Below are 144,179 nucleotides of genomic sequence, written 5' to 3' on the forward strand. Positions count from 1 at the left end.
ATCAAATAACCAACACATAAAACAAGAACATAATATATTGAATCAAGTGCAGTACAAAGAGTTTAGAGAACTGCCTTTGTGGCGCTTAACACCGTTTCTACCGCTCAGCCGCACCAACCACAATTTCCTTCATTTTACATGCAAAAACAACACAAACATATTAATTTCAACTTTTTATAACTTCTCTACTCCTCATTCAGTAATTAAAGGTAAACATGGTTGTTTTACTAAGATTTATATTAAAATCATGCATGATAAATGTCTAAACGATATGTAAATTACTAAAACTCGACACTTATCAAAGGTGCATTATGGTCGGTAGACTATAAGGAAGTATTTGCATATTAATATGCTCATGGAAGATGAGGAAATAATTGAGTTTCATTGCTCCTAATAAAGAGGTGTTACACCACGAATTATAAAAAAATATTAAAATTTCAAGAAATAGAAAAGACTTCAAATTTTAAAAATATCAACAACCATAAAATAGTTGTTTTTTAATAAAGAACTACACAACTCTTATTTTTTATTGTGAACAAGACTAAGTTGGAGCAAATTCAATCCTTGTCAAATCCACATAAATATTTTTTTAATAAAAAATATAAAATTGTTTGTTTGATTTTAGCAGAAAAAATATTTTAACAACTAAATTAATTTTGCAAGTTTAATTAAAAGGGACCATCTTAGAACAAACCTAAATCCATTGTCAGATACCACTTTTTATGTAGTTTTTTCGTAGTTTTTCTTGATAAATTATGGTGACAACTTCATTATTGTTTTCAAAAGATGTCTTTCTTAGTGTTTTGTCATGAACAAGATGACAACACATTAGAGTTATGTTTGACTAAACATAACTTCAATTTGAGGAGTCATAAGTCATGTCATGTAAGCAGGACTCAGTCATGTACATAATATTTTCAAAACTTGCCAATTTGGATAATATCACACTTAAATTGCACCATTGTGACAAACTTGTCCCATTTAATATCACGTGATCTAATTTATTCATAATCTATTCATTTTCTTCGTTAATAAAGTAAGTGCAAATTATTTTGTTATGTTTAAAAGTAAATAACATATAAACTTTACAAGCCCAATTGTTAATATCAGAGGACAGTTTGGCCGAGTGGTCTAAGGCATTATATACCTTCTTATTAATTAGTTTTTATACGTCACTGAAGTTCCATGAGTAGGAAACGATCTTCAAAACAATTCCATTTTTCTGACATGATTTTCAAAATGCGCAAAACTAACATCTGTCTAAAATAAATTGAGGTGAAATAAGTGCTTAGAAAAGAAAAAGAAAATGCATTTTTTCCTTTACCCTTGTTAAGAATATTTATCCTTGGTAGAGCTTTTCATGAATATGGATAATGCATGCATTTGACAAATCCAACAAAAATAATAATATATACAACACATTGGAGACAACCCACAGGACTAGCATGAGAATGCATTCCACTTATTACTACATTAGTTTCAGTGTTCAAAATATTTTACTAGGATCTAATTCATCTAAAGTGAGTAAAATGTATAAGCCATTTCAATCACTAATGAGAAATTTATGTATATGAATATGAATGCAGTATCAACTATTAACGTTATTGATTTTACTCTCTAAGTGGACTGGATAATTTTAGAGGATCTAGATCCCTTTTACTACAAGTAGAAAGCAAGTAAAATTTCTGAAGATACCACAATTCTTGTCACATAAACTTTACGTCTATTAAACTAGTCACTACTAGTACCTTGGTTTTAGCCTCTTAAAAACTTATAATTTTCAAAAATATGTGAAACCAAGCAAGCATCAAAATACCTTGTTTCCTCTAACATCTTATGAATAATGTAGTATTCACTTGTTATTTCTCACCAACTCATTCATTATTTTTTTTGGCAATAACAATTTCTTGATGTATTTTGGTTGTAATTCTAATTATTTATAAAAATCAAAGGAGCTTTGTACTCGTGCAAAGTAACATATGTATAAGAAAATGGTCAAGTTGGTGCAAGTGGAGAGTACAAGTGTGTAATTATATAACCTTGTTTCCTCCTACATCTTATGAATAATGTAGTATTCACTTGTTATTTCTCATTAACTCAACATTCATTATTTTTTTGGCAATAACAATTTCTTGATGTATTTTGGTTGTAATTGTAATTCTTTATAAAAATCAAAGGAGCTTTGTACTCGTGCAAAGTAACATATGTATAAGAAAATGGTTAAGTTGGTACAAGTGGAGAGTATACAAGTGTGTAAAGTCCCACATTGTTTAGGGTATATTAAGTAATGAAAATCAAGAGATATAGAAAAAAGAAATGTGTACGTAGGTCGAACATACTTACCTGGACTAAAGTAGTGACTTTCATTGCACTCTATGAACTTTAATTTACTAAGTGATTATCTTTTAATACATAGATTTTGATTCATTTATTACTGATTTTATATATAGATTTTTGTTGACCTCTCAGTTTCGAGTTTATTTTATGCAAGTAATCGATATAAACAACATCATTAAAATTTAGGTTCAGGTTGAATAAAGGTCCCCTTAAGTTTTAAGTTAGTTACTAAAATAGTCATGTGAATTTGTTTAAGCAAAAAGAATATATTTTTGGGATATATTCATTATTTTTAAATATCTAACTAATGATATCACTTTTTTTATCACATTATATTATCTACAATAGATATATTCTTCTTTTATTGTTTATTTATCTGTTTGCTCTTGTGTCTATATGTTATACTCGATACATGTTCTTTCTGATTTGATTGGTGGAGTACTAAACATTTTATATGGACATTTATAAGTTTTGCAACAAAATGTGAAATCATGAGTTGAAATCCACAAGTTATGAAGATTTAAAAGTTTTATATTTATGTGTTTTCATTTTTTAGCTTTTAGCTTTGAAATAGTTATGATTCTTCAAAATTACTCTAGTTTATACATAATGATTGCATTTAACGTGGAAAAGTGTTTTCTTTATCTCATGTAGCACATGGAATTTTTTTTTTTTAATCAAATCTGAAATAGTTATTCTGAATTTAATTAAAAAATTAACCTTCAAAAGTAGGAAAAAGAAGAAAGACATGCACTTTGTTTGTTGTCTATGTTGGTTTTAAGTTCTCATTTCATAGAGTGCCATGTTAAGTAATTAATTGTTTGACAACAAATTCAATCATTTCTATTTGAAATATTTAAGTTTGTAATCCCACGATAGGGTTGCACTTTGCAGTTGATGTATCCTAAATGAAGAATCATTTAATCATTCTATGGTACAAGTGCAAGGTCAATTTTATCTATATTTTGTTATATTTTGTTGTTACAAGTTGGTATTTTCAAATAGTTTATTATCCTAAGCAGGAAGCAAGGTATGTTAATGTATTTGGTGGCAGAGGTGATGAAGTTAATGAGAGGTTTGTTTTCAAAGATATTTGGAGTCCCACATCACTAAAAGAGTAGTGAGAAGTGTGGAGCTTGTGGTACAAAAGAAAAGTGTGGATGGTTATGCAACATACTTACCTGGATGGGATCAATGGGTGATCAAGAAGGCCCATGGTTTAGGACAGTGACTTCCATTGCACTTGGGAAGGGTGCTGCTTTAAGGTCTGCCCAAGTGGCAGAGCCTACGTCATAATTTGTGGTAGAGGGGGTTTGCGTTCGCGCGACTCCTACATTCTAGTCATAAGTTTTGTTTTTGAAATTTAGGTTTATTAAGATTTACCTATGATCCTAAGTGTTGTGTAGTTCACTATCTGCCTTCGCGCGACTCGTACATTCTAGTCATAAATTTTGTTTTTGAAATTTAGGTTTATTAAGATTTACCTATGATCCTAAGTGTTGTGTAGTTCACGTTTTCCCACAGTCTTTAAGTTCTTCTCTGTTTTAGCATAAATTTCTGTATGTGTTGGTTTAGTTTGTGTATATTGTTTTTGATTTCTTATATGTTCTAAGCGAGATTCTTATGTAATTATGTCATTTAATAGTACTATCCAATATAACTGTTTATATTAAAGGTTGAAGGTTAATTTATTGTAGTATTCACATTGAGTTATTATTTTTTATTTTTTTTGTAGTTTCTATATTTTATTAGGTAAATTTTGTTCAATTATTAAAATCCAAAAACATTAAACCTTGCAATCAGAATGGATGAGGAAGTGCAAAATCTTTCTACAACAAACTAGTTTATGTTTCGATTGCTAAACCGGTGAGGCCAATCTAGTTTATGTTTTTTTACGAAAGTACTCAAACTGATACTAGAAAAATGAAAATATATAAGATTACAAGTAATACACGTTAAAAGAACTAATGTTTTGCTTAATGGTTACTTTCTTATAACTGATTTACTTTTAATGCTCAAATACCGTATCAAAAACTCATTTTACTTTCGATTGCAAAAAATGAAAAAAAAAATTTACTTTTGAATTGATTTTGGAGTTTAATGCTCACCATAGTGTACAATTTCACAGGTATATGAATGTACCACAAGTAATATAATTTTCTTTCCACACTATTCTTCGACGTATGTATTGTTTCCTTTTGGTTACAAGTACGCAATGATTCTGTCTAATTCTGAGTTAAGAACCAGAATGTATGTATCCTTCTTTGGTTCAAGGAAAATATAATAGAATTTATGGTACATGCTCACAATGCCTCTGTTTCTTTTGGTACAATGACAACCAAGCGAATTGATGAATTAAATGCTACAACCCATCGAAACTCCTCATCCAAGTGGCATAACAGATGTCTTTGCCTCCATCAAAATTCCTCTTAATTTGAAGTTGAAAATGCATAGTAGAGAGAGGAGTGTGAGTATTCCTTAATCCTCAATGCATCACCTGTGAGGAGGAGCTCTATAAAAAGCTGCTATGGATGTGGGGAAAAACATTTGTCTTATTCCTTCAGCCTTGATGATTGGAAATATTATGCCAAACGCACACTGAAAGATATATCACTGTTAACATACAGTACTAAGATAATGATTATGGACACTACAGAAGAAACCCCCATTCTGTAAATATGGAATAAACTTTATCAATTCAGATAGGAAAGCATCCTGAAGCTCAGGTGGAATCTGTAAATTACACTAGATACAAAGAAGATAAAGTAGGAATAAACTTTTTTGCTTCTTTGAAACAAGTAAAATTGGCTACTTGTATACTACAAGTAATGATTGATAAATCACAGCTGGACTACACACATGCCAAGCACATGCAGGATCATAACAGATACCTGGGAAGCAACATATGATGCCCAAATACAGATACGGACACGACGCGGACACGGATACAGAGATACGGAAAAATTCAAAAAGTATAAGACACGGATACGACAATATAAATATTAAAATCTAATAATTATATTTCATCATAAAAAAAAGAAACATTTAAAATATCATAATGTTTGAGTCTTATATATGTTAATAGGCTAACAATATTAAGAATTCCATTATCATCCAATGAAAAATCATCTCCAGCAATATCCCACAGGCTAGTTTCCTTTTCCTTGTATTTTGAGGAGTTTATTGAAAGAAGACGAAGATTACTATGGACAAATACTAAATCTTCCGCCCTTTTAGGTATCATCTTATTTTTTTTTTAAAGAATGTATAAAAGAGTAGGTACTCCAATTTCTTTCATAGCAAGAAGAAGAACATGGTTGACCAAGTAGCTTAAGAGCTATATTTTGAAGTATTGGTGCATGAGATCCATGAATAATCCACCATGACTTTGCATCCATTTTGCCTCTATCCCTTAAAGAATCCTCATCTGCAAAATCTCCCAATTTACCTAAAAAGTTTGCGAACTCTAGATTCACTTCTCTCCTCACATCAGCGTCATCAAAGTACCTCTTAAAACAGTTTTTTTCCTTTCTTGAGTAAGTTCCAAATCTTTATGTGGGGCACGTCTTTGTGGTTCTTCACTTAATCATTCAGAACCTATGTTGCCCGGATACGGAAACAGGTACGGATATGACACAGATACGGACACGAAGATACAACTAAATTGGAAAAATATAAGACACGAGACACGACGTGTATATACATGTAAGTTTGAAACAATCAACTAACACATTGTCAATTAACACCAAAATGAATCTAATCTATCTATCTAATATCCAATATGAAAAAATAATGATAATATAAGATTTGTTCCTTATTTTAATTGTCAAAATCACATGAAAGATAAAAAAAATATCTTTCAAATTGGACATAGTGTATCCTACAAATATCATACGAGTGTTGGTGTCTGATACGTATCTACAATATTAAAAATACATAAAGATATATTAACATAATATTATAAATTTTAATAAAATATAGTCATAAAGTAATTTAACTACATAATTACCTTGGATTTAAAGAATGAGCAAGGCAATGAAGAGATGTGTTACTTTTAGTCCAACGATCAATCAATATTGAATTTACTACCTCAAAAAAGGATGATTGTTCAACTTTTGTCTTCCTTTCATGTTGGTATATGATCTTTCTAACATTTTCAATCATTGAGTCTCACATTTCATATACTAAGTGAAAAGTAACAATATTTGTATCTGTGTTTTTGAGAACATCATAAATAAGAGCAGTAAAAGCAAGTATGTAGTCAACCTTCATCCACCAATTATCATTCAATAAAGTTTCTTTCACAAATTGTGCACGGTTCACATTGTCCTCTTTATAAGAAGACCAATCATCACTAATAACCGTCTCTTGGAGTCTTTTCTTCAAACGTTGAGACCTTTTGAGCATGATAATGGTTGAAGCAACAAAAAACAACTTGAATGAGTTGAAGGTATTGAACATTGACAATCTCATAGAGTGCCCCACAATAAAGTGTTTTATAAATGTAGCATCATCAGCAATTTGTGTGATCCAAAAACACTCTTTATAAGTATCATTATTTCTTTCACATTTTTTTGCCGCACAAATATTTTTCAATGCAAGATTCAATGTATGCACTACACAAAGAGTCCAGTAGATCGAAGGAAATTTTGCTTCTATAAGCATACCTCCTGCCTTACATACAACTGCAATATCAGTTATAATTTGTACCACATTTTTTGGTCCAACCTCTATAATTACATCTCTCATGTGTTTAGCAATAAAATCTTTGTCCTTTATCTCACCAGATCCATCTATTGACCTCAAAAACATTAGACCACTCTCATTGACAACCATAAAATTTATAAGTGGTCTTCTTTGAGGATCAGTCCACCCATCAATAACAATTGTCACACCTTTATCATTCCATTAATCTCTTATGGGTTGCAAAAGATTTTCTACGTGACTTCTTTCTTTTGCAAGTAAAGGACCTCTCAATTTATTATATGTTGGTAGTACATATCCATTGAGATTAGAAGTATTGGCAGCATAAGAAAATGCACTCCTGTAGTGAGGATGTTTTGCTCGATGAAATGGTAGTCCTGAAGAATAAAACATCCTTGTAATTTCATAATCAAGAGTATCTCTGGCTTGGATATTGAAAGAAGCTTCTAAAGGACCTTTGTGTTTTGGATTAACACCACTATTCGTCTGCTTTTCTTCATTAGATAATACAGATGGTAGAGAGACCTTTTTCTTCTTTGAATTTTCTATTTTCAATGCTGCTTCATTGTCTAATCTTCTAAACTAAGTAAGTTTTGATGTAGTCAAGTTTGGACAAATTCTAACTCCTACTCCCATAATTTTTAGCAAATGAGATATTACTCAAGTGTAAGATCCATTGAATGATAAATCACACAAACTGCATTTAATCATATTATTTCCACCACCAGGAGTTTTTCTTAACTTTGTAACATATCTCCATAAAAGCTTTGTTTCATCTTCTTTTTCGATGGCGTGACTAGGTATACTCATCTTAATTTCCTATAATAAAATAAAATTTTCTACTAAATTAATTTTTTGGGGTATAAAAAATAATAAATTAAAAAGAAATTATATAATTCAAATGGGACAAATATTAATTATAACAATAAAAAACTAATATTTTAATTTAAATGGGACAAATATTAAAACAATAAAAAGATATAATTCAAATAAAAAATAAAAATTTAAATAAAAAAATATGTTTTTCTTAACATTATATAAAGGTGTTTTAAATAATAAAAATATAGCAATAAAAAACTTGAAAACATAAAAATGTTGTTTTCCTTCTAGTTAATTTGATTTGATAAAATTTCAATAATAGATATATTGTTCAATTTAAGGTGCAATTATACAATTAAATTACATAATTTTAAATTTAATATAATAAATAAATTATAAAATACAATAAAACATTATTTAATAAATACTAACAACGTTAAAAAAATTGTTCACAAATACAAATATACACTATATAAGAAAAACTACAATAAATTATTTTTACATAAAAAAAACTACGAAGGATATTTATTTAAATTATAAAAAGGAAAGTTTATAAAGTTACCCTTTCAGAATCTTTTCTAGACTTTCTTTCTCCTTCCCTTGGTTCTGCAACTGTAAAGCAACAACTTTCCTTCGTTCTACAACTGCAAAGCAACAACTTCCTTTTGTTCTGCAATTGCTAACAAGTTTCTCAATTGTATTTCCTCTCAACTCAAGAGCTCCCAATCTCGATTCTTTCTTCTGTTTTTGTTACTTGTCATTATAGCATCTCATATTACTCTAATTTATAGAATAATTTGTTCTTATTAATTTTATTTTTGGTCATCATCTTGATTTTATTTTATTTTAATAGAAGGTATGGAAGATTATTTTTTATCCTTTTATTTCATTTTTTATTTTAAATTGTTTGGGTTTATTTTGATACAATGTATGGAAGATTATTTTTTATCCTTTTATTTCCATTTTTATTTTAAATTTTTTGGGTTTATTTTAATAGGAGTATGAAAGATTATTTTTTATTATTTTTATTTCATTTTTTATTTTAAATTTTTTGGATTTATTTTAATAAAAAGTATGAAAGATTATATTTTATTCTTTTATTTTAAAATTTTTAGGTTTCCCTTCATTCTCTAAAAAATAGCAAGCAAAAATACCATGCCAATCAAATCCAATATCTAAGAACGAGATTAGCAAAACGTGAACAAACGCATCTTCATCGGATACGCGACAAATTCTCTCAATTTCGTTTTCGTATCAAAGTTGTGCATCCAAACAAACAAAGATGTCCTCCCGCACGTGTCATAGAGCCGGCCGCGTCTGATCCATGGAGAAGTTCCCAACACCGCGTCGTGCAGGTGTCTGTTGCGCATCTGCCTCCGTGTTCGCTTCGGGAGCAGGAAGCATCATCCAAGCACCGTGTCGGAGCATCACAAGTATTAATCACATTCAACCATGTTGTTGTAGCATAATATAGTGGAAACACACCCACACTTTTGTCATCCCTTCGGTGCCAAAATGCATTCATGTTCAAACACAAATGTTATGTCCCTAAGCAATTTAGGATCGGTCATACCATATTAAAAGGGAAACAAAGGAAGACAATGATTCTTTACTTCACCACAAAACAGAATAACTATACAATAATTGTAGTGTTCCTGTTTTTTGTCTTCAGAAATTCACACGTTTTCCTAGATAGTGTGATCCAACAGGTTTAATGTAACTATGCTCGTCGAACTTTTGACCATGTAAAAGGTTAAAGTATATTCTTTTTATTTTTATTCTGTTGTATATGGTTTTTTGTAAAAATCTTCTCTACAATATTTAATCTCAACAATTAAGGAATGAAGAGTTAAATTGGAAATTACTGTCATAATTGGCAACTACAAAAACATCCTTATTAGAAAAGTAAAATAACATAGCCAACCAGATAAACTAACATCACAAGACCTAAACAGAAACTTATGCTAAACCTAAATGACCTCAAATACATGGAGAAAACGCAGGGGCTACAAATAGATCCAAATGACAAAGACAAAAACAAAACCTAGGACTGAAATGTAGGGGTCGTGCCACTTGGATGGACCTTAGAACAGACCCTTCCCAAGTGGAATCAAAGTCATTGTATCTTCCCAAGTGTAATGAAAGTCATTGTCCTAGACCATGGCCTTCTTGATCACCCATTGACAACCACTACAAGAAATTAGCTTATTATCTACGCCAAATTTTCGAAGGTAATGTGCTTTTTTCGTAGGTAGTGTGTTGTTATCTACGAATTACCTACGAAGCAAATTTCGTAGGTATTGGACAATGTGGGGCTTATGTATCTTTGAAAACATGCCTATCTGATCACCCCTGTCACCAAATACATTAACATAAGTTGCTCAAAATAATAAATTATTTGAAAACAACAACTTGTAACAACAAAATATAGAGAAAATTAACCTTGCACTTGGTATCATAGAATGATTGTTCATTTAGGATACATCAGGTGAAAAGTGCAATCTTATCGTGGGATTACACACTTAAAAACTTCAATATTTAAAAGAGAAATGACCGACTTTGTAATTAATTAGTTAACATAACACTCTTTGTGAAATGTGAATATGAAACCAACATAGACAACAAACAAAGTGCATTATCTTTCTTCTTTTTCCTGCTTTTGAAGGTTAAATTTTTAATTAAATTCAGAATAACTAATTCAGATTTGGTTCAGAAAAAAAATAGATTTCCTTGTGCTACATGAGATAAAGAAAACATTTTTTCAACGTTAAACTAGACTTATTTTGAAGAATAAGAAATATTTCAAAGCTTACTAATTTTGAAGAATAAGAAATATTTCAAAGCTTAGAGCTAAATAATGAAAACACAATTATAATACTTTAACACCTTTATAACTTTTGGATTTGATATTTTATTTAAAACTCATGATCGACCAACGATGTTCGGCTAAAGTGATCAATTCAAGGATGTTCGGCCAGGGATGATCGACCCAAGGATGATCGACCCAAGGGTGATCGACCAGGGATGATCGACCCAAGGGTGTTAGACTAGGGTGATCAACCAGGGTATTTTGCGAGGGTGATGTCCTAAGTGTGTTCAGCTAGGGTGATTGGTTAGGATGATTGGCCCAAAGATGTTTGATTAGGGTGATCAGTTAATGTTATGCAAGCTGAGCTTCAACATGTTTGTAGGCTCAAAATCTCAATTTATCCTATACTTTTCACTACAGGCTTGCGGGCTACTCGCCTGGCCCATCCTGCTTTGTCACTCCTATGACAACGGGCACATGTTTACTAGTTAGACCATCGTAGTCTGTAGTGAGGATGTCATTAATTGGAATGTGTTTAAGGGAGGTGTTTAGTCTATGGTAAGCAAGAGTTGTGAAGAGTCTTTCTTTTACTTATGTTACTTGGTACAATTTATTTCTTGGTTGATTAGGTGGAGCACCAAAGACTTTATATAGGACACATATAAGTTTTAAACAAAATGTCAAGTCATGAGTTGAAATCCACAAGTTATGAAGATATTAAAGTGTTTTCATTCTTTTAGCTTTGAGCTTTGACACAATTCTTATTCTTCAAAATTGGTGAAGTTTTTACATAATGATTGCATTTAATGTGGAAAAATTGTTTTCTTTTTCTCGTGTAGCACATGGAAATCTAAGTTTCTTGAGTTTTGTTTTATCAGTGAAATGTGAAATTCTTATTTAGATGCAGTCCTTGTATTACAATCTTTTGAATTGATTTTATTTAAGAATTTAATGCCCACCATAATGTACAATTCCACAGGTATATGAATGTAAGACAAGTAATATAATTTTCTTTCCACACAATATTTTTTAACATATGGTATTGTTTCCTTTTGTTCTTACAAGTACGTAATGATGGTCCTATTTAATTCTTAGTTAAGAACCAAAATATATGTATCTAATTCTCCATATTTTCTACTTGTTAATGTGTGGTGAGAGTACTAGAAGATTCTTCCTTTATTTTTCCTTACTTCTTTTTGCTTTTGCCTTTGTTTCTTCTAGCTGTCTTTTCTATCTTTGGGTCAAATGCTAATTGATCTTTAGGAACCTGACCTCGTAAGAACATAAATCAAAATAGCTCAAGCAAGGATTAGTACAAAGGAGAAAATTGAATAACTATTTAATTAAGAAAAATATTCACAAAGCTCGATGAGATAACTAAAAATTTCAAAAGAACATCGTTCCCTGGCAACGGCGCCAAAAAATACTTGTTGATCTTTTGGCAAGCGTACCAAAAGTCAAATGTAGTATAATGATTTTTAAATAAGAGTGTCGAACCCACGAGGAATGGATTCAGTTGAAATAGATAATTATCTCCATCGACATATGTACAAAGATTTTAATTTGATACATCATTGCTTGTTAAATAACTTGGATAAAGTAATACAGTAAAAAAGGAAAATTTAGAAAAGTTCAGTAAAAGAAACTGGGATTGAATTTCATCTATCTCCCTTGTCTGTAATCTGGATGAATATAATACATAACATCTGAAAATACCAATATTGATACAACACCCAAAAATCATTTATATCGATTCCTCGCGTATAAAATTCATAAGATTAGTTCCCTGAGTATGGATTCCTCACATATTCATCAAGCTATCCAGCATTACGGTCGAGTGTTATAAGCAATTGATATATTGAGATCTATTCCTAGCATCAAAATATATCAAGTATCGTTGTTCAAATTAGATTTTCAGAAATACTTTCCAAATAGATCCAAAAATCAAAATCAGAATATATATTGATCAGATAGAATTAAGCATTAAGAACAGAACAATAATACCAATATTGAGTAGAAACAAAAATGTTATATATAAATATCACCATATTACATCCAAGTTCAAGTCGATTACATTCAATCCCAAGAAAGGAGATTAGCCACTCATGGTAGCCATCAAAATCCTAAGAAGTACAATAGAAGAAGAAGAAGGAAATGAGAGTTTTGTGCTCTGCCTCATGGTCACTAAGCTTATATATGTCTAACCCCATTTCCTTCTAAACTCCAGGAATATATACTGCACGAGGTCTCACTTAAGCTAGCTTAATCTCACTTGGGTGAGATAGAGTACTTCATGCTGAAGAAAGAGTCTCGCTTGGGCGACCATATTCTCGCTTGGGCGAGAATTGCAAAACTGCTTGAGCTTCTTCACGAACTCTTGCTTAGGCAAGATCAAGTTCACTTGAGCGAGAATGGTGGAAAAAGATGATCTCCTCTGCACGAACTCTCGCTTATGCGAGATCCTTCTTCGTTTAAGCGAGATGGCTGCCTAAGTTCTCGCTTGGGTGAGATTTTTTTTGTTTTGAGCGAGCTTAGACGTAAGCCTTCTCTATTTTCTCTGTTTCTTGATTTCTCCACTCTTCTTAAGTTCTTTCCTCCTATTATAATTTACCTGAAAAATATACAAAATAGGGATAAAATGATTTCCTATAGGTAGAAACTTGGAAGCATGTAATTGAAGCTCATTTTTCCTAGATTAAGGAAGATCAACATGATATAAACACAAATTACAAACAGAAGTGCCAACATTCCATATGAAAATGATTGATTTTTGGTACTTATCAAGTGATTGGCAAGGGTAGCATCTTGGATGGCCACTACATTTTTCAAAATACCTTCAATAAACTTTGTAACAATATTTTTCCTTCTTCTATTAATATTGTTGACAATATGAATACTCATATAAATACTCTTAAATGGCAATATAGATTAGGCCATTTATCCGATGAAATTCTTAGATTGATTCATGTTGATAACAATCTACATTTGCTTAGTAATTTCTCTTGTAAAACTTGTATTATATGTCCCTTAGCTAAGTAAAACTCCTTCCTTTTACATGTCATAATCACTTCTCTGATGCTTGGGGACCCTTTCATATTCCTACTTATGGCAACAATCATTTTTCTCTTTCAATAGTTGATTATCACATCCGATTCACTTGAATATTTTTATTGTAGTCTAAACAACAAGCCTCTATTTGTATTTTTCTTTTTCAAATTGTTAAAAATCAGCTTCACAAATCCTTCAAACGTAAGAAGTGATATTGGAAAGGAATTTTTCCTCACTAATTTTCTTGCTTTTGAAGGAACCTTGCATTAATTCTCATTACCTTGTACATCAAAATAAAATTTTGTTGTAGAAAGGAAACATCAACATTTCTTAAATGTGGCTAGATCCTTATTATTTCAATCTAATGTTACCATTGTTTTTTGGGGTGATTGTATTTTAACAGCTACATGTATCATACATAGGATACCATATCGTATTTTAAATAATTGCATTCCTTATCAAATTCTTTACAATATTGCTCTTGACTATTCCAACTTTAAGATATTTGGCTCTTTATGTTATGGTGTTACTCAAAAACATGACAAACACAAGTTTAATCCCAAGGCTGGACCCACTATTTTTATTGGTTATCCCACTGGGGTTAAGGGTTATATGTTGTATGGCCTTGAATCTGGAAAAACTATTATGTCCTTAAATGTAGTTTTTCATGAAATTATTATGCCTTTTACCATGCAGCATCATAACTCTACACCATAGTTAAATCAGATTGATGATCCATTTGTCCATATTGTTATCCATCGATCTGCTAATGATTTTTCCCCCACCACAAATATTTTTCAACCACCCATCACTGAAAAAAAATCCTCTTCCTCATAATGAACATAATCATAATGACTATAATGATTTGACTAATCAACCTACTATATCTCCTCCTAATATTCCTAGAAGATATTTTCGACACAATAATCATCCTCTTTATCCAAATGAATATGATGTTTTTATATGTCACTCACATTCATATGATAAGCTTTCTACTTCATACCTTAATTTTGTTATGCAAATCACTAACATTTATGAACCAACAAATTATCATCAAGTTGTTTGATTCCTTGAATAGTGGGTTGCTATGGACAAAGAGCTTGAAGCAATGGACACCAACCACCCATGGGATATTGTTTCTCTACCTAAAGAGAAGAAGGCCATCAATAGAAAGTGGATTTATAAGGTAAAATATAGTGTTAAGGGTACCTTATCAAAAAGAAAGTTGGACTTGTAGCACGTGGGTTTACAAAAGAGACGAGTATTGATTTCCTTGACACTTTCTCTTCTGTTGCTACTATTACCATTGTACGTGACCAATTTGGCTCTCATTAAAAAAAGATTTTTTTTTCCAGCTAGATGTACAAATTGCTTTTCTAAATGGCTATCTACATGAAGAGGTCTACATGAACTTACCAAAAGGTTGCAAGACCCAACAAAATGATAATAGTAATCTTGTTTGTCAGTTGACTAGATCTTTATATGGCTTAAAGCAAGCCTTCAGGCAGTGGTTTAAACATTTCTCTACATCATTAAAATCTCATGGTTTTCTAGACAACAGAATATCCACTACGATTTTTTGTATCTTCAAGGGTTATTCTCTCTTTACCTAGAAATTACAAAAAAGAACCAACCGTTTCCAGATCTTCAACAAAAGTGGAGTACAGGGCTATTGCATCTATAACTTCAAAGTTACTTTGGCTCAAACAACTCCTGTGGTTCTTCGACCACCAACTGTTAATGGTTCTTCTATTGTGTGATAACGTTTCTACTATCCATCTGTCTCTAATCATGTTTCAAATCAAAGGTCTAAAGTTCTTTTTGTTAGAGAACACCTTGAATTTGCTTTCTTAAGACTTATCCACGTTAAATCACATTAGCAAGTTGCAATTCTCTTCACTAAAGTCTCACCACATCAAAAGTTTGCAAAACTCAACAAGTTAGATCTCAAAACATTTTTGATCCAACTTGAGGAGGGCTTTTACCATTTATATCTATTTTGTTATTTAGTATTATTGAGTATTTAAACTAACCTTGTAACCTTGTAAAATACACTTTTGTTTCTTTATTTCTTTGTTTTAATAGTTGTTACAGGAATTATGGTATCTTCAAAAAAAATTTCTTACTTTCTAGTTAGAGTAAAATGGATCTAGATCTAAAAAATGAATCATTCAACTTAGAGAGTAAAATTAGTAAACTTAATAATTGACAGTGCATACATATACATACATTTCTCATCTGTGATTGAGATGATTTATTTTATTTTAATCATTGTAGATGAATCAAATTTTAGTAAAATATTTTGATACACTAAAATTGATGTAGTAATAAGTGGAATTGATTATCATACTATTAATATGAGTTGTCTCCAATATGTTGTATACATTATAACTTTTGTGAGATTTATGCAAAAATCCTTTTCATGTTATTGTTGATAGTTGACAAATGCATGAATTATCCTTGATTCACGGAAAACTTTGTCAAGGATAAATATTCTTTAACAAGGGTAAGTGAAAAAAATTGCATGCTCTTTTTCTTCTGAAAGATAAAACTATTGTAATATTGAAACAGTAATAAGATAACACATAGACCAAAAAAAAGTAAATAAATAATAGGAGAGGAATATATGCATTATAGATAATATAATGTGATAAAAATAAAATATAAAAAGTGATATTATTAGTTAAATATTTAAAAATAATAAGAGTATCTAAAAAATAAAAAATGTTCTTTTCTCTCTTGAGCAAATTTATTGATGTAGAAAATAGTTTAAGAGTAGAAATGATTTTGTAGATGAAACTTTTATTTTTGTAGTATTAAAAAGTTAAGCTATCAATATATTTTTCTCTTACTTGAGTTTTCTTATATAAAACCATCATTTGTCCAAAACATTTACTCTAAATCTTTCTTTGCAATCTTTGTAAAATTTCGACCTCATCTTTCATCCCTTTGAAGATTTGCACCCACCTATAGACTCCTAGTGTAGAGGGCAACACATTTGTCAATTCAAAAGTGTTATTATAGTCATTTTCTCCTCTTTTTCTTGAGTCAGTTATGTTCTATTTGCATGTGGCCTCTATAAGGTTTTCATGTGACCCCCAATACCCTAAACTAAATCTCTATTTTTTTATGGTCATAAGGGTATGTTCAGATCATTTATGTGTGTTTTCTTTGCATAGTTAAAGTTACTTGTGAGAGTTGTGTTATGTGGAGCATTAGTAGTGTTAGGAATTTACTAACAAGGTAATGAAAGCTAATATATTATAATAATACTTAAATTTTTAATTAAGGCATTGAGGCTGTAATTTGTTGTATTAAGTAAAATAGAGTAGCTTTGATAATTTAATTTGTATAATATGACTATTACAAATGTTGAAATTCATGTGAAGTTTTGGTTTATAATATGGTATTTGTGAGTTTGATATATCAATTAGATCAAGTGGTGTCATTTTAGGTGTTTTTGAACTAAAACGTAGGTATTTTAACATAAGGAATGGATAAAATTCTTGAATAGCCTCTTTGTGATCCAATATATGAGCTCTTCATCTACTGATTATGCAGACTCTCTCGGTGAGTGCTTTTGTCATTGGATAAAACTTGTTTTTTCAAAATATAAAGAGCAAGGGTGATCTTTGTTGGTGCAAGGTGGCTCTAGAAAGGGTGATGAATAGAGCATGTAAACATTTTACAATTATTTTGCGCAAACATAATATAGGTGAACCAAAATTTTAAGGCAAAGAAGAATGCACTTTAGGATTTATACTGGTTTACCTCGCACGTTGAGGCTACGTACAGTCTTTTAAGCAACTTGCTTAAGAAGTTCCACTAATCAAATCCCTTAACTTGCACGAGTATCAACCTCTTCAAATATTACTAGTATAAACCTCTCTAGGTTACAATAAGTTTAACCTCTCCAAGTATCTTTCTTAATCTCTCATTGAGATCAAGAACTTTCATTTACAATAAACAATAATGATATCTCATGCAGAAGAATACAATCACGCTTATAGGGTAACATTCAACCCAATATTACTCCACAAAATACAAAATGCTAATAGTAATCTTACTTTGATTTCTCTTGAATATTTAACAATTTTACTCGTTCTTTATTTCATAATTCTTTTAGTATATTTCTCGCTTTTTTTTTCTTCTTTATCTTGGTCTTAATATTTATAATTAGTGTCATTTGACCGTTGATGCATATTCAATTGAGTATATGCTTTGTGTGTCACTTGGTGATTTATTTAACTTTTCGCGCCATTTGATCATTTGAACTTGATTTGTCTAATAGTTATGATACTTGTTTAAGACATACGTTAAATTCACTCGTCTAGTTAATCTTCCATTTGAGTCATCTAATGGAAGTAATTGTGTTAAGTGTCATATTAGACAATTTTTTTTTTCTTTTAGAGCACTTTTTTTGGGAGTTTTGTCTTCTTTGTTTTCTGTTTTTAGGGTGTTTTAGTATTTTCTAGTTTTATAGTGTTTTATTGTCTTTTTAGTATTTATAATTAGTGTCATTTGACCGTTGATGCATATTCAATTGAGTATATGCTTTGTATCTTCAAATATTTTGCTCCATATGAAAGTTCTTGATATATCAATCAAAGTGTATTGCTACTTGTGAATTATCAAATCTTTCCTTTTCATCCATTCATCAACTTGAATTTTAAACTTCATACCGTTATGGCTTTAATTTTATTGATATTCTCTTGCATTCTTTGATCTATAGAGTATTTTATTTGCTCATGATTGCTTTTTAATCATATGATAGTATTCATAATATTCAATCAAAGAGGTTTTCCTTTATATTTATATTCAATCAAATACTCAATCACCTTGATATTCTTTAGATATATCTTCAATCATAATATATTGAATCAACATTGAGCCTTGAGTGCTTGCTTGACAATATTAATCAAATAATTTGATATTCTCTTAATTGACCCGTTATCAATTTCAACCTTTGACTTAATCTTTATGTCACTTAGTGATTTTTTTAACTTTTCGCGCCATTTGATCATCTGAACTTGATTTGTCTAATAGTTATGATACTTGTCTAAGACATACTTTGACGTCATTCGTCTAGTCATTTGAGTCATTTAATGGAAGTAATTGTGTTAAGTGTCATATTAGACACATTTTTTGTCTTTTAGAGCACTATTTTTGGGAGTTTTGTCTTCTTTATTTTCTATTTTTAGAGTGTTTTAGTATTTTCTGAAAGGGTTATAGGAGAAAGGGAAGAAGAGATGAAGCAAGGGTTAATGAGAGAAGAGAAAGAATATTATTGTATATTAGAAAACAAGAGTTACCGAGTTTATATAGGAATACATGCATAACAATCATGCATAACTATTTTTCACGTAATATTTTCTTCTAAAAATCTTAGTTTTAACAAAATGTAGTCAAAAGGCTGTTTTTAGAGTGATATTCTAGTTTAGTATGTTTTTGAGTTCCTAAGACTAGTCTAGCATATTGTTTCCTTAATTCTAACTTTGATTAAATTCTCTTAAACTTGAATAACATGAATTTTAATTATGTTTTCCAAAAGGCTTTAGATTTAAATTTGAAGATTTGATGAGATCTACAAGTTGGTTGAACCATAAAGAAAAGTTGTCAAAGAAATCTCTTGTGAAAAGTCAACATCACCCATCCTAGGTGGAAACTAACTTAGAGAAGCATCTAAACAGCTAGACAAATTCATTGGATGTGCAAAGGGAAGTTAGAGGAGTTAAGAAGATTGGTCAAAGAGGAGCTGTATAGTTATACAATGTACAATGTGACCATTTAATTCAATATTTCACATTGGAGATATTGAAACAAAGATTAAGATCTATTCACCCAACATTTTTGGGTTTAAACCCATTTTTTCAGAGAGAGATTGTAATATCCTGGCCAGATATTACTAATTTAAGTAAAATAGAAATAATAATAGTAATAATATCACATTGAATAAAAACTCTCCCAAAACGCGAGAAAATTTCAACTTTATTAAAACCGCTAAAATCCAAAATTTGTACTTTAACTCAAAGTTTACATATCCAAAAATTGGTTATAAATCATGTACAAAAAATAGTAGATATAATCAATAAAACAAAACTCCCATGTTGCCCCTCTCTGATGCTATACCTCACTAGTTCCACCTATAACATCATCTACTCCCATGTAACGAATTACACGATAATCGCCAAACACAAGCAGATAGGGTGAGCTAACAACATAAATACATACATAACCAAAATAAAGTGCACACACACACACTTGGCCGGGAATCCTCCATACCCCGATTCCATAAAACATGATCACTACCATGTTCATCCACGCTCTACATCCTCAGATGGTGACCTTAAGATAATCCTTGCTACCACAAGCCACAACTCGTGGTTCCACCTCTACAAGTCACAACTTGTAGATACATTACGGGACTATCCTGTTACGGACCACCATCCGTAACGCTAGGTTGAGTTCCCAATATGAACCACAATTTGTATTTTCAACACAAGATTTACAACCTCACTAGCCACAACCCATTATTTTCCTAATCAAGTGGAACCCATCCATATGAGCCACAACTCGCATACTCAAACTGGTTTTCCAATATCACTAGGACACAACTCATGATCACCACGTGTTTACCCTCCATTTTGAGCCATAACTCAAGGAATGCCTCAGTAAGCTTCATCCTTAAGGTGTCATGTAAAGCATTGTAGAACACGCACCAATCCATTGGAACAACCCGTTGTCCCCTGCCTAAGCGCCGCCAAGCGAAGTTTGGTTGCAGACCGCTTAGCATAAGGCTTTCGCCGCCAGGCGCCACACGCTCTAAAAATCTCTGGATTTCCAGGTATCGCCTGAAAATCCTACACTTTAACGTGATGCATATTGCTCTTATGCCTATACATTTATAATGCACGCATACCATTCCCATTTGAAACCATATCCACCTTCAAACCCAATCACAAGTTAAACCTAAATTTATGAACTCCAATTCTAGTAACCAATAATGCATATCTCAACCACAATCAAGTCTTACTCACTGAATAACTACAATCACCCTTCCAACAACCCTCTTACAATCCCATCATGAAACCTCAACACTTAGCCATGTAATTCCATCATACACAACACGTAGTGCCACTTTTCCCTGTGTTGGTGCTTGGCGGAAAGCCAGGTCCGCTAGGCGGTGCATACAATTCTAGGTAAAACCCAAAAATTTCTTTGCACCTATGACAACCCTCAATTCCCCATGTCTAGTTTCACAATCCAACAGCTAATCATGCCTACAATTGTACAAATACTCAACCTACATCATATCCACCAGCTTTTCAGTGCAATTCATACCGCAATTAATCGCCGAACATCAAAATCCCACTTTTCCCAAAATCCTAAAATGCACTTATGATCATACTCACAATGATTCAACCTATTCCTCGAACCACAACACAATTCAATAATTCTGGACAGTTCGCAATGTATCCAGTTGCTAAGAACCTTTTTCCCTCAATCTGAATAACCCAAAAACCACAAGACAATAAAAATGAGCCAATCTTGCTTGCTTCGCTTGGCGGGTATTCATCGTTGCCAAGCGCTTCATGTAAAAACCTAAAAAACTGGGTTACTCTAGTTGTGTCGCTTGGCGGCTAGTTCATGCCGCCAGGCAATTTCTGGCAGAAACCCAGAAACTAACAACAATACACATGGCTCGCCTGGCAGACCTTCAAGGCAGCAAAGTGGTTTTTGAAAATTTCTAGAAACACGAAAAGAATCCAAAAAATGGCAAGGACCAAAGATTCACATACAATACATACAACATCCAATCAATTAACAACAGATTAAGGCACAACAGATTAACGCCTAAAATTCCTTAGCCCATTTTTTCCTTAGCCCTTGTTTCCTTTCAAAAGTTGATTGCAACCCTCAATACTCTCTTTACTAGGTGCCCAAACTCTTTTTTCTCAATGCCAAATTCATTCCTCTAGTTAACTCTCTGAAGGCCTCTCCTTTCCTCCCATTTTCCACCCTAATTTAATTTAATTAATAATAAAAACAAAAATTATTATTATGAGGCGTTAATGGCAATGGCCATCAAATGCCATTAACAAGAGGTCCTCTTAGCCCTTCCATCCCTATGATGGCTAGGGTTTCTGAACATTTCCCTTCATGACCAAAAAGATTTTTCGCAAAAAGAAACCTATTTTTGCATAAGTTAAGGTTTGAACACACAATCACACACTTGCTAAGCGAATGCACAACCAACCAACCAATTCATGTTTCAAGATAATTCTTATACAACTAAGATTATATTATCATGCACCATGGTCAAGCCTATTTAAAACAATAAAACAATTAAATTAACACACAAATGACATCCACAAGACTCAAACCCAAGTCCTCTCTTAATAGCCAAGTACTCTCAACCACTTGAGCTAGTATTGTTCCCTATCACAACTCCCCACATTAAATTTCATAAAGATTCCATTATGGAAATTTATATTAAATAATTATTTATTTAATTATTTAATTTTCTCGGGTGTTACAAAGATGAGATCTTAATTCCTTAACCTTATATACTTCCTCAATTTGGCTAAGTACTTGTTTATTTGCAGTTGGAATGATGACTCTACTTCCTACTCCTAATAAATCATAATATTTTATCACTTTTTCTAGTTCTTCTGAGGTACCCGCATCATCCACCAAAACTTTCTTTTGCATTAAAGCTTTATAAAGATGGTTAGAGAAGTTCCTATGAGTGTCTATACCTCGAAATCTTAGAAAATGTCATATCTTTGTCTTTTAGACGAGTTAGAGGAATACACAACATCACTTATCATTTGTTGCTCAACCATTGTGCATTTCATGTGTTGAACCTACAAACTGCAATTATTATAATATAGAAAAGGTTTTATGTTTAATTTTTTCTTCATATTTGTCCTTAACATTACGATTTGGGTGTCTAGAATGAGATAGTCAAAACTAATATGATTAACGTGTTGTGATCTTAGGAAATTTTACCTTTGAAAAGTTGTTTGTGCATTTGAACACAAAATATAGATCAGTAAATGATTAGAAATAAAAAGTCTAATAAACTTTAGATTACACTATGGCAGTGTGAAAGCATCAAAGGTTTACCAAAAGGAAACATAAACTAGACTAGCTTCAACTTTTTTGTTCCAAGATTAAAGACATTTCTCTCTAAATACTTGTCTGGCATAGATTTTTTTCGTTGTAGAAAGATTTTGCACATCCTCATATCCAATATGATTGTAAGTTTTAATGTTTCTGGATTTTAATAAATGAACAAAATTTACCTAATAAAATATAGAAACTACAAAAAAAAGTAAAAAATAAAAACTCAATGTGAATACTATAATAAATTAACCTTCAACCTTAAATATGAACAGTTAAATTGGATATTACTACCAAATGACATAATTGGCAACTACAGAAACATAAGAATCCCAATTAGAAGAGCATATAACCAACCAAAAACAAAATAAAAACAATATACACAGACTGAACCAACACAAACAAAGATTTCTACTAAAACAAAGAAGAACTTAAAGACTGTGGGAAAACCTAAACTACATAAATAACACAACACTTAAGATCATAGATAAATATGAATAAACCTAAATTTCACAAACAAAACAAAACTTATGAATGGAATGTAGGGATCGCAAAAACTTAGGCCTCCTCTGCCACAAATTTTGACGTAGGCTCCACCACTTGGGCAGCCCTTTGAGCAGCACACTTCCTAAGTGCAATGGATGTCACTGTCCTAAACAATGGCCCTTCTTGATCACCTATTAATCTCGTCCAAGTAAGTATGTTCCATAACCATCCACACTTTTCTTTTGTACCACAACCTCCACACTTCTCACTACTTTTTCAGTGATGTACTGAGTAAAACATATAGACAAAAGAACAAAAGGCTAAATAAACAATAAGAGAAGAATATATTTATTGTAGATAATATAATGTTATAAAAAAAAAATTAAAAGTGATATCATTAGTTAAATATTTAAAAATAATGAATATATCCCAAAAATATATTAATGTTCTTTTTGCTCTTGTATATATCATTAAACAAATTCATATGACTATTTCAGTAACTAACTTAAAAGTTAAGTGTACATTTATTCAACCTGAACCTAAATTTTAATGTTGTTGTCTATATTGATTACTTACATACAATAAATTCAAAACTGAGACGTCAACATAAATCTATATATAAAATCAGTAATAAATGAATCAAATGTTATTAAAAGACAATGACTTAGTAGTAAATTAATAATACATTTATTCCAATGCATATTTTTATTTCACTCGAATAGATTAGAAGATAGGACATTTATTTGAAATTCACACACGATATTTTATTTTCTCTATACATTGTGGCCAAAGTTCTTTTGAAATAGATAATATATAATATCTAGACATTATAATGTAAATTAAAGTGCATAGTAATATCACTTGCTTTAGCTTCTGTAGAAAATGTTGAGCTACAATAAAGGAGTTGCGCAAACACAAACTCCATTACCACAAATTATGGTGTAGGCTCTACTATTTTGGCATACCTTAAGGTAGCATACCTCAAGAGTGCAATGAAAGTCACTACCTTAGGCCACGAGCCTTCATGATCAACCATAGACCCCATCTAGGTAAGTATGTTGGACCTACACACACTTCTTTTTTATATCTCTTGATTTTCATTAATTAATATACCCTAAACAATATGGGACTTTACACTCTTGTATACTCTCCACCTGTACCAACTTGACCATTTTCTTATACATATGCTACTTTGCACAAGTACAAAGCACCTTTGATTTTTATAAAGAATTACAATTACAACAAAAATACATCAAGAAATTGTTATGGCCAAACAAATAATGAATGTTAGGTTGGTGAGAAATAACAAGTGCATACTACGTTATTCATAAGATAGGACGAAACAAGGTTATATAGTTACACACTTGTATATTCTCCGCCTATACCAACTTGACCATTTTCTTATACATATGTTACTTTGCACGAGTACAAAGCTCCTTTGATTTTTATAAAGAATTACAATTACAACCAAAATACATGGAGAAATTTTTATTGCCAAAAAAATAATCAATGTTGAGTTGGTGAGAAATAATAAGTGAATACTACATTATTAATAAGATGTAGGAGGAAAAAAGGTTATATAATTTCAAAATTTTGATATTGTAAGCTATTAAAATTGTCTCGCAACCAGATGGTAATCGGGTAGTGCATGTGAAAATTGATGCTTGCATGGTTTCACATATTTTTGAAAATCATAAGATTTTGAGAGGCTAAAAGCAAGGTACTAGTAGTGACTAGTTTCATAGACGTAAAGTTCTTATGACAAGAATTGTGGTATCTTCATAAATTTTACTTGCTTTCTACCTGTAGTAAAATAGATCTAGATCCTCTAAAATGAGTCATTCAACATAGAGAGTAAAATCAATAATCTTAATAGTTGATATTGCATTCATATTCATATACATAAATTTTTCATTAGTGATTGAAATGGCTTATATCATTTTACTCACTCTAGATGAATCAAATCCTAGTAAAATAATTTGATACATTGAAACTAATGTATTAATAATTGGAATTCATTCTCATGCTAGTCCTATGGATTGTCTCCAATATGTTGTGTACATTATTATTTTTGTTGGATTTTTCAAATGCATGCATTATCCTTATTCATGAAAAACTTTGACATGGATTAATATTCTTTAACAAGGGTAAGGGAAAAAACCGCATTTTCTTTTTCTTTTCTAAGCACTTATTTCACATCAATTTATTTTGGTTCAATTACTCTTTCGGTCCTTCTATTTGTCAAGTAATGTTAGTTTGGTCGTCATTTTCTAAAAAAATGATTCAATTTAGTTATTACCGTTAGTTTGACTAGATGAAGTTAAAGTCAACATCAAGTGTCAATTTCTTGTTTTTTTGAATTTTTTTTTTATTTTTTACACATGTCACTTCACGGTTGTGCCACGTGTCAAAATGATTCAATCTAGTCCCTATATATGTTTTTAGTATCAATTTAGTCCCAATTTTTGTAAAAATGAAACAATATTGCCCCTCCTTAAATTGACACTAAATTTACTTTTTTATAAATGTTATGGTGATATTCCTAATAAAATTAACGTTTTTATTAAATCTTTCTAGAAATATTTTAAATTAACTTTAAATTCTATATAAATCATTAAATTTTAGTTTTGTTTTGAACTTGAAATTTAGTTCCTAAACTTATTATTTAATTTTTAATCTTCACTAAGTTTGTATAATATGATACTTTGATGATAAAATTGTTAATTGTTGAAATTAAGTTTGGGATTTAACTTTGTTTAATAATAAAACTAAAAAAAACTTGTTTAAAAATATTTCTACAAATATTTAATAAAAATGTAAATTTTAGTAAGAATATCATCATAAGATTTATACAAAAAGTAAAATGAGTTTCAATTTAAAGAGAGACAATATTGCTTCATTTTTAAAAAAATTGGGACTAAATTAAAGCTAAAAACAAATATAGGTACCAAATTGAATCATTTTGACATTGGCACAATTGTGAAGTGACACGTGTAAAAATAAAAAAAAATTCAAAAAATTCAAAAAATTCAAAAATTCAAAAAAACCAGAAATTGACATGTGGCGTTGACTTTAACACCGTTTGGTCAAAATTAACGGCAAGGACCAAATTGAATCATTTTTACAAAAACAAGGACCAAATTGAGACAATGAAAAGTTGGAGGACTAGTGTGACACTAGAGAAATACAAGGACTAAAAGAGTAATTTAACCATTTATTTTAGACAGATATTAGTTTTGCACATTTTGAAAATCATGTCAGAAAAAATGGAATTGTTTGGCAGATCGTTTCCTACTCATGGAACTTCAGTGAGGTGCACAAACTAATTCATAAGAAGGTATATAATAAAGGTGTTGTTTGTTGCCCCATAGAAGGCTAAAAAGATTATGGATTAAAGGATTTTTTTGTATTTATTGATGGTAAATTGCCACCATTGAATCTCAAATATAATTCCTAGTCCTTATGATAATCATACGTTACTTACCCTTTTATTTAGAAGTAATGCATCCATTAATAAAGCTATTAGCTTCTTTTTCCAATACAAAACTAAGAGACAAGATAAAATTAAGGTGATTTTTATTTTTTATTTACATTAAATATTTTTCTTTACATTTTGTATTATTGGTATATGTAAATCACAAGCATGGCTTTAGGTAAATTTTATATTTTATTTACTTTTAAACATAATAAAATAATTTGCACTTACTTTATTAAGGAAGAAAATGAAGAGATTATGAATAAATTAGATCATGTGATATTAAATGGAAATGTTTCTCACAATGGTGCAATTTAAATGAGATATTATCCAGATGGGCAAGTGTTGAAAAAATTATGTACATGACTAAGTCCTACTTGCATGGCAAACACATTGAGAAAGACATCTTTTGAAAAAATAATGGAGTTGTCACCATAATTTATCAAGAAAAACTACAAAAAAAAAACCTACATAGGAAGTGGTATGCGAAACTAGATTTAGGTTTGTTCTAAGATGGTTCCTTTTAATTAAACTTGCAAAATTAATTTAGTTGTTAAAATATATTTTTTTCTCCAAAAATCAACAAAATTTTTTTATATTTTTTCAAACAAATATTTATGTGGATCCGATAATGATTGACTTTGCTCCAACGTAATCTCATTACAATAAGAAATCAGGATTATGTAATTCTTTATTAAAAAAGTTATTTAATGGTTGTTGATATTTTTCAAATTTGAAGTCTTTTCTATTTTTTGATATTTCAATATCTTTTTTATAATTGACGCTATTTAGAGTATAATGTAGTGTGAGTGACTATGCTTGATACTTTTACGAAATGCACAATATGAGATGATAATGTAAACTATATATCAATACTAGTGCATTAATTTTATTTCAGAGTAAAAGACTTATTTTATAAAATTATAAATGTAATTCCAATTTTAATAGAATCATTGTACTATATTAATGTTTTTGAAATTTTATATATAAGCAAAACAACTACATAGTATATGAATTGTGTATTATCATACTCCTCACAAGTTACACAATAAAGTTTTACACACACTAACACAAAAAAGCCTTTTAACGTCCGACATTTTCGACCTTTGACGTCTGCCCAAACACCGACGTCGTATCGGGTGACGTCAAAATAACGTCGGCAAAATAGCAGACGTCACTTGACGTCGGTCCTTTTGGGAGTCCGACGTTATCCAACGTCGGGGCCAGTAATAGCAGACGTCAATTTTTGCACCAGAAAGAGGGAAAAAACTGAGCAATTTAACGTCTGTCAGAGACTGTCAGACGTTAAATAACGTCGGCCCTGCAACAGTCAGACGTTAAATTACGTCGGCCCTGGTACAGTCTGACGTTAAATTACGTCTGTCAGGGCACACTAGACGTCAAACTGCACCATTTTTTTTAAAAAATTTGACTGTTTTTACAATATCCACACACCTGAAAATCAGAAAATTCCCAGAACAATTTCATAAAACTTTCAGCACAATTTTAGAGTTACAGTTATATATAATAGAACTAAAGTTTCAACATATATTCTAAACTAATATAAATAACAACAAACTAAAAGTTTCAACATGAAATTCTTGTACAATAAAGTTTTTAAAACGAGTTCTAATTCATGTGGTATCAACTCCATCTCTCCAATAGATATGCTGCCCATTCTTGTCTTAGTGTGTGGATAATGTCATCTGGTAGAGGTGATGGATTCTTGAATCGCTGAAAAAGTAATACAATTTCATTATGTATGAATATCATTCTTTAAAGTTTGATATGATTTATAATATGTGAAAGATATATATAATTACCTCTATCCATTCATCTTTAACTGCAGCTCGAATGATTGTTCTTATCCAAGACATGACATAATATCCACATTCCCATGAATCTTCTTGCTTGTTACACTGAACATTACAAATAAAATAAACACATCAAAGTCATAAGTTGACATACAGAAATTAATAACTTTAAAATGAATGAGTTCTAACCTTTGGATATATGACTTTAAGTTGTTGGCCTCTAGGTTTACCCAAAATTCTAATGAAATTTTGGAAACATAAAACATATATAAGTTTTTATAACTAAGTAGATACATAGGTTAGGATTGAAAAAAAAAATAATACTTACTCTTGTAACATGTTTTTAAAAGCTGGTGGAATCTTCCTATGGCATGAACAAAACCATACAACTAGGCATTGTCTTGGAATGATGAGACAAAGTTGCCAATGATACCTACCATCAATCAAAAGTACTTAGCCAAAATAATTAATAATACTTCACAAAATATTATTAGCAAAAACACTTACGAATCAATGTATGGCGCAAAGTAGATCTCTCTATTTGACTCAACCATCCATGTTTGCAAATAAAGTTTGATTTGGTCAGGTGAGTTTCCCGAAGGTTGAATTGTTTGAGGTTCAATGAATCCATAGACGGAAGATCGACCTTGGTCCACAATGACTTTGTCCATGTACCTACAAGAAGACAGTTAGGTATAATATTAAAAGGTACCAATCTTAGCAGGTGGACCATCTTTGTCTTCATCGCCACAATTTCCATCAATTTTCTTTTTAAACCGCGATAAACCACATGTTGGACACGCCTTCAGTGAAGCAAACTCGTCTCTTTATAAAACATAATCATTTGGGCATGCATGTATCTTTTGATATTCCAAACCCATTGGACATAAAACTTTCTTCGCTTCGTAATTACGGATAGGTAACGTGTTATTTTCTAGAAGCATCTCCTTTAACAACTCCAACAATTCTGTGAAACTTGTATCCGTCCATCCATGCCTTGCTTTTAAACTGAATAATTTCAAAGTTGCTGACAGTCGCGTAAAGTTAGTGCATCCTGGGTACAATTGTTCCTCTGAATCGGACTTAAGAGAATCATATAAATGAACTTTTCCAAAATTCTCCTCCCCAACATCACGTACCATATCTTCTAAATGATCATTCATCCAGTCATCTACATAATCTGTTCCTCGTGACGTTGTAGGCTTGTCTAATACTTCTCCATGCCAAGTCTAAAGTGTATAACTTCTCATTATACCAAAGATGAATAGATGATCACGCATTGTTCCTAAGTCATGACGTATTTGATTAAGACAACGAACACAAGGACAAAAATATGTCCCGTTACTTGAGATTGCGTGTTCTTGAACATATTGCAAAAACTCAGAAACCCCCTTTTCATACTCTTCACTTATGCGACGCTCATTCATCCAGCTTCGATCCATACTATATGTTCGTAAAAAACTCAATCAATCTCAAACTTTTAACTCTCACAAGGTGAGGCCTTACCCATTCGAAAAAATTATTTTTCATAATTTGCTAACACATGTACAAATAAGTCAAACATCATAAATTTCACAAAATTTCGACAGCATTTCGCATTGGTCTCTGAAGTACACGAAATGAAAGTGATTAATCATGATCACAATCAAGTATGCATCTAGAGAATAACACAAATTAGCCTCAATCGAAATTTTATGAAATTTATGCGTAAACCTCAATGTACACATTGTAGCAAATTATGAAAAATAATTTTTTCAAACTGTCCAATCGGACAATTCAAGATTTAATACAAACGATTAAAAATTTAATCATTTGTATTAAATCTCAAACGGGAACTAAGTTTCGCTCACTGTATACTATAATATCTAATAATAATATTCAAAAATAAAATGTAATGAGAATTATTTAAAATGCATATATCTAATAATAAATATAATTTTATTTACTAATTTTACAAATATTATTATAAAATTTTAAATAAAATATAAAAATAGGCCAAAAAAATTAACAAAAAAATAGTCTAAGACTAAAACTATAATGACATTTATAAATTAATACAAGTAATTCTATACATACAATGAACAAATATATACATACAATGAAAAACTAACCTCCTCTAATTGAAAGACGAACTTTGAGAGGAAGTCTAGGGTCTCCGCACACTGCTGGCCAAATGGGAACGAAGAGCAAGTGGGACGAATCTCAAAATGCTGCAAATGGGGATGAAAACGGAAAATAATCGGTTCAAAACGCGTAAAATCAACCCATAATTAAACCCCAACAAGTTTGATGGCCAAAACCTTTCGAAACTCACCTGGAGGGGGTCGGAAATGGCGTCGCCGGCGGGAACTCTCGCGAAAACGATGAACAGCGCGAGGGTTCTGCGTTTCGCGCAGAGATAAAGCAAAACTTAACGTCGGGGGCGTTATGCCCGACGTTAAGTGACGTCGGGGGTGGGGGGGCCGACGTTAAGTGACGTCTGGCGCGCGCTGGTCCGACGTCCCTTGACGTCTGTCGAGCTGGGGGCCGACGTCCTTTTTTGAGTGACATCGGGGCGTTTTTGAACAGACATTAAGTAACGTCTGACGTGGAGCGGGCAGACGTTAAAAATGTCTCATTATTTACAAAAATGCCACCGCGCATTTTTAACGTTGGGCTTTTTTTAGGCAGACGTTATTGGAGTGACGTTAAAGGCCTTTTTTGTGTTAGTGACACAAAAAAAACATAAAAGTATTCTAAATTAGAGGAAATATGCAAAACATAAAAAAAAAAAAACTATACATATGCAACCCCTTTCTGTCTATATCACTCTTGAGCTATCTCATTGTTGAGGATCTTTACATGCACTATCATATGCTTACGTACAACATATGATCATTGCAAGTGGATAACCTATAACCCAACACAGGAAACAGGGTAAGTTAATAGTATTTTATATGGCCATCACGTAATATAAACTATTTTACATAACCAGAATTACTAGGCTTGAACATTTCACAATATATCAGACATGATCAATTCATCAACTTTATAATTTTGACATAAACTATTCAACACTCAATTCTAGATTTATGCATTGAATGGGATACTCATGAAGTCCTACACTGTCATGTAATCATGAATTAAATTGTCACAACCGGCCCAAATTTACCATCTCTCAATCATACAACCGGCCTAAATAACAAAATAATTTGCACTTACTTTATTAAGGAAGAAAATGAAGAGATTATGAATAAATTAGACTAGGTGGAAGTAAATGGGATAAGTTTGTCATAGTGGTACAATTTTAATGGGATATTATCCAAATGGGCAAGTTTTGAAAACATTATATACATGAGTAAGTCGTTGTTGCATGACACGACTTATGACTCCCTAAAGTGAAGTTATGTTTAGTCAACACAACTCCAGTGTGTCATCACTGTGTTCATGACAAGACACTAAGAAAGACAACTTTTGAAAAAAAAAAAAGAATAGAGGAATTGTCATCACAATTTATCAAGAAAAATTATGAACAAACTAAATAAGGAGTGTTCTATGAAATTAGATTTAGTTTTGTTTTAATACGACCCCTTAAATTAAACTTACAAGATTAATTTAATTTTAAAATTTGAAGTCCTTTTTATTTTTAAGATTTTAATATTTTTTTTATAATTCATGCCATTTAGAATATAATGTTGTGTGAGCGACTAGATGGATAGTTTTACAAAGTGCACAATATGAGATGATAATGTAAACATATATCAATACTATTGGGTTAATTTTATTTTCTAAGAAAAACACTTGTTTTATACAATTAGTATTTATTAAAGTAATTTTGAAATATAATCCAACTTATTTTCATTCACAATCAGAAATTAGGATTATGTAGTTATTTATTAAAGAAAAGCTATTTGTATGTTGATATTTTTAAAATTTGAAGTCCTTTTTATTTTTAAGATTTTAATATTTTTTTTATAATTCATGCCATTTAGAATATAATGTTGTGTGAGCGACTAGATGGATAGTTTTACAAAATGCACAATATGAGATGATAATGTAAACATATATCAATACTATTGGGTTAATTTTATTTTCTAAGAAAAACACTTGTTTTATACAATTAGTATTTATTAAAGTAATTTTGAAATAAAAAGAGAAGATTATCAATACAAAAAACATTGATATTTGTGAAGGTTAAAATTACAAATTTTAGCGGTTAAAAATCGTTAAAAATGAAATTTCCGATGGTTAAAAAAAAAGTATCCATCACAGTTACAAAAGTCAAAAATAGTTTGTGACAAAAATATTCTAACTACAATTACTATTGTCAGAAAAGAAAAAAAAATAACAACGATTAAAAATCAGTACAAAATGTAATCTAATTGATTATATTTTATCATGTTTTAATAGTTAAAAAACGACCACAAAATATATCATATTTTAAAGGTTAAAAATTGACAAAAATATATCATATTTTGACGGTAAAAAACCACCACAAATATATCATATTTTTACGGTTAAAAACCTACATATAATATGTCATATTTTTACAGTTAAAAACCGCCACAAAATATATCATATTTTCATACTTAAAAACCGCCAAAATTTATTTGAAATGTTTTTAAAATTTTTAAAATTCTAAAATATATTTATTAATTATTAGACTAACTCCATAATTATTTTTTTCTTTTCTATTACATTATTAGAAAAAATCAAGTTTTAATTAGTTATCTCATACAATTGGGCCTCTAATATACCATAATTGTAGAATTATATAAATAAATGATAAATAATCCAATTATGATATAATGACAAATTTTAACATGTCTCTCACATCCACCTTTGTGTTTCAAGAAATAACTAAAAAGGTAAGAATTTTTTTATGCCACATGTTTTATATATGAGTGTAATATATATATATATATATATATATATATATATAATCAACTTAATTAACCTTCTTACTCAAACCCTAACTACAAACACAATTTAAATAACTAACCAACCTATTTGAGCACTAGGTTATTGTCATGCTAGATTACACCCAGGTATCCAAGAAAGACTAAACCTTGGAGATGGCTCTCCCTAGCTAACCAAATGCTTTCTTCAAGGCACCAACTCCAAGCCAACAAGTCTCCAAGGCTCCAAGAATCAATCACAAACAGCTGCAAGACTATGTAGTTCAAAAAGAACAAGTTTTCGAAAAGATTCACACAGATTTCGCGCTCAAATTATGAAATGTTACTGATCTCCCTTAAAAACTAGACTTTATAGTTTGTTTGTTTGTTAGCATATTCAACATGTTGATTTATTTGTTGAATCTGTTGATTTCGCTTGACTTAAGTGAAATCAACTAAGTAAATGATAATTTAGCTAATTAAATATCTTAATAACAAAACAATAACAATCAGTCAATTACCATGTTAAAAAACCTTTTAATAGACTAAAAGACACAAGTCACTTATTCCATGTCAAAACGTCTTTAGGTTAAACTCAAATCTTCAAGTTTCAAGATCATCACATAATAGCAAAATAAAGCACATCAAGTCTTTGTGCAATATCTTCATCAAATCTCTACACATCAAATTCATTTGTGCTAAAAGATTTTAGAGCCATTAGTTTTTGAACAATCACAACAAGTACAAAGATGACTCAAAAATTGTGTTCTCTTGTTTTTGAATAAAGATTGTGTTTTTAAGGTTGCATGTTGGCTTCGTAAATGGAGAACTGACTTGAAGTATATATATCATCCTTGAGTGTGCTTAAAATTCGTGTTTTGATTCTTGATCATGTTATTTCTAAAAGTTTGGGGAATTAAAAGAGCATGGAAGTCGCATTTTACGAAACTCTGAAGAAAATAGTGGATTGATTGTCGTGTATAAGGTGTGGATGTTCATAATTGTGATTCTTTTGTAGATGGCACCAAAGAGACAGACAACTTATGAGGTTCCTACCTCCAAGAAAGGGAAAGCTATTGCAGCTCCACCCAAAAAGAGAAGGGCACCCAACCTTATGGTTGTGGAAACTATAGAGGACTCCTCTTTCTCAACTCAAACGCCTTTTCCACGTTGTTGCATCAACGGGTAGGACAACCACAACTACAACTCCCACCTCAGCATCTTTTCTACCGCTTAGTTGCATCAGCCACAATTTTCTTCATTTTACATGCAAAAAACCATAAACATATCAATTTTAACTTTTTATAACTTCTTTACTCTTGATTCTATCATTAAAGGTAAAATGGGTTATTTTACTAAGATTTATGTTAAAATCATGCAAGATAACTGTCTAAATGATATGCAATTTTACTAAAACTAGACATTTATCACGTACCCCAACTTTAGCTCTTTGCTTGTCCCAAGAAAAGCCTAAACACTTCTATAGAATGGTTTCCAAAAATTTGATCATGCTTGGCTTAAGAACTATAATTTTGACACTTTTTAATTTAACACAAAATGCTAAAATGAATGCAATCACAATATAGAGTCTCTCAATGGATTTTCAATTTTAAAGTGCAGAATTGTATCCTCTCAGGTGTTCAAAGTGTCTGCTCTGGCAACTTTGCAACTGTCCACTTAGCTTTGTATTTCATTTTTAACTACCATATACACACATTAGAAAAGATCACTAACGTCTTTTGGGCTTGTAACGTGGTTAGGCTATCAAAAGTTATTTGTTTTTCAAGATGTTCAAGACTCACTCCTAAAAAAGAAAACAAACAACATGCAAGTTCCAACCTTATTCTTCTCTTGCATCTCATTTTCTTTTTCAATGACATTTCCTTTGAGCACACCTTTCATTGTATTAATTTAGTACATTCTTTTTCTGGTTGAGATGTCTCAATTTCAATTTGCTTTGATTACAATATGCATTTTTGGGTTTGGTTTTACATACCCCAACTTTGTTCCTTTTCATCCACTTTACAACTTACCATTTCCTTTCATGGCACACACACATTTGTTGAATATTTATATCAGTAAGAAGGGTTAGATTACCTACATTTTAGACTTAGGGTGTATGTTTTAGGACAACGTTCGAAAAGGGTATTTTTTTATATTCAAAATCATGTTGGGCGGTTGTTTGGCTTTGGTTTATACAAAATATTTACAATAAAATTTTTCCTAGATCATTTCTATGTTGAACATGCTTAATGAACATAAAAAATTCAACACAAAACTAATGGCTCAATTACTTAGTTGTTTCTCTCAATCTCCCATGAACTATTTGGCTCACTCATCTCACAAGGCATGTTCACTTTTCTATGCTAACTCCTAGCCATTAATTGTCTTACAATGTGTCAAATTCTCATTAAGCACTAATGGTTTTTCAATCTTTCCTTCCTTACACTCCCTAATTTTTCAAAATGGATTACAAAGAGTGTATTTAGTTTTGTGTTTTCTTAGTTCCTAGTCCAACCATGTTCCAAAAGTAACTCCTAAAAACATGTAGACTATGTATAAAAAAAACTATTCTAAAAAAAGAATTTAAAATGTAGAAAATTTGAAAAGGAACTCTGTTTTTGGCTCATTCTTGCTCTCCAGCAGATTCTTCCATTGCTTAACTACTAGAGTGAATATCTTTGTCAAAGAACTCTTCATCTTAAAATTTAGAGGCTTCAACATCCTCTTCTTCTAGTACGACTTTAGTTCTTTGACTACTTGTCCAGCTTCAATATTGGCCAATTATGTTTCTTTAACTACATGGCCAACTTCAGTACTAGTAAATTGTGTTTCTAGTTTAGATCCTTGACTTGGTTGGCCAACTTTAGTACTGGCTAATTGCGTCCTTTAAGTGCTAGTCAAGGATTCAAAATCCCCTTATTCCAATTCCCTTTGTTTGCGCAAACTTCATAAAATGTTTCAAGGTTAGCTAAGGGATATTCATGATCTTTACCTGAAAATAAATATGAAGAATTAGGTTAAGAAATGCAAGTTTAGTTTCTACTTTTCTTGTAGCTGGTGGAATGACAAATCTAGAAAATTTTCTAAGAGTTAGGTGCATGACACAATCACCTTAAAGTGTAAGGCCCTGCAACATAGCCCCAAATGATGATTTTGCCATCTCCTCTATCTGTTTGAGCATCCATCTCACTTGTTGAAGAAGATATTTTATCTTTCTTCGCTCCATTCTTAGTTTTCCATTCTAGATTATTCAAAGATAAAATCTTTCGCACAATAAAACACATTAGAGAGAAAAATGTTTTCTTTTTAAAAGAAGTTCAAAACAAAATGATACACAAATATCAAGAACTCAAAAACCAAGAAAAAGGAAAACAGAAATAAGATTAATGAAACAAGACTAAATGAAACATTGGACTACATCCCAAGAGCGTTTGATTAATATCTTTAGCTCGACACCTATTACAATTATATCACAATCCCCATTCTCAGCCAAACCATCAACAATCCTTGAAGTTTTTGAATTGATTGATTGGCAAAATTCTTTGGCTTTGGTTTGTGTGTTTGGTAGAGAATTTGCTTCTCAACTGATTTGCAATTTGTTTAGCCAACTGTGCAACTTGTGATTTCAATTTTTTTATTGATGCTTCAGTGTTACTCTAGTCAGATATTGAGAATTGTATGAATTTGTCCAAAGTATCCTCAAGTTTGTTAGTTCTTTCATGTAATGAAGGATATTGTTTCCCTTGCTTCCATCCATATTCTTCTCTTTTATTTTTACAATCCTGTGAAAAATTGTAAGTATTTAATGGAGACGCTCTGTCACGGAATTCACCAAATGTCCACTCCAATCGGCGTTCCTCCGATCAATTCACGCAGAACACCTTCAAAACGCAACAGAAGGCTCAACTCTCTTGTGTGGGGGAACCTCTCAGATTCTCACTAGTTTTGGAACCCTAGGAAGTAAAACCTCTACTAGGAATGGATACTAGGAATGGGAGCTATGAAAATATGGGTATAAACCTCTCAATTAATCAAAGCTGAAAATTACAAACAAATGCTTTGCCCTTTTTATCGATGAAAGGCAGCCAAGAAAGTAAACTAAAAGAAAAACATGAACAAGGTCTAAACATTAACCTAGTATCTAAGGGTGAGTAGCACGTGTAAACGAAAGCAAAACCCTAGCCAAGAAAGTGAGATCTGGAACCCTAAGTATGTGCGTTAAGGAAGAGACAAAATCCTAGCAGTTGGTGTGAAGGTGCGTGACGAGAGGAACCCTAGTAGAGGAGATTCATTCTTTGGGAAGCCCTCGTGAATGTGATACATACGCTGGAGTGTATTGGGCTGCTGGTTTTAGGCCAAATATGAATTATGAAGCCTTTTGTGCGTTGCAGGTTGCATACGTTGGCTACGCGTAAAGAGGTTGTAGAGCTGTTAATTGGGCTGTTGGAAAGCCGTCGGCCCAAACACTCATGAAGCTTGATGTGTCACAATGCAAGCCTAGTCCACTCATACACTTCCATATCAAGGTTGTTGTCTTGAAAATATTCCTGGTCCACTTAAAAAATAAACAAAACAATTAAAGATAGCACAAAATTATGGCCCAAGAAAAGTATAAGGCCAAAAACAAGTATTTATTTAATTCATACGGATAAAGAAAATGGGCTTAATCTATGGCCCAACCTATAATCCTTGGGGTGGATTCATCAGTATTGCTATAAGGTTTAGAAAAATTTAGCTTGCCTACACTAATTACTAAATTGTAAGACTAGTTTTGCTGAACCAAAGCTTTGACAGGTCATCAAAACTGCACCAACAAGTATCCTTGATCAATTATGATTTTAACTTACCAAGTTGAACTTTTAGTTGCCTACAATAAGTCTTTTAGTTTCTATCCAACTTTCATTCAATTTTTTCCTTTAAGTTCAATGCTCAGAATTGGACTTAAATCACAACATCTAGTACCATAAGTTAAAAATCTTAAATCCACTTCAAACACAAATCAACACCTATGCAATTTGTTTGTTTGTTTTTTTTCAAAACCGCATCTTCCACAAATGTATAAAAGATATGTAATTATATTCAAATTAAAGATAATTGAATCAATAATGTAACACAAAAAGAATCAGCTCAATTGGATAAATGTGGAGAAAGTTATGCATCAAACAAGCACTATAGGTCAAAGTTATCCTATGCAATCTATCTGCTAATTTTGAAATTAATTTGCATCTTTCACAAAACTCCAAAAAATATGTTCTTATATTCAAATTAAAGATCATTGAGTAAAGAATATAATGAGAAAAAGGACTAGCTCAACTGGATAATTGTGGAGAAAGTTATGCATCAAATAAACAACAAAGGTCAAAGCTGCCATATTTCAATTTTACACTAAAAAACATATTTTTTGTAAAACAAAAAAGTCCCTTCAATAGCCGCAAATAGCTAAAATTTTCAAATAGTAATACAAATATGTATCATTTGAACTTACCTCTTGTTTGATATTTTTTGGAGAGTAAAATAGAAACATGAAAAAAGACACTTTAGAAAAGAAAAAAAAATAAAACTGTGTAGATTTTACAAGTTTATTTTTAGAAGATATGAACAGATTTTCAAAGGAAATGTTAGTGAACTTTACAAGTATGCACATATTTACAAAAGTTTACAACAAACTCAAACTGATTACAAATTACTAGTTATATCAGCACAAATCCCCTAACAACGGCACCAAACACTTGTTGACTGCTGGTTAAAGGGCTAACTTATCCAGCAAGTGATTTGATTTGATTGTAGCATAACAAGGCCATATCCATAGGGATTTAGTTTGATAAATTAGTAATTTATAATCTATTCAATTTTGCAATAACAAAATGACAAATGTTTGATTGTTCGAAATAAAAGTTTGAATAGTAATAAAGATAGGTGATAACTGATAAGTGATGTTCATTAAGATCTTGGGATTGAACTTGATTTCACTCACACGACTGCACTACCCTTGATCTATAAGTTATGTTTTTTGTCTTAGTAGTCATGGAAATACTCTTAAAAGTCATTCTAACCTCATGTTTGTAGTATTAGAACCGAAGGGTGCCATACGCATGATGATTCCCATCCAAGTGGAGGAACCCATGCTTTAAGAACAAGACTCTTTAAACCAACTAAAATTGCATATCCATCTCTGGTATATCCCAAGCATTAGAAGATTTAATTGGATCTAAACATTAAACCAGTTCTCACTATTATCTAGTGTTGATGAAGTATGATGATTGGCCAAGTCATCAAAGCAATAAAAGCAAATCAAATAACCAACACATAAAACAAGAACATAATATATTGAATCAAGTGTAGTACAAAGAGTTTAGAGAACTGCCTTTGTGGCGCTTAACACCATTTCTACCTCTCAGCCACACCAACCATAATTTCCTTCATTTTACATGCAAAAATCACACAAACATATTAATTTCGACTTTTTATAACTTCTCTACTCCTCATTCAGTAATTAAAGGTAAATAGGGTTGTTTTACTAAGATTTATATTAAAATCATGCAGGATAAATGTCTAAATGATATGTAAATTTACTAAAACTTGACACTTATCAAAGGTGCATTATGGTCGGTAGACTATAAGGAAGTATTTGTCGATTAATATGCTCATGGAAGATGAGAAAATAATTGAGTTCCATTGCACGATGAGAGATATAATTGTACAACAAATAATAGAGTTATAATGTGTGGTTGAATGCTCATTTGAGTTTGGAGAAGAATGGTCAACCCTAAAGGCGGAACAACGAAAATATGAAGACTATCACTCAGATTTGGGGTGACCTTTGTGTTTACCAGCATTCTTCCAAGTTCGCATGTGTCTGGCATAACTTTTGACAAAGCACAATTGCTTTATTGCATCATGAGAGGCTATATGGTGGACATTGTAGATATAATCACTGAAGAGATTTTCAAAATAGCCCTTTCACAACCCACAATTAGAAGAACAACAAGGCCATTAAGCTTCCCATGCTTAATCATGAGATTATGAAAGATGTAAGGAGTTTTTATATCAGATCACCCAAGGAAGAAATTAAGGCTCTCAATCCCTACAGTTTAATTAAGTGGTTATGTCCTAAATTGTAAATATTAAGTGGTGAGTATAATTTTGATTTAATAGGAGAATGCTCATTAAGTGAATATAAGGTAAGTGAGTCCAATGTTAAGAGGATTACAAGTGTAATGTATTTTTTTTTTCTCATTATTATTTGAACTCTGAAGGTTGTATCAATTTTAATGAATGAGGACAAAGAATTGGAACTTTTGAATATGGGAATGATTATAGGCTCTATTAATTTGATGATGGGATGATCAAAATTTTTGTTGTGTATTCTAGAGACTTGGTTGTATTGAAACATGTTCATTTTAATATGCCAAAATGTTGTTTTCCGTATTCTGGCAAGTGTGTATTTTTCTAGTCTGCACAATTTTGGTAAAAATGATTTTTTCGATCGGTAACACGTTGTTCTTTCATTTGACCGTTGTGATAGTGGATAGATATAAGAGAATGACATATTATATTGATAGTACTTGGTGGTAATATGATTTGATTGATATTACTTGGTGGTAATATGACTTGGTTAAATTTATGTAACACATTTGTGATCATGAGGTGAGTTGCATTGCATTGTTGTGTTTGTGCGATAATCATATAATATGAGTGTTATATAGGAAAAAATGTTGTCATAGATGTTGGTGCAAATGCATAGGTGTGAGGAGACATGCTGAGGAGAACTTTGGGAGTTTTTGAAAGCTTTTGAAAAAACATTTGGATTTCTTTTATGTTGGATTTTCCTTTGAATTTTCGTGGTTTAAAATAATTGTAATAGGAACCTTTTTAGATGTTTTTGGTATTTGTGAGGTTTTATTTGAATGAACTTGGACAAGTATTTACGAAGTTCCTATTTATAGGATGGTATCATAGTATTTTTGTTGGTTTGAAAGGAGAAAAAAATTTACACGTGACAACTCGAAAGGGGTGTTACAACGCGAATTATAAAAAAATATTAAAATTTCAAAAAATAGAAAAGACTTCAAATTTTAAAAATATCAACAACCACAAAATATTTGTTTTTTTAATAAAGAACTACATAACTCTTATTTCTTATTGTGAACAAGACTAAGTTGGAGCAAATTCAATCCTTGTCAGATCCACATAAATATTTTTTTAATAAAAAATATAAAAATTGTTTGTTTGATTTTTGCAGAAAAAAATATTTTAACAACTAAATTAATTTTGCAAGTTTAATTAAAAGGGACCATCTTAGAACAAACCTAAATCTATTTTCAGATACCATTTTTTATGTAGTTTTTCTTGATAAATTATGGTGACAACTCCATTCTTGTTTTCAAAAGATGTCTTTCTCAATGTTTTGTTGTGAACACGATGACAACACAATGGAGTTATGTTTGACTAAACATAAGTTCAATTTGAGGAGTCATCAGTCATGTCATGTAAGCAGGACTCAGTCATGCACATATTTTTTTTTTTCAAAACATGCCAATTTGGATAATATCTCACATAAATTGCACCATTGTGACAAACTTATCCCATTTAATATCACGTGATCTAATTTATTCATAATCTGTTCATTTTCTTCCTTAAAAAAGTGCAAATTAATTTGTTATGTTTAAAAGTAAATAAAATATAAAATTTACAAGCCCAATTGTCAATATTGAAGGATAATTTGGCTGAGTGGTTTACGGCACTAGATTTAGGTTCTAGTCTGAAAGGGTGTGGGTTCAAATCCCATAGTTGTCATGTTTTTTTTTTTCTTTTTGGGTAGGGAAAATTATTTTATTTTGAAAAATATTGGAAAAAGGATAATAGCTTCATTAATGGATGCATTACTTCTAAATAAAAGGGTAAGTAACATGATTATCATAAGGACTAGGAATTATATTTGAGATTCAACGGTGGCAATTTATCATCATTCAATAAAAAAAAATCCCATTAGTCCATAATCTTTTTAGCCTTCTATGGGGCAACAAACAACACATTTGTTATATACCTTCTTATCAATTAGTTTTTATACCTCACTGAAGTTCCATCAGTAGGAAACGATCTTCCTAACAATTCCATTTTTTCTGAGATGATTTTCAAAATGCATAAAACTAACATCTGTCTAAAATAAATTGAGGTGAAATAAGTGCTTAGAAAAGAAAAAGAAAATGCATTTTTTTCTCTTACTCTTGTTAAGAATATTTATCCTTGGTAGAGTTTTTCATGAATAAGGATAATGCATGCATTTGACAAATCCAACAAAAATAATAATGTATACAACACATTGCAAACAACCCACAGGACTAGCATAAGAATGAATTCCACTTATTACCACATTAATTTTAGTGTATCAAAATATTTTACTAGGATCTAATTTATCTAAAGTGAGTAAAATGATATAAGCCATTTCAATCACTAATAAGAAATTTATGTATATGAATATGAATGCAGTATCAATTATTAACGTTATTGATTTTACTCTCTAAGTTGAATGGATCATTTTAGAGGATCTACATCCATTTTACTACAAGTAGAAAGCACATGCAAGAACTTTATGTCTATGAAACTAGTCACTACTAGTACCTTGGTTTTAGCCTCTCAAAAACTTATGATTCTCAAAAATATGTGAAACCATGCAAGCATCAAAATACCTTGTTTCCTCCTACATCTTGTGAATAATGGAGTATTCAATTGTTATTTCTCACCAACTCATCATTCATTATTTTTTTGATAATAACAATTTCTTGATGTATTTTGGTTGTATTTGTAATTATTTATAAAAATCAAAGGAGCTTTGTACTCGTGCAAAGTAACATATGTATAAGAAAATGGTCAACTTGGTACAGGTGGAGAGTATACAAGTGTGTAATTATATAACCTTGTTTCCTCCTACATCTTATGAATAACGTAGTACTCACTTGTTATTTCTCATCAACTCATCATTCATTATTTTTTTGGCAATAACAATTTCTTGATGTATGTTGGTTTTATAATTCTTTATAAAAATCGAATGAGCTTTATACTCGTGCAAAGTAACATATGTATAAGAAAATGGTGAAGTTGGTACAAGTGGAGAGTATACAAGTGTGTAAAAAAAAGAAGTGTGTATGTAGGTCCAACATACTTACCTAGACTAAGGTAGTGACTTTCATTGCACTTTGAGGTATATTGCCTTAAGGTCTTCCAAAATGGTAGAACCTACATCATAATTTGTGGTAGTAGACTTTGCATTTGCGCAACTCCTTCATTATTGCTCAACATTTTCTACAAAAGCAAGTGACATTATTATGCATTTTAATTTACTAATTTATTATCTTTTAATACATTTTAAGTCATTTATTACTGATTTTATATATAGATTTTTGTTGACCTCTCAGTTTCGAATTTATTTTATGCAAGTAATCAATATAGACAACATCATTAAAATTTAGGTTCAGGTTGAATAAAGGTCCACTTAACTTTTAAGTTAGTTACTAAAATTGTCGTTTGAATTTGTTTAATGGTATATAGAAGAGCAAAAAGAACATTAATATATTTTTGGGATATATTCATTATTTTTAAATATCTAACTAATGATATCACTTTTTTTATCACATTATATTATCTACAATAGATATATTTTTCTTTTATTGTTTATTTAGCCTTTTGCTTTTGTGCCTATATGTAATACTCGGTACATGTTCTTTCTGGTTTGATTGGTGGAGTACTAAACATTTTATATAGGACACTTATAAGTTTTGCAACAAAATGTCAAATCATAAGTTGAAATTCACAAGTTATGAAGATTTAAAAGCTTTATATTTATGTGTTTTCATTATTTAGCTTTTAGCTTTGAAATAGTTCTGATTCTTCAAAATTACTCTAGTTTATAGACAATGATTGCATTTAACGTGGAAAAAGTGTTTTCTTTATCTCATGTAGCACATGGAAAAAAATTAATCAAATCTGAAATAGTTATTTTGAATTTAATTAAAAAAATTAACCTTCAAAAACAGGAAAAAGAAGAAAGACATGCATTTTGTTGTCTATGTTGGATTCATATTCTTATTTCATAGATTGCCATGTTAAGTAATTAATTGTTTTACAACAAATTCAATCATTTCTCTTTGAAATATTTAATTTTGTAATCCCACCATAAGATTGCACTTTGCATTTGAGGTATCCTAAATGAAGAATCATTTAATCATTCTATGGTACAAGTGCAAGGTCAATTTTATCTATACTTTGTTGTTACAAGTTGGTATTTTCAAATAGTTTATTATCCTAACCAGGAAGCAAGGTATGTTAATGTATTTGGTGGCAGAGGTGATGAAGTTAATGAGAGGTTTGTTTTCAAAGATATTTGGAGTCCCACATCACTAAAAGAGTAGTGAGAAGTGTGGAGCTTGTGATACAAAAGAAAAGTGTGGTTGGTTATGCAACATACTTACCTGGACGGGGTCAATGGGTGATCAAGAAGGTCCATGGTCTAGGACAGTGACTTCCATTGCACTTGGGAAGGGTGTTGCTCTAAGGTCTGCCCAAATGGCAGAGCCTACGTCATAATTTGTGGTAGAGGGGTCTGCGTTCGTGCGACCCCTACATTTCAGTCATAAGTTTTGTTATTGAAATTTAGGTTTATTCAGATTTATCTATGATCCTAAGTGTTATGTTGTCTATGTAGTTCACATTTTCCAACAGTCTTTAAGTTCTTCTCTGTTTTAGTATAAATCTCCGTTTGTGTTGGTTCAGTCTGTGAATATTGTTTTTTATTTTGTTTTTGATTGCTTATATGCTCTTCTAAGCGGGATTCTTATGTTTTGTAGTCACCAATTATGTCATTTGATAGTACTATCCAATTTAACTATTCATATTAAAGGTTGAAGGTTAATTTATTGTAGTATTCACATTGAGTTATTATTTTTTATTTTTTTTATAGTTTCTATATTTTATTAGGTAAATTTTGTTCAATTATTAAAATCCAAAAACATTAAACCTTACAATCAGAATGGATATGAGGAAATGCAAAATCTTTCTACAACAAAAAAAAATCTATGCCAGTTTAAGGAGAAGCTATTCTAGTTTATGTTTCGATTGCTAAACCGGTAAGGCCAGTCTAGTTTATGTTTTGTTTTGGTACAACACGAAAGTACTCAAACTGATACTAGAAAAATGAAAATATATAAGATTACAAGTAGTACACATTAAAAGAACTACTGTTTTGCTTGATGGTTACTTTCTTATAGCTGATTTACTTTTAATGCTCAAATACTGTATCAAAAACTCATTTTACTTTCGATTGCAAAAAATGAAAAAATAAATTTTACTTTTGATTTGATTTTGTTTAAGAGTTTAATGCTCACCATAGTGTACAATTATTCCACAGGTATATGAATGTACCACAAGTAATATAATTTTCTTTTTTCAGGTAATTGGCCATGCCGCTCCAAATAAGAGGGACTTTTGGACCTGGTATATCAACTAAGCAGCGAACCTCAATGCTGCTGATACGATAAAATAAGATAGGGGAAGGATAAACTTGAATAACATGCCCATGAGAGTTGACAATTCTCCAGAACTAAACCCACGAAAGAGGAGGGTACTTTAACCTGGCAAGTGGCTAATACCATATTAGGGGAGCCAAAACTTGTGCAAAACTGATGAATCAAATCCTCCAGATTTCATAACATCTACAAACTGTGTCTGAATTGATCATAAGCACGATATATGGTGTCACTAAAAGGAAAGTATTGTCACTCAACTATTTTGAAGACATTTCAACCTTGGGGTGGCAAAGAGACCGACGCGGATTTGAGAAACAGCCATCGCAAATAACTGTGAGGGGAGCATATGCTTTAAGTTGTTCACCACCTTTAGTTCTGTACTGGACCCCCACAACAGTTTTGTTATCCTGTTCAAGAAGAGATGTCACAGTGCCCTACTCCATTCGTACACTGAATAGTAAACAAACCAGACAATATTATCAGGCAAAAAAGAACACTTCAAACAATAATTTCAATTAAAAATTAGTAATTTTTTAGGCTTATTTTCTTGCCCTGTAAATAATTTTAATAATTAAATTCACAATCAAAATATATTAAGGACTACAATTGCAGAGCAACAACTTTTTCTCTCATCATCTGTATAAAACGTCCATCATGGAAGCTCCTGCCAGCCACTTCAGCATGAAACTTCTCCAAAGGATAAGGCAGCTTAGTTTTTTTCCCATCCATGAAAAGAACATATCCTAGCACCCTTTGTGTATCAATTTGATCAACACTGTTTGACAAAGGATATACACAGCACGTGGAAATATGAGAATTGTATCTCAACAAACTTAAATCCAAAACCTCTAAGCATGGCAACCTCACCATTCAATCCAAAAACGCAACTTTTCCCGTTATTCTCTCATCACACTATCATGCATACTTCCAACCAATCTATATTTGTACCACATTAATGCTAAAGCTACTTAGAAGTTTTAAACAAGTCAAGAAACTTTCAAAGTTCGTAATTAAATTTCTAAAGTTATAATCCTTTTAATTAGAATTTTACTAGTATTCCATAAATAAATGCACTTCACTACAAAATTCAACTATTTAGCAAATCACTCGGCAATATCGTTTATTCATTGAGTTAAAACTTTTTAGATAAATAATGATAAAAAGTAAAAATTGAAATAAATTAAATTAAATTTTTATATAAATTAGTTATGACATCCCATTTTAGAAAGATATTACTACTAAATAAAACGTCACAAGATCACAATAACGAGAAGCACTCAGAGAAATATAAAACGTAGGAAAGATAACTATTACAGTCATCCAGAATTACTTAAAAGGAAACTTAGGCATACCACATAGTCCTAAGCAAAAGGAAATTTAAAAGGTGCAACAGTTTTGCAAAAAGGTTGCCACTAAGGCAACTAATACAAAAGGCCTCATGGCCATGAAACTACTCCTAAGACATCCAGACAAGGAAATCTAGGCCGCACCGCTGCGTCTCCCGGATCCATCTCGAACCTCCCTCTCATCTGCTCCCACCCGAAGGTGATCATCGCAAAAGAGAAAACATAACAGAAACAACACAAAATGCAAGGGTAAGCTAGTGCAATATAAGACTTATCATGGTATAAAGGAAGAAGTGCATAAACATTCCCAGACATACAACACAGAGGCACATAATTCATGTTATGACAAGCAAGCAAAACACTATGACTCGATTATCCGGATACATAATTAAGATCGGATTCACTGGACGCTTGCACTTGTGGTGGCCTCTACTGCTCTGTAGAGCCATTGCCAATGGGTTTCACCCTACCACGCATAAGGTTAGCCTTTAAACGTCTAAGGCCATTATCCTGCCATAGACTAGGGCCTCCCGCTACTCTCACCACTTGGGTCAGTTTGCTCTACTTGAGACTCACTGACCCTTTCAGAGTTTCGGGATGCGGTCCTTACTTGAATCCTTATCTTAATATATACACTACACGCCACCATGAAGTCTCCCCATGGGACTCATGGAATTACGCCTATCTCACATTCAGAATCATGTTTCTCATACAATTCCCAGCTCATTTTGGTCATTTATCCAATTCTCACGTCAAGTTACTACAAACCCACAATCCATGATAAACCACATACCAATCATGCCAATTAAACTCACAAAATTCAAACACCCAAGCATATTTATGTACATCTTATTTAGGAAGGATAACCTAACCAAGGCATGCAACAGACCATCCAAACAGCTAGGAAAACAGAGCACGCCTTCGCGAACTCGCTCAGGCGAGAAGCTGTCCTCACAGAAACAGCGAATTCTCGCCCAGGCGAGACGCGCGACAGTAGAGGTTTCACGAGATCTCGCTCAGGCGAGGCCTTTTCGCCTGAGCGAGACTAGGCGTCGGTCAAAAACGAAAATGGCCGCCTAGGCGAGTTCTCGATGCAGAACCTTAAGCAAAAGCCCTGTTATTCTCGCCTAGGCGAGACGAGCTCGCTTGGGCGAGATTAACAGGTCTCACCACTGTCAGCACACATGCAGTAGCGAAAACAGCCCAGATCAACGCCCAAATACACATGCAACTTCATTTCATCCAATAAAGCATACTAGGCACGCACATAAATATAAAATCGACCTAAGCAGCCAAGAATACTTAGGACCGATGAGTCTAACTTCCCTTACCTGTTCTGGAGAACAACCAAAGCAACAAATTCGAAACTAAGGGCACCACAGCTCCCGGAGTTAGGAAAGAGCTGGAACCTGGGAAAAGGAAGGGTTTTGGTAGCTCGGAGACGTGCGGCTGGTGTGCCCTAGCAGAGAGCAGAGGTGTGGAGTTGCTGTTTCTGAAAAAAATTGAAAACTGAGGAATGAGGAGAATGGAGGGGTTTGTAGCAAGGTAGGGTGTCCTTCAGAAGGGCTGCCCTTGGGCCTACGAAGGGCCAGGCCCACACCTCTGGGACAGCAAAGGAAAGAAAAAAAAAGGCTTACATTAGTTACCATAATCTTTGTCTATCAACTCCTTCAAATATAATTTTTAACCTATGCATGGTGAGCATTTGGTGACATGTTCAAGTCTTGAAGTTTGTTTAGAACCATCCTCTCAAACTGGGAATATACAGGTCTAGTGTTCTTAGGAGGTTGATAGATCTCAATGGCCATGGATTGTGGATCAGAGACATCATCTTCTCCTAGGTTTGCTCCACCAGTTTCAGCCTCGTGATCATTGGCTCCAACTTCAATGTTTGCAGCTTCTTCTCCTTCAACCAGCCATGTGTTACATATTTTTGTGAAACCCATCTTGTGCATATTGATTGTGGAAACATGGTTCAACAGGCCAGTGGACTCCTCAATCTTTTCTTCCACATCAACACCAAAATGCTCAATGAACTTGGAGATGAGAACCACATATGGTAGCTTGAAATCAGTGAGTCTCTTTGCTTTAAACATGTGACCATAGATGGTGTATATCCAATCAACCACCACACCATTTTGGATGCAATACATCACCACCAAGTCACCTTCATTCAAGGTTGAATGATTGCTCCCCCTAGGCATGATAATTTTAGTCAACACCATGGCTAGCAACCTTTCCTCCAAACAAACCCTTCCCACATGAAAATTGCGAGTTTGATTACTTTGATTTCGCACACATTAGTTGAAATATTGGACTTTATTGAATTCATCCATAATAGTTATTTCACCCTTGTGAATTTGCACACCCATTTGCCTTAGGCAAGCAACATCTTTCCATGTTTTCCTAGTGATCTGCATGTCAACACCTTTAACCCTTGATTTGAGGATGCCATTGCTGAACTTGGGGTTGTCATAGAAGACCTTCGCCAAGTCCAGATAGATCTAGCCCAAAAGTTCAACAAAAGCCTTAAATATTTTAGACTTGAAGTGTTATTCTATAGTCCCAAAGTTCTTTGCCCTCAACCATGATAGACACAACACCTTAGGAATGATCATGTGCTTCCTAGTGATCTTAATCAAGAAGGTTTGGATCCTATCTTCATGGCCTTCGAACCAAACTTCAAGCTTTCCATGATTCAAGGCAACGGGAAAGGATAGAGTAGGTAGGATGGAGTTTTCTTCATTTGACGGGGTTGTTCTTTGTCTGCGAGACATGGTAAATCTAGGTTTGGCTCTTACTAGCAGATATGAGTGCAAATGCATAATGTTTTTGCATGTATTTATAGAATCAACATGTTGATAATAAAATCAGTCAATTAATTTGCACAAATATTGTGGATTCAATGTAGTACAGGGAATCATAACCAATTAAATGTTCTGGAATCAGTATTAAAGCATAAAGTAAGATGTTTCCCAAGCATTTTTTATGCTATCAACTCAAAACAGTTCATAACAAATGCATACACATTGGGAATCATGTAATTAAAGTGCTTTATGGTCAATGCAATATGCAAAATTGGTTTTTAGTTGATGCACTAGTTGTTATTGTTGCTACTATAGTCTAATCAATGTCATATGATGAGTAATTTGACTGGGTCTATCAATTGAATGCAATTCGAGCAAATCCACATCAGCATAAATGAAATCAACACATAAAAATTCAGAGTCAGTCGATTAAAAATGCACCAGGTCACATAATTTGAGTGTAGTGACAATTTGAAGTGAAATTTATGTGTTGTTTTTGCAAATTTAATAGACTAAAAGTTTCTGATCACATGAAATTCATGTTGCGACAGTTTACGTGAAATGTAACATCCTAAGGAATATTACGAATATTTAATAAATAATTCCAAATTAAAATTAAAGTCCACATTTAAGAAAACTATTTCCCCAAAACACGGGAAATTTACAACTTTAATATAACTGTGGTACACCAGGACTCCATAATAATAAAATGGAATTAAAATTCAATGGCTCCCGAAATGGTTACATAATTATCTCAAAACTAAAATAATAAATATATGTACAAAAATCCCAAGCTAGCCCACGCTCCGAGTCTAAGCGTCTCCTAGCTCACTTGCCAAATCGTCTGCTCCCGGATAACAAGGTATCCGATCATCGCCACACACACACAGATAGGGTGAGCTATGCACAATAAAGTATAAACAAATATATGAAATAAACATGTTTCCCCACCCAAAACAACATAAGTACAAAACTCATAATTTCCAAATCACCCAACCATGACCTCATAGTCCTTCATGAGTCATATGCATGAACTAGGTCTTGGGACTTCCCTGTGCTCCCATGAAACTAACTCATTCGTGGTCCAACCTTATGAGCCTATCCCGCTCATAGTCCTGCCCTACAGACTCCTCGTTTGTAGTAAAACATCCAAGTCTCATACTTGGACCCTGGCACGCACGCAATAACCATACTATGGACTCCTCGCCCAGTAGTAGCCGACGGGAACATATCAGTTCCTTGCCCATCGTGCGCCCGACACATGCAATCACCATACTAAGGACTCCTAGCCCATTAGTAGCCGACGGGAACTCAACCAGTTCCATGCCCATCATGTGTCCAACCTCCGAGCACATCCCAGACCCCTAATGGACTTAGTCCTTCAAGCCCAAACACCACACCACATGCATATATAACCTAACCTTAGTATAAACAGCCAAAAGACATTCACAAGCACATAAAAACATAGTAAATCACATAAACTCGCTTAAGCTAGGGACCCTCGCCCAAGCTAAGCCCTCTGCTTCGCTTAGGCTAGTTCGCCTCGCTTGGGCGAGCTTAGAACAACCACAATCTCACATTATCTCGCTTAGGCGAGATTCCCTCGCCTGGGCGAGCTGCACCATCGCTCAAAGTAACATCCACCCCTCGCCTAAACGAGGAACCTAAACAACGTCATTTCTCATCGCGACCTCGCTCAGGCGAATGTCTCTCGCCTGAGCGAGACAGAGTCGCTCAAAACACCAATACTTCTCGCCTAAGCGAGATATCGCGCTCAAAAAGCGTCCAAGTTTCCTCGCGACCTCGCTTAGGCGAGCTGTCCCTCGCCTGAGTGAGACTAAGTCGCTCAACACCAAACAAAGGTCGCCTGGGCGAGCAGCGCGACCCAAACCAGACGTGAGGTTTTGCAACTCTCGCCTAGACGAGATAAACTCGCTTGGGCGAGACTTGCAGAGTTCCCTCACTGTCACACACGCATTTTACCTAAAACCATGTTAAATCATACCCAAAAATTGTACCACAACCATTCAATCGATACCAATGTAATTATAATGACAAATGCCATTCAGAATCATCCATTCCAACCCAATATATCATCCAAATTCCAAATATCTCCATTTAACAATCACGGCACATAGAATGCGAAATTGCCACCATTCAGAATTTAATCAAGAAGCAATAATCCAACCCCCTTGATTATTTGGTAATTTTCCAACCCCCTTGACTACCCGATTCTGCTAGGCTTTTCTTTACCCCTTCATATTCATACCTCAACTATTAGTTAGCAAAAATAAAGTTTTTTCTTTGCCCACAAAGGTTTGAACCCATGACCTTCCACTCATAAGGCCAAAGCACAACCACTATGCCAATTCACATTTGATGATACACATAAATCACATAAGTTTACAATACTAATCACATACTCTTACATATCTTTTAAAATCAATAATAAAATATCTATACATAATTGGCATACATAAGACTCGAACCCAAGTCCTCTCACACAAACAAAGTACTCTCAACCACTTGAGCTAGTACTTTTCCACGTCACATTAAACAATAGTTAATGCCATAAAGGCGCTTTCTACCCGCATTTATTAATTAATTAAATATTTAATTAATTAATTTTCACGGGTCTTACATGACATCTATGTGTTGTTTTGTGAAAAATAATAGATTAAAAACATGTCAGATCACACATTGTAAGACTAGAAAAAAATTAAATAGTTAATTAAATAATTATTTAATAAATGCGGGTAATAGAAGCCTTTAAGGCATTTAATGCGGAGTGCTATGATGTGGAGAAGTACTAACTCAAGTGGTTGAGAGTACTATGTGTTTTGTATATATATATATATATATATATATATATATATATGAATGTGAGACGTGATAATATAATCCTAAAATTATAGGAATTATAACAAATATGAATTTGTTGAATTGGTTATGAACTTGACTTAATAATTGATGGGTTGTGGGTTCTTGTTGGGGAAAAGGGACTAGAACTTTATATTTTGCTAATTTTTATTTTGGCATGGGAATGAAGAGGCATGAAAACCCTAGCGACTTATCCCCTACTGCCAAGCGGCACATCAGACATTGGCAATGTTCTTGATTTTGGCTTGAATTGCCTGGCGGCGATGAATTTCTGCCAAGCAGCGCGACACTGTTCATGTTCATTTTGATGATTTCAATGTTGTTCGTACAGGAATCAATATGGTTTCTGGAATTGATGTGTGTAGCTTCTATTGGACACTTTGTTGGTCTGAAATCGATTAAAATTGGGGCTATGGCAAAGCTTGAGATATACTCGTGCATGAATTGAATTGGGTTTACTCAAGAGAATAAAGATAGAGATACCTTTATGAAATGAATTAAGAGTACAAAGTTAGTCCATTATATATGTATTGTCGCGTCTTGGTGACTGTAAGTGGTAGGGATGAATACTGGAAAATGGGCTTAATCTGTCACAGGTATGAAGACGTCTGGTTTATGTGGGGTACTGACACACCGCCTGGCGGCGCTTTGCTTGCCGCCAGGCGATGGCGAGGCCAGGTACTGTTTGCGATTTTAGGTTGTGAAAAATGAGGAGGAACCTTGGCGAGTGAGTGGTTTCATAATTAAATGGGTAACATTGGAAGGGCAATATATTGTGGTAATTAAGTATGTGAATGGTAATGGGTTGAAAGTATGACTAGGGTATGTCGTGTTGGTAGGAATGTTAAGTAAAGAAAGGGAGAAGAGTAATTTTATTTAAAAGTTCAGGTTCTGGAAGCATAGTCTTTGCATATGTGTGATTAGATAATTGTTGATCATGACTTATTAGCTTTAGGTATCACTCGTGACTTAAATGCATTGATGGGCGATATTGGATTATGTAACATTGCATAGAAATACCAATTATATGTAGTGGAGGTGCTGGATGGAGCAATAATGGTGTTAAGTTAAAACAAATCTTTGGAGAGTGTGAAAATTATGTTTGCTAAAGGCCAAGTTATGACTAGAGTAACCTTGGAAGTGGATCATAGGTAATGGACCATGTGTAGTGTGACAATATTACACCAATTCGAGGTTGAAGAATAAACACACATGAGTATCTTGGTGTTGTTTAGTGGTATAAGTCCATGTACTCAGACCTGTGGGAGAAAATCAGACATTATGTAGGCCACTAGTGTAGAGCCTAGCGGCACGGGTGTGTGCGCAAGGCGATAGGACTAGCGTAAGAGGTCCCTGCACCGCGTGGTGCCTAGCGGCAGGGTGTGCTCCGTTAGGTAGTGTCTGTGAAACAATGGGTTTGGGAGCGCCCTGGCAACTGGTAGTAGGAAGGTACCGCCAGGCGGTCTAGACCTGTTTCGCCTGGCGGCACTTGGGGCTGCGTTGGGCAGAAATCCTGCAGACTTTGACTTGTTTATGTGTTGTGTGTTAAACAACGATGCTATACTTGGATCGGGAGATGTTGTGCCATGAACGGGTAGGTTCATGGATGGTGTTGAACATGTGATGATATGAGTGGGGAGGTTCATATCCAGTTACTCTTGCATGGGGATACGAGCGAGGTAGGTTCGTATATTCCGTTCTCACACTTGAGAGATGTTGCATGCGTGGAGGTACGTGGCTGGTGGATCACATGTGTTGGACTACGGGCGGGTAGGTCCGTAGAGCAGGACTACGAGCGGGGAGGTTCGTAGAGGTAGGACCATGAGCGGGCAGGTTCGTGTGAGCATCATATACTCGAGTCAAAGGCTAACCATTTGTGTGATTTGAAGGCTAAAAAGCCTTGTGGTTAAGGTCCCTGCCAGGAACTGAGTAGGTTGAATAAGATGGGTGTATGATTTATCTTGCATATTATATATATGTGATTTTTATTTTCTCAGCTCACCCTTTCTATTTTGTGTATGGCGATGATCGTGTGATTCATTACACGGGAGCAAATGTTGATACAGGTGATGCTGAGGATGCTCAGGCGACGGAGTGAGGGATAGCTGGGATTAGAGCTAGGGATTTTATTCTGTTTTCATGACTTTCATTGGAACATTGGAACTTGTAATGATTTTGATTTAATTTCTTTTGGACTTTTGGCGCGATGTTTAAATATTTTAAAGTTTCCCGCATTTGGAAATAATGATATCGTGATGTTTTATTTTCCTTTCTTTCTTTATTTATTTAATTAAGTAATATTCCTTAGGTATGTTACATTTGGTATCAGAGCAAACATTTTGAATTTTTGGGGAACTTGGGAAGTGAGCTGACCGCGTATTGTTGTGAAATTGTGTGATGTGTGGTTGTTTGTTTGCAACTAATAATGTTTGTTTTAATTTAGGTGTTTAATGTTAACAGCTGAACTATGTGGCGTGCACAAGCAATGGCAAACTGGAGACGCAGGAACACCGTAGGTGCTGATGAGATTGCGAACGTGATCCACAGGATGGTGGATGCGATGCAGCCTGTGGCAGTGCAACCGAGAGCCATGATCCCACCTGTCAGGCCTGTGACGATGGAGAATTTCATGCGCCATAAACTAGCTAAGTTCACTGGAAAAGCCACCCTAGACGAGGCAGACACATGGATGCGAGAGTGCGAGAAAATCTTTTGAGTGATAGAGTGCACCGAGGCGTAGAAGCTCACCTTCGCCACCTTCCTGTTGGTGACCGAGGCAGAGTATTGATGGCTGGGGATGCAGAAGTAGATGCAGACCCGGGATGTGCAGGTGACTTGGACCAGCTTCAGGAGGAGGTTCCTGGAGAATTTTTCCTTAATAGCGCTAAACATGAGCGTGAGGTTGAGTTCCTAAGTTTATGGCGAATTACAACTGCTGAGTTCAGCATCCAAGTTTTGCATCATCATTAAAATCCCTATCTCTTCCTCGTCGTCTTCCTTTGTTAGAAGATTTTTCTCCATTTCTTCAGTTCGACAAAACTTTACTATATGACCAGCCTTGCAATAGTTGTAACAGCTTGTCGACCTGCATTCTCTTGTGTAGTGGTCATGCTTGCCACACATGAAGCATTTCACTTTTGACTTGGATCGACCTCCTCGGCCCTTTTCTTGACCATGGCCACGTCAATTATGCAACTTGGTTTGATCCGTGTTATCTTCAACATCACCTTAGTCACGTCCACCTCGTCCTTGGCTACCTCGTCCTCTACCTCAAGGAACTGAACCCTGAGTGTTACGAGTTCCATCTAAATCAAGGTGCACGTCATGTCTCGAAGCCTGACTCGTCCACCGTTAGAATTGTCAATTTGTAGCCCATGGACTAACCCTGAACAACTCTTCATTAAGCCCCATTTTAGAAGGCCCCCAAATGAGGGGCCAAACAAAAGCCCCAGCCCCCAAAGCCCCCTCTCTAGTGGGTTAGGCTCCCCTAAAAATACTACATTAGGCTAGAGTCAAAGATCAAGTCGAGTGACCCGGACAAGTCCAAAGACCAAGACAAGCCCAACGAGCCGGATGGACCCAAACAAGTTCGAAGAACTAGACGAGCCTAATTACCTGGACGAGTCTGACTACCTAGACAGATCAAACGATCCAGACAAGTTCGACGACCCGAGTAGCCCGACGTCTTGAATGACCTAACAACCCGAACAGACTCGAAGATCTGGATGGATCCAAAGACCCAAACTGGTCTGACGACTAGGACGAGGCCGATGATTAGGATGGGCCCGAAGACCTAGACCAACCTGAAAACTTGGACAAGGCTGACGAACCGAACAAGCCCGACTATTCGGAAGATCCAAATGTGCATGACGACCCGAAAAGGCCTGACGTGTTGGTCAGTGAGCCCAACCTGGTATTCGGGCTCATCCTGGTCGTCGGGTTTGTCTGAGTCGTCGGGACTGCTCGACTCGTCGGGCTCGTCCCGATCTTTGGGACCATCTTGGTCATCAGGCTCGTCTTGGTTGTCGAAATTGTTTGAGTCATTGGGCCCATCCGAATTGTCAAGCCTATTCTGGTCATCAAGATCATCCGAGTCGTTAGGCCCGTCTGGGTCGTTGGACCCGTTCAGGTCGTTGGGCTTGTCTAAGTCGTTAGGCCCATTCAGGACGTCGAGCTCGTCTGGGTCGTTGAGTCCATCTGACACGTCAACTTGTTTGGGTCATTGGGCGCGTTCTAGTCGTTGGGCCCTAGCTCATCAGGGCCGCCCGACCCGTCCATGTTGTTGCGTTTTCTTGGCCAATCCGGGTCGTCGGGCATGTCTAGGTCGCCAGAAAGTTTAGTAATATATGTTAGAAAATAAGAGATTTTTCATGTTGAATAAGAAAGCCCATGGGTTAGCGTTGACTCACAGGGCTTTTGTGGAGTTTTTGGCCTTGTTGGGTTCTTTGAAGTGGTTTTTTTTTTCAATGTTGGCTTTTTTGGCCCTAGCCCACATGGGCTAGGGCTAAACTCTATGGCCTGGGCCAAATTGACACCTCTATACAGCGCATTGTACAAGAAGTACTAGGTCGATTTATCTTTCACTCATGTCTTTTTCAATGTGGTAATTTAGGCCACTGTCTGATTTGCGTCCTCCGCGGGTTCTTGGTACCCGCTCTCTACTATATCCCATATGTCTTGGATCTCAAAAGAGTCTTCATTTGTAAACACCAATTATGATAATTAGTTTTCTTCGACAATTGTTGTACAATCATAACATTAATGACTTTTGCTATCTCCTTTCCTTTTTAAAAAGCACTCAAGCGCACACTCTTTTTTTCACACTGTTTCACTCTCTCTTTTTCTCTCACTCGGCACTCAGAGCTTAAGAGCTCTGATACCATTTTGTTGAAGTAAACCTTTACGCACACTAGAAAAATAATAAGACGAGACATGACGTGTAACGCACAAAATAAAAGGCAATAATCTACTGTATAAAACAAATCTGGTAAAAATAATCTACTAATTAAAGATTTTCTAACAATAATCATATTAGTTTTGAACTCTTTAATATTAGACACACAAATAATAATGTTAAGGGCAAGTGTGAAGAAGACATTGAAACATAAAACCTTTTCTACGTTATAGTTATTGCAGTTTGGAGGTGCAACAATAATTGGAATGCGTAATGGTTGAGCAATGAATGATAAGTGATGTTACTTCTTCCTCTAACTCATCTAAAAGACATGACATTTTTCTAAGCTTTTGAGGTGAAGACACTCGTAGGAACTTCTCTAGCCATCGTTACGAAGTTTTGATGAAAAAGAAAGTTGAAACTACATTGATGAACATCTTGAAAAGGAAGATGAAATAATCTCACCAGCACTCATCAAAAGCATTGAAGATTCTCATGTTTCTATTGTTGTCTTCTTAGAAAAATATGCTTCCTCAAAGTGGTGGTTGCGAGAACTCATTAAGATTATGGAATGCAAGAAAGACAGAAGGCAGATTGAGTCATTGTTACAACTAGAAATAAGTATTTCTTACCTTCCAAAATCTAACCTGTTTGGTTTCATTTACTGTATCATTCTTTATATAGGATTATATCTTTTTGACAATGAAGTTTCATTTTATGTCTATCTAGATGGTATAAAGGTGGCTAAATTGAAAAATATAGGACCTAGGACACCACATGTATATACATATTATTTTCAAACTTTCAACTAACACATTGTCAACTAATATATAAATGAATCTAATTTATTTATCTAATATAAAAAAAATGAAAATTAGTGATCATATAATACTTTTTCCTTATTTTTATAATCATAATAGAAACTTATGTGATAAATTTACAAGTTTATGGATTTTTTATAAAATCATTGAATTTGTAGTTATTAATATTGTATGGAGTCATTTCAAAATCATCTTAAAGACAAAAAAAATGTCTTTCAAATTGGACATTTTACTGATACGTGTCGTACGAGTGTCATACGAGTGTCGGTGTTCGATACGTGTTGGACACGGACACACCCATTGATGAGGCGTGTTCGAGTTTCAAGAAGATAATTTTCACAAATTGAATTTAAGATCATGCGTTATTTTGGCATCATGACATCAGAAAATTTGACAACAATAAATGAAGAGTATGATGATTTCAAGAACATAACATTTGTGTCTAAACATGAATTTGGCACTAAAGGATGATAAAAGAGTGTGAGGTGTTTCCAAATATGCCACAACAACAGGGTTGAAGCTGATTAGTAGCAATAGCAAAGAAATTATTGAATGGGAATGTAGAGAAATCAGAGTTGGAGGCTCTAATAATGAAAATGAAAGATGGGGAACAACTTCTCTCTACAACCAAAGAGATGAGAACTTCACCATAAGTGATAACCTTGTGAACCGCATGATTGAACCAAAACTTGCATCAACAACCACATTTTCAATACTCCAAGTGGAAAAATCAAATATTCTATAGGGCATGTAATACAATATTATCATGGTTAGGAACTGCTTTCATGCACAGTTGTTTACCACAAATACGGTCTTCTGTTGATGGTTGTATTGTCACAATATCACAGTATATGAAAACATACACCAATCCAATACTCAAGAGTGTATTTTAGAATGACTTGCTTTTATTCTGCAGCCCCCTTTTCTTAAATAGGCACTATAGAATATATGTACATTAATATTCAATAAAGGGGTAGGAATTATAGGAGATTTTCTATTTACATGGAGTAATTGAGAATCACTAAGAGCTATGTATTAAAAGTATAAAAAGTATAGAATAATCTATTAAATACAGAATAAATTACATTTATACACACTAACATGTACAACTTTAACACACAAAACACTATATGGGTATATCTTTCATGTTTTCACTACATGGGTATATTAATTGATTAATTGACAACAACTTCAGTCATTTTTCTTTTAGATATTTAAGTTTTTGAGTTTGTAATCCTACTATAGGACTGCACTTTGGTGATGATGTGTCTTGAATTAACAATCATTGTGTGCAAGCCATTATAGTAGTTAATTTTCTCTGTATGTTGCTATTATAAGTTGATATTTTCAAATAATTTATTATTCTGAGCTGAAAGCATTGTATGTTAATGTAACTGGTGGCAGAGGTGATTAAGTTATTGATGTTTGTTTTCAAAGATATTTCAAGTTCCACATGGGTGAAAGAGTAGTGAGTAGTGTGGAAGTTGTGCTACAAAACAAAAGTGTGTATGAATATGTAACATACTTACGTGGACAAGATCAATGGATAATCAAGAAGGCCCATGATCTAGGACAGTGGGGCCTACGCTCGCGTCCTACATTCCGGTCGTAAGTTGTTTGTCTGTATAGTTCTTGTTCAAGTGTAACTCTTCTAGTATTGTTATATTGTATAATTTAAGTTTGATTGCAGCCCATAATTGCACAGTCCTGTTTTCTTTGTGTAAGTTTAAGGTTTTATATGATGTTTCCATTCTATTTTTTATGATGTTTATTTTTTATTGTTCTATGCTCTTGTATTTGGAATTCTCATGTTTCTTTTATTGTGACTTTACATTAAGTGTTTTTATAGTATTTATTTAGTTTCTATAATTTATTTGGTAAAATTTATTCAATTATTAAAATCCAAAACTTATTAAACCTTACAATAATGTTGGAAGTGAGGATTGCAAAAAATTTCTACAAGGGAAAGAAATTGATGCCAGACAGTATTTTAGGAAGAAAATACAAATGTGTTGAATGTCTTGGAAGGGAAAAGTTGAAGCTCGTCTACTTTGTTACATACATTAAAAGTAATACTTGTGTAAAATTAATTATTATTTAAGAAGGGGTTTCTCAGCGCTAATAACAAGTTAGAGCTGTATAATAAAATTAAAAGGAGTTTATTATAGTAGATTGAATATTTGTACTGTTGTATAATATTTGTTAAAAAAAAATCAATATTTAATTGTTACATTAGATAATTTTATGTGATTAAATAAATAAAAATAATTTAGATAAAATATTAGTACATTATTTGTTAGAATTAATGTATTATCTTCTATTTCTTTATATAATTTAGATATAAAATAACCCTACATATAAACAATCCTAAATTTTAGAATTAGATATTGTCAAAATATTTGTCTGGCATCATTTTTGTTCGTTGTAGAAAGATTTTGCACAGTTAAATTAGAAAATACTGTCAAAAGTCATAATTGGCAACTACAGGAACAATAAGCAACTAAGAAGTAACAATAAAAACAAAAAACAAAACAAAACATCTAAACATGATGTAAGACTGTAATACATACAATAAACTACACTAGAACTTAAGACTGTAATACAGGGACAACATCTAAACATGAATTTCACATTTCACAGACAAAACAAAACTCAAGACTGAAATATAAGGGCTGCGTTCTGTACTAGACCATAGGACCTCATGACTTGACATTTTGTTTAAAACTTGTACGTGCCCTATATAAAGTCTTTGGTTCTCCACCCAATCAAACCAGAAATAAATTGTACCAATTAACATAGAGTAAAAGAAAGACTCTTCACAACTCTTGCTTACCATAGACTAAACACCTTCCTTAAACAAACCCCAATTAATGAGATCCTCACTACAGACTACATTGGTCTAACTAGTAAACATGTCTATGTTGTCGTAGGGGTGGTAAAGCAGGACGGGTTAGGTGGGCAGACCACAAGCCTATAGGGAGAAGCATTGGATGGGTTTAGATTTTGAGCTTGCAAACACGCCAAAGCTGCGCTCATAACCCTACTGATCACCCTTGTCAAACACCTTTGGGCCAATCATCGTGACCGATCACCTTGGCCGAACACACTTGGGGCATCACCTTGGTTGATCACCCTAGTTGAACACCCTTGGATCGATCATCCTGATCGATCACCCTAGTTGAACATCCTTAGGCTGATCACCCTGACTGAACTGAACACCATGACCGATCACCCTAGTTGAACATCCTTGGGCTGATCACCTTGACCGAACACCATGACCAATCACTCTGGCCGAACACCCTTGGGCCAATCATGAGTTTTAAAGAAAATGTCAAATCCAGAAGTTACGAAGATATTAAAGTATTATATTTATGTGTTTTCATTATTTAGCTTTGAGCTTTGAAATACTTCTTATTCTTCAAAATTAGTCTAGTTTAACGTGGAAAAAGTGTTTTGTTTATCTCATGTAGCTCATGGAAATCTAATTTTTTTGAACCAAATCTGAATTAGTTATTCTGAATTTAATTAAAAATTTAACCTTCGGATACAGGAAAAAGAAGAAAGACATTGCACTTTGTTTGTTGTCTATGTTGGTTTCATATTCTCATTTCACATAGTGTTGTGTTAAGTAATTAATTGTTTTACAACAAAGTGAGGGATTTCTCTTTCAAATATTGAAGTTTTTAAGTGTGTAATCCCACGATAAGATTTCACTTTGCACCTGATGTATCCTAAATGAATAATCATTCTATGTTACCAAGTGCAAGGTTAATTTTTTCTATATTTATTATTCCGATTAGAAAGCAACTTATGTTAATGTATTTGGTGGCAGAGGTTAAGTTATCAGAGACGTCTGTTTTCAAAGATATATAAGCCCCACATCTTTAAAAGAGTAGTTAGAAATGTGGAAGTTGTGGTACAAAATAAAAGTGTGACAGTTATAAAACATACTTACCTGAACAGGATCACTAGATGATCAAGAAGGCTTATGGTTTAGGACAGTGACTTTCATTGCACTTGAGGAGGTGCTGTTCTGAGGTTTGCCCAAGTGGCAGAGCCTACGTCATAATTTGTGGCAGAGGAAGCTGCGTTTGCGCGGCCCTTGCATTTCAGTCCTAAGTTTTGCTTTTGTCAGTCATTTGGGCTTTGTAGCCTATGCGTTTTTCCATTTATTTGAGATTATTTAGGTTTAGCAGAAGTTTCTGTTTAGGTACTTGTGATGTTAATTTATCTGGTTGGCAATTTTATTTTGCTGTATGCTTTTCCAATAGGGATGTTTTTGTAGTTGCCACTTTAAATTCATACCATAATTTGTTGAGATTAATATTGTAAAAGAATCGATTTTTACGAAAAAACATATCCAACGGGATAAAAAAAAGCATATACCCTAACCTTTTGCATGGTGAAAAGTTCGACAAGCATAGTTACATGAAACTTGGATCACACTATCTAGGAAAACGTGTGAATTTCTGAAGACAAAAAACAGGAACACTACAATGGTTGTATAACTATTCTGTTTTGTGAAGTAAAGAATCATTGTCTTCCTTTGTTTCCCTTTTAATATGGTAGGACCGATCCTGAATTGCTTAGGGACATAACATTTGTGTTTGAACATGAATGCACTTTTGGCACCGAAAGGATGATAAAAGAGGGTGGGTGTGTTTCCACTATATTATGCCACAACACAACAACAACATGGTTGAAGGTGATTAATAGTAGTAGCAAAGAAATTGTTGAATGGGAATGTAAAGAAATCAGAGGCTCTGAAAGAGAGAGGGAACAACTTCTTTCTGCAACCAAAGAGATGAGAACTTCACCATAAGTGATAATGTTGTCGTGAACCTCGTGATTAAACCAAGATTTGCATCAAGAAGAACATTTTTTATGCTCCAATTGTAGAAACAAATAGTGTAGTGCATGTAATACAATTTTATTGATGGTTAGGAACTGCTTTTCATGCACATTGTTTTAGTGCAACTACTGTCTTTTTTTTACGGTTGTACAACTCTACATAAAGCATAGTTATTGTTGGCTTTCTTGTACGAAGCAAACGGAAGAGATAAAGATAATGAAAAACAAGTATTTTATAATTTTAGTTCATTTGTTCATGATTCTAAGATTATCATAAATTGAATAATAAGGAAATAAATCAATATTAATTGATTTCATTTGTTAATGTTACCTTATATTATCAATGCAAAACATTTTACCGACTAAGAAGGCGTTTCACAGCGTTAATAACAAGTTTGAGCTCTATAATAAAATTAAGAGGAGTTTATTAGAGTAGAATGAATGAATTAAGAAAAATGTTTACTGTTGTATAATTTTTGTTAAAAAAGTTAATATTTAATTTACATTAGATATTTAATGTGATTAAATAAATAAATAAATAATTTAGATAAAATATTACTATATTATTTGTTAGAATAAATGTATCATCTTGTATTTTTTATATATAATTTAGATATAAATAGCTCTTCGTATAAACAGTCCTAAATTTTATTCACAGCAGGAATATTGCATACTCAAGCTTGTGCTGGTCAAAAGTGAAGAGACATGAAACACTTTCTCAAAGCAATGTTGAACCAATGGACCCCACTTGGAACCCTTTTACGATACTTCTCAGAAATTTGCATCACATGGACATTTTATTTACATTCATTTTTCTAGTTCTTTAATTGTTGTAAAAGAGTCTAGTTATTCTCTCTTGCATCTCAGAATTTCTTGTGCTTAGGGAAATAATCTTTGTTTCATTCTCTCCCATAAGAACTGTGATCTGTTTTCAATTTTACCTCTGAATAGAAATAATGGATATGGTTAATTTGGTATCTTCTGGTTTTCTCTTCTATCTATGCTCATGTTGAGGAGAAGTGTCAAGAACAAAGGGAAATATAAAAACATTTTCTATCTCTTCAATTGTAGTGTTATACTCATTGCAGGTGCAAGATGGTTGAGCAGAGAATTATGAGTGTTGTTTCTTCTTCCTCTAACTCTTGTACAAAAAAATATGATGTTTTTATAAGCTATCGAGGTAAAGACAAACGCAGGAACTTCAGCACCCATCTTTATGAGGCTTTGGTGCAAAAGAAAGTGGAAACCTATGTAGATGAAGATATTGAAAAGGGTGATGAAATCTCAGCAGCACTGATGAAAGCCATTGAAGATTCTCGTGTATCTATTGTTGTGTTTTCAGAGAATTTTGCTTCCTCAAAGTGGTGCTTGAATGAACTCATAAAGATTATGGATTACAAGAAAGAGTTGGGATAGATTGTAATACCAGTGTTCTACAACACAGATCCATCCCATGTCAGGAACCAAACTGGGAGGTTTATGGAGAGCTTTGTAAAACATGAAGGAGAACCCAACTGCATAAAATGGAAAACTGCTCTCACTCAAGCAGCCAACTTAGCTGGATGGAGCTCTCAAAATTATAGGTAACAAAATGAATTGAGAGTGTGCAAATTAGTCGGACATTATTTTGTGTTGGATTATGTTTACCTAATTCCTTTCTAGATTAAGCATATTGTTGTGGTGCAACACCTTTCATGCTAGTTGTGTAGTTATGTTTTCATGATGTAATTCTTTGTTTTCCTTTTTCATATGCTAGGACTGACTCTGAATTACTTAAGGACATTGTTGAAGATGTTTTGGAAAAATTGCCTCCTAGATGCAGAAACCAATGTAAAGGATGGGTAAGAATCGAGGAACACCATAAACAGATTGATGAAATCTCGTGTTCATTCATTTGTAGTGAGGCTGGTGAATTTTTTGTCTCCCTTCAGGTGGAAAACCTTACACGGAAAGCCCAACTTCAAGCAATTGCAATTGAAGAAAGTGCCAAATGCAAAGCAGTAGAGAAAGTGATCAAGTCACTTACTTCTCAAGTAGAAACTATATTCCTACAAGAGCTACAATCTCTCACGTACACAGATAGAGGATTGGTAACATTTATTTTTGTTTTTTCATTTAAAATAACCTAACTATATCTAGAGAAAACCCTTATTCAAGTACATTTTATCCCTAGTGATGCTTTCTTTAGTTATTTCTTGAGTATATAGTGTGGATGTATCAGAATTGATCTGGCTAATCTTACATGTTTTTGTTTCTTGCACTGAATAGTTGAAGGATATGCCATGAGGTTACATCACTAGTGCAGATTCTGGTTTTTAACTCGCCTTATAGGCCTCGGTTACTGCGGGACTGAAGCCTATAAGGAAGCGGTGGCATTTTTGAAATTTTTCTAACCTTTTTGCCTCGGGTCCTTATCCAACCGAAGCATATAACTTGTTTTATGCTTCGGTTATTCATCAACCGAAGCCTATAACCTGTCAGTGTCCCCCAATATTACAAAATTGCCACTTACAGCAGGAGTGGCACAGGACCGAGGCCTATAACACTTTATGCCTCGGGTGTTTGCAGAACCGAGGCCCATCACTGTTCATCTTCTCTCTCGCGAACGCAGCGTTCTCTCTTCGCCACCGTCGCCCTCCGTCGCGATTGCGTCCTCTGTTGCCCTCCATTGTCGATTGCATCTCCGTCCATGAAACTAGCATCGTCGGTATTGCTCCGCCACCGAACAGCACACGAAAAGCATCCAGATTGTGCCACCGTCGCGCCCTCCATCGCACCACTTCACCACAGTCCACCACAACCACCACTTGGCGAAACCTAAAGCCTAGAACCTTCTTTTATAGTTTGCCGGAATCACCGATGGATCCTCAGCCTGAGCCGGTCGTGTTTATTCCCTAATTTCTTCTCACTTTGACCTAGTCGTGTTTTCCTGTTTTCTTTTCCGTAAATATAAATGTGTGTTTAGGTTTTGAGAATGAAGAGTGATATACGTGTGTGTGTGTATATGCTTCAGATTGTGGCATGGAGAATACGCTGAAGCCTGGTGACGTTATACAGTGCCGCGAGTGCAGTTACCGTATCCTTTACAAGAAGCGCACTCGTTGCAGTAAGCTTCAATTTCGTTTACGCGATATTCTATATACATTATGTTTCGTTCGTTGTTGCTGAGTTATGTTTTTGTCTTTTTCACTTATGTTCATTAATTCAAATACTAGAACTAATCAGTGATCCTCTTTGCCGTTAGAAATTCTCTCTTCTTCACTTACGTTTGAAGCACCGCGTCCTCAACCACCACCTTATCTGCAGTCAAAGCACAATGAATTCAACACTAGTTCAGATGTTTCTATCATGACGGATGTGCTGCAGGTCCCACACAAAGTAAATCATGTTTCAGACATCCTTATTCCTTTGGGCTGTTTATTTTCTATGATTTTTTTTCTCAACCTTTCAACTGTCTTTGCAGTTCTTGTTTTGTGGTTCTAACTTCTCAGTCTCACAAGTTCCTCACGGGCGTGAGTGAGTGAACTTCGAATAAGTAAGTGCTTTATGTGAAAGATTTTGTGTAGGTTTTGATCTTTGATGTTGTGGTGTGGCAGTTGAAGTCGTATTGAAAAAGGTGATTCTTTTTGCAGTGGCAAGCATGGCAAGAGGAAGAGCAGATGTGAATTCAAGAAAAAAAGGGGTGGTGGCTGTCTTGTTTTTGGTGATTGTTGGTGTTTTCTTCTACTTTTATTCTCAGAGTGGTGATTCATCCATTGTGGACAGAGGACAGAGACAATTTGGTTTGAAAGGGGACAGAGATGTGAGCGAATCTTCCTCCACAGTTGTTGGAGAAGAGGACACTGCTATTCATTGTGTTAATGAATATGAAGCATCATGAAAATGATTTGTTAATGGCTAGACACAAGTTTGGGCATATCCATCGGAAGAACTACTTGACTTGGCAAAAATTATCATATCTAATATAAACTTTGCACATTTTAGCTGCATTATTTTTATGTACTGTACTTAAAATAGTGTTTTTTGTGCAGTTATCCAATACGAGGCCCGCTGAAGAAAACTGTTGCGGCATTGGCATTTCCATGATTGAAATGTGCTGCATTGTATTTGGTCTGTGATATTGCCATGATTTGAGTAATTCTGCAGTTTGCATCTTGATGATAGTTTTAGAAAACGAGAAAAGAAAACTATTAAAAAGCAGTAGAATAGGCCTCGGTTCTTATCATAACCGAGGCCAAAGACTCTGCGAAAATTTTAATTAAAAAAAATTATGTTCAGCCTATGGCTTCGGTTCACTATGACCCGAGGTAGAAAATCAACCTTATGGCTTCGATTTTTTTACAACCAAGGCATAAAAGGGACTATATGGCTTCGGGTGACAACCGAGGCCAAAAGGCATCCCTTTTGGCCTCGTCCCAATATGCCTCGGTTCCAAACCCGAGGCAAAATGAGGAAAAGAACCGCTGTCAAATCACCTTCCTGTACTGGTGCATGTTCTTGGTTCCGATGAGACTGAATGGATTGAGCAAGATGAACCTGGTGTACATATTTATCTGACCTCCCTAGTAGGTCTAATATATCTTAAAAGACTATGCTTCAGGTATAGAATGCTCTATTATATTTTTGCATTTTTTTGAGCAAGGGAATGCTAGGAATGAACTTTCCAATGCCTCTTTTCCATCAGATTCTCTATTTAGTTGGAATTAATGGGACCATTGTAGAAATAGAACTACTAGTAGAAATAGTTTGTAATTGTTAAAACTTTGTTCTTGGTAGCACTTTCATAGATATGTGTGCAACTTGATCTTCTGTTGTGCAATACTAGAGTTGAATTTGTTGAGTTGCCTCTTCATCTCAAATGAAGTGATATTTAATGGTTATGTGTTTGTTCTTTGATAATGGATTGGATTTTTAGCTATTACTATTGTCATTTGTTGTTGCAATACATAATAGTCGGTCCATCTTGTGGTTCACCTATTTCTTCAAGTATTCTTCGTAACCATATTGTTTGACTCGTGGTTTTAGTAGCTACTACATACTCTGCTTTTGTTATTGATTGTGCCACAATTACTTGCTTCTTTGATGCTCGATATTGGCGTAGCCGCTCATTCTTGAGTTAGTCATAGTTTTGTATCATATACCAAACTACTTTGTGCCTTGCACATATCTTAAAATTCTATTTCCTACTCCTAATGAATTTAACTTGGCTTTTGCATGAATATTGACAGATTTGTAGCATACATAATGTTTGGCCATGTGGCTGAGATATAGGAGACTTCCAATTAAACTCATGTAGTGTGATGCATCTGCTTCTTATGCTGCTTCTTACTACACAATCATACATCTTGAACTTTTTCAATAGAGCTTCAATATATTTCTTTTGAGAGATAAATATATCTTCTTTTTGTTGCTTCACCTCTGAGGAAATAGTTTATCATGCCAAGGTCGGTCATCTCAAATGTCTTCACCATGTCTTCTTTAAACTCGTTCATAATTTCCTTTGTTGATGAAGCCTTGTGGTCGTTCAACATAAATCTCTTCTTCGAGCACTCCATTTAGAAAGACTGATTTGACATCCAATTCATGTTCATCCTTTTTGTGTTATAAGAGCTATTAAAACTCTAATTGTATCTAAGCGAGCAATTAAAGAAAATGTCTCATTGTAGTCGATTTTTTGTTGTTGTGAGTAGCCTTTAACGATCAATCTTTCCTTGTTCTTTTGTATAGGTCCATCAAGATTGAACATTTTTTTTCATATATCCATTTCACTCCAATAATGTCTTTTCCATGAGGACAATTTACGAACTCCTAAGTGTTATTCTTCTCAATTATTTTAATCTTTTATTCCATATCCTTAACCCATACATCTTGCTTTGATGTTATTTCACAACAATTAGGTTTAATCATTACTATATTACAAGTTTCGTATATGTCTACCAAAGATCTTAGAAGTCTTGGAGTGGACTGTAGTGAAGAATCTTGTTGTTGTTGTTGTTGTTATGGAGGTGTAGAAAGTGTACCTAAATATTTAGTCTCTTCTTGATTTTTTTTTTCTTAAGATTGTTGCACTCAAACTAAAATGTTACTTTTAACAACTTTTTCTTCTTCCCAATTCCATGAAGCATTTTCATGAACCTCAACATCTCGACTAATGATGAGATTTTTGTTTGTAGGTTGTAGACTCGATAACCTTTTGACTATGTACTATATCCCAAGAACATTCTTCATATAGTCTTAATTGTCTTCAAGCTTGTGCCTTCTTTGATTAGGAACATGTATGTAGTAGATTTTCTCCATCAGTTAGCCAATGCTTAAGAGATTTTCTTTAAGCTTAGGTACTAGTATGACATCATTGATGAGTCTCGTTCCTTCCTTAGTCTTCACCATGATAGTGCCTTTGCCTTTTGACTCCACCATTGTTCCATTCCCCAATCATACTTGAACTCTGATAGAGTTATTAATTTCTTTATAGATGCTTGGATCATTAATCATGTGATTACTGCACCCACTATTCAAGAATCATCTCCCTTTTGATTGTTGGAGTATCGTGCATAAAAAAGATTTTGCTATTTATCTTCTTATTTAAAAAAAATTGCTTGTTGATTTTTGTTGCGACAAATGTTCTCCATGTGTCCAAATTTCTTGTAGTATTGACATTGAGGTGCCGACCATTTTTTCCAAGTGACTTGTCTTTTGACAAATGCAACATGGAGGATATTTTCCTTGACGGGTCATAGATAAGCTTCTAGAATTTTCTTTATTTCTAGAAATTTCTCCTTTAATTTTATTTCCTTCATATTTTTTTATTCTGAGACAATAATTTTAGTTTTGATTGAAGGCATTTTCGGGGTAGCCCATAAATTTTCAAATCTTTGTTCATAAGTTTCAAGATAGCCCATAAATTGTGTTACTAACAGTGTAGCCAAATCTTCTTTTTTTCAATTGCGGTTGCGGTTGCATTATATTTCTGGAAAATAGAAATTAAAATTTTCTTAACGATCTTTTTGTCAAGAATATTTTCTCCATAGGCTCTTAGCTGACTACCTATTTCTTTTATTCTAGAATAGTAGTCTTTAATGGTCTAAGATTCTTTCATTGTTATTAATTAAAACTCTTCTCTTATGAAGTTTAACATTATATATCTCATCACTACCTTGAAACTCCTCTTGTGGTGTGTTCGAAGCTTATTTTGCATTTGTGGCATTTTGAAAGATTGTGTCATCAATTGCTTGTTGAAGAGCAAATTAAGCACGTAATTCCTTCTATTTGTTTTCCTTCAACCCCTTCTTGTGAGCTATAGTAAGAGTTCTAGAATAATGAATCTCTCTTTTATAATGTCCCATAAATCTTGAGAGCAAAAGAATGTCATCATGTTGACACACTAAAAGTGACAATGGAACTGGCCATGTGTAGAGAAAATATTTTGGAAATGGTGTAGAATAAAATTATAGGTTTTTTTTGAAGTAGTTGAAAAGTTTATCTATGTGCAATAGATGACCAAACATAGCTCTGATTGATAGGTTTTTAGAAGAAAAATATAATGTGGTTGAATTAGTTGAAAAATATTTAAGTAAAGAAAGAAAGAGAATATAGGAAGGGAACAAGTTAAGGATTTCTAGTAAGGTGAAATATAGTAAGCTTTATATTGTAAATTGTAGAGGTTTGTTACAATGTATGAGTGAATTGCATTTTTATAGGCATGTCAGTAGGTGAAGTGAGTTTTCTGGAATGAAAATTCTAGAATTATAACATTTAATAATGCTATGTAGTCTTTTCTAGATTTATTTTTCTGTTTCTTACAACTCCGGTGATATTTTCTAGAAATTTGTACCAATTTCAAGCAGATTCAGATAATTGTTTTTGCATTCCAAATTTTACCCATATGATATATAACTTGGGTTTAACCTTGCAACGATAAATGTAGTCAGGAATTGTTTAGCGAGAAACAAGCACAACAATGGTGGGATGAGAATTGTGAAAGAGTATGTGCTTAGTACAATGTGGTCGAACAACGCGGCTATTTTTTAGAGATTTCATATATCTCCTAGTTTCAATTCTATTTATTAAGATATAACATATTTTATTCTTCTTTATTATTATTATTATTATTATTATCATCATCATCATCAAATATTATTGTATTCTATATATTGAACAAATTTCTAATATATCAATATGAAAAATAAGAAAGCTCTGTGACTTACTTTTCATCAAACACCTCTTATACATATTTTTCCTTCTCATGACTTATACATATCTAATTATTGTTTAGCTGAAAAAAGAAAAGAAAAAAGAAGTTGTTGTTTTGATTGCTATCATAGCAATATAAAAAGCATCATAGAAGAGTAAGGATTTCATTATGGTTTTGAATTCCATGTCTTTAATTTTTTTTTGTTTTACAATTTCATTACACTTTTTGTTCTTGTAAAAAAGGTGTGAAATAACCCTAGACCGAAGACAAAATAGAAAGAAATATTTTAACCTTAGCTAATGATTCACTTAGGCCAAAATCATTCCCATCCTTGATTTTGGGAGCAACATTCTTATTTATAAGCAAGTCTAGTACAATTTTTGTAGATATACATAATCAGATATTGTAAAATAATCACTCTAGAAGATAATCAATAAATAATAACTAAAATATCCTCTTAAAATAACAACTAAAATATTCTCTAAAATAATAACTAAAATGTCTTCTAAAATAACAACTAAAATATCCTCGAAACTAATTAATTTCACATAATCCAAGATTCTCAAACATTCTCTGCCACATCTTAGCATCCTACAGGGAGGTCAGTCATAGAGCGACATCCTTCTCAAGCGCACCGGCCTTAGAGAGACATCCTTATAGGTCTTGAACTATCAATTAGCTTTCCTTGAGCACTTCGGTCTTAGGGAGACATCCTTGTAGGTCTTGAACTATGAACTAGATTTCCTTAAGCACGTCAGTCCTAGGGAGACATCCTTGTAGGTCTTAAACTATCAACTAGCTTTCCTTGAGCGCGTCAATCCTAGGAGACATCCTTGCATAATACCTCGACACATTGTTGACGTGTTGGATCTAGAAAGGTACATGACTCTCCAATTTTTGAGTTTTCTCTTCTTGAGATGAGGAAACTCCAAAATTGTCCTTTCAGTAACTGTTGCTCACCACTTTCTATGCGCCATCATGACTTCTCAACTGACCCTTGCCACGTGTTCCATATCTAATGGGCTATTTTCAAACCACGACTGATGTAATCTTCCTTCCACTATAAGAAATATGATTATTATATACGCTTAGAATCCGTAGGTAATGGACAATCTTCGTAGGTAATTTGATATTATCTATGAATTATTTACGAAACATATTTTGTAGGTATTCAGCTGGTAGGTAACTTTTTCTATGAAATGTGCACTCATAGGTAACTTACCTACAAAGTTTACCTACGAAATATTACATAGGTAACTAACCTACGAAAATCTTCGTAGATAATTTACCTATGAAGATTTTCATAGATAAGTTAGTTACGAAATATTTCTGATGAGTGCGTATTTTTGCCCTCATTCGGTGTTTAATTCTGGGTATTTAATTGAATTTATGTGCTTAAAGATTGATTTAATTGATAATTCTGATAATTAGGCGGTTTGAACTTGTATGATAAAAATGTCTTAAAAAGTGATTTTTAGCTGCATAAATTATATTTGGATATTTTAACGTTTGTTGATGCAGCTGAAGTTAAGATTAAGCTTATTTAAAGGTGGAAAAATAAATTGATTGAAATTACAAAACACCTTTAAATAAGGCTGAAATTAGCAAGTTCTAGAAAAATCACTTCTGCACCCCAATTTTTACTTATACACTCCCCTCTTCCAAAATGGGCTACAGAAAATCTACTTCTACACCCCTGCCTTTTTCTATTTTCACCCCTCTTTCCACTTATAAACCATGATGACACATGTCATAATCCTCCACTTATTAAACTAACCAATTAGAGAATGACATGTGGCGGCATCCAAGCACTCAAAATTCAGCCAACCAAATGGTGCCACGTCATCATCTTCATCTCTCCCATGAGAAACCCTAATTTCTCCTCAAACCCTAGTCGTCACCATGCCGGCAGCCGCCGCCGTTCACTATGTCGTCGGAGAAGAGAGGAGTCGAGCACCAAGTTTCTGAACCATATCAGATCCAGATTCGCACCAGCTGTTCGAACAATCACCATGGAATCATCTTCCATCTCGCGCATCTTAATTCTCCACCATTAGAAATGCGAACCATTGACGCTGGAATAGACCTGCACCAACACATCAGCCGAAACCATCACACCAAGCTTGACAAGCTTGGCATGTCAGAATTAAGGAACCCTTAAGGGGACCTAATTTCTCTCTCTCTCTCTCTCTCTCTCTCTCTCTCTCTCTCTCTCTCTCTCTTTTCTTCTTTCTTTATTTTGCATTCATGGAGTTCTAAATTTCTTAGGTTGATTCCATTGTAATTTCTTAATTGGATTCTTAGGTTAGATCAATTAATTTCTTTGTTCTTTTTATTATTGTTGAGGTTTTCATTCATCTATGTCTTTTATCTTTAAATCACATAAGAAGTAATGATTTTAAATCTATATGCATGTTGGTCATATGAGTCCAAGGGTTTTTAGTTTGAATTGAGACTTTACTTTGATTTTATTTAGAAACTTTCATAGGATTAAATGAGTTTTTACCAATAATTGAGACTTTACTTTTGTTAAAGGTATTTACTCTAACTACAATTAATTGAGACTTTACTTTGATTAATTAAGCTTTTTATTTGGTGAGGAGATAAAAGAATAGACATGATTAGGCATAGTAAATTTGATTGAGACTGTACTTTGGTTGAATTTAATGTGGATAATCTAAAAGTTCTCACTTTTAATTAAGACTATACTTTGGTTAAAAAAGAGAACGCCAACAAATTAATTGAGACTTTACATTGATTAATTTGTAAATCTATAACAATAATTAATTGAGCAATAATCTTTAGATAACCGATGATGAATCTATTTTGAAAAAGCAATGGAATCAATCTATTTTCTTTACTATTGTTTTTATTTCTTTTTATCTTTTAAATTTTATTTCTATCTTTGTTTATCTTAATCCCCTATATTTTTTATTTTATTTGACTAACTCATTTGTATAGTTTTATAAGAACTAATTTGTTAAAAATCAATTTCGTGTTTGTTGGGAGACGACTTAGGGTTACTTTACCCTTTCTGTTTTCTTGACTACTATCTTAGCAATACTGAAGTTGCTATAGTTTAGTAGTATGAATTTGATCGCGTCAACGACAGTGTTATCAATTTCCTAAATAAATTACCTACGAAGTATTTCGTAGATAATTGAAATATATATATAAAAGAAAAACATTTTTGTAACAATTCTTACGTCTTCTTTTGAATCAATAATTAAGATTCATAGTAAAAAACATAATTTAAACCAAACTTATATCAGAATCTCAATTTCTATTCAAACGAATAAAAGTACAATTTTTTAAAAGAAAACACACACACACACACACACACACACACACATATATATATATATATATATATATATATATATATATATAAAGAGAATAAATTTACATCTTTAATAGTGTTTTCCCGAAGAAAAATTTAATTATGTATAGAAAGTAAATTCAAAAACAATTTAAAAGTACACGCTTTAAAAAAGATTTGGTGTCAACACAACTTTAACAAACCCAACTTGGAGATTTGCGTAGTCAAAGATGGTGTGATATTCCACCAGGAAAACATCCCCAAGAATCATGCATACACATACACTACCATTCAGGAATAAAACTTACAAGGGTAATACACTTCATTCATGGAGGAAACATTTCATGATTCTTATATTCCAAGCTTTAAATAGTGAAAAAAAAAATCCAAAACATAAACACAAACATGTAAAAGTCCTTACCACCACTAGATGTTTGGAATTTGGTCCTTGGGTTATTCCTTACCACCACAAACATGTAAATAGAACATTTATTTGAAATTCACACACCATCTTTTATTTTCTCTATTCCTTATGGCCAAAGTTCTTTTGAAATAGATAATAGATAATATCTAGAAATTATAATGTAAATTAAAGTGCATAGTAATGTCACTTGCTTTAGCTTTTGCAGAAAATGTTGAGCTACAATGAAGGAGTTGCGCAAATGCAAACTCCACTACCACAAACTATGATGTAGGCTCTACCATTTTGGTAGACCTTAAGGCAGTATACCTCAAGAGTGCAATGAAAGTCACTACCTTAGGCCATGGGCTTTCATGATCAACCATACACCCCATTCAGGTAAGTATGTTGGACCTATGTACACACTTCTTTTTTATATCTCTTGATTTTCATTACTTTATATACCCTAAACAATATGGGACTTTACACACTTGTATACTCCCCACCTATACCAACTTGACCATTTTCTTATACATATGTTACTTTGCATGAGTATAAAGCACCTTTGATTTTTATAAAGAATTACAATTACAACCAAAATACATCAAGAAATTGTTATGGCCAAAAAGGTAATGAATGTTGGGTTGGTGAGAAATAACAAGTGCATACTACGTTATTCATAAGATCTCGGAGGAAACAAGATTATATAATTACACACTTGTATACTCTCCACCTGTACCAACTTGACCATTTTCTTATAGATATGTTACTTTGGACGAATACAAAGCTCCTTTGATTTTTATAAAGAATTACAATTACAACCAAAATACATCAAGAAATTGTTAGTGCCAAAAAAATAATGAATGCTGACTTGGTGAGAAATAACAAGTGAATACTACATTATTCATAAGATGTAGACGAAAACAAGGTTATATAATTTCAAAATTTTGATATGGTAAGCTATTAAAATTGTCTCGTAACCAGAGGGTAATCGGGTAGTACATGTGAACATTGAGAGGCTAAAAGCAAGGTACTAGTAGTGACTAGTTTCATAGACGTAAAGTTCTGATGACAAGAATTGTGGTATCTTTAGAAATTTTACTTGCTTTCTACTTGTAGTAAAATGGATCCAGATCCTCTAAAATGAGTCATTCAACTTAGAGAGTAAAATCAATAACCTTAATAGTAGATATTGCATTCATATTCACATACATAAAATTTTCATTAGTGATTGAAATGGGTTATATCATTTTACTCACTCTAGATGAATTAGATCCCAGTAAAATATTTCCTATGGGTTGTTTCTAGTATGTTGTATACATTATTATTTTTATTGGATTTGTCGAATGCATGCATTATCCTTATTCATGAAAAACTTTGCCAAGGATAAATATTCTTTAACAAGGGTAAGGGAAAAAACCGCATTTTCTTTTTCTTTTCTAAGCACTTATTTTACATCAATTTATTTTGGTTAAATTACTCTTTTGGTCCTTTTATTTGTCAAGTAATGTCGGTTTGATCCTCAAGTTTTTTCTCTTTCTTTATTTGGTCCTCTTTTTCTAAAAAATGATTCAATTTAGTCATTTCCGTTAGTTTGACTAGACGGTGTTAAAGTTAACATCACATGTGAATTTCTGTTTTTTTTTTAATATTTTAAAATGTTTTTTATTTTTATTTTTTTTTAATTTTTTTTAATTTTTTTATTGTTTACACGTGTCACTTCACAATTGTGTCATGTGTCAAAATGATTCAATTTGGTCCCTATATTTGTTTTTAGTTTCAATTTAGTCCCAATTTTTATAAAAATAAAGCAATATTGTCCCTCCTTAAATTGACACTCAATTTACTTTTTTATAAATCTTATAGTGATATTCTTACTAAAATTAACGTTTTTATTAAATATTTCTAGAAATATTTTAAAATAACTTTAAATTCTAAACAAATCATTAAACTTTAGTTTTGTTTTGAACTTATGTGTACTTGGATCTGTACTTGAGTTATTGCAGAATCTTCTAAAGCTTTTGTGTCTCTCAGATGGCTCTATCTCAGATGAAGACTGCGTGATCTCTCTAATATTCCAGACCCAAAACAGATTCTAAAACAGCTTTTATACAAAGGTTTTTGCTGTCACTAATTCGATTAGCAATTTACCTAATCGATTATCGTGAGTATATTTTCACTTACTTTGTACAATACTCACAGCTAATCCATTAGTTAAAGAACTAATCATATGCAGAATTACACAGCAGGCCTGAAATACATCTGATAATAGAAAAACTGTTAGCCTAATGCATAACCTAACTGGACCAAATCTATGTTCTATTCTAAACCAGTAGACATCATCAAATCAGTCTTCATTCATAGGTGAAGTAGCTCCCCCTACCAACAATTTTGACATGTGACACAACTGTGAAGTGACACGTGTAAACACTAAAAAAATTTTAAAAAAATCAAAAAATAAGAAAAAAAACAGAAATTGGCGTTGACTTTAACACCGTTTGGTCAAAATTAACGACAACGACCAAATTGAATCATTTTTACAAAAACAAGGACTAAATTGAGACAACAAAAAATTGGATGACCAATTTGACATTACTTGACAATTACAAGCACTAAAAGAGTAATTTTACCATTTATTTTAGACAGATGTTAGTTTTGCGCATTTTGAAAATCATGTCAGAAAAAATGGAATTGTTTGGAAGATCGTTTCCTACTCATGGAACTTCAGTGAGGTGTACAAACTAATTAATAAGAAGGTATATAATAAAGGTGTTGTTTGTTGCCCCATAAAAGGCTAAAAAGATTATGGACTAGTAGATTTTTTTTGTATTTAATGATGGTAAATTGCCACCATTGAATCTCAAATATAATTTCTAGTCTTTATGATAATCATATGTTACTTACCCTTTTATCTAGAAGTAATGCATCCATTAATGAAGCTATTATCTTTTTTCCAATACAAAACTAAGAGACAAGATAAAATAAAGGAGATTTTTATTTTTTATTAAATATTTTTCTTTAAATTTTGTATTATTGGTAGATGTAAATCATAAGCATGACTTTAGGTAAATTTATATTTTATTTACTTTTAAACATAATAAAATAATTTGCACTTACTTTATTAAGGAAGAAAATGAAAAGATTATGAATAAATTAGACCACGTGATATTAAATGGAACAAGTTTGTCGCAATAGTGCAATTTAAATGAGATATTATCCAGATAGACAAGTGTTGAAAAAATTATGTACATGACTAAGTCCTGCTTACATGGCAAGACTTATGACTCCTCAAAGTGAAGTTGTGTTTAGTCAAACACAATTCCCATATTGTGTCACCATGTTCACGACAACACATTGAGAAAGACATCTTTTAAAAAAAGAATAGAGTTGTCACCATAATTTAAGAAAAACTACCAAAAAAACTACATAGTAAGTGGTATGCGAAATTAGATTTAGGTTTGTTCTAAGATGGTCCCTTTTAATTAAACTTGCAAAATCAATTTAGTTGTTAAAATATTTTTTTCTCCAAAAATCAACACACAATTTTTATATTTTTTATTACAAAAATATTTATGTGGATCCAACAATGATTGACCTTGCTCCAACATAATCGCATTAACAATAAGAAATCAGGATTATGTAATTCCTTATTAAAAAAACTATTTGATAGTTGTTGATATTTTTCAAATTTCAAGTCTTTTCTATTTTTTCAGATTTCAATATCTTTTTTATAATTGACACCATTTAGAGTATAAATTAGTGTGAGCGACTATGCTTGATACTTTTACGAAATGCATAATATGAGATGATAATGTAAACAATATATCAATACTAGTGCATTAATTTTATTTCAGTGTAAAAGACTTATTTTATAAAAGGTTAAAATACTTTTTTGGTCCCAATTTTCGTCAACTTTTTTCAAATAAGTCCTAATTTTGGTTTTGTGTTCAAATAGGTCCCAATTTTCGTCAATTTTGTTCAATTGGGTCCTTTTTTGCTAACACCGTTTAAATCATTAACGGCCATGAACAGTGACTGCCACGTGTCACTTCGTGGTTTTTTTGAATTTTTTGAATTTTTTTTTTTTTTGATTTTTTTTTGATTTTTTTTTTGATTTTTTTTATTTTTTTTGAATTTTTTTTTTAAAATGTACACGTGTCAACCCAAGAGCGTGCCACGTTTCACTTTGTGGTTTTTTTGAATTTTTTATTTTACTTTTTTTTTGATTTTTTTTTGGATTTTTTTTGAATTTTTTTTAAATGTCTACGTGTCAACCCAGTAGTGTCCCACTTGTCAAAGTCAATATTTTATATTCAATTTGGTTCCTATATTTGTTATTTTTGTTCAATTAGGTCCCAATTTTTGTTAACATTAACCAATTTGGTCCCTATCGAAGATGTGGCCAAATTTAATTTTTATATCAGTTATAATGATGTGAATTTTAATATATTTTATAAAAATATTTAATAAAAAATGTGAATTTTAATATAAAAATTAAATTTGGTTTTAATTTAGAGAGGGACCAAATTGGTTAATGTTAACAAAAATTGGGACCTAATTGAACAAAAATAACAAATATAGGGACCAAATTGAATTTAGAACATTGACTTTGACACGTGGCACGCTATTGGGTTGACATGTGGACATTTTTAAAAAAATTTCAAAAAAAATTTAAAAAATTTAAAAAAAAACACGAAGTGACACGTGGCACACTCCTGGATTGACACGTGTACATTTAAAAAAAATAAAAAAAATATCAAAAAATATCAAAAAAACTACGAAGTGACACGTGACAGTCACTGTTCATGGCCGCTAATGATTTAAACAGTGTTAGCAAAAAAGGAACCAATTGAACAAAATTGATGAAAATTGGGACCTATTTGAACACAAAACCAAAATTATGACTTATTTGAAAAAATTTGACGAAAATTGGGACTAAAAAGGTATTTTAACCTTTATAAAATTATAAAATCTTAAAACCATAAATGTAACACCCAATTTAATAGAATCACTGTACTATATTAAAGTTTTTGAAATTTTATATATAAGCGAAACAACTACATAGTATATGAATTGTGTATTATCGTACTCCTCACAAGTTACACAATAAAGTTTTACAAAAAAAAAAAACATAAAAGTACTCTAAATTGGAGGAAATATGCAAAACATAAAAGAAACTATACATATGCAACCTCTTTCTGTCTATATCACTCTTGAGCTATCTCATTGTTGAATCTTTACCTGCATTATCATATGCTCACGTACAACATATGACCATTGCAAGTGGATAACCTATAACACAACACAGGAAATAGGGTAAGCTAAAAGTACTTTATATGGTCATCACATAATATAAACTATTTTACATGACCAGAATTACTAGACTAGCACATTTCACAATATATCAGACATGATCAATTCATCAACTTTATAATTTTGACATAAACTATTCTACACTCAATTCTAGATTTATGCATTGAATTAGATACTCATGAAGTCTTGCATTGTCATGTAATCATGAATTAAATTGTCACAACCGACCCAAATTTACCATCTCTCAATCATACAACTGGCCTAAATAACAAAATAATTTGCACTTACTTTATTAAGGAAGAAAGCAAAGAGATTATGAATAAATTAGACTAGGTGATAGTAAATGGGATAAGTTTGTCATAGTGGTACAATTTTAATGGGATATTATCCAAATGGGCAAGTTTTGAAAACATTATGTACATGAGTAAATCGTTGTTGCATGACACGACTTATGACTCCCTAAAGTGAAGTTGTGTTTAGTCAACACAATTCCAGTGTGTCATCACTCTGTTCATGACAAAACACTAAGAAAGACAACTTTTGAAAAAAAAGAATAGAGGAATTGTCATCATAATTTATCAAGAAAAATTATGAAAAAACTAATTAAGGAATGTTTTATGAAACTAGATTTAGTTTTGTTTTAATATGACCCCTTTAATTAAACTTGCAAGATTAATTTAATTTTTAAAATATTTATTTTTCTCCAAAATTCAAACAAGCAATATAATTCAACATGTTTTCATTCAATCAGAAATTAGGATTATGTAGTTATTTATATAAAAAAAAACTATTTGTATGTTGATATTTTTAAAATTTGAAGTCCTTTTTATTTTTTAAGATTTTAATATTTTTTTTATAACTCATGCCATTTAGAATATAACGTTGTGCGAGTGACTAGATGGATAGTTTTACAAAATGCACAATATGAGATGATAATGTAAACATATATCAAGCGTTAATTTAATTTCTGAGAAAAACACTTGTTTTATACATCTTACCATATATAAAATTAATATTTATTAAAGTAATTTTGAAATAACAAGAGAAGACTATCAATACAAAAAACAAATGAAATTTTTTACAGTTAAAATAAAAGTTATCCATCACAGTTACAAAAATCAAAAATAGTTTGTGACAAAAATATTCTAACTACGGGTATTGTTGTCAGAAAAGAAAAAAAATAACGACGGTTAAAAATCGCTACAAAATGTAGTCTAATTTGAATATATTTTATCATATTTTAACGTTTAAAAATCGCCACAAAATATATCATATTTTGATAATAAAAAACCACCACAAAATATGTCATATTTTTACGGTTAAAAACCTACATATAAAATTTCATATTTTTATTGTTAAAAACTGCCACAAAAATATATCATATTTTCATAATTAAAAACCGCCAAAAATTATTTGAAATGTTTTTTTTAAATTTTTAAAATTCTAAAAAATATTTATTAATTATTAGACTAACTCCATACTTTTTACTTTTCTATTACATTATTAGAAAAAAATCAAGTTTTAAATAGTTATCTCCTACATTTGCACCTCTAATATACCATAATTGTAGATTATATAAATAAATCATAAATAAGCCAATTATGATATAATGACAAATTTAACATGTCTCTCACATCCACCCATGTGTTTCAAGAAATAACTACAAAGGTAAGAATTTTTTATGCCACATGTTTATACATGAGTGTAATATATATATATATATATATATATATATATATATATATATATATATATATATAATACTTGTCTGCCATAGTTTTTTTGTTGTAGAAAGATTTTGCACTTCCTCATATCCAATATGATTGTAAGGTTTAATGTTTTTGGATTTTAATAATTGAACAAAATTTACCTAATAAAATATAGAAATTATAAAAAAAAATAACTCAATGTGAATACTACAATAAATTAACCTTCAACCTTTAATATGAATAGTTAAATCGGATAGTACTATCAAATGAAATAATTGGCGACTACAGGAACATAAGAATCCCACTTAGAAAAACTTATAAGCAACCAAAAACAAGATAAAAAACAACATACATAGAGTGAACCAACACAAATAGAGATTTATGCTATAATAGAGAACTTACCGTGGGAAAATGTGAACTATACAAACAACACAACACTTAAGATCATAGATAAACTGCAATAAACCTAAATTTCACAAAGAAAACAAAACTTATGACTGGAATGTAGGGGTTGCGCGAACGCAGACCCCCTCTGCCACAAATTATGAAGTAGGCTCTGCCATTTGAGCAGACCTTAGAGCAGCACCCTTCCCAAGTGCAATGGAAGTCACTATCCTAGACCATGGGCCTTCTTGATCACCCATTGATCCCGTCCAGGTAAGTATGTTGCATAACCATTCACACTTTTCTTTTGTACCACAAGCTCCACACTTCTCACTACTCTTTCAATGATGTGGGACTCCAAATATCTTTGAAAACAAACCTCTCATTAACTTAATCACCTCTGCCACCAAATACATTAACATACCTTACTTCCTACTCAAGATAATAAACTATTTGAAAATACCAACTTGTAACAACAAATTATAGAGAAAATTGACCTTGCACTTGTACCATAGAATGATTAAATGATTCTTCATTTATGATACATCAGTTGCAAAGTTCAATCTTATTGTGGGATTCCAAACTTAAATATTTCAAAGCGAAATGACTGAATTTGTTGTAAAACAATTAATTACTTAACATGGCACTCTATGAAATGAGAATTTGAAAACCAACATAGACAACAAACAAAGTGCATGTCTTTCTTCTTTTTCCTACTTTTGAAGGTTATTTTTTTAATTAAATTCATAATAACGATTTTAGATTTGATTAAAAAAAAGATTTCCATGCGCTACATGAGATAAAGAAAACACTTTTTCCACGTTAAATGCAATCATTGTGTATAAACTAGACTAATTTTGAAGAATAAGAAATATTTCAAAGCTAAAAGCTAAATAATGAAAACACATAAATATACAAATTTGAAATCTTCATAACTTGTGAATTTCAACTCATGATTTGACATTTTGTTGGAACTTTACACACTTGAATACTCTCCACTTGTACCAACTTGACCATTATCTTATACATATATTACTTTGCACGAGTATAAAGCTCCTTCGATTTTTATAAATAATTACAATTACAACCAAAATACATCAAGAAATTGTTATTGCCAAAAAAAAATGAATGCTGAGTTGATGAGAAATAACAAGTGAATACTACGTTATTCATAAGATGTATGAGGAAACAAGGTTATATAATTACACACTTGTATACTCTCCACCTGTACCAACTTGACCATTTTCTTATACATATGTTACTTTGCACGTGTACAAAACTCCTTTGATTTTTATAAATAATTACAATTACAACCAAAATACATCAAAAAATTGTTATTGCCAAAAAAATAATGAATGTTGAGTTGGTGAGAAATAATAAGTGAATACTACATTATTCATAAGATGTAGGAGGAAACAAGGTATTTTGATGCCTGCATGGTTTCACATATTTTTAAAAATCATAAGTTTTTTAGAGGCTAAAACCAAGGTACTAGTAGTGACTAGTTTCATAGACGTAAAGTTCTTTTGACAAGAATTGTGGTATCTACAGAACTTTTACGCTTTCTACTTGTAGAAAAATGGATCTAGGTACTCTAAAATGATCCATTCAACTTAGAGAGTAAAATCAATAATGTTAATAGTTGATACTACATTCATATTCGCATACATAATTTTCTCATTAGTGAATGAAATGGCTTATATCATTTTACTCACTTTAGATGAATTAGATCCTAGTAAAATATTTTGATACACTGAAACTAATGTAGTAATAAGTGGAATTCATTTTCATACTAGTCCCATGCGTTGTCTCCAATGTGTTTTATACATTATTATTTTTGTTGGATTTTTCAAATGCATGCATTATCCTTATTCATGAAAAACTTTGCCAAGGATAAATATTGTTAACAAGGGTAAGGGAAAAAAACACATTTTCTTTTTCTTTTCTAAGAACTTATTTCACATCAATTTATTTTAGAATGATGTTAGTTTTGTGCATTTTGAAAATGATGTCAGAAAAAATAGAATTGTTTGGAAGATCATTTCCTACTCATGGAACTTCAGTTAGGTGTAAAAACTAATTAATAAGAAGGTATATAACAAAGGTGTTGTTTGTTGCCCCATAGAAGGCTAAAAAGATTATGGACTAATGGATTTTTTTTGTATTTAATGATGATAAATTGCCACCCTTGAATCTCAAATATAATTCTAGTCCTTATGATAATATCAAGTTATTTACCCTTTTATTTAGAAATAATGCATCCATTAATGAAGCTATTATACTTTTTCCAATACAAAACTAAGAGACAAGATAAAATTAAGGTGATTTTTATTTTTTATTTATATTAAATATTTTTCTTTGTATTTTGTATTATTGGTAGATGTAAAAGAGAGAAATAAAAGAAACATATATATAAACAAGACAAAGAAACATGACAGTTGTAGGACTAAAGCCTAAATCTAGCGCCTTAAACCACTCAACCAAATTGTCCTTTGATATTGAGAATTAGGCTTGTAAATTTTATATTTTATTTACTTTTAAACATAACAAAATAATTTGCACTTACTTTATTAAGGAAGAAAATAAAGAGACTATGAATAAATTAGATTACATGATATTAAATAGGATAAGTTTTTCGCAATGGTTCAATTTAAGTGAGATATTATCCAAATTGGCAAGTTTTGAAAAAAATTATGTACATGACTGAGTCTTGCTTATATGGCATGACTTATAACTCCTCAAATTGAAGTTGTGTTTAGTCAAACACAACTCCCGTGTGTTGTCATCGTGTTCACGACAAGACATTGAGAAATACATCTTTTGAAAATAAGAATGGAGTTGTCACCATAATTTATCAAGAAAAACTACAAAAAAACTACATAAAAAGTGGTATCCGACAATAGATTTAGGTTTGTTCTAAGATGGTCCCTTTTAGTTGTTAAAATATTTTTTTCTCCAAAAATCAAACAATTTTTTTTTATATATTTTTTATTAAAAAAATATTTATATGGATCTAACAAGGATTGAATTTGCTCCAACTTAGTCTTGTTCACAATAAGAAATAAGAGTTATGTAGTTCTTTATTAAAAAACAACTATTTTGTGGTTGTTGATATTTTTAAAATTTGGAGTCTTTTCTATTTTTTGAAATTTTAATATTTTTTTATAATTCACATTGTAATACCCCTTTCGAGTTGTCACATGTAGAGATGGCAAATAAACCCGTCTCTATGGGTATTTTCCGAACCCGTTCCCGTTTTGACGGAAAATTCTTGCATTGACTGGTTATGGATATGGGTATGGAGAATCCCTGACTTTTTCAATTGAGTATGGGGATGGGTATGGGGATGTACATATCCCCGCCATAATACTTGTCCCCGTCGTATCTCCGTCTCCGTTTAAATTATTAAAATATTCATAATTAATTAAGTAACCATATATATATACTTTCTATTTTTTATTTTTTCTAATTATTTGGTTTGTCATGAAACTCATTCGCATCTCCAATACATTTTTCATTATTTCTCAAACATTAAGTATGTATGTTGATATTTGAAATGTTTTCTTAGATCTCTAAGGTATTTTTTATCTTACCATACCCTTAATTGTACAATTGTTTTCTTTTGTGTGATTTCTTTCAATAGTCTCTCAAATTATTTCTAAGACACACATTTGATAATTTTTTAATATTTTTATTTGTTGTTTATTTTCATCATGTACAATATCATTTCGATATATTTTATCTAATTATTTTTTATTTTTTAACTCATTATCAATCATACTGTATTTTTTCACTATAATTGTATAAATAACTTTTATTTATTACAATATAAAAATTTAATGTAATTTCCGTGAATATTTTTTTATCACCATCCAACATACATTGAAGTTCAAAAGATACAATATCTATGTCAAAATTTTATTATTATGTTTATTATTTGTTCTTTGCATCATTTTGATCAAGTGATGTATTATAACTTTTATTAGTGTATAAAAAAGAGATTCATTAGAATTTTAAAAATTGAAGTAAAACAAAATTTAAAATATATTTTAATTTGAATTTTTTTTCCTTTCATATTTTTAAATTTTATCAACTTTGTTTCATTAATGTTTGCATTTTGGAAATTTAATAAATGTTTTGATTTTCATGAAATTTTATTTGATACTCTAATATAAAATGTAAACAATTATAATTTATTTAAAACTATTTGATATTGAAGAAACAATTATCCTCTAATAATGAATATTTGATAATATTATGTTTCCTTTACCATAATTTTTTATTATTTTATAAAAATTAATTAAAATTAATATTGGAGTAGTAGGAAAACGGGTATGGGCATGGGTACGAGATTATACTCGTTACCCGGTGGGGATGGGGATGGGAAAAAAGTTTGACACCCGTTGGGTTTGGGGATGGGGATGGCTATGAATTTTTCTACGGGGATGGGTATGAGATAGCGAAACCCGTCCCCGCCCCGCCCCGTTGCCATCCCTAGTCACGTGTAAATTGTTTTCTCCTTTCAAACCAACGAAAATACTATGATACCATTCTATAAATAGGAACTTAATAAATACATGTCCCAGTTCATTCAAATAAAACCTCACAAATACCAAAAAAATCTATAAAGGTTCCTATTACAATTCTTTTAAAACACAAAAATTCAAAGGAAAATTCAACATAAAAGAAATCCATTTTTTTCAAAAGCTTTCAAAAATTCCCAATGTTCTCCTCAACACGTATCCTCACACCTATGCATTTGTACCAACATCTATGACAACATTTTCTCCCGTATAACACTCATATTATACGATCATCGCACAAACACAACAATGCAATGCAACTCACCTCATGATCACAAACGTGTTACATAAATTTAACCAAGTCATATTACTACCAAGTAATATCAATCAAATCATATTACCACCCACTAATATCAATCTAGTATGTCATTCTCTTATATCTATCCAATATCGCAACCGTAGATTTTTGGTGGATTTCTTATGAGACATATTGTTTAAAAGTTTCACTTAGTAAAAAGTTAACATTTTCACAATTTTCTCAAAAAGTAATCTCAAAAAGAAACAACACGCATCAAATTGGTCTAGAAACATCTTCCTATTTTTTGCCGGAGCCATTGCGATCCAGTGCAACGCACAACGTTGGCCACCATAAACACCACCTGCACGGAGAGCACATCAGTTCCACACCATTCTTGCAACCTCACGGACCAACAATCACCATTGCAGTAGCAGCACCTCCATGCATCTTCATTTTGAAACTCCTTCCGCGTTCACAACACACCAACTCGTCGGAGCAGCCATTGCAACAACTGATGCATTATCTTTTCCATTGCAGCAACCATGGATGCAGTTTCGTGAAACACTAGTGCAACACTCCAAAACGCAGATCCAGTTTCGGGAACAACGACCATGATAGCCGTTGTCGACCTCCATTGATGAACCTTCGACAGCAACCATAACTCACGAAATTACATCTATAAAATTGCAACAGTCCGTGAGCCGGCCACCATCGGATCTACAACAGCTAGTCACACTGCTCTCTATTCCACCATCGCAACCATGCACACCTTCGTTTAAGCAGAAAATGCAAAACCTGCACGAGCCCCTAGACCAGCACACGAACACGAGTTTGACACAGGGAAATCGCGCTGCAACAATCTTTGTAGTCCAAATCAGATCTGGAAAACGTGAACCAAGCTTCACGCACCTGCACCAGCGTTTTTGCATCGTTCCTCCAGTGCCTCCAAGCATGAACAGTAACGACCATAATTCATTCTGCGGCAGAAACCCTAAGGGAGGAGAGAGAAAGCTTCATTTGAGAGAAAGAGAGGAATGCCACGTGTCAGCTTCTCAATGGATAGTCAAAGAGTCAAATATGGTCAAACAGTCAACTCTGGGCAAATTCTGATCAAAGTTCATCAAACAAGAGGGGTTTAAGTACAAATGTTGATATTTTTGGATGTCTCTGCAAATTTGGACTCTCAGATCTCAAAATGGTTGATTTAGAAAACTAATACAAATATTAGTTGGTGATAATTTATCATATATCTTTAAGCAATTAATTTATTTAATTATATTAGATATTGATATTATCAACCAACTATATTTGTCAAATAGTCTATATCTCTCCAAATATCTTTGAATATTTATCTTTATCTTTATTTTAAAAGATATTTGAGAGATTTTAGCAACAGAAAAGTCCAGTCCAAGTCCTATATAAAGAGACTAAGGGGGAAGCAGAGAAAAAAAGCTCGAGACTTTGGAGTTTAGGAACCCTTAGGGGGGCCTAATTTCGTTTCCTTTCTTTCTTTTTCTCTCTATTCTTCTTCTATTTTTGTTTTACTTTTGCATTCCATGGAAGGCTAAACTTCTTGGGTTGATTCCATTATAATTTCTTTATTGGATTGTGAGGTTAGATCAATTAATTTGTTTGTTCTTTTGATTCTTGTTGAGATTTATTTTCATCTATGTCTTTTGGTTCTTAATTTAGTAAAAGTAATGAATTTTACATTGTAGCAAGTTAGCACGGTGTTAAATCTACATAACATAACAATCGTATGAGTCCAAGGGTTTTTAAATTTTAATTGAGAAGTTACTTTGATTAAAGGTGAAAACTTAGATTAGATATAAGAGGTAAAAGAATAGACATGATTAGGATTAGTAATATTTAATTGAGAAGTTACTTTGGTTAAATTTACTAAGATTAATCTACAAAGTTCTTGCTTTTGATTGATAAGTTACTTTTGTTAAAAGTAAGGACACCAACAAATTAATTGAGAAGTTACATTGATTAATGTGAAGTTTTCAACAAGAAATCAATAACAATAATCTTTAGGAAACTAATCATGAATCCTATTTTGAAAAAGCAGTGGAATCGACCTATTTTTCTTTTCTATTATTTTCATCTTATTTTATCTTTTTATCTTTATCTTTCATATTTTTATTATTTTATTTGACTAACTCTTTTGTATAGTTTTATAAGAACTGATTTGTTAAAAATCAATTCTGTGTTCGTTGGTAGACGACTTTGGGTTACTTTACCCTTTCTATTTTGTTGACTACTTTCTTAACAATACTGAAGTTGTTATAGATAGTATTAATTTGATCGCTTGATGACTGTGTTATCAGTTGGGTGCATATTGGGTTAAGATTTTTAGTTCCTTACAACATGAATGGTTCGTATTAAACCAAGTATTGATAGGATATAAATGCATGAATCCTTGTGTAAAAATATATGTGCTTGATTCTTAGAACTTGTGGAATGTGTATTGAGTTTTGGTATATGTATCAACATGTGTAAGGTGAGTAGGTTCATTAGAACCTATTCTGGAGTGCCAAGAACTAGTAGCATTGACGTTATTGGTGTGGCGCTTGGCGGCACAGGGTAAGCTGCTAGGCGATAGTGGGTGCAAGTAAGCTTTGGGAGAAACACAACGCCAAGCGGTTTGGGACCAATTTTCGCCTAGCAACTCGAGTGATGCGCCAGGCAGTTTTGGGTGGAGAGTTGGATTGCGAGGAGTATTCTACACAGCTTTAAATGGAGGTTTTGATGTGATGCTTTGTTGGGGGCCTAGTTACGAGTGCAACTTCTATTGGGGTAACACGTGGCCACTCGAGGTTGTAGCCTGGTGGTTTTGAAAGTCCAATGGAGTGTGCGAGATCGTGGCTCGTACGGATGGGTTCCGGAAGATTGCCTTCCTCAGTGTTAGCTGATGAGTTGGTAGTCATGGGACAAATACAAATTGTTGTTCGTATTGCGGAACTCCACTTCGTGTCGCGGATCGTGGTCGTGGCAAATTTATTCCCATGTGTGGACTATTAGGTGGTGGTTTGTAGTCAAAGGGACGAGTAGACACTCGTGGCAGCAAAGATCGATCAATGTAATCATCAAAGGGTGTAGAATCAAGATGTGTCCAAGGGAAGTTTTTGAAGTCGAGGATTAAGGATTGTGGCTTGTGAGTCTTAGGAAAAGCAACGCCCTTACCGGGTTTTGTGTGAACAGGTAAGAGTTGTGCTCCTTCTGGGTTTTGGTGAGCACGCAAGGGCGGTTGCTTGTAAGTCCTAAGGAAAGTAATACTCTTACTAGGGTTTTGGTGAACAAGCAAGGGTTGTTGCTTGTTTTTCCACGAGGCGTTGGTGCGCAAGGGGAGAAATTCTCTTCCAATAGGTGTTAGGGCGTAGGAAAGGAAACTAGTTGGTTGTGAGGGGATGGTGTATTATGTGGTGAGACTTGGGAGTATTAGATGTATTTGGAATAATGAATGATTATTTATCATATTGTGTAGTGTACTTTTATTCTATTAAGCTCACATTGTCTGCTTGTGTTTGACGATGATCGTGTAATGAGTAGATGATGTTGCAGGTGTTGTTGGTGAAGCATAGATTGGAGAGGGGCTAGCTTGGGGAAAAGCCTTTATGATGTTTTCTTGTTTTATGGATTTTGAACATTTTGTAAACCTTTATCTTACCAGACTCGAAATTTGTAATCAACAATTATAGTTTGTTGATTTTGGTTTGTTGCGGTATAATAAATGTCAAACTTTCTCGCGTTTTGGAAAATGAATTATCATAAATGCGATTTTATACTTATTTCCTATTTTAATTATTTAAATTAGTATATCCGATAGGGATGTTATAGTGGATGCAATGTATGTTTTCTATTGTTGCTCTTATTGGTTGATCGAAATGTTGATATTCTAAAGTGGTGGTGATGAACACATTTTTTATGGACTATTATTGGGTGTAATGGAAGGAAATTTTGTTACGTGGTTTTGCACGGTTGGGTTTTGGGAAAAATAATGATAATGGGATTGTGAAATGGAATTTTAGTGAATGATGAGTTATATTATTGGATAACGATTCTCAAGGGACGCTCAATGGTTGTGACGTTGGTTCTATACATTTTGCAATTTTTCTATTCATGATAAATACAGGAAATTATAATGCAAGATTAAATTTTGAGTTTTTGGATTAATGGTCAGTTTGGGTTTAGAGTTAATAATTATGAGTGGAATATCCAATGGAAATATATTTTTAGGTACTAAATTGTGACTATATGTTAATTGTTGATGTTTTTTTTTATATGATCAATGGAATGATGTTATAAGGGTATAAGAAGTGGTTTCGGGTTGCTATTCTCTATGGAAAATTTATAGTTTTGCTGTTTGGGTTAAATAATTACATGCTGAATTGTTAATATTAAGTGGTGAGAATAATTTTGATTTAATAAGAGAATGCTCATTAAGTGAATATAAGGTAAGTGACTCCAATGTTAAGAGGATTACAGGTGCAGTGTATTTTTTTCTCCTTATTATTTGAACTCTGAAGGTTGTATCAATTTTAATGAATAAGCACATAGAATTTGACCTTTTGAATATGGGAATGATTCTATGCTCAATTAATTTGATGGTGGGATGATCAAAATTTTTGTTGTGTATTCTAGAGAATTGGTTGTATTGAAACATGATCATTTTAATATGCCAAAACGTTATTTTCCGTATTCAAGCAAGTGTGTATTTTTCTAGTCTACACAATTTTGGTAAAATTGAGTTTTTTGGTTCGTTAACCATTGGATTGAGCTAAAATTGTGACATTTGATCAGTAACACGTTGTTCTTTCATTTGACCGTTGTGATAGTGGTAAGATATAAGAGAATGACATACTAGATCGATATTACTTGGGGCTAATATAATTTGATTGATATTACTTGGTGGTAATATGACTTGGTTAAATTTATGTAACACGTTTGTGATCATGACGTGAGTTGCATTGCATTGTTGTGTTTGTGCGATGATCATATAATGTGAATGTTATACGGGAGCAAATGTTGTCATAGATGTTGGTGCAAATGCATAGGTGTGAGGAGATGTGCTAAGGAGAACTTTGGGATTTTTTTAAAGCTTTTGAAAAAAAATGGATTTCTTTTATGTTGAAATTTCCTTTGAATTTTTGTGGTTTAAAAGAATTGTAATAGGAACCTTTATAGATGTTTTTGGTATTTGTGAGGTTTTATTTGAATGAACTTGGACAAGTATTTATGAAGTTCCTATTTATAGAATGGTATCATAGTATTTTCATTGGTTTGAAAAGATAAAAAAATTTACACGTGACAACTCGAAAGGGGTATTACAGCGCGAATTATAAATAATTATTAAAATTTCAAAAAATAGAAAAGACTTCAAATTTTAAAAATATCAACAACCACAAAATAGTTGTTTTTTAATAAAGAACTACATAACTCTTATTTCTTATTGTGAACAAGACTAAGTTGGAGCAAATTCAATCCTTGTCAGATCCACATAAATATTTTTTTTTAATAAAAAATATAAAAACAGTTTGTTTGATTTTTGGAGAAAAAAATATTTTAACAACTAAAAGGGACCATCTTAGAACAAACCTAATCTATTGTTGGATACCACTTTTTGTGTAGTTTTCTCGTAGTTTTTCTTGATAAATTATGGTGACAACTCCATTCTTGTTTTCAAAAGATGTATTTCTTACTGTCTTGTCGTGAACACGATGACAACACACGGGAGTTATGTTTGACTAAACACAACTTCAATTTGAGGATTTATAAGTCATGCCATGCAAGCAAGACTCAGTCATGTACATAATTTTTTTCAAAACTTGCAATTTGGATAATATCTCACTTAAATTGCACAATTGCGAAAAAGTTGTCCCTTTTAATATCATGTAATCTAATTTATTCATAGTCTCTTTATTTTCTTCCTTAATAAAGTAAGTGCAAATTATTTTGTTATGTTAAAAAGTAAATAAAGTATAACATTTACAAGCCCAATTGTCAATATCAAAGGATAGTTTGGCTTAGTGGTCTAAGGTGCCTTGATTTAGGCTCTAGTCCAAAAGTGTGTGGGTTCAAATCCTACAGCTGTCATGGTTTTTTTTTCTTTGATGACCCTATATGCATCCCCATTTCATTTATGGTATATATATATATATATATATATATATATATATATATATATATATATATATATATATTTCTTTTATTTCTCTCTTTTACATCTACCAATAATAGAAAATGCAAAGAAAAATATTTAATATAAATAAAAAATATAAATCACCTTAATTTTATCTTGTCTCTTAGTTTTGTATTGAAAAAAGTATAATAGCTTCATTAATGAATGCATTACTTCTAAATAAAAGGGTAAGTAATATGATTATCATAAGGACTAGGAATTATATTTAAGATTCAAGGGTGGCAGTTTATAATCATTAAATACAAAAAAAAATCCATTAGTCCATAATCTTTTTAGCCTTCTATGGGGCAACAAACAACACATTTGTTATATACCTTCTTATTAATTAGTTTTTACACCTAACTGAAGTTCCACGAGTAGGAAACGAGCTTCCAAACAATTCCATTTTTTCTGACATCATTTTCAAAATGCACAAAACTAACATCATTCTAAAATAAATTGATGTGAAATAAGTGCTTAGAAAAGAAAAGGAAAAAGTGTTTTTTTCCCTTACCCTTGTTAAGAATATTTATCCTTGGCAGAGTTTTTCATGAATAAGGATAATGCATGCATTTGTCAAATCAAACAAAAATAATAATGTATACAACACATTAGAGACAACCCATGGGACTAGAATGAGAATGAATTCCACTTATTACTACATTAGTTTCAGTGTATCAAAATATTGTACTAGGATATAATTCACCTAAAGTGAGTAAAATGATATAAGTCATTTCAATCAGTAATGAGAAATTTATGTATATGAATATGAATGCAATATCAACTATTAACATTATTGATTTTACTCTCTAAGTTGAATGGATCATTTTAGAGGATCTAGATCCATTTTACTACAAGTAGAAAGCAAGTAAAATTTTTGAAGATACCACAATTCTTGTCACAAGAACTTTACGTCTATGAAACTAGTCACTACTAGTACCTTTGTTTTAGCCTCTCAAAAACTTACGATTTTCAAAAATATGTGAAACCATGCAAGCATCAAAATACCTTGTTTCCTCCTACATCTTATGAATAATGTAGTATTCACTTGTTATTTCTCACCAACTCAACATTCATTATTTTTTTGGCAATAACAATTTCTTGATGTATTTTGGTTGTAATTGTAATTCTTTATAAAAATCAAAGGAGGTTTGTACTCGTGCAAAGTAACATATGTATAAGAAAATGGTCAAGTTGGTACAGGTGGGAAGTATATAAGTGTGTAATTATATACTATTTTTTCCTCCTACATCGTATGAATAATGTAGTATTCACTTATTATTTCTCACAAACTCAACATTCATTATTTTTTTGGCAATAACAATTTCTTGATGTATTTTGGTTGTAATTGTAATTCTTTATAAAAGTCAAAGGAGCTTTGTACTCGTGCAAAGTAACATATGTATAAGAAAATGGTCAAGTTGGTACAGGTGGGAAGTATACAAGTGTGTAATTATATACTATTTTTTCCTCCTACATCGTATGAATAATGTAGTATTCACTTGTTATTTCTCACCAACTCAGCATTCATTATTTTTTTGGCAATAACAATTTCTTGATGTGTTTTAGTTGTAATTGTAATTCTTTATAAAAATCAAAGGAGCTTTATACTCGTGCAAAGTAACATATGTATAAGAAAATGGTCAAGTTGGTACAAGTGGAGAGTATACAAGTGTGTAAAGTCCCACATTCTTTAGGGTATATTAAGTAATGAAAATCAAGAGATATAAAAAAAAGTGTATACATAGGTGCAACATACTTACCTGGACTAAGATAGTTACTTTCATTGCACTCTTAAGGTATATTGCCTTGAGGTCTGCTAAAATGGTAGAGCCTACTACCAAAATGGTAGAGCCTACATCATAATTTGTGGTAGTGGAGTTTGTGTTCGCGCAACTCCTTCATTGTAGCTCAACATTTTCCATAAAAACTAAAGCAAGTGACATTACTATACACTTTAATTTACATTATAATGTCTAGATATTGTCTATCATCTATTTCAAAAGAACTTTGGTGACAATGAATAGAGAAAATAAAATATAGTGTGTGAATTTCAAATAAATGGTCTATCTTCTAATCTATTAGAGTAAAATGAAAGTATGCATTGAAATAAATGTATAATTAATTTGTTACTAAGTGATTATCTTTTAATAACATAGATTTTGATTCATTTATTACCGATTTTATAAATAGATTTTTATTGACCTTTTAGTTTCGAGTTTATTGTATGTAAGTAATCAATATAGACAACATCATTAAAATTTAGGTTCAGGTTGAATAAATATCCACTTAACTTTTTGAAGTTAGTTACTGAAATAGTTATATGAATTTGTTTAAAGGTATATACAAGAACAAAAAGAACATTAATATATTTTTGGGATATATTCATTATTTTTAAATATCTAACTAACGATATAACTTTTTTATCACATTATATTATCTACAATAGATATATTCTTCTCTTATTGTTTATTTAGCCTTTTGCTCTTGTGTCTGTATCTTATACTCGGTACATGTTCTTTTTGGTTTGATTGGTGGAGTACCAAACATTATATATAAGAGGACACTTATAAGTTTTGCAACAAAATGTCAAATGCTGAGTTGAAATCCACAAGTTATGAAGATTTAAAAGTTTTATATTCATGTGTTTTCATTATTTAGATTTTAGCTTTGAAATAGTTCTATTCTTCAAAATTAGTCTAGTTTATACATAATGATTGCATTTAACCTGGAAAAATTATTTTCTTTATCTCATGTAACACATGGAAATCTATTTTTTTTAATCAAATTTGAAATAGTTATTATGAATTTAATTAAAAAATTAACCTTCAAAAGCAAAAGAAAGAAGAAAGACATGCACTTTGTATGTTGTCTATGTTGGTTTCAAATTCTCATTTCATAGAGTAACATGTTAAGTAATTAATTGTTTTACAACAAATTTAGTCATTTCTCTTTGAAATATTTAAGTTTGTAATCCCATGATAAGATTGCACTTTGCAGCTAATGTATCCTAAATGAAGAATCATTTAATCATTCTATGGTACAAGTGCAAGGTCAATTTTCTCTTTTGTTGTTACAAGTTGGTATTTTCAAATAGTTTATTATCTTAAGCATGAAGCAAGGTATGTTAATGTATTTGGTGACATAGGTGATGAGAGATTTGTTTTCAAAGATATTTGGAGTCCCACATCACTAAAAGAGTAGTGAGAAGTGTGGAGCTTGTGGTACATAAGAAAAATGTGGATGGTTATGCAACATACTTACCTGGACGGGATCATTGGGTGATCAAGAAGGCTCATGGTCTAGGACAATGACTTCCATTGCACTTGGAAAGGGTGCTGCTCTAAGGTCTGTCCAAGTGGCAGAGCCTACGTCATAATTTGTGGCAGAAGGGGTCTGCGTTCACGCGACCCCTACATTTCGGTCATAAGTTTTGTTTTGTTTGTGAAATTTAGGTTTATTCAGGTTTATCTATGATCTTAAGTGTTGTGTTGTTTGTGTAGTTTATGTTTTCCAACAGTCTTTTAAGTTCTTCTCTAGTATAAATCTCTGTTTGTGTTGGTTCAGCATAAATCTCCGTTTAATAGTACCTATCTGATTATCTGATTTAACTGTTCATATTAAAGGTTGAAGGTTAATTTATTGTAGTATTCACATTGAGTTATTATTTTTTATTTTTTTATAGTTTCTATATTTTATTAGGTAAATTTTGTTCAATTATTAAAATCCAAAAACATTAAACCTTACAATCAGAATGAATACGAGGAAGTGAAAAATCTTTCTACAACAAAAAAAAATCTATGCTAGACAAGTATTTTAGGGAAAATCTATTCACCACCTTTAGTTCTGTACTGGACCCCTACAACACTTTTGTTATCCTGTTCAAGAAGAGATGTCACAGTGCCCTACTCCATTCGTACATTGAACAGTAAACAAACCAAACAATATTATCAGGCAAAAAAGAACATTGCAAACAATAATTTCAATTAAAAATTAGTAATTTTTTAGGCTTATTTTCTTGCCCTATAAATAATTTTAATAATTAAATTAACAATCAAAATATATTAAGGACTACAATTGCAGAGCAGCAACTTTTTCTCTCATCATCTATATAAAACGTCCATCATGGAAGCTCCTGCCAGCCACTTCAGCATGAAACTTCTCCAAAGGATAAGGCAGCTTAGTTTTTTTCCCATCCATGAAAAGAACATATCCTAACACCCTTTGTGCATCAATTTGATCAACAATGTCTGACAAAGGATACACACAGCACATGGAAATATGAGAATGGTATCTCAACAAGCTTAATTCCACCACACTTAAACATAAGCAAATTTCGGCACATAATACATAAAAAATTAAGAAACATACGCTTAATTCCAGCACACTTTAACAAATTGTAAGAGAATATGAATAAAATGAATATTTAGCACAAGGCACACAAAGCGAAAGGCGCATAGCAGTCTTCAAACATGGTAATATTTATAAGTTTCATTTTAATGTAATGTGAGTGGCAATTGGGAATTTGCGCATGTATAAAACTAGTCTGTCTACCCATGCAACGCACAGAGTTTTTTTAGATGTAATATTTTTTGTAATAGCAATAGGTTTTTGGATATTTAATAATCTATATGATGAGAATCTAATGTTTTTAAAAGATGTTGAAGTGTATAAATAGAATAAATCAATTTAGAATGTAATTAAAGTGGCATGTGAAGTTAATATTTTATTTCATTTTATGTTTTTTTGTCTATTCTATTATCTTCAACAACCAACAACAAAAATATGACTAATACACTAAATGCTAATAAAGGTAAATCTGTATTTGTAATCAGGAGCTGTTCTGGAATTTCAACCATGCACTCACCATTCTCATTTAGATCCATTTTTCCGTCTCCAATCTTCAATATCCAATCAGAAAATTCTTGGATCTCATTGGCTGTTTGAGTATTTGATGTAGTACTTAATCTCATGTTCTTGGACAATTTTAGCACTTTACAACAATTCCATAACTCTGAATAGTTTATTGCTAATTTGATGATACCAAACCTAGATCCTTTCTTGATAACTGGTAGAATTTGTCTAAAGTCACCTCCCAACACAACTGCTTTGCCACCAAATGGTTTGTCATTATTGGCATCATCAACATTTCACATAATATCTCTTAGTGTTTTATCAAATGCCTCAAAGCACATTCTATTCATCATTGGTGCTTCATCCCAGATAATCAAACTGGTTGCCATAAGAAGTTTTGCTCTAAGACTACCTTGTGCTATGTTGCAAGTTGATTCATCATTAATTAACAGTGGGATGCAAAAGGTAGAGTGTGCTATTTTTCCACCAGGAAGTAATAAAGAAGCAATTCCACTTGATGCTACGTTCAAAACAATCATGCCCTTGCTTCTTAGAGCAGCTGACAATGTCTTCCACATAAAAGTCTTCCCTGTACTACCATAGCCATATAAGAAAAAGAATCCTCCCTTCTTCGAAAGAACTGTTGTCATGATATCCTGATATACATGAATTTGTTCATCATTCAGTGCTTTAAACAAACGGTCATGTTCTTTCGCCATCTCTTCTTTATTATATTGCAGCTCATCAACAATAAATCTATTATTGAATGTATGTACATCTGAAAGATCAAGTTGAGGTAATGAAGGATAATCTTTCAAACTTCTACCATTTGACATTAGCATTTCCTGTATTTCCAGCAGACATATTTTTTGTAATTCAGCTGTCTGAATTTCAAGACTTGCATAAAGTAAATAATGCAATTAAAATTTATATCTATATCAAATTAAATAAATCACAATATAAAATACCTGGAAAGTTCATCTCCTTTCTTTTTTGGTACAAAATTCCATCACATAAGATACTCCAAGTAGAATTCCAAACTATATCTGGTTTAGAAATTGTATTCATCGACAACAAAGTAACAAATAATCTTCTAAGTTGATACCCAGAAACAAATTCACTTGCTTCTTTTATTGCATCAATATATTCTTTGTCGTCAGCCAATAATCCCAAAACATAGCAAGCTTCTTGGTATGTTTCATAATATTTGCCATTAATGGTCTTAATGCTTTCATAATCAGTACAACCTTTTTGAATGGTCAGTAATATCCTCAAATAATAAAGTTCTCCAGACCCAGGAGGAATATAAGTAAGTCTACCAATGTTGTAGCCTTTCTTCCTTGGTTTCCATTCTTTTTCTTTGGCAAACCACACAAATTTGCTTGGAAATTCTGAATAAGTCAATTCTTTTCCTTCTATATAAACTTTGTTAGCCTCAAACCAAGCTAGAAACATTGTGTTAGCATTTTCATATCTGTTGAAGACCACATTAATATCATCATCATCATCTTTAAACAAAGCTGATTGTTGGCAAGGAAGATGAAATGTCAATCTCTGAACAGGAGGCCATCTGTGATGGATGTCAAAAGCAAATATTCTCCAAGCGGCTTCACATGGTGATAGATACCTACAATCGTAATACCTTTTGATCTCATCAATAATGGTTGATTTTTCAGACTGTGCAAAGTTGTTGCTTATTTTAAGAGTAGCTTTGTCAGGACCTTTGTTCACATATTTGAACAAATATTTTATTAAATTGGTCTTGTTGCAATACTTTGTATTGACGTGAGCTTGATACCTCATTAGAAGTCATAAAAACGAAAACTGGCCAAAAGAGAATACAAAGATTTGTGAACATGTTAAAGAAAGAATCGAAAAATATTAAAAATAAGAACAAATAACGACATGAACAAAGCTGAGCTGTAGTCATAATGTTATTATACAGTTCATTTATGCAGCAACAAATAATGAGTTCTTTGTTGTTTAAAAAAGATGCCAGTCTTTGAACAGGTAATTTCAACCCTGTAAACACCAAAAACCAACAACAAACGGAAGAATCACTTAGAGCAAACTAAATATAGAAACTAAAATTACCTGTTTACTTCACAAAGATGAAATGTATTCATAAACTTTAAATAACACTTCATTTCTGCAGCGACAAAGACTGAGTTCTTTGTTCTTTAAAACACTTGCATGGTTGTACTCTTCATTTCAAGAATTTAAACACCTGAAACATAAGATAATGGCAATAATAACTTAGATCTCAGTAAATATAAAAAGAACCATACCTGTTCGCTTTATAAAGCCAAAAAAAATAAGATGTCGACAAAAGAAACATAAGATGAACGGAAATTCTCAGATGCATGTGTTTGTACTCTTCAGTTCAAGCCTGTAAACAAAAGAAACATAAGATGAACGGAACATCAAAGTAAATATAAAAAGAAAAATACATGTTTGATTGAGAAAGCTCAAAACAAAATATAGATGTTGACAAATACTCAGTTTTTTGCGGTTTAAAACAGATGGATGTGGTTGTACTCTTTATTTCAAGCATTTAAACACATGAAACATACCTATTTGATTGAGAAAGCTAAAAAAAATATAGATGTCGACAAATACTCAATTTTTTGCGGTTTAAAACAGATAGATGTGGTTGTACTCTTCATTTCAAGCATTTAAACACATGAAACATACCTATTTGATTGAGAAAGCTAAAAAAAATATAGATGTCGACAAATACTCGGTTTTTTGCGGTTTAAAACAGATGGATGTGGTTGTACTCTTCATTTCAAGCATTTAAACACCTGAAACATAAGATCAAGGCAAGAATCACTTACATCTTAGTAAATATTAAAAGAACTATACCTGTTGGCTTGAGAAAGGCAAAAAAAATAAGATGTCGACAAAACAAAAAAAAAGATGAACGAAAAATGTCAGATGCATGTGTTTGTACTCTTCGGTTCAAGCCTATAACCAAACGAAACATAAGATGAAAGGAACATCAAAGTAAATATAAAAAGAAAAATACCTGTTTGATTGAGAAAGCTAAAAAAAATATAGAGCTCCACCAATACTCGGTTTTTTTAGGTTTAAAACAGATGGATGTGGTTGTACTCTTCATTTCAAGCATTTAAACACCTGAAACACAAGATCAAGGCAAGAATCACTTACATCTTAGTAAATATTAAAAGAACTATACCTGTTGGCTTGAGAAAGGCAAAAAAAATAAGATGTCGACAAAACAAAAAAAAAAGATGAACGAAAAATGTCAGATGCATGTGTTTGTACTCTTCGGTTCAAGCCTATAACCAAACGAAACATAAGATGAAAGGAACATCAAAGTAAATATAAAAAGAAAAATACCTGTTTGATTGAGAAAGCTAAAAAAAATATAGAGCTCCACCAATACTCGGTTTTTTTAGGTTTAAAACAGATGGATGTGGTTGTACTCTTCATTTCAAGCATTTAAACACCTGAAACACAAGATCAAGGCAAGAATCACTTAGATCTCAGTAAATATAAAAAAACCATACCTGTTCGCTTGAGAAAGCCAAAAAAAAATAAGATGTCGACAAAAGAAACATAAGATGAACGGAAAATGTCAGATGCATATGTTTGTACTCTTCTGTTCAAGCCTGTAAACAAAAGAAACATAAGATGAAAGAAACATCAAAGTAAATATAAAAAGAGAATAAGATGTTAGAGAAGAAGCTAAGAAAGATAGAGAAACCCTGAAGATAAAGAAGAGGATGAACAGTTTAGGATGTCTGTGAGTGAGAAAGAAGTGGAAAGGTAGAGCCAGAGAGACAGAGAAAGAGAGAGAAATAAGTGAGAAGGCAGAGGTAGAGAGATAGAGAAAGAGAGAGAAAGAAGTAAGAAGGCGGACGATGAGAACACAGAGAAAGAGAGAGAAAGAAGTTTCAATTAAAAGATTAGGTATCTACGAAAGAGGGAGAGGAGTGGACAATGAGAACTACAAAAGAGAGAGATTAATTTGTTTTTCAATTTTTTTTCTACGTTCAAAATTCTAAGAGCTTGACACATCAGCCTTTATTACTTTTGTAGATAAAAAAATAAAAAGAGAAGTAGGTTAGATATATTATTTAATTGAAAAACTTTCCTTTTGTTAGTTCAGAATTGTATATAGTATTAGATATATGTTTAGAAAACGGACCATATCCAACCTCAGTCTTGGAATAATCTTGTCTACTAGCCAATTTGATACATACCTTCTAACCCTAAATCAATTAGCTTTAGATATCCTCCTGGCTAGAGAAGTTCACTAACGATTCTGTCTGGCTTTCTTAAGTCTCTCTCAATAACATGGACACGCCGTCCTTCCTTCAAAGAATTTAATACATATACTATTACTGAAGATTTCGATACTAACCAATCAAAGCATTCCTTTCCCTTATGGTATTAATATAATTTCCCCGAGTCAAAGCAAGGGAGAGAGACGATGACAATGGGTTGAACAACTTTTGAAAATCCAAATATATAAAATGGTGACAAAATTTAACACAAACTACAGTGAGAAAGGATTTTATTTTGGAGCCTAAAACATGAAAATCACCACCGATGTAGATATACAACGCTATCTTTTGTAAGGATAACAACCGAATTCCAATTTGAGATCCTTTATCCCGAATTATTTTAGTCCTACCTTCTATATTAAGAATATGAGGCACTAGAGAACATGATATAGGAAAAGTAGATGATGACGAAGGATTGACCCCAACCAAGGATGGAGGCACATGCTTAAGAAGACTAAGCATGTTTAGAAGGGAAGCTCACTAATCCTTCATCCCTTTCATTTGTGTTCGTTATTTTTCATTTCCAAAGTTGACTTAGTTGAATCAACTTTAGTTGACTTGTTGACCTTTGACTAGGTTTGACTTGTTGACTATAGTTGACTTTACTTAAGCCAACATGCTAATCTATGTTTATTTGCTTTGTAAGTTAATTAAGAGTAAGAAAGCAATGCTAGGTGGCGCATGGTGATTGGGGAGCATAAATGATGTGAAGGAGAGAGTAAAGCAAATGCAAAAAGCATAAAGTAAAAGGCATGAAGCAAGTGTACCTATGTCCTTTGGTCTCCTTTGTTTTTAGCACACTTTGGCCACGTTTTGGAGACATATGAGACACATTATTTGTCTCCTTTTGTGCTAGAACGAAATTAGCCTTGCACACACCATAGTTAGCTCTTTTGTCTCTCATTTTTGTAACCTTATTTGACCTAGTTTCTAGAAGCTAGGGTTAGGTTTTTGTATAGACATCCTTAGGTATCTTTTATTTGCTTAGAGGCCCCTAAACTCTTCTATATAAGGGGTGCTCCTAGACATGTAAAAGGGTTGAACATTTTGAAGTAAAAACACTCTTGTGTCTCAACCATTTGTGAGAGTTTCCTCCCTTGGGAGTGAATAATTTTAAGCCTTATCTTGCATAGCAAGTGGTGGCACACATCCACTCATCTTCAAGGTTGCCATGGCTTCTAGCCTAGTCTTGTAGTGGCGTGCTTCTCACATTTTTACCATTTCTTTCCTTTCCATTTTATGTTTTCTTCTTCCTTTAATTGTTCTTGGTTTTTTGTGATTTATGTGCTTTCCATTTCCTTTTCATTTTGAATCAATCCATCATCTTATTCTCTTGAGCTTTGTGAAAGGAACCTTCACATCTAGATAACTTGCTATCTTAATGTCCAATGGAGATTTCACTTAGCTTTCTTAATCAACTCACATCATATTCATTAATCTTCTAAAAAGGAACATGATAATCCTTCATCAGATGACCAAGAAAAAGAAGACTCATAAAATTTAGTTAACACTTGAAAAATTGAAATACTAGTCATTTTCAGAACTCTAAGCATGGTAACCTCACCATTAAATCCATAAACGCAACTTTTCCCGTTATTCTCTCATCAAACCATCATGCATACTTCCAACCTATCTATATTTGTAACACATTAATGCTAAAGCTACTTAGAAGTTTTAAACAAGTCAATAGACTTTCAAATTTCGTAATTAAATTTCTCAATTTATAATCCTTTTAATTAGAATTTTACTTGTATTCCATAAATAAATGCACTTCACTACAAAATTCAACTATTTAGCACATCACTTGGCAATATCGTTTATTCATTGAGTTAAATTTTTTTAGATAAAAAATGACAAAAAGTAAAAAATGAAATAAATTAAATTAAATAGTTATATAAATTAATTAGCATAATCTTTGTCTATCAACTCCTCCCAAAACAATTTTTAACCTATGCATGGTGTGCATTTTGTGACATGTTCAAGTCTTGAAGTTGGTTGAGAACCATCCTCTCAAACTGAGAATATGCAGGTCCAGTGTTCTTAGAAGGTTGATAGATCTCAATGGCCATGGGTTATGGATCAAAGGCATCATCTTCTTCTTGGTTTGCTCTACTAGTTTCAGCCTCATGATCATTGGCTCCAACTTCAATGTTTGTAGCTTCTTCTCCTTCAACCAGCCATGTGTTACGTATTTTTGTGAAACCCATCTTGTGCATATTGAGTGTGGAAACATGGTTCAACAATCGACTCCTCAATCTTTCCTTCCACATCAACACCAAAATGTTCAATGAACTTGGAGATGAGAACCACATATGGTAACTTGAAATTAGTGAGTGTCTTTGCTTTCAACATGTGACCACGAATGGTGTATGTCCAATCAACCATTTTGGATGCAATACATCACCACCAAGTCATATTCATTCAAGGTTGAATGATTGCTCCCCCAAGGCATGATAATTTTAGTCACCACCATGGCTAGCAACCTTTCCTCCAAGCGAAGCCTTCCCACATGAAAATTACGAGTTTGATCACCTTGATTGTGCACACATTAGTTGAAATATTGGACTTTGTTGAATTCATCCATAGTAGTTATTTCACCCTTGTGAACTTGCACAGCTATTTGCCTTAGGCAAGCAACATCTTTCAATGTTTACCTAGTGATCTCCATGTCAACACCCTTAACCATTGATTTCAGGATGCCATTGCTAAACTTGAGGTTCACATAGAAGACCTTTGCCAAGTCCGAATAGATCTAGCCTAAAAGTTCAACAAAAGCCTTAATTTTTTAGACTTGAAGTGTTGTTCTAGAGTCCCAAAGTTCTTTACCCTCAACCATGATAGACACAACACCTTAGGAATGATCATTTGCTTCCTAGTGATCTTAATCAAGAAGGTTTGGATCCTATCTTCATGCCCTTTGAACCAAACTTCAAGCCTTTCATGATTCAAGGCAATGAGAAAGGATAAAGTAGGTGGGATGGAGTTTTCTTCATCTAACGGGGTTGTTCTTTGTCTATGAGACATGGTAAATTTAGGTTTGGCTCTTACTAGCAGATATGAGTGCAATGCATGATGTTTTTGCATGTATTTATAGAATCAACGTGTGGATTATTAAAATCAGTCAATTAATTTGCACAAATATTGTGGATTCAATGTAGTACAAGGAATCACAACCAATTAAATGTACTGAAATCAATATCAGAGCATAAAGTAAGATGCTTCCCATGCATTTTATGTGCTATCAACTCAAAACAGTTCACAATAGATGCATGCACATTGGCAATCATGTAATTAAAGTTCTTTATGGTCAATTCAATATTAAATATAGGTTTTTAGTTCATGCACTAGTTGTTATTGCAGCTACTATAGTCCAAACAATGTCATATGATGAGTAATTTTACTGGGTCTATCAATTGAATGCAGTTCGAGCAAATCCACATCAACATAAGTGAAATCAACACATAAAAATTTAGAGTCAGTTGAGTAAAAATGCACCAGGTCATATAATTTGAGTGCAGTGACAATTTTAAGTGAAATTTATGTGTTATTTTTGCAAATTTAATAGACTAAAAATTTCTGATCACATGAAATTCATGTTGTGACAGTTTACGTGAAATCTATGTGTTGTTTTGTGAAAAATAATAGATTAAAAACATGTCAGATCACACATTATGCAGATTTTGACAGATTAAGTGAAATCTATGTGTTGTTTTTGTAAACTCAATATACTGAAATACAAACAGTTCACATATTACACAGAATTTATCACTTTAAATGCAACACCTAATTCAGTTCTAAGCTTATTGAATCTATCATGTACAAGTGGTTTAGTGAACAAGTCAACCAATTGGTTTTCAGTTTTCACAAACTTGATTTCAATTTCACCTTTTTGAACATGGTCCTTTATGAAATGATGCATGATTTCAATGTGTTTAGTTTTAGAATGTTGAATTGGATTCTTAGTTAGGTTTACTGCACTACTATTATCACAATACAAAGGTACCTTCTCTAGCTTTACATTATAATCCATGAGTTGATTCTTTAGCCAAATTATTTGCACACATCCATGTCCAACTGCTATGTACTCAGCTTCAACAGTACAAAGTGCTACACATTCTTACTTCTTGCTATTCCATGAGATTATGCTTGATCTAAGTAGATTGCATGTACCATTTGTGCTTTTCCTATCCAATTTGCACCTTGCATAGTCAGAATCTGAAAAACCACTAAGAACAATGTTAGAATGACTAGGATACCATAATCCAACATTAGTTTTCTCTTTCAGATACTTGAGAATCCTTTTTGCACCTTAAACTGAATGTCTGACCTACTTGTTGTAAGATAAAGCAAAGAACCAATCAACCCTCTATATTTGGTTGAATCAACTTGTTGTCCAGTCTCGTCTGCATCTATAAGACAATTTATGGTAGTTGGAGTGGTAGCCTCTTTGCAATCCTCTAATTTGAACTTTTTCAGTAGGTCTAAATAGAATTTTAACTGGCTTTAAAATGTCCCATACTACTTAGTAGGTTAGCTCACCTATCATAGACATTTCAAATTCACCCTGCATAGTTGCAACAAACTCTTCACACCTGGAGTTATTATTTGATCCAAAGATTATATCCTCAACATACACTTGAACAAATATAACATCACTTGCATGTTTTCTAATAAAGAGTGTTTTATCAATAACACCTCTACAATAACCTTTTTATAAAATAAAATTGCTTACCCTCTCATACCACTATTGTGGTGCTTGTTTCAAACCATACAAAGCCTTTTTCAATTTGAAAACATGATTAGGATAGAGGGATCTTCAAAGTTAGGAGATTGTGACACATACACTTCTTCATTTAAGAAACCATTCAAGAATTCACTTTTCACATCCATTTGAGAAAGTTTGAAATTACACATGAAACATATACCAATAATAATATCACAACTTCTAACCTAGCTACAAGTGCATATGTTTCATCAAACTAAATAACTTTCTCTTGATTATACCCTTTAGAAACTAGCCTATCTTTGTTCCTAAATATGTTACCATCTTCATCCATTTTATTTCTAAACACCCATTTAGTTCTTTTCCAAGGTGTGGAATGTCTCATTTATAGTAAAGAACACCTCCTAAAATGAAAATGAAATGTAAGACTAAAAGGAATGCAAATGTAAGGTGGCCATGTGAAACACATGTGTCTAGATCTATATATAGATCTAAGATTCATAAAAAGTGGATCACATGCCATGTGGCATATCACACATTCCTTATTTAACACATGTGCTAAATGTGCAACTCATGGCTAAGGCTATATGCAAACTTGGTCTAGACTTTTGTAATTGGGCTTGAATGAACCCAATTGCAAAAGCTAGATGTATTATGACCCAAAGCTACTAGTAATTTTCAATTTATTTTCAAAGCATGGCCTAAACAATTGGCCCAAATATAAATCTATTTTAATGGACTTTTGGGAAGTTTGATCTCTTCCTTGGCCCATGGGAGAAGCATTTGGAGTTCTTTAGGCCCATTGTGGTCTTGAAGCTATTAGGCCCAAGAAAGAAGCATCATGATTGGCCTTTGATTGGGCCTATCGCTAGGCCCAAGTCATCACAAACCTAGCTCTCTCCTTTTTCCACAAACAAATTGAACCCGAGAGAAACACAACGGACATCTGACCTAGTTGGGATCCTTGCTACATGCATACCATCAAGCCACTTTTCACTCTCCTCTTTGTGGTCTAGCAACCTCGTGCCTTAATCATGCATAACTTGCCCTATTCTCGCGAACCATCGTGTGGCCTTCATCACACACCAGTTTTGCCCTCTTCTCAAACCATGTTCAACAATTATGTAATTCCCTTCAAGAAAGTTTAGCTATGTCACAACGAGCTATGTTCCCAATTTTGCCCGTAACACTTAAGTGAAACCATGTATTTTGACCACCAACAATTGAGTTCACTAGGGACACCTCTCCAATAAAAGAGAAGTTAGATCAAGGGGTTAAATCTAATTAAGCACAATTAAAAGGTTTCTTGGCAAAGCTACTTTCTTAAAAGAGAAGACTTTAAAAGAACACAATTTTATTTGCAACAAAAGACTACTAAAAGAAATATTTTTACCACATTTTTAAGAAAACTCTATTTTTCTACACAAAGAATAAAAACTATTTAATTCAAGACAAACAAATATTTATTTAAAATTAAAACTATTTTTAGAAAGGAAAATAAAAAAAAAGGGAGTTGTCCCATAACAAGTTTTCTCCAACACTTGCCCAATTGCATTAAACACACCATCCAATGTCAAATTATCACCTCCAAGAAACAATGTAACACTAGTACAGGGAAGAATTTCAATCGTAGTTATTTTGACCTTTTGTTTCGGTTTTACACCCGAACCATAGGCTATTGAGGTAAAAAAAGAGAGTTGTTTATACCTTGGTTATAAATAAAAAAAATGAAATGTACTTTTTGTCTTGGGTCTACTCCAACCGAGGCAAAAATGGAAGTGTATTGCCTTAGTTATGATCCAATCGAGGCATAATATGTATTAAAAATAAAACAAAATTAAATCTGAAATAACCTTTTGTCTTGATTTTGGTTACAACCAAGGCATAAATGTGTCATTTTTTTTAAACACACATTTTGTTCTTTTCATATCGAACATATTAAATCCGCAAATATTCAACCAGAAAACCAGAACAAACTAAAAACAGAACATTATACTATTCAAACAAAACATTTGGCAAAATAATTAAATATTATTCATATTAATGTACTAATCATTACAAGAGCATATCCTACACTAAATAGATGTACTAAATACTATTGTACATTTAGATAATGTACTTTGCACAAGTTATCCTTAAATATGTAATGGACTTGGTGGAGATTGGTGTAGTGGTATAGAATTTCCACACACAAGACAATAATTTCAATTAGTATATCAACTAAGAAAATATTGTAGATAATTATTTGATATAGTGAAGTTATTATTGTTTCCCAATTACATGTGATACGTGCACAAACAATAGTTGACATCCATTGCATTACATAGTGACCACATTCATATGATTTAGATTGTAAATTACACTACAATGAATGCACAAGTTTATAAATAACCGAGAAATATAATAAATCGAACATTTACAATATTGTAGACCAAAATATCAGACCCGGAGGGCCAACCATCCTAGCCTTTTTTTCTTAGCAGTTGATTTCCCTAACAACATACTATGTCCAGCAATTGAACTATGAAAAAAAGGTCATGTTCTAAGATACAATTATATAAGAAAGAAAGTTCATAAAATTGAGATTCTTACCAATTTATTACTTGTTAGAGATGGTCAGGGGGAGGCCTATGCAAGGAACAAAGCCACACATCACTATTTTCCTTCATGGAAACCACAAGTAGCTACCAACGATGCCTGAATTCAAAACAAAATTCATTGTTGTACCTCGTCCAAAGCATTGGGTGACGTATGCTTGAATGTCATCAAACTTATTGCCTTCATGAGTGGGTTGGGGGTCTATGAACCCATATACATCACTCAACCCCATATTGTTACTAACACCAAACATATACATGGACAAAAGCATTTATTTAATATAAGTAACTATACAAATCAGTTAAACATAAAGAATGGTTTAGATGCTTACATAATTCATAACTAAATAAATTTAATATTCAGTTCTTCTCTCCTTGACACAAGCTCTAAGACATCTTGCTTATGAAGGTACAATGGGATGCCACTATCTCTCCCAAATACATCAGAATCCCATTGGAAATACCATCGCCTTATCACTTATGATGTCAGCAACCTGGTGTAATGCACCAGAGGATCGTCCAAAGATAATGGAATCTTTATAGGTTCAGGACTTTCCACTTCATCCGATTGTTATTACATTGGAAAAAACAATTTCATTGTGAACATAAATAATACGTAAACTTAAAAACTAAGTATTGTAAGTTGGGTTTAGGAGTTCGTATTGGGGGGTTGAAAGTAGAACCAATAAAATCTTTAGACTAGGCAGGAAAGACTAAAATGCTTATGCCATAATATATACCTCATTTGTTAGCACAAGAACTAAAGCATTTGGTACAAGAACTTCTTCTACCGTGACCTTAACCTCATATATATAAAAAATTTATTCAAAAATTTTGAAGACAGTAAATCATTTTTGTATTGAATCTTAAACAAGAAACTAGGGCTAACTCAAAGCAATAATAATTTCAAATCAAACAAAATAAATCAATATAAAAAATTACTTAACAAACATACAAAAAATAATTATAGACTCATTCAAAATAAATTTTAAAGATAAAAATAGGAACTTGGGAGCATGAAACACGAGCAACAACAGAGAATGCAATCATAGGTACTTTGAAAAACTACACAATCTCAACCCATGCAATCTCAGCCAATGCAACAATACCTAGATATCGATGCAACAATACCCTATATCAATGGCAACAAAAATATCCAAATTTTAACAATAACAACAAGGAACCCAAGGAAAGAGAAACTCAATCAAAATCGCAACAAAAAAAATTAATTATAAACACTAATTGAAATCCTAACAATAAGGGAACATGAGAAACTCATCCAAAATCAAGAAATGCAAAAAAAACACTAAGAAATGGTGGTTTCGTGCAAAACTACACAGCCTCCCTCCTCCCACCACACTAACAGTAGCGACAAAGGTGGAGACGTGATGAATGGCAACAACGGTGGTGGTGGACGCGCACAACAACTAGGGATGGCAACGGGGCGGGACGGGTTTCGCTGTCTTATACCCATCCCCGTAAAAAAATTTTATCCCCATAACCATACCCAAACCCAATGGGTAACAGGTATAATCTCGTACCTATACCCGTACCCATTTCCTTAATACTTTATATTAATTTTAATTATTTTTTATAAAATAATAAAAAATTACGATAAAGAAAACATAAAGGAATCAAATATTCAATATTATGAGGATGATTATTTCTTCGATGTCAAATATTTTGAAATAAATTATAATTGTTTACATTTTAGATTAGAATACCAAATAAAATTTCATGAGAACCAAAACATGATTAAATTTGCAAACATTGGTAAAACCTAGTTGGTAAAGTTTAAAAATATTTTTAAAAAAATATAAAAGGAAAAAAAATTCAAATTAAAATATATTTTAAATGTTTGTTTACTTCAATTTTTTAAATTATAATGAATCTTTTTTTTATACAATAATAAAAGTTATAATACATCACTTGATCAAAATGACGCAAAAAACAAATAATAAATATAATAATAAAATTTTAACATAGATCTTGTATCTTTTGAACTCCAATATACGTTGAATGGTGATAAAAAAACATATTCATGACAATTACATTAAATTTTTATATTGTAGTAAATAAAAATTATTTATACAATTATAGTAAAAAAATTAAAGTATTATTGTCATGAGTTAGAAAATAAAAAATAATTAGATAACATTTATTGAAATAGTATTCTACACGATGAAAATAAACAAAAATACAAATATTAAAAACACAACAAATATGTCTCTTATAAACAATTTGGAGACTATTGAAAGGACTCGCACAAAAGGAAAACAAATGTATAATTAAGGGTATGATAACATGAAAAATATCTTAGAGATCTAAGAAAACTTTTCAAATATCAACATATATACTCAATGGTTGAGAAATAACAAAAATTGTTTTAGCGAAACAAAAAAGTTCTTCAAATGAAACAAAAAATAATAATAATAAGTAAATAAGTTTTTTTTTTATATTACCTAGTAAATGAAAGGTTTATGCTATTAAACACTTAAATTGAGAGTATTAAACATTCTCATGTGAAAGGAAAATATACAATAAATAAAAATTAAAAAATAATAGAAATATTCAAATGTTAGACATAAATTTTTTTTAATCGACATACATCATTTTAACATAATTACATAAAGGTCATGATAAGATAAAAAATAAATTAGAGATGCGAATGAGTTTCATGACAAACCAAATAATTAGAAGAAATAAAAAATAGAAAGTATATATATATATATATATATATATATATATATATATATATATATATATGGTTACTTAATTAATTGTGAATATTTTAATAGTTTAAACAAGGATGGAGATATGGTGGGGACATGTATTATGGCGGGGATATGTATATCTTCATCCTCATCCCCATCCCCACACCTAATTGAAAAAATAGGGGATTCCTCATACCCAATCAATGCGAGGATTCTCCGTCAAAACAGAGACAGGTTTGAGCAATATCCACGGAAGCGGGTTTATTTGTCATCTCTAACAATAACGATGGCAACAAGAGCAATGTGGCTCGCGAAAAGGTCAGAATAACAGTGTGCAGAGGTGGGGGAATGGCTCGTGGAAAAACATGAAAAAGATTATCTATTTTTCCAAGTTTAAGCCCTAGACAAACTCTTTTGCCTCGGTTCGATCAAAACCCGAGTTATTAAACAAACATTATGGCTCACTTGAAAAAGGAATCGGGGCATAAAACCCCCTTTTAATATTCTGCCTCAGGTGAATAGCCAATTGAGGCATAAACAAGCACAAAATTGATTATTCATTTTTAATTTTATGATTTAAATGACTATATTTGCTTCAGGTACGTTTTAACTGAAGCCATAAGCCTCTTTGTTCAGCTTAAGAACGTTAACAGAATGGGAAATTTGATATTTTGAATAGACATTATAGTTCGGTTGGCCTTGAATCGAGATATATAAGTTCGTTTGAATTTAAAAAATGTCACCACACTTTTATATGTCTTATTTCCATAGGAACCGAGACATAATGGTGAGTTAAAAAGGAAAGTTTGCAATAGTGAAACTTCATTGTTTGGAATATGAATAAAAATAATTAAATTATTTAATTTATGAGTAAAACTTTAATTAACAACGGAAACAATATATATAGAATTATAAGTTTATATATTAAAACAATTGCATCCATGTTCCATAAAAATATTAGATATAATTCGTTTTATATAATGCACAAATTTGACATGTCTTTTGTTATTTATAGATATATTTATCTATTTATAAAAGGAGAGAAATGAAAAATAAATGTCGTCGAATCTAATTAATGATGTGATAATTTTTTTATGAAAACTTATTTTATAATTAAAGATATTAACTTCTTTATAAAATTATATATAAAATAAAATATGCAAATGAATAATATATATATATATATATATATGAAAGCAAATGATTTAAAATAATATTGATATTTATTTTCTATTTTTATTTTAATAGTTTTTTCTGAAAAAAGTGTATTAAATATTTAATAACAAATCAAATTTCAGAACATGTTATATAATTTAAATTATATATTTTAAAAAGGTAGTTTATAAAAAATTATTTAGAAAAAAATAATAATTATAAAATATCATTTATAATATAATACAAATAGATTTTTAATAATTATTAAAATTAGTCTAAATTTAATTTCTTTATTTAAATTAATTATATTATTGTGTAAAAAAGTATATTTTATTAAAAAGTATAAATATAAATAATTTAAATACAAATCAAAACTAAAAGTAATAAAATATTATTATTTAATTTTACAACATAAAATATTAATATTATTTTTTATTATATTTTAATAAATATAATAATCTACTATCTATCTATCTATATATATATATATATATATATATATATATATATATATATATATATATATATATATATATATATATATATATATTGAAATTATAATAAGCCACTCAGCACATATTTTTATAATTTGATTATTATTGAAATTATAATTATTAGTAAAATTATAAAACTAATATATAATATATAACATAATATATATATATATATATATTTCAAACTTATTATATTTAATTAATTCTTAAATTTATTCATCATACTAATAAACAAAAAAAATAAATTTATGAGATAAAGAATATTATTCATTAAACTAATATTTCACTGGTGAGACAAAAGAGAATTACTCTTCTATCTTCAATAATGAAATCAAATACATGAGAAATATAAAAAGAATGAGCTTGTGTCCAACTTCCTATTTTCTCCATAAACAAACATGTGAGGGTGAGGATATGTGTGAGAATATGTTAATATTACTCATGTATTTATATCTATATGTATATCTGTTTAAAAGAATTCAACATCAGTTTCATGTTCTATTTATTCTGTACATAATATACATACATTTTACTCTAACAACTACTCATACACATCTCATTTTAATATAATATATAACTCAAAATTCATTGAAAATTTTAATCATACAACATCATTACTCAATTAATGTCAAAATTATAATTTAAAATAAATCATATATAAATATTATTTTTTAATCTTATTATTATTATGATAGATATTATTGTAATTGCTATTATTTTAGTAATACAATCAATTATTATTATTAGTAATGCAATAATATTTATTTTTAATTATTTTTTATAAAAAATAATGATAATTAGTTATTTTATATTTTTATATTATCAAATTTATTATTTAAATATTATGTGTAATTTTACATTATTATAATCTTAAAATATAATTATATAAATAAATTATTTATTTAAATATAATAATTTTATATTTATTATTTTAAACAAATTAAAATAAATAAATAAAATGATTTGTCCGTGGATCTAAAATTAGTTTACTTTCAAAATATATATTTCTTTTAAAATGATGCGGTGCATCTCACGTGATAAAGCAGTGTTGTCCATTTCACTTTCAAATATTTAAAGTTTGACTTTGTAATCCTACAATAAGATTGCATCTAGTGTTCACTTGTGTACAAAATGAACAATGATTAGGTGTCACCAAGTGCTTAATTTTCTCTATATTTTGCTATTACGCAAATAATTTATTATTCTGAGTATTTGGTGACAGAAGTGATTGATAAGTTATATCTGTTTTGAAAGACATGTCAAGTTCCACATACTTACCTGGATGGGATCGATGATGCTCATAGTTTAGGGTTGTGTGATTATGCAATATATTTACCTGAATTCATCAAATGATATGATTATGCAACATACTTATCTAGGCTCAATGGAAGATTAAGAAGGTGATGCAATATCAGGAAACCTAAGTTGTGTTTCTTTGTGTTATGTGTTTTTCAATTTAACTGTGTACATATTTGTATTTAAACTTGACAGCATCTTCAAAACAATGTATAGTCTCGAACTGCCAAACTATCAAATGATACATATGTTTCTATTCACACTGTTATGTTCAGACGGACAAACAACTTTTCTACAGTCAAACTTTCCTTGGATCACAGAATACATCATAATTGTTGCGCCACACATAAAACTGAAAGACAAATTTAAAAGAATGAGACTACATTCTAAACAAAAACTTTAACTTCGTTGCGCGTGATTTTTATTCAACTTATGAGGCTTTTAGATAGCGACTCACCGTAAAATAACTATTTTGTGCGTGAATATCGCTGCAATACTTCGGCGATTTAAAATAAAACAAATCTGATTTTAAATTTGTTTTAATCTATCAAAATAAAGTGCAACTAACTAAAAAAAATAATTGTCCTATTATATTGCAAATAAAAATAATTTACTAATTAAAGATTATTTAACAAAATTCCATAAACTTTAAACTTTTCCTTCTCTGATGCCGAACAATTTTCTGAATTCCTAAAACGATGTTATAGGTGATGGTTTTGTAAACATATTAGTCATATGCTCTTCGATTCTTACGTACTTGAGCTTCACATTTTCTTCTTTTACTCTTTTCCTAATGAGAATTGGGTCCATCATTCTTCTGCTCTAATTCTCCCAAACTAGAGGCGTACTCAATCTGTCCAGTCTTTGAACTATTTCGAGCATCTTCATGTTCACATTCCTTCACATCCGTAGTACTTGAGACGCCACCACATCAACTAGAATCCCATTCCTCTCAATGAATTTTCCCACATCATGATTTTTGTTAGTTACAATGTCCTTCTCGGCCGAGACATTTGCACTAACAACATTTTCATTTTGCTCACTTTTATCCACATCTTTATCAGAGATAGACTCATTTTTACTCTACACGTCATTTCCTTTGTTTGTATCAGCAACAATAGTCACTTGCTCCTCAGCTTCGTCCACCACTGCCACATCATTGTGAACTTCAACACATTTGAAGTCACGATTACCTTAATTCATGTCAGTATCTCCCTTTGCGAAATTCACAACAACATTGTTTTCATCTCTAGAAACCTTCGCACGATCTAAAAATTCGCATTCCTCAACTTCATTCACGTTCCCATTCGCATCACTAACAATCTCGCCCTCCGCAGCGACATTGTGTTGAACATCCGAGGCACCGTCAACAACATATTCCTCGTGATCCACAACTAGTCCATCCACAACAACAACATGAGTCTCATTCTCCACCACATTGTTCTGAACGGGTCATGCGTCGCCTTCACTATCCACACGTTTCAACACTTATTCTGCAGATGCTCAATTCCAATTTGTACATCCAATTTTTCTTCATTTCTATACGGGCTGCTAGCCGTCTGTGTTTATCCTTCAAGTACACTACCCGATCCTTTATCAGAACTGAGTTTCCTTTCTCCATCATCTGACTGATGCTTGAAATATTACTCTTCAGCTCGGGAACATAATAGAATTCACTTATTTCTCCAACCTGTCCATTCTTCTACATGTGTCGGATTCTTCCACGTCCTTTTACCGTTACCTTGAAATCATCTCACATAACACTTATCTAACCTCTATCTTGGTGACTTCGTTGAAGAAACTCTTATCTCCATACATGTGATTGTTCGCTCCAAAGTCCAAATACCAGACCGAGTTGTTTAAACAACTTGGACTAACCTCGTCACTTGATCTCCTTTCCTTCACACAGCCAAACACCACTCGGCTTCCAATTTACAGCTCTTGAGTTCGGCATCCAAGTTTTGCATCATCATTAAAATCCATATCTTCTCCTCGTCGTCTTCCTCTATTTGAAGATTTTTCTCCATTTCTTCAGTTCGATAAAACTTTGCTATATGACCAGCCTTGCCATAGTTTGTCGATCTGCATTCTCTTGCGTAGTGGTTATGCTTGCCACACCTGAAGTATTTCACTTTTGACTTGGACTAACCTCCTTGGCCCCTTTCTTGACCACGACCATGCCAATTATGCAGCTTGGTCTGATTTGTGTTGTCTTCAACATCACCTCAGTCACGTCCACCTCGTCCTTGGCCACCTCGTTCTCTACCTCAAGGACCTCAACCCTGAGTGTTCCGAGTTCCATCTAAATCAAGCTCTGCCTGTAGTGCATGGTCAAGTAGTTCCTTCTTCTTCCTTCTCCTTTGATCGTGGGCCTCAAGTGATCCCATAAGTTCTTCCACTAAGAGAATTGACAAGTCCTTTGACTCCTCGATGGCACATACGATGCTTTCAAAATAATCTATTAGTGATCTCAAGATTTCCTCCACAACCCGGCTTGTTAGTATTGGATCTCCATTCCTACCGAGTTGGATGGCCACATTCTCTACTCGAGTTATGTACTCGGTTACCTACTCTTTATCCTCCATCTTCAGGTCTTCAAATTATCATCTGAGAGCTTGTAGTCGGACTTGTCTAACGTGATCGTTCCCACTGTATACAACCTCTATAATATCACATGCTTCTTTTGTAGATGCAACATTTACAATTTTCTCAAAACCTTACTCATCCACCGTTAGAGGTGTCAATTTGTAGCCCATCAGCCTGGCCCACTCTTCATTAAGCCCCTGTTTAGGAGGCCCATAAATGAGGGGCCAAACAAAAGCCCCCTCTCTAGTGGGTTAGGGATAGGGCTAAGGTGGGTTAGGCCGCCCTAAAAAATACTATATCAGGCTAGAGTCAAAGATCAAGTCAAGTGATCCAAACGAGTTCGAAGACCCAGACAAGCCCAACGAACCCGATGGGCCAGATCACCTAGACAAGTTCGAAGAGCCAAATGGGCCCAACGACCTGGACGAGCCCAACAACCTAGACGGATAAGACGAATCGGACGGGCTTAACGACCCGACCTCTTGAATGGTCAGACAACCCGGATGGGCCCGAAGACCCATTCGTTTCGGGCCCATTCGCCTCGTCGGGCTCGTTCGGTTCATTAGGACTGTCTTGGTCATCGGGCTCGTCCTGGTTGTCGAATTGATCGAGTCATGGGGTCCGTCCGGATCGTCGGGCCCGTCGAGGTCGTCGAGCCTATTCTGCTCATCTGGATCATCTGAGTCGTTGGACCCTTCCGGATCGTCGAGCCTGTGTTAGTCTCTAGGCCCATTCAGTTTGGTTGGCCCATTTGGGTAGTCAAGCCCGTTTAAGGCATCAGACTTGTTTGGGTTGTTGGGCTTATTTAAGTTGTCTGGTTCATTCGGGACGTCGGGCTCGTTGGGATCGTCTGGCACGTTGAACCTGTTCGGGTCGTTGGGCTCGTTCTGGTGGTGGGGCCCGTGTGGATCGTTGGGCCCGCCCGACCCGTCCGTGTTGTTGGATTTTCTTAGCGAATCCAGGTCGTCGGGCATGTCTAGGTTGTTGGAAAGTTTAGTAATATATTTTAAAAGATAATATATTTTTCATGTTGAAGAAGAAAGCCCATGGGATAGCACTAACCCACAAGGCTTTTGTGGGGTTTTTGGCCTTGTGGGCTTCTTTGATGGGGTCTTTTTTTCAATGTGGGCTTTTTTTGCCTCACCCACATGGACCAGGGCCAAACTCTATGGGTTGGACCAAATTGGCACCTTTATCCATCACATTGTACAAGAAGTACTAGGTCGATTTATCTTTCACTCGTTTCTTCTTCAATGTGGTAATCTAGGCCATCGTTTGATTTGCATCCTCCATCGATTCTTGGTACCCACTCTCTTGTATATCCCATGTGTCTTGGATTCTCAAAAGAGTCTTGATTTATAAACACCAATTATCATAATTGGTTTTCTTCGGCAATTGTTGAACAATCATACCATTAATAACTTTTGTCATCTCCCTTCCTTTTTAAAAAGACTCAAACGCACATTTTTTTTCACATTGTTTCACTCTCTCTTTTTCTCTCACTCGACACTCAGACCATAAGAGCTCTGATACCATTTTGTTGAAGTAAACCCTCACGCACACTAGAAAAATAGTAAGACGAGACGTGACGTGCACCATATAAAATGAAAGGCAATAATTTACTGTATAAAAAAATATGGTAAAAATAATCTACTAATTAAAGATTATCTAACAATAATCATATTAGTTTTGAACTCTCTGATATTAGACACCTAAATAATAATGTTAAGGACAGGTGTGAAGAAGACATTGAAACATAAAAAATTTTCTACATTATAGTTAGTGCAGTTTGTAGGTGCAACAACACTTGGAATGCGTAATGGGCGAGCAACGAATGATAAGTGATGTTACTTCTTCCTCTAACTCATCTAAAAGACATGACATTTTTCTAAGCTTTCGAGGTAAAGACACTCGTAGGAACTTCTCTAGCCATTGTTATGAAGCTTTGATGAAAAAGAAAGTTGAAACTACATTGATGAACATCTTGAAAAGGGAGATGAAATAATCTTACCAGTACTTGTAACATCCCTAACCGGGTCTTACAGTACTCATCAAAACCATTGAAGATTCTCATGTTTCTATTGTTGTCTTCTCATAAAACTATGCTTCCTCAAAGTGGTGGTTGCGAGAACTCATCAAGATTATGGAATGCAAGAAAGACAAAAGGCAGATTGAGTGATTGTTACAACTAGAAATAAGTATTTCTTACCTTCCAAAATCTAACTTGTTTAGTTTCATTTACTGTATCATTCTTTCTATAGGATTATATCTTCTTGACAATGAGGTTTCATTTTCTGTCTATAGATGGTATAAAGGTGGGTTGGAGTTGCAAGAAGATAGTTTTCATAAATTTAATTTAAGATCATGTGTTATTTTGGCATCATGACATCAGAAAATTTCACAAAAATAAGTTAAAAGTATGATGATTTCAAGAACATAACTGTCAACACCCAATTTTGTCCGGGTGAATAAATTTATTTCAAAAAATAAAAATAAAAAAAATATGAAACAAAACTTTATTCAAAGATTTTCAAATATAATTTTTGAAAAAAAAAAGAAAAAAAGAGAGGTGGAAAAAAGAAAAAAAGGAAAAGAAGGAAGAGTTAAATTTGTTATTAATTATCACACTCCTTTTCATGAGCCCAACAACTCAACATTTATTCCTGATAGAGAAAGTATTGGTATGGTTCTAATAATTAAAAGAAATATTTTCTTCAAATGGTTATAATCAATATTACTAATTGGGATTGATTATATGCTCTGATTTGTTAATGGTTAGAATCAACATTACCGATCTCGATTGATATTATGCTCTCATTTGCTATGACTCTCATAATGTGTTACTATCATGACAAATTTCTTCCTTATATTGTTCATAACAATTAAGGCTAGGATTGTATTGATATTGCAATTTGTGATTATAAATAGACAGTTTGTTCCATGAAAAGAGAAGAAAAAAAAATATTCTCTACACTTCTCTAATTCTTTTCCATCACCACTCCCACTTACACACACATCCTTTTTTATCTCTCTTTCAACATATTGAAGGAGGTAGGAAATCAAAAGAAAATATTTGCTACACTTCCTCTTTCTCTTCCATTACCACCCACATAAATACACCTCCTTTTTACCTTTGTAGGGAAAACGAGAGGGTGAAATTGATATAGAAGAGAACATATATCGAAAAATTTTGAAGGTACGTCATTGCCAATTTCTAATTAATTTTATTTATTATTTTCATTTTTCATTATATATTTTTTAATCATAAAAAACTATTTTTCTTCAATTCTTTTAGTGTCCGTCTGACTGCTCGTGCCGTAGAACACCAATTTTTAAATTTATTTTTCTAGAAAATATATCAAAATAAATATAAAGAACTAAAGATAAAAAAAATGTTTCGTGTCGTCTGACACTCAATTTCAAATAATTAAAAATACCAAAAAACATAAAAATGTTTTCAAAATTATTAAAAAATAAAAAATATCAAATCAAGAATTTCTAAAAGATTCTAAAGAACTACGTGATCCTGATTCCCTATTCACATGGAAATACGTAGGAGCGAGGATTAATCCTCGTCGAGCCCAAAAAACAAAAAAAAAAATTGTTTCTTTTGTACATCCTTTTATTGGTACTTTTAGGAAAAATTAAATATTTTGAAAACCACATCTTTTTGCATATTTAATTAAAGATACCGTCTTACCACGGACGCTGTGAGGTAATAATACCTTCCCCGCACGTAACCGACTTCTAGACCCAAAATCTGGTTTTTAAGCAGACTTTTTCTTATCTTTTTTGTTTTTCCGTAGTTTTCCAAAATGAACTATGGTGGCGACTCCAAACTTTTTTTTTTATATTTGGTTCATCGTCTTATCGGGATTTCGGTTGCGACAGATGGCAACTCCACTGGGATGTGCAAAATTGATGTGGTTTTTCTTCATATTTTTTCTACCCCCCCCCCCCCCTTTATATCTTTTTATCTCTTTTTGATATGTGGAATAGTTGTATTGTATGTTCTTCTTTATACTGGTATTTAGAATAATTGTCAGATGGGGGCTTGAGTATACATTGTATTATCCCTTCACACACACATTTTGTTCATTACATGAGTGAGGCCCCATACCCGGGTCTGAGTTGCTTAGAAATAGAGGGGATTGTGTAGCAGTGTCACAGTGGATGTACTTCCCAAGTGGTCATTGTGAGAATCATAGCTAGAGTTTGTTTGCTTCATTGGTACTCCCACTTCTTTTTGTTTACCAACTGTTGTGGGAAATGCGATGAAGTGGGCCATAACTCTAGTGACCTTGATCTTTAGGTAGTAGGGAACTATCCTTATGAACACATATACTTTGCCTTAGAACTTTAAGCGTCAGACCTATGTTAAATTAAGACACAAAAGGGAGAATATTTTTGTCCTTTACCCTCACCTTCGCTTGTATATAGTAATAAGTCCATCACAATTTTTATCATCATACCATTATTAAAAAAAATAAAAAAAAATACCTCCTTAGGCATAAGCATACATTTCATTAGCATATCACATGAATAACTGCTCAGTGAGGCACAACCGTGCATTGCATTCTCATTATGTGGTCATTCACAGTCCTTTGTCCATAACTTCAAACACATAGCATGCATATGCATAATTTAAAAAAAAAATCTAAACAGTTTGCACTGCAATAAATTCAATTTGTTTCCCATTTTCTTATCACTAAATTCTTGGAATCTTTCTTATGAAAAATGAGAAAATAATAAAACATTCTTTGGTTATCAGTGGATTGAATAAAGAAATAAAATTTTGTTTGTTATCAATTCTTTTGAAGCATCCATCTAGTCTTGCATACATGAAATTGCTCAAATTCATCTCCCTTTCCATCTCTCTTCCACTATAAACCTTATTTTCATTTCCATAGAGGATTACCATAAAGGGGACACATACCTTAAAATGATTACAATAAACTCCATGAACACAAAAAAAAAAACAAAAAAAAATGAAGAATAGTCAGCTAGGTTGAAAACTCTAATGGACAGTCTAGGCAAAAATAAGACAAAATAAGTGAAAAAAAGAACAAAACAAGGGATATCCTGTCATATGAACTAAATTGTTTTCATCTAAATTAAAGTTTTTGTTAAGAAAAACAACCATTATTTGAAATGATGTGTGGCCATGTTTCTTTATCCAAAAATAAAAATAAAAGTAATTATCTTTTGCTTTCCAATTTGAGCCTTCGAAAAACTTTCTTTCAAATTACCCTAAACAACAGTCACCCTCACACTAAGGATTGACATAATGTTTGCATTTGTTTCATTTGAATGGTAGTTCACTAATACAAAAATATATATAAAAAAAAGGAAATAAAGAAATTGTTATATCAAGAAAAGAAAGGCAAAAAGAGAAGCAAAAGGTGAACAAGAAGAAGTCAAACAAATTTTGAATGAAACATTATTCAAAGATCCTTATTTGAAACAACCCTCACATCACTTGTTTAGGCCTTTACTATCATTTACTTCCATACCCCTAGCCTTGGCCACGATACAAGCCTAATAAAGTCCACATAGATCAAAGGTTGGTTGTTATCTTTCGAAGGTTTTAATTTAGAGGATTTTTTTTTGATTTGCTAACAAGTTTGTTCTAAAAAAATAAAAAGATTGAAAAAATGTGTTCAGAGATTTGTTTTTAAACAATGGGGCAGTTTATTTTTTGGTGACATATTTTTGAAGCTTCAAAATTAGCACGGACAATTAGGAAATTAAGCTAAATTTGGATTGTCCCCTTTCAATTCATTCTTCATAAAACTCTATCTTTGCTCCTACAATATCCCCGCTCTAAGCCTAAACCGTAACCAACCTTAAAATAGTCTATCTTTATCAATCCCAAACCCAAACTAGGGCAGTCACTTTGTTTGTAATTCATATATTCCCATCATTCATTCTGAATTGGGGCATTTATTTATATCAAAGATCGTGACCACATTAGGGGCAACTTGTGAAGACCTCATAATTTTTCAATCTCTTCAATTAGGAAAAGTCAAACACGCTTTTGCACCCTAAGACCATCCTAGGCTATCACACCAAGGGCATTTTTTTAAGTCCCCATCATTTTCTTCATACCATCAATAACTGGGGAAAGCCAAAACACATTTTATGCCCTGAGACCAATTCAAATTGGGGCAACTCCCGAGTTAATCTTCATCACTTCTTCCAAACCTTTTCAAGTCCTTGGCAATTTCATGCATGTCATTCAAATATTGTTTTAAAAGAAATGATTAAAAAAATGATTTGTTAGTAAACTGATTAAACCAAAGAAATCATTTTGAAAAGTAAAAAAAAATAATGATTCCATGAATTCGAAATAACAATGAAATGGGAATCAATTCAAATTTGTTTTCAAAAAAATGCAAAAGAAAAATTCATACATCATACCAAGTCATGCATACATGAGTCATCCATCTTTTTGAATAAAATATTTTCCACCTTTTTAATCAAAATCCTCTTCACTCATATGAATAGTTATCGAATCCTTTCATTTTAGAAGGAAGAAAATTAAAAAAAAAAATACCCAAATTTGTTTCTATGATGTTTCTCAAATTTATGGTCCTCTTCATTCATATGAATGACCAATATACCCTTAGCCTAGTTTCCACATTGGCCCCTAAGCCTGGTTTCCACACTAGTCTTCAAGCATAGTTCCCATACTGGCCCCTAAGCCTAGTTTTCACACTAGCCCCCAATCTCAGTTTTCACACTGGCCCCCAATCCAGTTTCCACACTAGCCCCCAAGCCTAGTTTCCACACTAGCCCCTAAACCCAGTTTTTTCTAGCCTCTAAGCCTAGTTTTTCTTACTCTCAAATTAAAATAAAGGAAAAATAAAAAATGAAAAAAAAAATCCACTCATGGATCCACACATCCATGTAAGCATATGATATAGTTTCAAAAAGAAAATCATAACATGTCATGCATCATCACATCATGTCATCAATCATACTCCACAAAATCATTGAAAATCATTTCCAAAAAAAAATAAAGAAATTTGAAAAAAAGAAGAAGTCAACAATGACATTTTTTTGTGTAAGTCTCACAAATGTTAAGCATTCACGCGGTGTTTGTCGACACTTCAAGAGAAAAATTCAGGTTCTCCTTTTATACATCAAGACCCTTTGCGAAGCAATGGTCATTGATTCCCTTATGTTTATATCATGACCCTCTGTAAGACAATGGTCATTGATTTCCTTATGTTCACATCAAGACGCTCTATGAAGCAATGGTCATTGATTTCCTTAAGTTTACATCAAGACTCTCTACGAGGCAATGGTCATTGATTTCCTTATGTTTGCATCAAGACCCTCTACGAGGCAATGGTTATTGATTTCCTTATGTTCACATCAAGACCCTCTACGAAGCAATGGTCATTGATTTCTTAATGTTCACATCAAGGCTCTCTATGAGGCAATGGTCCTTGATTTCCTTTGTCACATCAATACCTTCTGCAAGGCAATGGTCATTGATTTCCTTATATTTATATCAGGACCCTCTGCAAGGCAATGATCATTGATTTCTTTATGTTTACATCAAGACCCTCTACGAGGCAATGGTCATTGATTACCTTATGCTTACATCATGATCCTCTATGAGACAATGGTCATTGATTTCCTCATGTTCACATCAAGACCCTCTTCAAAGCAATGGTCATGGTTTTTCTTTACATTGAGGCCCTCTACGAGACAATGGTCATCAATTTCTTTACATCAAGGCCCTCTGCAAGACAATGGTCATTGATTTCTTTGTCAGATCGGGACCCTCTACATGATAATGTTCACCTAATGTTTCAAATATAGACCTTCTCCTTGGAATTGATCAAATTTCTTTTTCAAAAAGTCAAAGTTACAAAAAGAATATATTTTTCAAATTGGGACCCTCTACATGGTAATGGTCATCGAATCCTTTAGATATAGACCCTCTCCTTAGGATTGGTCTAATCTCTTTTTCAAATAGTCAAATTTACAAAAAGAATGTGGATTTTGAAATCGGGCCCTCTACATTGTAATGGTCACTAAATCTTTTGGATAAAGACTATCTCCTCAGGATTGGTCTAATCTTTTCTAAAAAGTCAAAAAAAGAAAAATTTTGGATCAAAACCCTCTACATGATAATGGTCACCGAATCTTTTGAATAGACCCTCTCCACGGGATGGGTCTAATTTGGTTTCTTCAAAAAGTAAAAAAAATGGTGTGTCGGATGGAGACCCTCTACTTGGTAATGATCACCTAGTTCTTTTCTTTCAAATACAGACCATTTCCTCTAGAATGGTCAAGTTTGTATTCAAATTTGTCTTCTTTTGAAAGTCGAACGAAATTAGTGTCTCTATCTTTACTTATCTTTTACTACCATAATATGAAAAAATAAAATTTTTATATTATCTAATAAAATCTAAGTAAAGAAGGACAACTGTCAACACCCAATTTCATCCGGGTGAATAAATTTATTTAAAAAAAAAATAAAAAAAATGTGAAACAACATTTTCTTCAAAGATTTTCAAACTTTAATTTTTGAAAAAAAAAGAGAGAGATGGAAAAAAGAAAAAAAGGAAAAAAGAAGGAAGAACCCAATTTGTTATTATTATCACACTCCTTTTCATGATCCCAATAACTCAACATTATTTTCTACCCTTTGCTCTTGATAGAGAAAGTAGTGATATTGTTATAATAATTAAAAGAAATATTTTCTTCAAATGGTTATAATCAATATTACTAATTGGGATTGATTTTGTGCTATGATTTGTTAATGGTTATAGAATCAATATTACCGATCTTATTTGATATTGTGCTCTGATTTGCTACGATTCTCATAACGTGCTACTATCATGACCAATTTCTTTTTTATATTGTTCAGTACAATTAAGGCTAGGATTGTATTGATATTGCAATTTGTGATTATAAATAAACAGTTTGTTCCATGAAAAGAGAAGAAAAAAATATATTATCTACACTTCTCTAATTCTTTCCCATCACCACTCCCACTTACACACCTCCTTTTTTTATCTCTTTTTCAACATATTGAAAGAGGTAGGAAATCAAAAGAAAATATTTGCTACACTTCCTCTTTCTCTTCCATTACCACCCACATAAATACACCTCCTTTTTACCTTTGTTGGGAAAACAAGAGGGTGAAATTGATATAGAAGAGAACATATATCGAAAACTTTTAAAGGTACGTCATTGCCAATTTCTAATTATTTTTATTTATTATTTTTATTTTTCATTATATATTTTTTAATCATAAAAAAATATTTTTCTTCATTTCTTTTAGTGTCCGTCTGACCGCTCGTGACGCGTGACACGAATTTTTAAATTTATTTTTCTAGAAAATATATCAAAAGAAATATAAAGAACTAAAGATAAAAGAAATTGTTTTCTTTGTTTAATCTTAGTGTCTGTTTGGCCGCTCGCGTCGTGTAACACTCAATTTCAAATAATTAAAAATACCAAAAAACATAAAAATGTTTTCAAAATTATTAAAAAATAAAAAATATCAAATCAAGAATTTCTAAAAGATTCTAAAGAACTACGTGACCCTGATTCCCTATTCACATGGAGATACGTAGGAGCGAGGATTAATCCTCGTCGGGCCCAAATAACAAAAAAAAAATATTTTTGTTTCCCTTGTACATCCTTTTATTGTTACTTTTGGGGAAAATTAAATATTTTGAAAACCACGTCTTTTTGCATATTTAATTAAAGGTTTCGTCTTATGACGAACGCTGTGGGTGCTAATATCTTCTCCACGCGTAACTGACTTCCGGACCTAAAATCTATTTTTTTAGCAGACTTTGTGTTATCTTTTTAGTTTTTCCGTAATTTTCTAGAATAAACTATGGTGATGACTCCAAACCTCTTTTCTTTATATTTTAATTTTTAGTTCGCCGTTTTGTCGCGATTTTGTGTTTTAACGTGAATTTGGCACCAAAGGATGATGAAAGAGTGTGAGGTGTTTCCAAATATGCCACAACAACAGGGTTGAAGCTTATTAGTAGCAATGGCAAAGAAATTTTTGAATGGGAATGCAGAGAAATCAGAGTTAAAGGCTCTAAAAATGAAAATGAAAGACGGGGAACAACTTCTCTCTACAACCAAAGAGATGAGAACTTCACCATAAGTGATAACCTTGTGAACCTCAAGATTGAACCAACACTTGCATCAAGAACCACATTTTCAATACTCCAAGTGGAAAACAAATATTCTATAGGGCATGTAATACAATTTTATCATGGTTAGAAACTGCTTTTCATGCACAGTTTTTTACTACAAATACGGTCTTCTATTGATGGTTGTACAACTTTAACACACAGCACACTATATGGGATATCTTTCATGTTTTCACTACATGGGTATATTAATTGATTAATTTACAACAACTTCAGTCATTTTTCTTTCAAATATTTAAGTTTTTGAGTTTGTAATCCTACTATAGGACTGCACTTTGATGATGATGTGTCTTGAATTAACAATCATTCTGTGCTAGCCATTATAGTTCATTTTCTCTGTATGTTGCTATTATAAGTTGGTATTTTCAAATAATTTATTATTCTGAGCTGAAAGCATAGTATGCTAATGTAATTGGTGTCAGAAGTGATTAAGTTATCGAGGTTTGTTTTCAAAGATATTTCAAGTTTCACATGGGTGAAAGAGTAGTGAGTAGTGTGGAAGTTGTGCTACAAAACAAAAGTGTGTATGGATACGTAACATACTTGCTTGGACAAGATCAATGGGTAATCAAGAAGGTCCATGATTAGGACAGTGGGGTCCTACATTCCGATTTTAATTTGTTTGTCTGTATAGTTCTTGTTCAAGTGTAACTCTTATGGTATTGTTATATTGTATAATTTAAGTTTGATTGCAGCCCATAATTGCACAATCATGTTTTCTTTGTGTAAGTTTAAGGTTTTATATGTTGTTTCCATTCTACTTTTTATGATGTTTATTTTTTATTGTTCTATGCTCTTGTATTTGGAATTCTCATGTTTCTTTTGGTGTGACTTCACATTGAGTGTTTTTATAGTTTTTATTTAGTTTCTATAATTTATTTGGTAAAATTTGTTCAATTATTAAAATCCAAAACTTATTAAACCTTACAATAATGTTGGATGTGAGGATTGCAAAAAATTTCTACAAGGGAAAGAAATTGATGTGAGACAGTATTTTAGGAAGAAAATACAAATGTATTGAATGTCTTGGAAGGGAAAAGTTGAAGCTCGTCTACTTTGTTACATACATTAAAAGTAATACACGTTAAAGTGGTCCAATACTGTACCAAAAAATCATTTTACTTTAGACTGAAAAAAAAAAGAAAAAAGAAATTTTACTTTTGAATTGATTTTATAATAGAGTGTAATACTCACCATAATGTAAAATTCCACAGGTACAACCACAAGTAATATAATATCCTTTCCACACAATATATTCTTCAACATATGGTATTGTTTTTGCTTACAAGTACGTAATGATCCTATCTAATTCTGAGTTTAGAACCAGAATGTATATCTTTCACCAGTACAAGAAAAATAAAATAGAATTTATCGGACGACATACTCACAATTTTCAGTTTCAAGGCAATACCAATGGTTCTTTTGGTACAATGACAGCAAAGAGGAGATTGATCAGTTAAATGCAACAGCATGTTGAAAATTCTGAAAAAGAAGATGAATATTTTTTTTTTACCTTTTTAGTTGACAAGATATTTGTTATGTAGTTTAATTTAAGAAACTAAATACCTTAATGAATATTAGATATAATTAAATACTTGTGTAAAATTAATTATTATTTAAGAAGGGGTTTCTCAGCGTTAATAACAAGTTCGAGCTGTATAATAAAATTAAAAGGAGTTTATTAAAGTAGATTGAATATTTGTACTGTTGTATAATATTTGTTAAAAACATATCAATATTTAATTATTACATTAGATAATTTAATGTGATCAAATAAATAAAAATAATTTAGATAAAATATTAGTACATTATTAGTTAGAATTAATATATTATCTTGTATTTCTTTATATAATTTAGATATAAAATAACTCTACATTAAACAATCCTAAATTTTATTCACAGAAGGAATATAGAATACTCTGTGCCGGGTCAAAAAGTGAAGAGACATGAAACACTTTTTCAAAGGCATGTTGGACCAATGGATCCCACTTGGAACCCTTTTATGATACTTCTCAGAAATTTGCATCACATGGTCACTGTATTTACATTCATTTTTCTAGTTCTTCTTTAATGCTTGTAAAAGAGTCTAGTTATTCTCTGTTGCATCTCAGAAGTTCTTGTGCTCAAGTAAAGAATCTTTGTTTCATTCTCTCCTGATGGTCTTTTCTCTGTTTTCAATTTTACCTCTGAATAGAACAAAGTGAAATATAAAAACATTTGTTATCTCTTCAATTGTACTATTATACTAATTGCAGGTGCGAGATGGTTGAGCAGAAAATTATGAGTGTTGTTCCTTCTTCCTCTGAGTCTAGTACAAAAGAATGTGATGTTTTTATAAGCTATCAAGGTAAAGACACACGCAGGAACTTCAGCAGCCATCTTTATGAGGCTTTGATGCAAAAGCAAGTGGAAACCTGTGAAGATGAAGATATTGAAAAGTGTGATGAAATCTCAGCAGCACTCATGAAAGCCATCGAATTCTCGTGCATCTATTGTTGTGTTTTCAAAGAATTGTGGTTCCTCAAAGTGGTGCTTGAGTGAACTCATAAAGATTATGGATTGCAAGAAATTAGTTACTAATAATTTTTAATTTATAAATTAGAATTTAAATTAATTATTACGATGAGCATTGAATTCTTAAATAAAATCAATTCAAAAGTAAAATTTCTTTTTTCTTTTTTGGGAATCGAAAGTAAAATGATTTTTTGTACAATATTGGAGCATTTTAATGTGTATTACTTCTGATGTGTATAAGAAAGTAACTATTACGAAAAAAAAAATAGTTCTTTTAATGTTTATTACTTTTAATCTTATATATTTTCAAAATTTTCTAGTATCAGTTTGAGTATTTTCTTAACGTAACAAAACAAAACATAAACTACACTAGCCTCAAAGCTGTACCAAAACGAAACATAAACTTCAACTTTTCCCAAGACACTCAAGACAGTTGTATGTTCTACCTAAAATATTTGTCTGGCATCATTTTTCTTCGTTGTAGAAAGATTTTGCACAGTTAAATTAGAAAATACTGTCAAAAGTCATAATTGGCAACTACAGGAACAATAAGCAACCAAGAAGTAACAATAAAAACAAAAAACTAGAACTTAAGACTGTAATACAAGGACAACGTCTAAACATGAATTTCACATTTCACAGACAAAACAAAACTCAAGACTGAAATATAAGGGCTGCGTTCTGTAATAGACCATAGGACCTCATGACTTGACATTTTGTTTAAAACTTGTACGTGCCCTATATAAAGTCTTTGGTTCTCCACCCAATCAAACCAGAAATAAATTGTACCAATTAACATAGAGTAAAAGAAAGACTCTTCACAACTCTTGCTTACCATAGACTAAACACCTTCCTTAAACAAACCCCAATTAATGACATCCTCACTACAGACTACATTGGTCTAACTAGTAAACATGTGTATGTTGTCGTAGGGGTGGCAAAGCAGGACGGGTTAGGTGGGCAGACCACAAGCCTATAGTGAGAAGCATTGGATGGGTTTAGATTTTGAGCTTGCAAACACGCCAAAGCTGCGCTCATAAATAACCCTACTGATCACCCTTGTCAAACACCTTTGGGCCAATCATCGTGACCGATCACCTTGGCCGAACACACTTGGGGCATCACCTTGGTTGATCACCCTAGTTGAACACCCTTGGATCGATCATCCTGATCGATCACCCTAGTTGAACATCCTTAGGCTGATCACCCTGACTGAACTGAACACCATGACCGATCACCCTAGTTGAACATCCTTGGGCTGATCACCTTTACCGAACACCATGACCAATCACTCTGGCCGAACACCCTTGGGCCAATCATGAGTTTTAAAGAAAATGTCAAATCCAGAAGTTACGAAGATATTAAAGTATTATATTTATGTGTTTTCATTATTTAGCTTTGAGCTTTGAAATACTTCTTATTCTTCAAAATTAGTCTAGTTTAACGTGGAAAAAGTGTTTTGTTTATCTCATGTAGCTCATGGAAATCTAATTTTTTTGAACCAAATCTGAATTAGTTATTCTGAATTTAATTAAAAATTTAACCTTCGGATACAGGAAAAAGAAGAAAGACATTGCACTTTGTTTGTTGTCTATGTTGGTTTCATATTCTCATTTCACATAGTGTTGTGTTAAGTAATTAATTGTTTTACAACAAAGTGAGGGATTTCTCTTTCAAATATTGAAGTTTTTAAGTGTGTAATCCCACGATAAGATTTCACTTTGCACCTGATGTATCCTAAATGAATAATCATTCTATGTTACCAAGTGCAAGGTTAATTTTTTCTATATTTATTATTCCGATTAGAAAGCAACTTATGTTAATGTATTTGGTGGCAGAGGTTAAGTTATCAGAGACGTCTGTTTTCAAAGATATATAAGCCCCACATCTTTAAAAGAGTAGTTAGAAATGTGGAAGTTGTGGTACAAAATAAAAGTGTGACAGTTATAAAACATACTTACCTGAACAGGATCACTAGATGATCAAGAAGGCTTATGGTTTAGGACAGTGACTTTCATTGCACTTGAGGAGGTGCTGTTCTGAGGTTTGCCCAAGTGGCAGAGCCTACGTCATAATTTGTGGCAGAGGAAGCTGCGTTTGCGCGGCCCTTGCATTTCAGTCCTAAGTTTTGCTTTTGTCAGTCATTTGGGCTTTGTAGCCTATGCGTTTTTCCATTTATTTGAGATTATTTAGGTTTAGCAGAAGTTTCTGTTTAGGTACTTGTGATGTTAATTTATCTGGTTGGCAATTTTATTTTGCTGTATGCTTTTCCAATAGGGATGTTTTTGTAGTTGCCACTTTAAATTCATACCATAATTTGTTGAGATTAATATTGTAAAAGAATCGATTTTTACGAAAAAACATATCCAACGGGATAAAAAAAAGCATATACCCTAACCTTTTGCATGGTGAAAAGTTCGACAAGCATAGTTACATGAAACTTGGATCACACTATCTAGGAAAACGTGTGAATTTCTGAAGACAAAAAACAGGAACACTACAATGGTTGTATAACTATTCTGTTTTGTGAAGTAAAGAATCATTGTCTTCCTTTGTTTCCCTTTTAATATGGTAGGACCGATCCTGAATTGCTTAGGGACATAACATTTGTGTTTGAACATGAATGCACTTTTGGCACCGAAAGGATGATAAAAGAGGGTGGGTGTGTTTCCACTATATTATGCCACAACACAACAACAACATGGTTGAAGGTGATTAATAGTAGTAGCAAAGAAATTGTTGAATGGGAATGTAAAGAAATCAGAGGCTTTGAAAGAGAGAGGGAACAACTTCTTTCTGCAACCAAAGAGATGAGAACTTCACCATAAGTGATAATGTTGTCGTGAACCTCGTGATTAAACCAAGATTTGCATCAAGAAGAACATTTTTTATGCTCCAAGTGTAGAAACAAATAGTGTAGTGCATGTAATACAATTTTATTGATGGTTAGGAACTGCTTTTCATGCACATTGTTTTAGTGCAACTACTGTCTTTTTTTTACGGTTGTACAACTCTACATAAAGCATAGTTATTGTTGGCTTTCTTGTACGAAGCAAACGGAAGAGATAAAGATAATGAAAAACAAGTATTTTATAATTTTAGTTCAATTTGTTCATGATTCTAAGATTATCATAAATTGAATAATAAGGAAATAAATCAATATTAATTGATTTCATTTGTTAATGTTACCTTGTATTATCAATGCAAAACATTTTACCGACTAAGAAGGCGTTTCACAGCGTTAATAACAAGTTTGAGCTCTATAATAAAATTAAGAGGAGTTTATTAGAGTAGAATGAATGAATTAAGAAAAATATTTACTGTTGTATAATTTTTGTTAAAAAAGTTAACATTTAATTATTACATTAGATATTTAATGTGATTAAATAAATAAATAAATAATTTAGATAAAATATTACTATACTATTTGTTAGAATAAATGTATCATCTTGTATTTTTTATATATAATTTAGATATAAATAGCTCTTCGTATAAACAGTCCTAAATTTTATTCACAGCAGGAATATTGCATACTCAAGCTTGTGCTGGTCAAAAGTGAAGAGACATGAAACACTTTCTCAAAGCAATGTTGAACCAATGGACCCCACTTGGAACCCTTTTACGGTACTTCTTAGAAATTTGCATCACATGGACATTTTATTTACATTCATTTTTCTAGTTCTTTAATTGTTGTAAAAGAGTCTAGTTATTCTCTCTTGCATCTCAAAATTTCTTGTGCTCAGGTAAATAATCTTTGTTTCATTCTCTCCCATAAGAACTGTGATCTGTTTTCAATTTTACCTCTGAATAGAAATAATGGATATGGTTAATTTGGTATCTTCTGGTTTTCTCTTCTATCTATGCTCATGTTGAGGAGAAGTGTCAAGAACAAAGGGAAATATAAAAACATTTTCTATCTCTTCAATTGTAGTGTTATACTCATTGCAGGTGCAAGATGGTTGAGCAGAGAATTATGAGTGTTGTTTCTTCTTCCTCTAACTCTTGTACAAAAAAATATGATGTTTTTATAAGCTATCGAGGTAAAGACAAACGCAGGAACTTCAGCACCCATCTTTATGAGGCTTTGGTGCAAAAGAAAGTGGAAACCTATGTAGATGAAGATATTGAAAAGGGTGATGAAATCTCAGCAGCACTGATGAAAGCCATTGAAGATTCTCGTGTATCTATTGTTGTGTTTTCAGAGAATTTTGCTTCCTCAAAGTGGTGCTTGAATGAACTCATAAAGATTATGGATTACAAGAAAGAGTTGGGACAGATTGTAATACCAGTGTTCTACAACACAGATCCATCCCATGTCAGGAACCAAACTGGGAGGTTTATGGAGAGCTTTGTAAAACATGAAGGAGAACCCAACTGCATAAAATGGAAAACTGCTCTCACTCAAGCAGCCAACTTAGCTGGATGGAGCTCTCAAAATTATAGGTAACAAAATGAATTGAGAGTGTGCAAATTAGTCGGACATTATTTTGTGTTGGATTATGTTTACCTAATTCCTTTCTAGATTAAGCATATTGTTGTGGTGCAACACCTTTCATGATAGTTGTGTAGTTATGTTTTCATGATGTAATTCTTTGTTTTCCTTTTTCATATGCTAGGACTGACTCTGAATTACTTAAGGACATTGTTGAAGATGTTTTGGAAAAATTGCCTCCTAGATGCAGAAACCAATGTAAAGGATGGGTAAGAATCGAGGAACACCATAAACAGATTGATGAAATCTCGTGTTCATTCATTTGTAGTGAGGCTGGTGAATTTTTTGTCTCCCTTCAGGTGGAAAACCTTACACGGAAAGCCCAACTTCAAGCAATTGCAATTGAAGAAAGTGCCAAATGCAAAGCAGTAGAGAAAGTGATCAAGTCACTTACTTCTCAGGTAGAAACTATATTCCTACAAGAGCTACAATCTCTCACGTACACAGATAGAGGATTGGTAACATTTATTTTTGTTTTTTCATTTAAAATAACCTAACTATATCTAGAGAAAACCCTTATTCAAGTACATTTTATCCCTAGTGATGCTTTCTTTAGTTATTTCTTGAGTATATAGTGTGGATGTATGAGAACTGGTCTGGCTAATCTTACATGTCTTTGTTTCTTGCACTGAATAGTTGAAGGATATGGCCATGAGGTTACATGTTCTTGGTTCCGATGAGACTGAATGGATTGAGCAAGATGAACCTGGTGTACATATTTATCTGACCTCCCTAGTAGGTCTAATCTATCTTAAAAGACTATGCTTCAGGTATAGAATGCTCTATTATATTTTTACATTTTTTTTGAGCAAGGGAATGCTAGGAATGCACTTTCCAATGCCTCTTTTCCATCAGATTCTCTATTTTAGTTGGAATTAATGGGGTCTCACCATTGTAGAAATAGAACTACTAGTGGAAATAGTTTGTAGTTGTTCAAACTTTGTTCTTGGTAGCACTTTCATAAATATTTCTGCAACTTGATCTTCTGTTGTGCAATACTAGAGTTGAATTTGTTGAGTTGCCTCTTCATCTCGAATGAAGGGATATTTAATGGTTATGTGTTTGTTTTTTGATAATGGATTGAATTTTTAGCTATTGCTATTGTCATTTGTTGTTGCAATAGATAATAGTCGGTCCATCTTGTGGTTCACCCATTTCTTCAAGTATTCTTCGTAACCATATTGCTTGACTCGTGGTTTCAGTAGCTATTACATACTTACTCTGCTTCTGTTGTTGATTGTGCCACAATTACTTGCTTCTTTAATGCTCGATATTGGCGTAGCCGATCATTCTTGAGTTAGTCATAGTTTTGTATCATATACCAAACTACTTTGTGCCTTACAGATATCTTAAACTTCTATTTCCTACTCCTAATGAATCTGACTTGGCTTTTGCATGAATCTTGACAGAGTTGTAGCATACATAATTTTTGGCCATGTGGCTGAGATATAGGAGACTTCCAATTAAACTCATGTAGTGTGATGCATCTGCTTCTTGTGCTACATCATCTTTGTGTAGCTTTTCATTTACTATCAATGGTGTAGTGTCAGGTTTACACAATCATACATCTTGAACTTTTTCAATAGAGCTTCAATATATTTCTTTTGAGAGATAAATATATCTTCTTTTTGTTGCTTCACCTCTATACTGAGGAAATAGTTTATCATGCTAAGGTCGGTCATCTCAAATGTCTTCACCATGTCTTCTTTAAACTCGTTCATCATTTCCTTTGTTGATGAAGCCTTGTGGTCGTTCAACATAAATCTCTTCTTCGAGCACTCCATTTAGAAAGACTGATTTGACATCCAGTTCATGTTCATCCTTTTTGTGTTATAAGAGCTATTAAAACTCTAATTGTATCTAAGCGAGAAATTAAAGAAAATGTCTCATTGTAGTCGATTTTTGGTTGTTATAACGATTAATCTTTCCTTGTTCTTTTGTATAGGTCCATCAAGATTGAACATTTTTTTTCATATATCCATTTCACTCCAATAATGTCTTTTCCATGAGGACAATTTACGAACTCCTAAGTGTTATTCTTCTCAATTATTTTAATCTCTTATTCCATATCCTTAACCCATACATCTTGCTTTGATGCTATTTCACAGCAGTTAGGTTTAATCATTACTATATTGCAAGTTTCGTATATGCCTACCAAAGATCTTAGAAGTCTTGGAGTGGACTCTAGTGAAGAATCTTGTTGTTGTTGTTGTTGTTATGGAGGTGGAGAAAGTGTACCTAAATATTTAGTCTCTTCTTGAGTTTTTTTTTCTTAAGATTGTTGTACTCAAACTAAAATGTTGCTTTTAACAATTTTTTCTTCTTCTAATTCCAAGAAGCATTTTCATGAACCTCAACATCTCGACTAACCTTTTGACTGTGTACTATATTCCAAGAACATTCTTCATATAGTCTTAATTGTCTTCAAGCTTGTGCCTTCTTTAATTAGGAACATGTATGTAGCAAATTTTCTCCATCAGTTAGCCAATGCTAAGAGATTTTCTTTAAGCTTGGGTACTAGTATGACATCATTGATGAGTCTCGTTCCTTCCTTAGTCTCCACCATGATAGTGCCTTTGCCTTTTGACTCCACCATCGTGCCATTCCCCAATCGTACTTGAACTCTGATAGAGTTATTAATTTCTTTATAGATGCCTGGATCATTAATCATGTGATTACTGCACCCACTATTCAAGAACCATCTCCCTTTTGATTGTTAGAGTATCGTGCATAAAAAAGATATTGCTATTTATCTTCTTATTTAGAAAAAATTGCTTGTTGATTTTTGTTGCAACAAATTTTCTCCATGTGTCCAAATTTCTTGTAGTGTTGACATTGAGGTGTCGACCATTTTTCCAAGTGACCTGTCTTTTGACAAATTCCACGTGGAGGATATTTTCCTTGATGGGTCATAGATAAGCTTCTAGAATTTTCTTTATTTCTAGAAATTTCTCCTCTAATTTTATTTCCTTCATTTTTTTTTTCCGAGACGATAATTTTAGTTTTGATTGAAGGCATTTTCGGCTAAGTCTTCTTCACAAATTTTCAATCTTTGTTCATAAGTTTCAAGATAGCCCATAAGTTGTGTTACTAACAGTGTAGCCAAATCTTCTTTTTGTTCAATTGCGGTTGCGGTTGCATTATATTTCTAGGAAATAGAAATTAAAATTTTCTTAACGATCTTTTTGTCAAGAATATTTTCTCCATAGGCTCTTATCTAACTACCTAGAATAGTAGTCTTTAATGGTCTAATATTCTTTCATTGCTATTAATTAAAACTCTTCTCTTATGAAGTTTAACATTATATATCTCATCACTACCTTGAAACTCCTCTTGTAGTGTATTCGAAGCTTATTTTGCATTTGTGGCATTTTGAAAGATTGTGTCATCAACTGCTTGTTGAAGAGCAAATTAAGCACTTGATTCCTTCTATTTGTTTTCCTTCAACCCCTTCTTGTGAGCTATAGTAAGAGTTCTAGAATAATGAATCTCTCTTTTATAATGTCCCATAAATCTTGAGAGCAAAAGAATGTCATCGTTTTGACACACTAAAAATCATAATGGAAGTGGCCATGTGTAGAGAAAATATTTTGTAAATGGTGTAGAATAAAATTATAGGTTTTTTTTTAAGTAGTTGAAAAGTTTATCTGCGTGCAATAGATGACCAAACATAGCTGTGATTGATAGTTTTTAGAAGAAAATTATAATGTGGTCGAATTAGTTGAAAAATATTTAAGTAAAGAAAGAAAGAGAATATAGGAAGGGAACAAGTTAAGGATTTCTAGTAAGGTGAAATATAGCAAGGTGAAATATAGCAAGCTTTATATTGTAAATTGCAGAGGTTTGTCACAATGTATGAGTGAATTGCATTTTTATAGGCATGCCAGTAGGTGAAGTGAGTTTTCTAGAATGAAAATTCTAGAATTATAACATTTAATAATGCTATGTAGTCTTGTACTGTACCTAGCCAAGCCCAATCAAGTAAATAAGTACACACGTTGAAACCACATACCATCCAGCACCCGGACACAACCAGCACTAGCCATCTAGACAGGTAGCCGGCCAAAACCGACTACTTGCCTAGAAGGCTAACCCACTTCAATACACCTCTGGAAACTACTTTAGGACCAGGCCCACTCATGGCCCAAGCTGGGGCCCAAGCTAGAGCCCAAGCCAAGGCCCGGCCCATGAAAAGGTCAAACGTCATTAATGTCTATAAATACACGTGGACCCCATCATTTAAAGGTACGCATTCATTAATTGCTGATTTGACTCTTGAGAGCTTTGACTTACTTGAGCTTCGGAGATTCTTCTGTAGGTAACCCCTCCTGGGTTCAAGCCGGCATGTATCGAATGGGAAGAGGCCAACTAAGGAGATAGCGGACTACATAGTAAGGTGACGCTCGTGCCTAATTTATCTTATTTGTCCCTCTGCAGGAACAATTGGCGCCCACCGTGGGGCCCGAGACGAACACCCTTAGTACCCGCTTTTCTCTGAAGATGGTTTCTACCCGCAGCAAAGCTGGAGCTAGCAAGCAAGTTGACGCTGGTCCCTCTGGACCCTCTGGCGTCACCCCTGATTTGGCCGCCATCTTAGACGGCCAGATGAAGATGCAAGAGGAACTTGCAAACCTCAAGAAACGCAACGCTGAAGAGATGGAAGCGCTCAGACAAGAGAACTCCCGCCTCAGGAGGAAGATCGAGAAAGATGCCGACCTGAAAGGAAAAGCCAAAGAGACCTCTGAAGCTGTGAAGTCTCCGGCTTTCCAACCTACAGAGGAAGAAAGTGAATACAACCCCACCCCCCACACCTTCACCTCCACCCAACAAACCCCTCCCACTACCACACACCCCCAACACTTCCCACCAGGTCACCCGGGACCTACCGCACCCTCAACAACCCACGTTCCCCACAACATACCCACTACGCTTCACACCGCGTATATCCCACCCTACAACCCCCCATATCTTCCCACAACCCACATCCCCCCTCATAACATTACCTCCACCTTCCCTACCATGATCAACCACCCACTCCCATCCCACATTCTCCCCTCCCACCAGCCCAGACGCCGCCACCCATTCACAGACTTTATCGCTAACACCCCTCTCCCAACCCAGTGGGAACCATTCAACCTCGACCGCTACACTGGCGAAACCGACCCCGATGAACACCTGAAAGTTTACATCACACATGTTGCTCTGTATACGTCCCACGACGCAGTCTTCTGCAAAGCCTTCCCCACAACACTAAAAGGCCCCGCCCTAGAGTGGTTCACTACCCTCCCACCCTACTCCATTGATAATTTCGACACCCTTTCCCACATGTTTTCCACACATTTCGCCGGCAGCCGCCCCCACCAAACCACCACCATGTCCTTACTGGGCATCAGACAGGAGCCTAATGAACCTCTCAGAACATTCATCGACCGCTTCAGTAAAGCAGCCCTTCGCACACCACACCTCAACCAGGAAATGATACTCCAATGCATGACCCTCACCCTGCAACCTGGACCCTTCGCAAACAACGTCTACCTTCACCCACCCACCTCCATGCACGAACTCAAGTTGCGTGCCGCTGACTACGTTCGCATGGAAGAAATGCAAACCCTTCACACTAAATTCTGCAACGACTATGCCGCCAACACCACCACTCCCAATCCCAACCCCGTACCCAATCCCACCCCACACCCTCACCCGCGCCCCGATACCCGTCCACGTGAACCCCGCCAACCACGTTTTACCAGATACGCCCCACTCACAGTAGCCCGCTCCCGCATCCTTGACGAAGCCCTCCAAGCTGACCTCCTCCCCCCACCACGCAAAACAACCACCCCTCCTAACGCAGACATGACCAAGTACTGTCGATACCACCGCAATCACGGTCATACTACAGAAGAGTGCAAAGCGCTACAGGATAAGATCGAAGAACTGGTACGCGCCGGCCACTTTCGCCGCTTCATCCGCAGAGATGACCACACCTCCTCTCGAACCCACCACCCCCCACGACACGACCACAGACGACAACCAAGCGACGCTAACCACAATATATAGATTTATTTTTCTATTTCTTACAACTCCGGTGATATTTTCTAGAAATTTGTACCAATTTCAAGCATATTCAGATAATTGTTTTTTCATTCCAAATTTTAGCCATATGATATATAACTTGGGTTTAACCTTGCAACGGTAAATGCAGTCAGGAATTGTTTAGCGAGAAACAAGCACAACAATGGTGGGACGAGAATTTTGAAAGAGTATGTGCTCAGTACAATGTGGTCGAACAACGCGACTATTTTTTAGAAATTTCATATATCTCCTAGTTTCAATTCTATTTATTAAGATATAACATATTTTATTCTTTATTATTATTATTATTATTATTATTATTATTATTATCATTAAATATTATGTATTATGATGATATCTTAAGTTTTAGTTTTTCCTTTATACAATGGGATATTGTATTTTATATATTGAACAAATTTCTAATATATCAATATGAAAAATAAGAAAGCTCTGTGACTTACTTTTCGTCAAACACCTCTTGTACATATTTTTCCTTCTCATGACTTATACATATCTAATTATTGTTTAGCTGAAAAAAAGAAGAAAAAAGAAGTTGTTTTGATTGTTATCATAGCAATATAAAAAGCATCATAGAAGAGTAGGGATTTCATTGTGGTTTTGAATTCCATGTCTTTAATTTTTTTTGTTTTACAATTTCATTACACTTTTTGTTCTTGTAAAAAAGGTGTGAAATAACCCTAGACCGAAGACAAAATAGAAAGAAATATTTTAACCTTAGCTAATGATTCACTTAGGCCAAAATCATTCCTGTCCTTGATCTTGGGAGCAACATTCTTATTTATAAGCAAGTCTAGTACAATTTTTGTAGATATACATAATCATATATTGTAAAATAATCACTCTAGAAGATAATCAATAAATAATAACTAAAATATCCTCTTAAAATAACAACTAAAATATTCTCTAAAATAATAACTAAAATGTCTTCTAAAATAACAACTAAAATATCCTCGAAAATAATTAATTTCACATAATCCCAATATTCTCAAACATTTTCTGCCACATCTTAGCATCCTAGAAGGAGGGTCAGTCATAGAGCGACATCCTTCTCAAGCGCATCAGCCCTAGAGAGACATCCTTGTAGGTCTTGAACTATAAATTAGCTTTCCTTGAGTGCGTCGGTCCTAGGGAGACATCCTTGTAGGTCTTGAGCTATCAACTAGATTTCCTTGAGCACGTCAGTCCTAGGGAGACATCCTTGTAGATCTTGAACTATCAACTAGCTTTCCTTGAGCGCGTCGGTCCTAGGGAGACATCCTTGCATAATACCTCGGCACATTGTCGAAGTGTTGGATTTAGAAAGGTATATAACTCTCCAACTTTTGAGTTTCCTCTTCTTGAGATGAGGAAACTCAGAAGTTGTCCTTTAAGTAACTGTTGCTCACCACTTTCTATGCGCCATCATGACTTCTCAACTACCCCTTGCCACGTGTTCCACATCTAATGGGCTATTTTCAAACCACGACAGATGTAATCTTCCTCCCATTACAAGAAATATGATTATTATATACGCTTAGAATCCGTAGGTAATGGACAATCTTCGTAGGTAATTTGATATTATCTACGAATTATTTACGAAACATATTTTGTAGGTATTCAGCTGGTAGGTAACTTTATCTACGAAATGTGCATCGTAGGTAACTTACCCCTACGAAGTTTACCTACGAAATATTACATAGGTAACTAACCTACGAAAATCTTCGTAGATAATTTACCTATGAAGGTTTTCATAAATAAGTTACTTACGAAATATTTCCTAGATAAATTACCTACGAAGTATTTCGTAGATAATTGAAATATATATAAAAAAAATATTTTTGTAACAATCCTTATGCCTTCTTTTGAATCAATAATTAAGATTCACAATAAAGAACATAATTTAAACCAAACTTATATGAGAATCTCAATTTCTGTTCAAACAAATAAAAGTACAAACTTTTTAAAAGAAAACACACACACACACACACACACACACACACACATATATATATATATATATATATATATATATATATATAAAGAGAATAAATTTACATCTTTAATAGTGTTTTCCCGAAGAAAAATTTAATTATGTATAGAAAGAAAATTCAAAAACAATTTAAAAGTACACGCTTAAAAAAGAATTGGTGTCAACATAACTTCAACAAACCCAACTTGGAGATTTGTGTAGTCAAAGATGGTGTGATATTCCACCAGGAAAACATCCCCAAGAATCT

General features: G+C 32.7%; 2 protein-coding genes, 9 non-coding genes and 2 pseudogenes across 13 annotated transcripts; 7 read left to right on the forward strand and 6 right to left on the reverse strand.

The window, feature by feature from the left end:
- The first annotated feature begins 3,510 nt into the window (after positions 1-3,510).
- LOC146885717 (U1 spliceosomal RNA) lies at positions 3,511-3,670 on the forward strand. The gene has a single exon (XR_014996124.1). It is a non-coding gene; the product is annotated as a U1 spliceosomal RNA (small nuclear RNA).
- A 3,163-nt stretch (positions 3,671-6,833) lies between these two features.
- LOC146885718 (uncharacterized) lies at positions 6,834-7,851 on the reverse strand (annotated as a pseudogene).
- A 15,535-nt stretch (positions 7,852-23,386) lies between these two features.
- On the reverse strand, positions 23,387-23,545 carry LOC114189273 (U1 spliceosomal RNA). Its single transcript, XR_003605589.2, has one exon. It is a non-coding gene; the product is annotated as a U1 spliceosomal RNA (small nuclear RNA).
- A 682-nt stretch (positions 23,546-24,227) lies between these two features.
- On the reverse strand, positions 24,228-24,386 carry LOC114189374 (U1 spliceosomal RNA). Its single transcript, XR_003605676.2, has one exon. It is a non-coding gene; the product is annotated as a U1 spliceosomal RNA (small nuclear RNA).
- Positions 24,387-44,958: 20,572 nt separating this feature from the next.
- On the forward strand, positions 44,959-45,117 carry LOC114189341 (U1 spliceosomal RNA). Its single transcript, XR_003605644.2, has one exon. It is a non-coding gene; the product is annotated as a U1 spliceosomal RNA (small nuclear RNA).
- An 893-nt stretch (positions 45,118-46,010) lies between these two features.
- LOC114188427 (squalene epoxidase 3-like) lies at positions 46,011-105,172 on the reverse strand (annotated as a pseudogene).
- On the forward strand, positions 62,715-62,873 carry LOC114189368 (U1 spliceosomal RNA). The gene has a single exon (XR_003605671.2). It is a non-coding gene; the product is annotated as a U1 spliceosomal RNA (small nuclear RNA).
- On the forward strand, positions 64,161-68,339 carry LOC114187559 (toll/interleukin-1 receptor-like protein). Of its 2 annotated transcripts, none has more exons than XM_085674556.1 (7): positions 64,161-64,891; positions 65,063-65,201; positions 65,375-65,459; positions 65,550-66,724; positions 66,863-66,996; positions 67,082-67,153; positions 67,235-68,339. In XM_085674556.1, the coding sequence occupies exons 1-4, from the start codon at positions 64,714-64,716 to the stop codon at positions 65,745-65,747; spliced, it is 600 nt and encodes a 199-aa protein (XP_085530682.1). In that variant the 5' UTR covers positions 64,161-64,713; the 3' UTR covers positions 65,748-66,724; positions 66,863-66,996; positions 67,082-67,153; positions 67,235-68,339. The 2 variants fall into 2 exon arrangements, with proteins under 2 accessions (XP_085530682.1, XP_085530681.1); XM_085674555.1 differs by having other exon boundaries at positions 67,251-68,337.
- Positions 75,777-75,935, reverse strand: LOC114189371 (U1 spliceosomal RNA). Its single transcript, XR_003605674.2, has one exon. It is a non-coding gene; the product is annotated as a U1 spliceosomal RNA (small nuclear RNA).
- LOC114189338 (U1 spliceosomal RNA) lies at positions 83,056-83,215 on the reverse strand. The gene has a single exon (XR_003605641.2). It is a non-coding gene; the product is annotated as a U1 spliceosomal RNA (small nuclear RNA).
- LOC114189355 (U1 spliceosomal RNA) lies at positions 97,193-97,352 on the forward strand. The gene has a single exon (XR_003605658.2). It is a non-coding gene; the product is annotated as a U1 spliceosomal RNA (small nuclear RNA).
- A 28,162-nt stretch (positions 105,173-133,334) lies between the features above and the next one.
- On the forward strand, positions 133,335-133,493 carry LOC114189369 (U1 spliceosomal RNA). The gene has a single exon (XR_003605672.2). It is a non-coding gene; the product is annotated as a U1 spliceosomal RNA (small nuclear RNA).
- Positions 133,494-134,816: 1,323 nt separating this feature from the next.
- LOC114188429 (toll/interleukin-1 receptor-like protein) lies at positions 134,817-142,202 on the forward strand. 2 transcript variants are annotated; one of them, XM_028077012.2, is made up of 6 exons: positions 134,817-135,124; positions 135,330-135,824; positions 135,998-136,082; positions 136,173-136,274; positions 136,510-136,643; positions 142,073-142,202. In XM_028077012.2, the coding sequence occupies exons 2-6, from the start codon at positions 135,337-135,339 to the stop codon at positions 142,194-142,196; spliced, it is 933 nt and encodes a 310-aa protein (XP_027932813.1). In that variant the 5' UTR covers positions 134,817-135,124; positions 135,330-135,336; the 3' UTR covers positions 142,197-142,202. The 2 variants fall into 2 exon arrangements, with proteins under 2 accessions (XP_027932813.1, XP_085530851.1); XM_085674725.1 differs by lacking the exon at positions 134,817-135,124 and having other exon boundaries at positions 135,131-135,514; positions 135,686-135,824.
- Positions 142,203-144,179: the final 1,977 nt, after the last annotated feature.

This window comes from Vigna unguiculata, chromosome 6, assembly GCF_037176805.1.
Source record: "Vigna unguiculata cultivar grain cowpea cultivar isolate G323 ecotype 2 chromosome 6, ASM3717680v1, whole genome shotgun sequence".
Classification (NCBI taxonomy): Eukaryota; Viridiplantae; Streptophyta; class Magnoliopsida; order Fabales; family Fabaceae; genus Vigna; species Vigna unguiculata.

Excerpts from the sequence above, each read along its gene's own strand:
- LOC114188429 (XM_028077012.2), top strand. The coding sequence starts at position 135,337 with ATGGTTGAGCAGAGAATTATGAGTGTTGTTTCTTCTTCCTCTAACTCT. Across the intron at positions 135,825-135,997 it reads TGGAGCTCTCAAAATTATAG|GACTGACTCTGAATTACTTA; the intron begins GTAACAAAATGA and ends TTCATATGCTAG. Across the intron at positions 136,644-142,072 it reads CTTAAAAGACTATGCTTCAG|TCAGGAATTGTTTAGCGAGA; the intron begins GTATAGAATGCT and ends CGGTAAATGCAG.
- LOC114187559 (XM_085674556.1), top strand. The coding sequence starts at position 64,714 with ATGGTTGAGCAGAGAATTATGAGTGTTGTTTCTTCTTCCTCTAACTCT. Across the intron at positions 65,202-65,374 it reads TGGAGCTCTCAAAATTATAG|GACTGACTCTGAATTACTTA; the intron begins GTAACAAAATGA and ends TTCATATGCTAG. Across the intron at positions 65,460-65,549 it reads GAAACCAATGTAAAGGATGG|GTGGAAAACCTTACACGGAA; the intron begins GTAAGAATCGAG and ends GTCTCCCTTCAG.